Source organism: Pan troglodytes, chromosome 19 (genome assembly GCF_028858775.2).
Source record: "Pan troglodytes isolate AG18354 chromosome 19, NHGRI_mPanTro3-v2.0_pri, whole genome shotgun sequence".
NCBI classification, from domain to species: Eukaryota; Metazoa; Chordata; class Mammalia; order Primates; family Hominidae; genus Pan; species Pan troglodytes.
The window spans coordinates 7,130,069-7,274,247 of record NC_072417.2 but is presented as its reverse complement, the minus strand read 5'-3'; positions in this window follow the sequence as shown (position 1 = coordinate 7,274,247).

Genomic DNA, 144,179 nt, shown 5'->3' with positions numbered 1-144,179 from the left:
GTGTAGATATTTCCATGTTTATACAGATAGCGCGTAGACATTTCCATGTTTATACAGATCGTGGTGAAGTTATTTCCATGTTTATACAGATCGCAGTGTAGATATTTCCATGTTTATACAGATCGCGGTGTAGATATTTCCATGTTTATACAGATAGCTCGTGTAGATATTTCCATGTTTATACAGATAGCGGTGTAGATATTTCCATGTTTATAGAGATAGCGGTGTAGGTATTTCCATGTTTATAGACATAGCGGTGTAGACATTTCCATGTTTATATAGATGGCGTTGTAGATATTTCCATGTTTATACCGATAGCGGTGTTGGTATTTCCACGTTTATACAGATAGCGATGTAGCTATTTCCATGTTTATACAGCTCGCGGTGCAGATATTTATATCTTTATACAGATGGCATTGTAGATATTTCCTTATTCACACAGATGGCGGTGTAGATGTTTCCATGTTTATACAGATGGCGGAGTAGTTAGATCCATGTTTATGGAGATGGCAGTGTAGATATTTTCGTGTTTATAGAGATGGCGGTGTAGATATTTCCATGTTTATAGAGATAGCAGTGTAGATATTTACATGTTTATACAGATGGCTGTGTAGATATTTCCATGTGTATACAGATGGCATTGTAGATATTTCCATGTTTATACAGATGACTGTATAGGTATTTCCATGTTTTTACAGATGGCAGTGCACACATTTCCATGTTTATAGAGATAGCGGTGTAGATATTTCCATGTTTGTACAGATGGCGGTGTTGATATTTCCATCTATACACAGATGGTCGTGTAGATATATCCATGTTTAAACAGATGGCGGCGTAGACATTTCCATGGACATGCAGATGGCGGTGTAGATATGTCCATGTTTATACAGACAGCGGTGTAGATATTTCCATGTTTACACAGATGGTGGTGTAGATATTTCCGTGTTTATACACATGGCGGAGTAGATACTTCCATCTTTATGGAGATAGCAGTGTAGATATTTTCATGTTTATAGAGATGGCGTTGTAGATATTTCCATATTTATAGAGATAGCAGTGTAGATATTTACATGTTTATACAGATGGCTGTGTAGATATTTCCATGTATATACAGATGGTATTGTAGGTATTTCCATGTTTATACAGATGGTGGTGTAGATATTTCCATGTTTATTCGGATGACTGTGTAGATATTTCCATGTTTTTACAGATGGCAGTGTAGGTATTTCAGTGTTTATAGAGATGGCGCTGTAGATATTTCCATGTTTATACAGATAACGGTGGAGATATTTCCATGTTTATACAGACAGCAGTCGAGATATTTCCATGTTTATTTACATAGCGGTGTACATATTTCCATGTTTATAGAGACAGCGGTGTAGGTATTTCCATGTTTATACAGATAGCGGTGCAGATATTTCCATGTTTATACACATGCCTATGCAGATATCTCCATATTTATACAGAGGGCTGTGAAGATATTTCTATGTTTATACAGATGGCAGTGTAGATATTTCCATGTTGCTACACATGACTGTGTAGGTATTTCCATTTTATACAGATGGCTTTGTAGATATTTCCATGTCTATAGAGATAGCGGTGCAGATATTTCCATGTTTATACAGATAGCGGTGTATATATTTCCATGTTTATACAGATCATGGTGTAGATATTTCCATGTTTATACAGATACCGGTGTAGATATTTCCATGTTTATACAGACCGCAGTGTAGATATTTCCATGTTTATAGAGATAGCAGTGTAGATATTTCCAAGTTTTTACAGATGGCGGTGTTGATGTTTCCATCTATACACAGATTGCCGTGTACGTATTTCCATGTGTATACAGATGGCATTGTAGATATTTCCATGTTTATACAGATGGTGGTGTAGATATTTCCATGTTTACACAGATGACTGTATAGGTATTGCCATGTTTATACAGATGGCGGTGCAGATATTTCCATGTTTATAGAGATAGCGGTGTAGATATTTCCATATTTATACAGATAACGGTGTAGAAATTTCCATGTTTATACAGATAGCGGTGTAAATATTGCCATGTTTATACAGATCATGGTGTAGATATTTCCTTGTTTATACAAATAGCGGTGTAGTTATTTCCATGTTTATACAGATTGCGGTGTAGATATTTCCATGTATGCACAGATGGCTGTGTAGATATTTCCATGTTTATACAGATGGCTTTGTAGATATTTCTATGTTCATACAGATGACTTTGTAGGTATTTCCATGTTTATTCAGATGGCGGTGTAGATATTTCCATGTTTATAGAGATAGCTGTGTAGATATTTCCATATTTATACAGATAGCGGTGTAGATATTTCCATGTTTATACAGATAGCGGTGTAGGTATTTCCATGTTTATACAGATCGCGGTGTAGATATTTCCATGTTTATACAGATCGCAGTGTAGATATTTCCATGTTTATACAGATAGCGGTGTAGATATTTCCATGTTTTTACAGATATCGGTGTAGTTATTTCCATGTTTACACAGATTGCGGTGTAGATATTTCCATCTTTCTACAGATGGCATTGTAGATATTTCCATGATTATACAGATGGCGGTGTAGATATTTCCATGTTTATATAGATGGCGGTGTAGATATTACCATGTTTATACAGATAGCGGTGTTGATATTTCCATGTATATACAGATGGCTGTGTAGATATTTCCATGTTTATACAGATGGCGTTGTAGATATTTCCATGTTTATACAGATGACTTTGTAGGTATTTCCATGTTTATACAGATGGCGGTGTAGATATTTCCATGTTTATAGAGATAGCTGTGTAGATATTTCCATGTTTATACAGATAGCGGTGTAGATATTTCCATGTTTATACAGATCGCGGTGTAGATATTTCCATGTTTATACAGATCGCGGTGTAGATATTTCCATGTTTATACAGATGGCATTGTAGATATTTCCATGTTTATACAGATGGCGGTGTAGATATTTCCATGTTTATACAGATAGCGGTGTAGATATTTCCATGTTTATACAGATCGTGGTGAAGATATTTCCATGTTTATACAGATCGCGGTGTAGATATTTCCATGTTTATACAGATAGCTGTGTAGATATTTCCATGTTTATAGAGATAGCGGTGTAGGTATTTCCATGTTTATAGACATAGCGGTGTAGACATTTCCATGTTTATATAGATGGCGTTGTAGATATTTCCATGTTTATACCGATAGCGGTGTTGGTATTTCCACGTTTATACAGATAGCGATGTAGGTATTTCCATGTTTATACAGCTCGCGGTGCAGATATATATATTTTTATACAGATGGCATTGTAGATATTTCCTTATTCACACAGGTGGCGGTGTAGATGTTTCCATGTTTATACAGATGGCGGAGTAGTTAGTTCCATGTTTATGGAGATGGCAGTGTAGATATTTTCATGTTTATAGAGATGGCGGTGTAGATATTTCCATGTTTATAGAGATAGCAGTGTAGATATTTACATGTTTATACAGATGGCTGTGTAGATAATTCTATGTGTATACAGATGGCATTGTAGATATTTCCATTTTTATACAGGTGACTGTATAGGTATTTCCATGTTTTTACAGATGGCAGTGCACACATTTCCATGTTTATAGAGATAGTGGTGTAGATATTTCCATGTTTGTACAGATGGCGGTGTTGATATTTCCATCTATACACAGATGGTCGTGTAGATATATCCATGTTTAAACAGATGGCGGCTTAGATATTTCCATGGACATGCAGATGGCGGTGTTGATATTTCCATGTTTATACAGAGAGCGGTGTAGATATTTCCATGTTTACACAGATGGTGGTGTAGATATTTCCGTGTTTATACACATGGCGGAGTAGATACTTCCATCTTTATGGAGATAGCAGTGTAGATATTTTCATATTTATAGAGATGGCGGTGTAGATATTTCCACATTTATAGAGATAGCTGTGTAGATATTTCCATCTTTCTACAGATGACAGTGTAGATATTTCCATGTTTATACAGATGGCGGTGTAGATATTTCCATATTTATACAGATGTGTGTGTAGATATTTCCATGTGTATACAGATGGTATTGTAGGTATTTCCATGTTTATACAGATGGTGGTGTAGATATTTCCATGTTTATTCAGATGACTGTGTAGATATTTCCATGTTTTTACAGATGGCAGTGTAGATATTTCAATGATTATAGAGATGGCGCTGTAGATATTTCCATGTTTATACAGATAACGGTGGAGATATTTCCATGTTTATACAGACAGCAGTGGAGATATTTCCATGTTTATATACATAGCGGTGTACATATTTCCATGTTTATAGAGACAGCGGTGTAGGTATTTCCATGTTTATACAGATAGCGGTGCAGATATTTCCATGTTTATACAGATGCCTATGCAGATATCTCCATATTTATACAGAGGGCTGTGTACATATTTCTATGTTTATACAGATGGCAGTGTAGATATTTCCATGTTCCTATACATGACTGTGTAGGTATTTCCATGTTTATACAGATGGCTTTGTAGATATTTCCATGTCTATAGAGATAGCGGTGCAGATATTTCCATGTTTATACAGATAGCGGTGTATATATTTCCATGTTTATACAGATCATGGTGTAGATATTTCCATGTTTATACAGATACCGGTGTAGATATTTCCATGTTTATACAGACCGCAGTGTAGATATTTCCATGTTTATAGAGATAGCAGTGTAGATATTTCCAAGTTTTTACAGATGGCGGTGTTGATGTTTCCATCTATACACAGATTGCCGTGTAGGTATTTCCATGTGTATACAGATGGCATTGTAGATATTTCCATGTTTATACAGATGGTGGTGTAGATATTTCCATGTTTACACAGATGACTGTATAGGTATCTCCATGTTTATACAGATGGTGGTGTAGATATTTCTATGTTTATAGAGATAGCGGTGTAGATATTTCCATATTTATACAGATAACGGTGTAAAAATTTCCATGTTTATACAGATAGCGGTGTAAATATTTCCATGTTTATACAGATGACGGTGTAGATACTTCCTTGTTTATACAAATAGCGGTGAAGTTATTTCCATGTTTATACAGATGGCTTTGTAGATATTACCATGTTTATACAGATGACTTTGTAGGTATTTCCATGTTTATACAGATGGCGGTGTAGATTTTTCCACATTTATAGAGATAGCTGTGTAGATATATCCATATTTATACAGATAGCGGTGTAGATATTTCCATGTTTATACAGATCGCGGTGTAGATATTTCCATGTTTATACAGATCGCGGTGTAGATATTTCCATGTTTATTCAGATAGCGGTGTAGATATTTCCATGTTTTTACAGATATCGGTGTAGATATTTCCACGTTTACACACATTGCGGTTTAGATATTTCCATCTTTCTACAGATGGCATTGTAGATATTTCCATGTTTATACAGATGGCGGTGTAGATATTTCCATGTTTATATAGATGTCGGTGTAGATATTACCATGTTTATACAGATAGCGGTGTAGATATTTCCATGTTTATACAGATAGCGGTGTAGATATTTCCATTTTTATACAGATCGCGGTGTAGATATTTCCATGTTTATACAGATCGCGGTGTAGATATTTCCATGTTTATACAGATAGCAGTGTAGATATTTCCATGTTTTTACAGATATCGGTGTAGATATTTCCATGTTTACACAGATTGCGGTGTAGATATTTCCATCTTTCTACAGATGGCATTGTAGATATTTCCATGTTTATACAGATGGCGGTGTAGATATTTCCATGTTTATATAGATGGCGGTGTAGATATTACCATGTTTATACAGATAGCGGTGTAGATATTTCAAATCATATACAGATGGCTGTGTAGATATTTCCATGTTTATACAGATGGCTTTGTAGATATTTCCATGTTTATACAGATGGCTTTGTAGATATTTCCATGTTTATACAGAAGACTTTGTAGATATTTCCATGTTTATACATATCGTGGTGTAGATATTTCCATGTTTATACAGATCGCGGTGTAGATATTTCCGTGTTTATACAGATCGCGGTGTAGATATTTTCATGTTTATACAGATAGCGATGTAGGTATTTCCATGTTTTTACAGATATCGGTGTAGATATTTCCATGTTTATACAGATTGCGGTGTAGATATTTCCATCTTTCTACAGATGGCATTGTAGATATTTCCATGTTTATACAGATGGCGGTGTAGATATTTCCATGTTTATACAGATGGCGGTGTAGATATTACCATGTTTATACAGATAGCTTTGTAGATATTTCCATGTATATACAGAGGGCTGTGTAGATATTTCCATGTTTATACAGATGGCTCTGTAGATATTTCCATGTTTATACAGATGACTTTGTAGGTACTTCCATTTTTATACAGATGGCGGTGTAGATATTTCCATGTTTATAGAGATATCTGTGTAGATATTTCCATGTTTATACAGATAGCGGTGTAGATATTTCCATGTTTATACAGATCGCGGTGTAGATATTTCCATGTTTATACAGATCGCGGTGTAGATATTTCCATGTTTATACAGGTGTCGGTGTAGATATTTCCATGTTTATACAGATCACGGTGTAGATATTTCTATGTTTATACAGATAGCGGTGTAGATATTTCCATGTTTATACCGATCGTGGTGAAGATATTTCCATGTTTATACAGATCGCGGTGTACATATTTCCATGTTTATTCAGATCGCGGTGTAGATATTTCCATGTTTATACAGATAGCGGTGTAGATATTTCCATGTTTATACAGATAGCGGTGTATATATTTCCATGTTTATAGAGATAGCGGTGTAGGTATTTCCATGTTTATAGACATAGCGGTGTAGACATTTCCATGTTTATATAGATGGCGTTGTAGATATTTCCATGTTTATACCGATAGCGGTGTTGGTATTTCCACGTTTATACAGATAGCGATGTAGATATTTCCATGTTTATACAGCTCGTGGTGCAGATATTTATATCTTTATACAGATGGCATTGTAGATATTTCCTTATTCACACAGACGGTGGTGTAGATGTTTCCATGTTTATACAGATGGCGGAGTATTTAGTTCCATGTTTATGGAGATGGCAGTGTAGATATTTTCATGTTTATAGAGATGGCGGTGTAGATATTTCCATGTTTATAGAGATAGCAGTGTAGATATTTACATGTTTATACAGATGGCTGTGTAGATATTTCCATGTGTATACAGATGGCATTGTAGATATTTCCAAGTTTATACAGATGACTGTATAGGTATTTCCGTGTTTTTACAGATGGCAGTGCACACATTTCCATGTTTATAGAGTTAGCGGTGTAGATATTTCCATGTTTGTACAGATGGCGGTGTTGATATTTCCATCTATACACAGATGGTCATGTAGATATATCCATGTTTAAACAGATGGCGGCGTAGATATTTCCATGGACATGCAGATGGCGGTGTAGATATTTCCATGTTTATACAGAGAGCGGTGTAGATATTTCCATGTTTACACAGATGGTGGTGTAGATATTTCCGTGTTTATACACATGGTGGGGTAGATACTTCAATCTTTATGGAGATAGCAGTGTAGATATTTTCATGTTTATAGAGATGGCGGTGTAGATATTTCCATATTTATAGAGATAGCGGTGTAGATATTTCCATCTTTCTACAGATGGCAGTGTAGATATTTCCATGTTTATACAGATGGCGGTGTAGATATTTCCATATTTATACAGATGTGTGTGTAGATATTTCCATGTATATACAGATGGTATTGTAGGTATTTCCATGTTTATACAGATGGTGGTGTAGATATCTCCATGTTTATTCAGATGACTGTGTAGATATTTCCATGTTTTTACAGATGGCAGTGTAGATATTTCAATGTTTATAGAGATGGCGCTGTAGATATTTCCATGTTTATACAGATAACGGTGGAGATATTTCCATGTTTATAGAGACAGCAGTGGAGATATTTCCATGTTTATATACATAGCGGTGTACATATTTCCATGTTTATAGAGACAGCGGTGTAGGTATTTCCATGTTTATACAGATAGCGGTGCAGATATTTCCATGTTTATACAGATGCCTATGCAGATATCTCCATATTTATACAGAGGGCTGTGTAGATATTTCTATGTTTATACAGATGGCAGTGTAGATATTTCCATGTTCCTACACATGACTGTGTAGGTACTTCCATGTTTATACAGATGGCTTTGTAGATATTTCCATGTCTATAGAGATAGCGGTGCAGATATTTCCATGTTTATACAGATAGCGGTGTATATGTTTCCATGTTTATACAGATCATGGTGTAGATATTTCCATGTTTATACAGATACCGGTGTAGATATTTCCATGTTTATACAGACCGCAGTGTAGATATTTCCAGGTTTATAGAGATAGCAGTGTAGATATTTCCAAGTTTTTACAGATGGCGGTGTTGATGTTTCCATCTATACACAGATTGCCGTGTAGGTATTTCCATGTGTATACAGATGGCATTGTAGATATTTCCATGTTTATACAGATGGTGGTGTAGATATTTCCATGTTTACACAGATGACTGTATAGGTATTGCCATGTTTATACAGATGGCGGTGCAGATATTTCCATGTTTATAGAGATAGCGGTGTAGATATTTCCATATTTATACAGATAACGGTGTAGAAATTTCCATGTTTATACAGATAGCGGTGTAAATATTGCCATGTTTATACAGATCTTGGTGTAGATATTTCCTTGTTTATACAAATAGCGGTGTAGTTACTTCCATGTTTATACAGATTGCCGTGTAGATTTTTCCATGTATATACAGATGGCTGTGTAGATATTTCCGTGTTTATACAGATGGCTTTGTAGATATTTCCATGTTTATACAGATGGCGGTGTAGATATTTCCATGTTTATAGAGATAGCTGTGTAGATATTTCCATATTTATACAGATAGCGGTGTAGATATTTCCATGTTTATACAGATAGCGGTGTAGATATTTCCATGTTTATACAGATCGTGGTGTAGATATTTCCATGTTTATACAGATCACGGTGTAGATATTTCCATGTTTATACAGATAGCGGTGTAGACATTTCCATGTTTTTACAGATATCGGTGTAGATATTTCCATGTTTACACAGATTGCGGTGTAGATATTTCCATCTTTCTGCAGATGGCAGTGTAGATATTTCCATGTTTATACAGAAGGCGGTGTAGATATTTCCATGTTTATATAGATGGCGGTGTAGATATTACCATGTTTATACAGATGGCGGTGTAGATATTTCCATGTATATACAGATGGCTGTGTAGATATTTCCATGTTTATACAGATGGCTTTGTAGATATTTCCATGTTTATACAGATGACTTTGTAGGTATTTCCATGTTTATACAGATGGCGGTGTAGATATTTCCATGTTTATAGAGATAGCTGTGTAGATATTTCCATGTTTATACAGATCGCGGTGTAGATATTTCCATGTTTATACAGATCGCGGTGTAGATATTTCCAGGTTTATACAGATCGCGGTGTAGATATTTCCATGTTTATACAGATGGCATTGTAGATATTTCCATGTTTATACAGATGGCGGTGTAGATATTTCCATGTTTATACAGATAGCGGTGTAGATATTTCCATGTTTATACAGATCGTGGTGAAGATATTTCCATGTTTATACAGATCGCGGTGTACATATTTCAATGTTTATACAGATCGCGGTGAAGATATTTCCATGTTTATATAGATCGCGGTGTAGATATTTCCATGTTTATACAGATAGCTGTGTAGATATTTCCATGATTTAGAGATAGCGGTGTAGGTATTTCCATGTTTATAGACATAGCGGTGTAGATATTTCCATGTTTATATAGACGGCGTTTTAGATATTTCCATGTTTATACCGATAGCGGTGTTGGTATTTCCACGTTTATACAGATAGCGATGTAGATATTTCCATGTTTATACAGCTCGCGGTGCAGATATTTATATCTTTATACAGATGGCATTGTAGATATTTCCTTATTCACACAGGTGGCGGTGTAGATGTTTCCATGTTTATAGAGATGGCAGAGTAGTTAGTTCCATGTTGATGGAGATGGCAGTGTAGATATTTTCACGTTTATAGAGATGGCGGTGTAGATATTTCCATGTTTATAGAGATAGCAGTGTAGATATTTACATGTTTATACAGAAGGCTGTGTAGATATTTCCATGTGTATACAGATGGCATTGTAGATATTTCCATGTTTATACAGATGACTGTATAGGTATTTCCATGTTTTTACAGATGGCAGTGCACACATTTCCATGTTTATAGAGATAGCGGTGTAGATATTTCCATGTTTGTACAGATGGCGGTGTTGATATTTCCATCTATACACAGATGGTCGTGTAGATATATCCATGTTCTAACAGATGGCGGCGTAGATATTTCCATGGACATGCAGATGGCGGTGTAGTTATTTCCATGTTTATACAGAGCGCGGTGTAGATATTTCCATGTTTACACAGATGGTGGTGTAGATATTTCCGTGTTTATACACATGGCGGAGTAGATACTTCCATCTTTATGGAGATGGCAGTGTAGATATTTTCATGTTTATAGAGATGGCGGTGTAGATATTTCCATATTTATAGAGATAGCGGTGTAGATATTTCCATCTTTCTACAGATGGCAGTATAGATATTTCCATGTTTATACAGATGGCGGTGTAGATATTTCTATATTTATACAGATGTCTGTGTAGATATTTCCATGTGTATACAGATGGTATTGTAGGTATTTCCATGTTTATACAGATGGTGGTGTAGATATTTCCATGTTTATTCAGATGACTGTGTAGATATTTCCATGTTTTTACAGATTGCAGTGTAGATATTTCAATGTTTATAGAGATGGCGCTGTAGATATTTCCATGTTTATACAGATAACGGTGGAGATATTTCCATGTTTATACAGACAGCAGTGGAGATATTTCCATGTTTATATACATAGCGGTGTACATATTTCCATGTTTATAGAGACAGCGGTGTAGGTATTTCCATGTTTATACAGATAGCGGTGCAGATATTTCCATGTTTATACAGATGCCTATGCAGATATCTCCATATTTATACAGAGGGCTGTGTAGATATTTCTATGTTTATACAGATGGCAGTGTAGATATTTCCATGTTCCTACACATGACTGTGTAGGTATTTCCATGTTTATACAGATGGCTTTGTAGATATTTCCATGTCTATAGAGATAGCGGTGCAGATATTTCCATGTTTATACAGATAGCGGTGTATATATTTCCATGTTTATACAGATCATGGTGTAGATATTTCCATGTTTATACAGATACCGGTGTAGATATTTCCATGTTTATACAGACCGCAGTGTAGATATTTCCATGTTTATAGAGATAGCAGTGTAGATATTTCCAAGTTTTTACAGATGGCGGTGTTGATGTTTCCATCTATACACAGATTGCCGTGAACGTATTTCCATATACAGATGGCATTGTAGATATTTCCATGTTTATACAGATGGTGGTGTAGATATTTCCATGTTCACACAGATGACTGTATAGGTATTGCCATGTTTATACAGATGGCGGTGCAGATATTTCCATGTTTATAGAGATAGCGGTGTAGATATTTCCATATTTATACAGATAACGGTGTAGAAATTTCCATGTTTATACAGATAGCAGTGTAAATATTGCCATGTTTATACAGATCATGGTGTAGATATTTCCTTGTTTATACAAATAGCGGTGTAGTTATTTCCATGTTTATACAGATTGCGGTGTAGATATTTCCATGTATATACAGATGGCTGTGTAGATATTTCCATGTTTACACAGATGGTTTTGTAGATATTTCCGTGTTTATACAGATGACTTTGTAGGTATTTCCATGTTTATACAGATGGCGGTGTAGATATTTCCATGTTTATAGAGATAGCTGTGTAGATATTTCCATATTTATACAGATAGCGGTGTAGATATTTCCATGTTTATACAGATCGCGGTGTAGATATTTCCATGTTTATACAGATCGCGGTGTAGATATTTCCATGTTTATACAGATAGCGGTGTAGATATTTCCATGTATATACAGATGGTTGTGTAGATATTTCCATGTTTATACAGATGGCGGTGTAGATATTTCCATATTTATACAGATGTGTGTGTAGATGTTTCCATGTATATACAGATGGTATTGTAGGTATTTCCATGTTTATACAGACGGTGGTGTAGATATTTCCATGTTTATTCAGATGACTGTGTAGATATTTCCATGTTTTTACAGATGGCAGTGTAGATATTTCAATGTTTATAGAGATGGCGCTGTAGATATTTCCATGTTTATACAGATAACGGTGGAGATATTTCCATGTTTATACAGACAGCAGTGGAGATATTTCCATGTTTATATACATAGCGGTGTACATATTTCCATGTTTATAGAGACAGCGGTGTAGGTATTTCCATGTTTATACAGATAGCGGTGTAGATATTTCCATGTTTATACAGATGCCTATGCAGATATCTCCATATTTATACAGAGGGCTGTGTAGATATTTCTATGTTTATACAGATGGCAGTGTAGATATTTCCATGTTCCTACACATGACTGTGTAGGTATTTCCATGTTTATACAGATATCTTTGTAGATATTTCCATGTCTATAGAGATAGCTGTGCAGATATTTCCATGTTTATACAGATCATGGTGTAGATATTTCCATGTTTATACAGATACCGGTGTAGATATTTCCATGTTCATACAGACCGCAGTGTAGATATTTCCATGTTTATAGAGATAGCAGTGTAGATATTTCCAAGTTTTTACAGATGGCGGTGTTGATGTTTCCATCTATATACAGATTGACGTGTAGGTATTTCCATGTGTATACAGATGGCATTGTAGATATTTCCATGTTTATACAGATGGTGGTGTAGATATTTCCATGTTTACACAGATGACTGTATAGGTATTGCCATGTATATACAGATGGCGGTGCAGATATTTCCATGTTTATAGAGATAGCGGTGTAGATATTTCCATATTTATACAGATAACGGTGTAGAAATTTCCATGTTTATACAGATAGCGGTGTAAATATTGCCATGTTTATACAGATCATGGTGTAGATATTTCCTTGTTTATACAAATAGCGGTGTAGTTATTTCCATGTTTATACAGATAGCGGTGTAGATATTTCCATGTATATACAGATGGCTGTGTAGATATTTCCATGTTTATACAGATGGCTTTGTAGATATTTCCATGTTTATACAGATGACTTTGTAGGTATTTCCATGTTTATACAGATGGCGGTGTAGATATTTCCATGTTTTTACAGATATCGGTGTAGATATTTCCATGTTTACACAGATTGCGGTGTAGATATTTCCATCTTTCTACAGATGGCATTGTAGATATTTCCATGTTTATACAGATGGCGGTGTAGATATTTCCATGTTTATATAGATGGCGGTGTAGATATTACCATGTTTATACAGATAGCGGTGTAGATATTTCAAATCATATACAGATGGCTGTGTAGATATTTCCATGTTTATACAGATGGCTTTGTAGATATTTCCATGTTTATACAGATGGCTTTGTAGATATTTCCATGTTTATACAGAAGACTTTGTAGATATTTCCATGTTTATACATATCGTGGTGTGGATATTTCCATGTTTATACAGATCGCGGTGTAGATATTTCCGTGTTTATACAGATCGCGGTGTAGATATTTTCATGTTTATACAGATAGCGATGTAGGTATTTCCATGTTTTTACAGATATCGGTGTAGATATTTCCATGTTTACACAGATTGCGGTGTAGATATTTCCATCTTTCTACAGATGGCATTGTAGATATTTCCATGTTTATACAGATGGCGGTGTAGATATTTCCATGTTTATACAGATGGCGGTGTAGATATTACCATGTTTATACAGATAGCTTTGTAGATATTTCCATGTATATACAGAGGGCTGTGTAGATATTTCCATGTTTATACAGATGGCTCTGTAGATATTTCCATGTTTATACAGATGACTTTGTAGGTACTTCCATTTTTATACAGATGGCGGTGTAGATATTTCCATGTTTATAGAGATATCTGTGTAGATATTTCCATGTTTATACAGATAGCGGTGTAGATATTTCCATGTTTATACAGATCGCGGTGTCGATATTTCCATGTTTATACAGATCGCGGTGTAGATATTTCCATGTTTATACAGATGTCGGTGTAGATATTTCCATGTTTATACAGATCACGGTGTAGATATTTCTATGTTTATACAGATAGCGGTGTAGATATTTCCATGTTTATACCGATCGTGGTGAAGATATTTCCATGTTTATACAGATCGCGGTGTACATATTTCCATGTTTATTCAGATCGCGGTGTAGATATTTCCATGTTTATACAGATAGCGGTGTAGATATTTCCATGTTTATACAGATAGCGGTGTATATATTTCCATGTTTATAGAGATAGCGGTGTAGGTATTTCCATGTTTATAGACATAGCGGTGTAGACATTTCCATGTTTATATAGATGGCGTTGTAGATATTTCCATGTTTATACCGATAGCGGTGTTGGTATTTCCACGTTTATACAGATAGCGATGTAGATATTTCCATGTTTATACAGCTCGTGGTGCAGATATTTATATCTTTATACAGATGGCATTGTAGATATTTCCTTATTCACACAGATGGTGGTTTAGATGTTTCCATGTTTATACAGATGGCGGAGTATTTAGTTCCATGTTTATGGAGATGGCAGTGTAGATATTTTCATGTTTATAGAGATGGCGGTGTAGATATTTCCATGTTTATAGAGATAGCAGTGTAGATATTTACATGTTTATACAGATGGCTGTGTAGATATTTCCATGTGTATACAGATGGCATTGTAGATATTTCCAAGTTTATACAGATGACTGTATAGGTATTTCCATGTTTTTACAGATGGCAGTGCACACATTTCCATGTTTATAGAGTTAGCGGTGTAGATATTTCCATGTTTGTACAGATGGCGGTGTTGATATTTCCATCTATACACAGATGGTCATGTAGATATATCCATGTTTAAACAGATGGCGGCGTAGATATTTCCATGGACATGCAGATGGCGGTGTAGATATTTCCATGTTTATACAGAGAGCGGTGTAGATATTTCCATGTTTACACAGATGGTGGTGAAGATATTTCCGTGTTTATACACATGGTGGGGTAGATACTTCAATCTTTATGGAGATAGCAGTGTAGATATTTTCATGTTTATAGAGATGGCGGTGTAGATATTTCCATATTTATAGAGATAGCGGTGTAGATATTTCCATCTTTCTACAGATGGCAGTGTAGATATTTCCATGTTTATACAGATGGCGGTGTAGATATTTCCATATTTATACAGATGTGTGTGTAGATATTTCCATGTATATACAGATGGTATTGTAGGTATTTCCATGTTTATACAGATGGTGGTGTAGATATCTCCATGTTTATTCAGATGACTGTGTAGATATTTCCATGTTTTTACAGATGGCAGTGTAGATATTTCAATGTTTATAGAGATGGCGCTGTAGATATTTCCATGTTTATACAGATAACGGTGGAGATATTTCCATGTTTATAGAGACAGCAGTGGAGATATTTCCATGTTTATATACATAGCGGTGTACATATTTCCATGTTTATAGAGACAGCGGTGTAGGTATTTCCATGTTTATACAGATAGCGGTGCAGATATTTCCATGTTTATACGGATGCCTATGCAGATATCTCCATATTTATACAGAGGGCTGTGTAGATATTTCTATGTTTATACAGATGGCAGTGTAGATATTTCCATGTTCCTACACATGACTGTGTAGGTACTTCCATGTTTATACAGATGGCTTTGTAGATATTTCCATGTCTATAGAGATAGCGGTGCAGATATTTCCATGTTTATACAGATAGCGGTGTATATGTTTCCATGTTTATACAGATCATGGTGTAGATATTTCCATGTTTATACAGATACCGGTGTAGATATTTCCATGTTTATACAGACCGCAGTGTAGATATTTCCAGGTTTATAGAGATAGCAGTGTAGATATTTCCAAGTTTTTACAGATGGCGGTGTTGATGTTTCCATCTATACACAGATTGCCGTGTAGGTATTTACATGTGTATACAGATGGCATTGTAGATATTTCCATGTTTATACAGATGGTGGTGTAGATATTTCCATGTTTACACAGATGACTGTATAGGTATTGCCATGTTTATAAAGATGGCGGTGCAGATATTTCCATGTTTATAGAGATAGCGGTGTAGATATTTCCATATTTATACAGATAACGGTGTAGAAATTTCCATGTTTATACAGATAGCGGTGTAAATATTGCCATGTTTATACAGATCGTGGTGTAGATATTTCCTTGTTTATACAAATAGCGGTGTAGTTACTTCCATGTTTATACAGATTGCCGTGTAGATTTTTCCATGTATATACAGATGGCTGTGTAGATATTTCCGTGTTTATACAGATGGCTTTGTAGATATTTCCATGTTTATACAGATGGCGGTGTAGATATTTCCATGTTTATAGAGATAGCTGTGTAGATATTTCCATATTTATACAGATAGCGGTGTAGATATTTCCATGTTTATACAGATAGCGGTGTAGATATTTCCATGTTTATACAGATCGTGGTGTAGATATTTCCATGTTTATACAGATCACGGTGTAGATATTTCCATGTTTATACAGATAGCGGTGTAGACATTTCCATGTTTTTACAGATATCGGTGTAGATATTTCCATGTTTACACAGATTGCGGTGTAGATATTTCCATCTTTCTGCAGATGGCAGTGTAGATATTTCCATGTTTATACAGAAGGCGGTGTAGATATTTCCATGTTTATATAGATGGCGGTGTAGATATTACCATGTTTATACAGATGGCGGTGTAGATATTTCCATGTATATACAGATGGCTGTGTAGATATTTCCATGTTTATACAGATGGCTTTGTAGATATTTCCATGTTTATACAGATGACTTTGTAGGTATTTCCATGTTTATACAGATGGCGGTATAGATATTTCCATGTTTATAGAGATAGCTGTGTAGATATTTCCATGTTTATACAGATAGCGGTGTAGATATTTCCATGTTTATACAGATCGCGGTGTAGATATTTCCAGGTTTATACAGATCGCGGTGTAGATATTTCCATGTTTATACAGATGGCATTGTAGATATTTCCATGTTTATACAGATGGCGGTGTAGATATTTCCATGTTTATACAGATCGCGGTGTAGATATTTCCATGTTTATACAGATGGCATTGTAGATATTTCCATGTTTATACAGATGGCGGTGTAGATATTTCCATGTTTATACAGATGGCGGTGTAGATATTTCCATGTTTATACAGATCGCGGTGTAGATATTTCCATGTGTATACAGATCGCGGTGTAGATATTTCCATGTTTATAGAGATAGCGGTGTAGGTATTTCCATGTTTATAGACATAGCGGTGTAGATATTTCCATGTTTATATAGATGGCGTTGTAGATATTTCCATGTTTATACCGATAGCGGTGTTGGTATTTCCACGTTTATGCAGATAGCAATGTAGATATTTCCATGTTTATACAGCTCGCGGTGCAGATATTTATATCTTTATACAGATGGCATTGTATATATTTCCTTATTCACACAGGTGGCGGTGTAGATGTTTCCATGTTTATAGAGATGGCGGAGTAGTTAGTTCCACGTTTATGGAGATGGCAGTGTAGATATTTTCATGTTTATAGAGATGGCGGTGTAGATATTTCCATGTTTATAGAGATAGCAGTGTAGATATTTAGATGTTTATACAGATGGCTGTGTAGATATTTCCATGTGTATACAGATGGCATTGTAGATATTTCCATGTTTATACAGATGACTGAATAGGTATTTCCATGTTTTCACAGATGGCAGTGCACACATTTCCATGTTTATAGAGATAGCGGTGTAGATATTTCCATGTTTGTACAGATGGCGGTGTTGATATTTCCAACTATACACAGATGGTCGTGTAGATATATCCATGTTTAAACAGATGGCGGCGTAGATATTTCCATGGACATGCAGATGGCGGTGTAGATATTTCCATGTTTATACGGAGAGCGGTGTAGATATTTCCATGTTTACACAGATGGTGGTGTAGATATTTCCGTGTTTATACACATGGCGGAGTAGATACTTCCATCTTTATGGAGATAGCAGTGTAGATATTTTCATGTTTATAGAGATGGCAGTGTAGATATTTCCATATTTATAGAGATAGCGGTGTAGATATTTCCATCTTTCTACAGATGGCAGTGTAGATATTTCCATGTTTATACAGATGGCGGTGTAGATATTTCCATATTTATACAGATGTGTGTGTAGATATTTCCCTGTATATACAGATGGTATTGTAGGTATTTCCATGTTTATACAGATGGTGGTGTAGATATTTCCATGTTTATTCAGATGACTGTGTAGATATTTCCATGTTTTTACAGATGGCAGTGTAGATATTTCAATATTTATAGAGATGGCGCTGTAGATATTTCCATGTTTATACAGATAACGGTGGAGATATTTCCATGTTTATACAGACAGCAGTGGAGATATTTCCATGTTTATAAACATAGCGGTGTACATATTTCCATGTTTATAGAGACAGCGGTGTAGGTATTTCCATGTTTATACAGATAGCGGTGCAGATATTTCCATGTTTATACAGATGCCTATGCAGATATCTCCATATTTATACAGAGGGCAGTGTAGATATTTCTATGTTTATACAGATGGCAGTGTAGATATTTCCATGTTCCTACACATGACTGTGTAGGAATTTCCATGTTTACACAGATGGCTTTGTAGATATTTCCATGTCTATAGAGATAGCGGTGCAGATATTTCCATGTTTATACAGATAGCGGTGTATATATTTCCATGTTTATACAGATCATGGTGTAGATATTTCCATGTTTATACAGATACCGGTGTAGATATTTCCATGTTTATACAGACCGCAGTGTAGATATTTCCATGTTTATAGAGATAGCAGTGTAGATATTTCCAAGTTTTTACAGATGGCGGTGTTGATGTTTCCATCTATACACAGATTGCCGTGTACATATTTCCATGTGTATACAGATGGCATTGTAGATATTTCCATGTTTATACAGATGGTGGTGTAGATATTTCCATGTTTACACAGATGACTGTATAGGTATTGCCATGTTTATACAGATGGCGGTGCAGATATTTCCATGTTTATAGAGATAGCGGTGTAGATATTTCCATATTTATACAGATAACGGTGTAGAAATTTCCATGTTTATACAGATAGCGGTGTAAATATTGCCATGTTTATACAGATCACGGTGTAGATATTTCCTTGTTTATACAAATAGCGGTGTAGTTATTTCCATGTTTATACAGATTGCGGTGTAGATATTTCCATGTATATACAGATGGCAGTGTAGATATTTCCATGTTTATACAGATGGCTTTGTAGATATTTCCATGTTTATACAGATGACTTTGTAGGTATTTCCATGTTTATACTGATGGCGGTGTAGATATTTCCATGTTTATAGAGATAGCTGTGTAGATATTTCCATATTTATACAGATAGCGGTGTACATATTTCCATGTTTATACAGATAACGGTGTAGATATTTCCATGTTTATACAGATCGCGGTGTAGGTATTTCCATGTTTATACAGATCTCAGTGTAGATATTTCCATGTTTATACAGATAGCGGTGTAGATATTTCCAAGTTTTTACAGATATCGGTGTAGATATTTCCATGTTTAGACAGATTGCGGTGTAGATATTTCCATCTTTCTATAGATGGCATTGTAGATATTTCCATGTTTATACAGATGGCGGTGTAGATATTTCCATGTTTATATAGATGGCGGTGTGGATATTACCATGTTTATACAGATAGCGGTGTAGATATTTCCATGTATATACAGATGGCTGTGTAGATATTTCCATGTTTATACAGATGGCTTTGTAGATATTTCCATGTTTATACAGATGACTTTGTAGGTATTTCCATGTTTATACAGATGGCGGTGTAGATATTTACATGTTCATAGAGATAGCTGTGGATATTTCCATGTTTATACAGATAGCGGTGTAGATATTTCCATGTTTATACAGATCGCGGTGTAGATATTTCCATGTTTATACAGATCGCGGTGTAGATATTTCCATGTTTATACAGATGGCATTGTAGATATTTCCATGTTTATACAGATGGCGGTGTAGATATTTCCATGTTTATACAGATAGCGGTGTAGATATTTCCATGTTTATACAGATCGCGGTGAAGATATTTCCATGTTTATACAGATCGCGGTGTAGATATTTCCATGTTTATACAGATCGCGGTGTAGATATTTCCATGTTTATAGAGATAGCGGTGTAGGTATTTCCATGTTTATAGAGATAGCGGTGTAGATATTCACATATTTATACAGATGGCTGTTTAGATATTTCCATGTGTATACAGATGGCATTGTAGATATTTCCATGTTTATACAGATGACTGTATAGGTATTTCCATGTTTTTACAGATGGCAGTGCACACATTTCCATGTTTATAGAGATAGCGGTGTAGATATTTCCATGTTTGTACAGATGGCGGTTTTGATATTTCCATCTATACACAGATGGCCGTGTAGATATTTCCATGTTTAAACAGATCACGGTGTAGATATTTCCATGTTTATACAGATAGCGGTGTAGATATTTCCATGTTTTTACAGGTATCGGTGTAGATATTTCCATGTTTACACAGATTGCGGTGTAGATATTTCCATCTTTCTACAGATGGCATAGTAGATATTTCCATGTTGATACAGATGGCGGTGTGTATATTTCCATGTTTATATAGATGGCGGTGTAGATATTACCATGTTTATACAGATAGCGTTGTAGATATTTCCATGTATATACAGATGGCTGTGTAGATATTTCCATGTTTATACAGATGGCTTTGTAGATATTTCCATGTCTATAGAGATAGCGGTGCAGATACTTCCATGTTTTACAGATAGCGGTGTATATATTTCCATGTTTATACAGACCATGGTGTAGATATTTCCATGTTTATACAGATACCGGTGTAGATATTTCCATGTTTATACAGACCGCAGTGTAGATATTTCCATGTTTATAGGGATAGCAGTGTAGATATTTCCAAGTTTTTACAGATGGCGGTGTTGATGTTTCCATCTATACACAGATTGCCGTGTAGGTATTTCCATGTGTATACAGATGGCATTGTAGATATTTCCATGTTTATACAGATGGTGGTGTAGATATTTCCATGTTTACACAGATGACTGTATAGGTATTTCCATGTTTATACAGATGGCGGTGTAGATATTTCCATGTATAGATAGCGGTGTAGATATTTCCATATTTATACAGATAACGGTGTAGAAATTTCCATGTTTATACAGATAGCGGTGTAAATATTGCCATGTTTATACAGATCATGGTGTAGATATTTCCTTGTTTATACAAATAGCCGTGTAGTTATTTCCATGTTTATACAGATAGCGGTGTAGATATTTCCATGTATATACAGATGGCTGTGTAGATATTTCCATGTTTATACAGATGGCTTTGTAGATATTTCCATGTTTATACAGATGACTTTGTAGGTATTTCCATGTTTATACAGATGGCGGTGTAGATATTTCCATGTATATAGAGATAGCTGTGTAGATATTTCCATGTTTATACAGATAGCGGTGTAGATATTTCCATGTTAATACAGATCGCGGTGTAGTTATTTCCATGTTTATACAGATCGCGGTGTAGATATTTCCATGTTTATACAGATGGCATTGTAGATATTTCCATGTTTATACAGATGGCGGTGTAGATATTTCCATGTTTATACAGATAGCGGTGTAGATATTTCCATGTTTATACAGATCGTGGTGAAGATATTTCCATGTTTATACAGATCGCGGTGTACATATTTCCATGTTTATACAGATCGCGGTGTAGATATTTCCATGTTTATACAGATAGCGGGGTAGATATTTCCATGTTTATACAGATAGCGGTGTAGACATTTCCATGTTTATAGAGATAGCGGTGTAGGTATTTCCATGTTTATAGACATAGCGGTGTAGACATTTCCATGTTTATATAGATGGCGTTGTAGATATTTCCATGTTGATACCGATAGCGGTGTTGGTATTTCCACGTTTATACAGATAGCGATGTAGATATTTCCATGTTTATACAGCTCGCGGTGCAGATATTTATATCTTTATACAGATGGCATTGTAGATATTTCCTTATTCACACAGATGGCGGTGTAGATGTTTCCATGTTTATACAGATGGCAGAGTAGTTAGTTCCATGTTTATGGAGATGGCAGTGTAGATATTTTCATGTTTATAGAGATGGCGGTGTAGATATTTCAATGTTTATAGATATAGCAGTGTAGATATTTACATGTTTATACAGATGGCTGTGTAAATATTTCCATGTGTATACAGATGGCATTGTAGATATTTCCATGTTTATACAGATGACTGTATAGGTATTTCCATGTTTTTACAGATGGCAGTGCACATATTTCCATGTTTATAGAGATAGCGGTGTAGATATTTCCATGTTTGTACAGATGGCGGTGTTGATATTTCCATCTATACACAGATGGTCGTGTAGATATATCCATGTTTAAACAGATGGCGGCGTAGATATTTCCATGGACATGCAGATGGTGGTGTAGATATTTCCATGTTTATACAGAGAGCGGTGTAGATATTTCCATGTTTACACAGATGGTGGTGTAGATATTTCCGTGTTTATACACATGGCGGAGTAGATACTTCCATCTTTATGGAGATAGCAGTGTAGATATTTTCATGTTTATAGAGATGGCGGTGTAGATATTTCCATATTTATAGAGATAGCGGTGTAGATATTTCCATCTTTATACAGATGGCAGTGTAGATATTTCCATGTTTATACAGATGGAGGTGTAGATATTTCCATATTTATACAGATGTGTGTGTAGATATTTCCATGTATATACAGATGGTATTGTAGGTATTTCCATGTTTATACAGATGGTGGTGTAGATATTTCCATGTTTATTCAGATGACTGTGTAGATATTTCCATGTTTTTACAGATGGCAGTGTAGATATTTCAATGTTTATAGAGATGGCGCTGTAGATATTTCCATGTTTATACAGATAACGGTGGAGATATTTCCATGTTTATACAGACAGCAGTGGAGATATTTCCATGTTTATATACATAGCGGTGTACATATTTCCATGTTTATAGAGACAGCGGTGTAGGTATTTCCATGTTTATACAGATAGCGGGGTAGATATTTCATTGTTTATACAGATGCCTATGCAGATATCTCCATATTTATACAGAGGGCTGTGTAGATATTTCTAGGTTTATACAGATGGCAGTGTAGATATTTCCATGTTCCTACACATGACTGTGTAGGTATTTCCATGTTTATACAGATGGCTTTGTAGATATTTCCATGTCTATAGAGATATCGGTGCAGATATTTCCATGTTTATACAGATAGCGGTGTATATATTTCCATGTTTATACAGATCATGGTGTAGATATTTCCATGTTTATACAGATACCGGTGTAGATATTTCCATGTTTATACAGACCGCAGTGTAGATATTTCCATGTTTATAGAGATAGCAGTGTAGATATTTCCAAGTTTTTACAGATGGCGGTGTTGATGTTTCCATCTATACACAGATTGCCGTGTACATATTTCCATGTGTATACAGATGGCATTGTAGATATTTCCATGTTTATACAGATGGTGGTGTAGATATTTCCATGTTTACACAGATGACTGTATAGGTATTGCCATGTTTATACAGATGGCGGTGCAGATATTTCCATGTTTATAGAGATAGCGGTGTAGATATTTCCATATTTATACGGATAACGGTGTAGAAATTTCCATGTTTATACAGATAGCGGTGTAAATATTGCCATGTTTATACAGATCATGGTGTAGATATTTCCTTGTTTATACAAATAGCGGTGTAGTTATTTCCATGTTTATACAGATTGCGGTGTAGATATTTCCATGTATATACAGATGGCAGTGTAGATATTTCCATGTTTATACAGATGGCTTTGTAGATATTTCCATGTTTATACAGATGACTTTGTAGGTATTTCCATGTTTATACAGATGGCGGTGTAGATATTTCCATGTTTATAGAGATAGCTGTGTAGATATTTCCATATTTATACAGATAGCGGTGTACATATTTCCATGTTTATACAGATAACGGTGTAGATATTTCCATGTTTATACAGATCGCGGTGTAGGTATTTCCATGTTTATACAGATCTCAGTGTAGATATTTCCATGTTTATACAGATAGCGGTGTAGATATTTCCATGTTTATACAGATAGCGGGGTAGATATTTCCATGTTTATACAGATAGCGGTGTAGACATTTCCATGTTTACAGAGATAGCGGTGTAGGTATTTCCATGTTTATAGACATAGCGGTGTAGACATTTCCATGTTTATATAGATGGCGTTGTAGATATTTCCATGTTGATACCGATAGCGGTGTTGGTATTTCCACGTTTATACAGATAGCGATGTAGATATTTCCATGTTTATACAGCTCGCGGTGCAGATATTTATATCTTTATACAGATGGCATTGTAGATATTTCCTTATTCACACAGATGGCGGTGTAGATGTTTCCATGTTTATTCAGATGGCAGAGTAGTTAGTTCCATGTTTATGGAGATGGCAGTGTAGATATTTTCATGTTTATAGAGATGGCGGTGTAGATATTTCCATGTTTATAGATATAGCAGTGTAGATATTTACATGTTTATACAGATGGCTGTGTAAATATTTCCATGTGTATACAGATGGCATTGTAGATATTTCCATGTTTATACAGATGACTGTATAGGTATTTCCATGTTTTTACAGATGGCAGTGCACATATTTCCATGTTTATAGAGATAGCGGTGTAGATATTTCCATGTTTGTACAGATGGCGGTGTTGATATTTACATCTATACACAGATGGTCGTGTAGATATATCCATGTTTAAACAGATGGCGGCGTAGATATTTCCATGGACATGCAGATGGTGGTGTAGATATTTCCATGTTTATACAGAGAGCGGTGTAGATATTTCCATGTTTACACAGATGGTGGTGTAGATATTTCCGTGTTTATACACATGGCGGAGTAGATACTTCCATCTTTATGGAGATAGCAGTGTAGATATTTTCATGTTTATAGAGATGGCGGTGTAGATATTTCCATATTTATAGATATAGCGGTGTAGATATTTCCATCTTTATACAGATGGCAGTGTAGATATTTCCATGTTTATACAGATGGAGGTGTAGATATTTCCATATTTATACAGATGTGTGTGTAGATATTTCCATGTATATACAGATGGTATTGTAGGTATTTCCATGTTTATACAGATGGTGGTGTAGATATTTCCATGTTTATTCAGATGACTGTGTAGATATTTCCATGTTTTTACAGATGGCAGTGTAGATATTTCAATGTTTATAGAGATGGCGCTGTAGATATTTCCATGTTTATACAGATAACGGTGGAGATATTTCCATGTTTATACAGACAGCAGTGGAGATATTTCCATGTTTATATACATAGCGGTGTACATATTTCCATGTTTATAGAGACAGCGGTGTAGGTATTTCCATGTTTATACAGATAGCGGGGTAGATATTTCCATGTTTATACAGATGCCTATGCAGATATCTCCATATTTATACAGAGGGCTGTGTAGATATTTCTAGGTTTATACAGATGGCAGTGTAGATATTTCCATGTTCCTACACATGACTGTGTAGGTATTTCCATGTTTATACAGATGGCTTTGTAGATATTTCCATGTCTATAGAGATAGCGGTGCAGATATTTCCATGTTTATACAGATAGCGGTGTATATATTTCCATGTTTATACAGATCATGGTGTAGATATTTCCATGTTTATACAGATACCGGTGTAGATATTTCCATGTTTATGCAGACCGCAGTGTAGATATTTCCATGTTTATAGAGATAGCAGTGTAGATATTTCCAAGTTTTTACAGATGGCGGTGTTGATGTTTCCATCTATACACAGATTGCCGTGTACATATTTCCATGTGTATACAGATGGCATTGTAGATATTTCCATGTTTATACAGATGGTGGTGTAGATATTTCCATGTTTACACAGATGACTGTATAGGTATTGCCATGTTTATACAGATGGCGGTGCAGATATTTCCATGTTTATAGAGATAGCGGTGTAGATATTTCCATATTTATACAGATAACGGTGTAGAAATTTCCATGTTTATACAGATAGCGGTGTAAATATTGCCATGTTTATACAGATCGCGGTGTAGATATTTCCATGTTTATACAGATCGCGGTGAAGATATTTCCATGTTTATACAGATCGCGGTGTAGATATTTCCATGTTTATACAGATCGCGGTGTAGATATTTCCATGTTTATAGAGATAGCGTTGTAGGTATTTCCATGTTTATAGAGATAGCGGTGTAGATATTTACATATTTATACAGATGGCTGTTTAGATATTTCCATGTGTATACAGATGGCATTGTAGATATTTCCATGTTTATACAGATGACTGTATAGGTATTTCCATGTTTTTACAGATGGCAGTGCACACATTTCCATGTTTATAGAGATAGCGGTGTAGATATTTCCATGTTTGTACAGATGGCGGTTTTGATATTTCCATCTATACACAGATGGCCGTGTAGATATTTCCATGTTTAAACAGACCACGGTGTAGATATTTCCATGTTTATACAGATAGCGGTGTAGATATTTCCATGTTTTTACAGGTATCGGTGTAGATATTTCCATGTTTACACAGATTGCGGTGTAGATATTTCCATCTTTCTACAGATGGCATAGTAGATATTTCCATGTTTATACAGATGGCGGTGTGTATATTTCCATGTTTATATAGATGGCGGTGTAGATATTACCAGGTTTATACAGATAGCGTTGTAGATATTTCCATGTATATACAGATGGCTGTGTAGATATTTCCATGTTTATACAGATGGCTTTGTAGATATTTCCATGTCTATAGAGATAGCGGTGCAGATACTTCCATGTTTTACAGATAGCGGTGTATATATTTCCATGTTTATACAGATCATGGTGTAGATATTTCCATGTTTATACAGATACCGGTGTAGATATTTCCATGTTTATACAGACCGCAGTGTAGATATTTCCATGTTTATAGGGATAGCAGTGTAGATATTTCCAAGTTTTTACAGATGGCGGTGTTGATGTTTCCATCTATACACAGATTGCCGTGTAGGTATTTCCATGTGTATACAGATGGCATTGTAGATATTTCCATGTTTATACAGATGGTGGTGTAGATATTTCCATGTTTACACAGATGACTGTATAGGTATTTCCATGTTTATACAGATGGCGGTGTAGATATTTCCATGTATATAGAGATAGCGGTGTAGATATTTCCATATTTATACAGATAACGGTGTAGAAATTTCCATGTTTATACAGATAGCGGTGTAAATATTGCCATGTTTATACAGATCATGGTGTAGATATTTCCTTGTTTATACAAATAGCCGTGTAGTTATTTCCATGTTTATACAGATAGCGGTGTAGATATTTCCATGTATATACAGATGGCTGTGTAGATATTTCCATGTTTATACAGATGGCTTTGTAGATATTTCCATGTTTATACAGATGACTTTGTAGGTATTTCCATGTTTATACAGATGGCGGTGTAGATATTTCCATGTATATAGAGATAGCTGTGTAGATATTTCCATGTTTATACAGATAGCGGTGTAGATATTTCCATGTTAATACAGATCGCGGTGTAGTTATTTCCATGTTTATACCGATCGCGGTGTAGATATTTCCATGTTTATACAGATGGCATTGTAGATATTTCCATGTTTATACAGATGGCGGTGTAGATATTTCCATGTTTATACAGATAGCGGTGTAGATATTTCCATGTTTATACAGATCGTGGTGAAGATATTTCCATGTTTATACAGATCGCGGTGTACATATTTCCATGTTTATACAGATCGCGGTGTAGATATTTCCATGTTTATACAGATAGCGGGGTAGATATTTCCATGTTTATACAGATAGCGGTGTAGACATTTCCATGTTTACAGAGATAGCGGTGTAGGTATTTCCATGTTTATAGACATAGCGGTGTAGACATTTCCATGTTTATATAGATGGCGTTGTAGATATTTCCATGTTGATACCGATAGCGGTGTTGGTATTTCCACGTTTATACAGATAGCGATGTAGATATTTCCATGTTTATACAGCTCGCGGTGCAGATATTTATATCTTTATACAGATGGCATTGTAGATATTTCCTTATTCACACAGATGGCGGTGTAGATGTTTCCATGTTTATACAGATGGCAGAGTAGTTAGTTCCATGTTTATGGAGATGGCAGTGTAGATATTTTCATGTTTATAGAGATGGCGGTGTAGATATTTCCATGTTTATAGATATAGCAGTGTAGATATTCACATGTTTATACAGATGGCTGTGTAAATATTTCCATGTGTATACAGATGGCATTGTAGATATTTCCATGTTTATACAGATGACTGTATAGGTATTTCCATGTTTTTACAGATGGCAGTGCACATATTTCCATGTTTATAGAGATAGCGGTGTAGATATTTCCATGTTTGTACAGATGGCGGTGTTGATATTTCCATCTATACACAGATGGTCGTGTAGATATATCCATGTTTAAACAGATGGCGGCGTAGATATTTCCATGGACATGCAGATGGTGGTGTAGATATTTCCATGTTTATAGAGAGAGCGGTGTAGATATTTCCATGTTTACACAGATGGTGGTGTAGATATTTCCGTGTTTATACACATGGCGGAGTAGATACTTCCATCTTTATGGAGATAGCAGTGTAGATATTTTCATGTTTATAGAGATGGCGGTGTAGATATTTCCATATTTATAGAGATAGCGGTGTAGATATTTCCATCTTTATACAGATGGCAGTGTAGTTATTTCCATGTTTATACAGATGGAGGTGTAGATATTTCCATATTTATACAGATGTGTGTGTAGATATTTCCATGTATATACAGATGGTATTGTAGGTATTTCCATGTTTATACAGATGGTGGTGTAGATATTTCCATGTTTATTCAGATGACTGTGTAGATATTTCCATGTTTTTACAGATGGCAGTGTAGATATTTCAATGTTTATAGAGATGGCGCTGTAGATATTTCCATGTTTATACAGATAACGGTGGAGATATTTCCATGTTTATACAGACAGCAGTGGAGATATTTCCATGTTTATATACATAGCGGTGTACATATTTCCATGTTTATAGAGACAGCGGTGTAGGTATTTCCATGTTTATACAGATAGCGGGGTAGATATTTCCATGTTTATACAGATGCCTATGCAGATATCTCCATATTTATACAGAGGGCTGTGTAGATATTTCTAGGTTTATACAGATGGCAGTGTAGATATTTCCATGTTCCTACACATGACTGTGTAGGTATTTCCATGTTTATACAGATGGCTTTGTAGATATTTCCATGTCTATAGAGATAGCGGTGCAGATATTTCCATGTTTATACAGATAGCGGTGTATATATTTCCATGTTTATACAGATCATGGTGTAGATATTTCCATGTTTATACAGATACCGGTGTAGATATTTCCATGTTTATACAGACCGCAGTGTAGATATTTCCATGTTTATAGAGATAGCAGTGTAGATATTTCCAAGTTTTTACAGATGGCGGTGTTGATGTTTCCATCTATACACAGATTGCCGTGTACATATTTCCATGTGTATACAGATGGCATTGTAGATATTTCCATGTTTATACAGATGGTGGTGTAGATATTTCCATGTTTACACAGATGACTGTATAGGTATTGCCATGTTTATACAGATGGCGGTGCAGATATTTCCATGTTTATAGAGATAGCGGTGTAGATATTTCCATATTTATACAGATAACGGTGTAGAAATTTCCATGTTTATACAGATAGCGGTGTAAATATCGCCATGTTTATACAGATCATGGTGTAGATATTTCCCTGTTTATACAAATAGCGGTGTAGTTATTTCCATGTTTATACAGATTGCGGTGTAGATATTTCCATGTATATACAGCTGGCAGTGTAGATATTTCCATGTTTATACAGATGGCTTTGTAGATATTTCCATGTTTATACAGATGACTTTGTAGGTATTTCCATGTTTATACAGATGGCGGTGTAGATATTTCCATGTTTATAGAGATAGCTGTGTAGATATTTCCATATTTATACAGATAGCGGTGTACATATTTCCATGTTTATACAGATAACGGTGTAGATATTTCCATGTTTATACAGATTGCGGTGTAGGTATTTCCATGTTTATACAGATCTCAGTGTAGATATTTCCATGTTTATACAGATAGCGGTGTAGATATTTCCAAGTTTTTACAGATATCGGTGTAGATATTTCCATGTTTAGACAGATTGCGGTGTAGATATTTCCATCTTTCTATAGATGGCATTGTAGATATTTCCATGTTTATACAGATGGCGGTGTAGATATTTCCATGTTTATATAGATGGCGGTGTGGATATTACCATGTTTATACAGATAGCGGTGTAGATATTTCCATGTATATACAGATGGCTGTGTAGATATTTCCATGTTTATACAGATGGCTTTGTAGATATTTCCATGTTTATACACATGACTTTGTAGGTATTTCCATGTTTATACAGATGGCGGTGTAGATATTTACATGTTCATAGAGATAGCTGTGGATATTTCCATGTTTATACAGATAGCGGTGTAGATATTTCCATGTTTATACAGATCGCGGTGTAGATATTTCCATGTTTATACAGATCGCGGTGTAGATATTTCCATGTTTATACAGATGGCATTGTAGATATTTCCATGTTTATACAGATGGCGGTGTAGATATTTCCATGTTTATACAGATAGCGGTGTAGATATTTCCATGTTTATACAGATCGCGGTGAAGATATTTCCATGTTTATACAGATCGCGGTGTAGATATTTCCATGTTTACACAGATCGCGGTGTAGATATTTCCATGTTTATAGAGATAGCGGTGTAGGTATTTCCATGTTTATAGACATAGCGGTTTAGATATTTCCATGTTTATATAGATGGCGTTTTAGATATTTCCGTGTTTATACCAATAGCGGTGTTGGTATTTCCACGTTTATACGGATAGCGATGTAGATATTTCCATGTTTATACAGCTCGCGGTGCAGATATTTATATCTCTATACAGATGGCATTGTAGATATTTCCTTATTCACACAGGTGGCGGTGTAGATGTTTTCATGTTTATAGAGATGGCGGAGTAGTTAGTTCCATGTTTATGGAGAAGGCAGTGTAGATATTTTCATGTTTATAGAGATGGCGGTGTAGATATTTCCATGTTTATAGAGATAGCAGTGTAGATATTTATATGTTTATACAGATGGCTGTGTAGATATTTCCATGTGTATACAGATGGCATTGTAGGTATTTCAATGTTCATACAGGTGACTGTATAGGTATTTCCATGTTTTTACAGATGGCAGTGCACACATTTCCATGTTTATAGAGATAGCGGTGTAGATATTTCCATGTTAGTACAGATGGTGGTGTTGATATTTCCATCTATACACAGAAGGTCTTGTAGATATATCCATGTTTAAACAGATGGCGGCGTAGATATTTCCATGGACATGCAGATGGCGGTGTAGATATTTCCATGTTTATACAGAGAGCGGTGTAGATATTTCCATGTTTACACAGATGGTGGTGTAGATATTTCCGTGTTTATACATATGGTGGAGTAGATACTTCCATCTTTATGGAGATGGCAGTGTAGATATTTTCATGTTTATAGAGATGGCGGTGTAGATATTTCCATATTTATAGAGATAGCGGTGTAGATATTTCCATCTTTATACAGATGGCAGTATAGATATTTCCATGTTTATACAGATGGCGGTGTAGATATTTCCATATTTATACAGATGTCTCTGTAGATATTTCCATGTGTATACAGATGGTATTGTAGGTATTTCCATGTTTATACAGATGGTGGTGTAGATATTTCCATGTTTATTCAGATGACTGTGTAGATATTTCCATGTTTTTACAGATGGCAGTGTAGATATTTCAATGTTTATAGAGATGGCGCTGTAGATATTTCCATGTTTATACAGATAACGGTGGAGATATTTCCATGTTTATACAGACAGCAGTGGAGATATTTCCATGTTTATATACATAGCGGTGTACATATTTCCATGTTTATAGAGACAGCGGTGTAGGTATTTCCATGTTTATACAGATAGCGGTGCAGACATTTCCATGTTTATACAGATGCCTATGCAGATATCTCCATATTTATACAGAGGGCTGTGTAGATATTTCTAGGTTTATACAGATGGCAGTGTAGATATTTCCATGTTCCTACACATGACTGTGTAGGTATTTCCATGTTTATACAGATGGCTTTGTAGATATTTCCATGTCTATAGAGATAGCGGTGCAGATATTTCCATGTTTATACAGATAGCGGTGTATATATTTCCATGTTTATACAGATCATGGTGTAGATATTTCCATGTTTATACAGATACCAGTGTAGATATTTCCATGTTTATACAGACCGCAGTGTAGATATTTCCATGTTTATAGAGATAGCAGTGTAGATATTTCCAAGTTTTTACAGATGGCGGTGTTGATGTTTCCATCTATACACAGATTGCCGTGTACGTATTTCCATGTGTATACAGATGGCATTGTAGATATTTCCATGTTTATACAGATGGTGGTGTAGATATTTCCATGTTTACACAGATGACTGTATAGGTATTGCCATGTTTATACAGATGGCGGTGCAGATATTTCCATGTTTATAGAGATAGCGGTGTAGATATTTCCATATTTATACAGATAACGGTGTAGAAATTTCCATGTTTATACAGATAGCGGTGTAAATATTGCCATGTTTATACAGATCATGGTGTAGATATTTCCTTGTTTATACAAATAGCGGTGTAGTTATTTCCATGTTTATACAGATTGCGGTGTAGATATTTCCATGTATATACAGATGGCAGTGTAGATATTTCCATGTTTATACAGATGGCTTTGTAGATATTTCCATGTTTATACAGATGACTTTGTAGGTATTTCCATGTTTATACAGATGGCGGTGTAGATATTTCCATGTTTGTAGATATAGCTGTGTAGATATTTCCATATTTATACAGATAGCGGTGTAGATATTTCCATGTTTATACAGATAGCGGTGTAGATATTTCCATGTTTATACAGATAGCAGTGTAGATATTTCCATGTTTATACAGATAGCGGTGTAGATATTTCCATGTTTATACAGATCGCGGTGTAGATATTTCCATGTTTATACAGATCGCGGTGTAGATATTTCCATGTTAATACAGATAGCGGTGTAGATATTTCCATGTTTTTACAGATATCGGTGTAGATATTTCCATGTTTACACAGATTGCGGTGTAGATGTTTCCATCTTACTACAGATGGCATTGTAGATGTTTCCATGTTTATACAGATGGCGGTGTAGATATTTCCATGATTATATAGATGGAGGTGTAGATATTACCATGTTTATACAGATAGCGGTGTAGATATTTCCATGTATATACTGATGGCTGTGTAGATATTTCCATGTTTATACAGATGGCTTTGTAGATGTTTCCATGTCTATACAGATGACTTTGTAGGTATTTCCATGTTTATACAGATGGCGGTGTAGATATTTCCATGTTTATAGAGATAGCTGTGTAGATATTTCCATGTTTATACAGATAGCGGTGTAGATATTTCCATGTTTATACAGATCGCGGTGTAGATATTTCCATGTTCATTCAGATCGCCGTGTAGATATTTCCATGTTTATACAGATGGCATTGTAGATATTTCCATGTTTATACAGATGGCGGTGTAGATATTTCCATGTTTATACAGATAGCTGTGTAGATATTTCCATATTTATACAGAGAGCGGAGTAGATATTTCCATGTTTATACAGATCGCGGTGTAGATATTTCCATGTTTATACAGATGGCATTGTAGATATTTCCATGTTTATACAGATGGCGGTGTAGATATTTCCATGTTTATACAGATAGCGGTGTAGATATTTCCATGTTTATACAGATCGCGGTGAAGATATTTCCATGTTTATACAGATCGCGGTGTAGATATTTCCATGTTTATACAGATCGCGGTGTGGATAATTCCATGTTTATACAGATCGCGGTGTAGATATTTGCATGTTTATACAGATCGCGGTGTAGATATTTTCATGTTTATACAGATAGCGGTGTAGGTATTTCCATGTTTTTACAGATATCGGTGTAGATATTTCCATGTTTACACAGATTGCGGTGTAGATATTTCCATCTTTCTGCAGATGGCATTGTAGATATTTCCATGTTTATACAGATGGCGGTGTAGATATTTCCATGTTTATATAGATGGCGGTGTAGATATTACCATGTTTATACAGATAGCGGTGTAGATATTTCCATGTATATACAGATGGCGGTGTTGATATTTCCATGTTTATACAGATGGCTTTGTAGATGTTTCCATGTTTATACAGATGACTTTGTAGGTATTTCCATGTTTATACAGATGGCGGTGTAGATATTTCCATGTTTATAGAGATAGCTGTGTAGATATTTCCATGTTTATACAGATAGCGGTGTAGATATTTCCATGTTTATACAGATCGCGGTGTAGATATTTCCATGTTTATTCAGATCGTGGTGTAGATATTTCCATGTTTATACAGATGGCATTGTAGATATTTCCATGTTTTTACAGATGGCGGTGTAGATATTTCCATGTTTATACAGATAGCTGTGTAGATATTTCCATATTTATACAGAGAGCGGAGTAGATATTTCCATGTTTATACACATAACGGTGTAGATATTTCCATGTATATACAGATGGCTGTGTAGATATTTCCATGTTTATACAGATGGCTTTGTAGTTATTTCCATGTTTATACAGATGACTTTGTAGGTATTTCCATGTTTATACAGATGGCGGTGTAGATATTTCCATGTTTATAGAGATAGATGTGTAGATATTTCCATGTTTACACAGATAGCGGTGTAGATATTTCCATGTTTATACAGATCGCGGTGTAGATATTTCCATGTTTATACAGATCGCGGTGTAGATATTTCCATGTTTATACAGATGGCATTGTAGATATTTCCATGTTTATACAGATGGCGGTGTAGATATTTCCATGTTTATACAGATAGCGGTGTAGATATTTCCATGTTTATACAGATCGCGGTGAAGGTATTTCCATGTTTATACAGATCGCGGTGTAGATATTTCCATGTTTATACAGATCGCGGTGTGGATAATTCCATGTTTATACAGATCGCGGTGTAGATATTTGCATGTTTATACAGATCGCGGTGTAGATATTTTCATGTTTATACAGATAGCGGTGTAGGTATTTCCATGTTTTTACAGATATCGGTGTAGATATTTCCATGTTTACACAGATTGCGGTGTAGATAATTCCATCTTTCTACAGACGGCATTGTAGATATTTCCATGTTTATACAGATGGCGGTGTAGATATTTCCATGTTTATATAGATGGCGGTGTAGATATTACCATGTTTATACAGATAGCGGTGTAGATATTTCCATGTATATACAGATGGCGGAGTAGATATTTCCATGTTTATACAGATGGCTTTGTAGATATTTCCATGTTTATACAGATGACTTTGTAGGTATTTCCATGTTTATACAGATGGCGGTGTAGATATTTCCATGTTTATAGAGATAGCTGCGTAGTTATTTCCATGTTTATACAGATAGCGGTGTAGATATTTCCATGTTTATACAGATCGCGGTGTAGATATTTCCATGTTTACACAGATCGCGGTGTAGATATTTCCATGTTTATACAGATAGCGGTGTAGATATTTCCATGTTTATACAGATAGCGGTGTAGATATTTCCATGTTTATAGAGATAGCGGTGTAGGTATTTCCATGTTTATAGACATAGCGGTGTAGATATTTCCATGTTTATATAGATGGCGTTGTAGATATTTCCATGTTTATACCGACAGAGGTGTTGGTATTTCCACGTTTATACAGATAGCGATGTAGATATTTCCATGTTTATACAGCTCGCGGTGCAGATATTTATATCTTTATACAGATGGCATTGTAGATATTTCCTTATTCACACAGATGGCGGTGTAGATGTTTCCATGTTTATACAGATGGCGGAGTAGTTAGTTCCATGTTTATGGAGATGGCAGTGTAGATATTTTCATGTTTATAGAGATGGCGGTGTAGATATTTCCATGTTTATAGAGATAGCAGTGTAGATATTTACATGTTTATACAGATGGCTGTGTAGATATTTCCATGTGTATACAGATGGCTTTGTAGATATTTCCATGTCTATAGAGATAGCGGTGCAGATATTTCCATGTTTATACAGATAGCGGTGTATATATTTCCATGTTTATACAGATCATGGTGTAGATATTTTAAAGTTTATACAGATAGCGGTGTAGATATTTCCATGTTTATACAGACCGCAATGTAGATACTTCCATGTTCATAGAGATAGCAGTGTAGATATTTCCAAGTTTTTACAGATGGCGGTGTTGATGTTTCCATCTGTACACAGATTGCCGTGTAGGTATTTCCATGTGTATACAGATAGCATTGTAGATATTTCCATGTTTATACAGATGGTGGTGTAGATATTTCCACGTTTACACAGATGACTGTATAGGTATTTCCAAGTTTATGCAGATGGCGGTGTAGATATTTCCATGTTTATAGAGATAGCGGTGTAGATATTTCCATATTTATACAGATAACGGTGTAGAAATTTCCATGTTTATACAGATAGCGGTGTAAATATTGCCATGTTAATACAGATCATGGTGTAGATATTTCCTTGTTTATACAAATAGCGGTGTAGTTATTTCCATGTTTATGCAGATAGCGGTGTAGGTATTTCCATGTATATACAGATGGCTGTGTAGATATTTCCATGTTAATACAGATGGCTTTGTAGATATTTCCATGTTTATACAGATGACTTTGTAGGTATTTCCATGTTTACACAGATGGCGGTGTAGATATTTCCATGTTTATAGAGATAGCTGTGTAGATATTTCCATATTTATACAGATAGCTGTGTAGATATTTCCATGTTTATACAGATAGCGGTGTAGATATTTCCATGTTTATACAGATCGCGGTGTAGATATTTCCATGTTTATACATATCGCGGTGTAGATATTTTCATGTTTATACAGATTGCGGTGTAGGTATTTCCCTGTTTTTACAGATATCGGTGTAGATAATTCCATGTTTACACAGATTGCAGTGTAGATATTTCCATCTTTCTACAGATGGCATTGTAGATATTTCCATGTTTATACAGATGGCGGTGTAGATATTTCCATGTTTATATAGATGGCGTTGTAGATATTACCATGTTTATACAGAAAGCGGTGTAGATATTTCCATGTATATACAGATGTCTGTGTAGATATTTCGATGTTTATACAGATGGCTTTGTAGATATTTCCATGATAATACAGATGAGTTTGTAGGTATTTCCGTGTTTATACAGATGGCGGTGTAGATATTTCCATGTTTATAGAGATAGTTGTGTAGATATTTCCATGATTATACAGATAGCGGTGTAGATATTTCCATGTTTATACAGATCGCGGTGTAGATATTTCCATGTTTATACAGATCGCGGTGTAGATATTTCCATGTTTATACAGATGGCATTGTAGATATATCCATGTTTATACAGATGGCGGTGTAGATCTTTCCATGTTTATACAGATAGCGGTGTAGATATTTCCATGTTTACACAGATGGTGGTGTAGATATTTCCGTGTTTATACACATGGCGGAGTAGATACTTCCATCTTTATGAAGATGGCAGTGTAGATATTTTCATGTTTATAGAGATGGCGGTGTAGATATTTCCATATTTATAGAGATATTGGTGCAGATATTTCCATCTTTCTACAGATGGCAGTGTAGATATTTCCATGTTTATACAGATGGCGGTGTAGATATTTCCATATTTATACAGATGTCAGTGTAGATATTTCCATGTGTATACAGATGGTATTGTAGGTATTTCCATGTGTATACAGATGGTGGTGTAGATATTTCCATGTATATTCAGATGACTGTGTAGATATTTCCATGTTTTTACAGATGGCAGTGTAGATATTTCAATGTTTATAGAGATGGTGCTGTAGTTATTTCCATGTTTATACAGATAATGGTGGAGATATTTCCATGTTTATACAGACAGCAGTGGAGATATTTCCATGTTTATATACATAGCGGTGTACATATTTCCATGTTTATAGAGACAGCGGTGTAGGTATTTCCATGTTTATACAGATAGCGGTGCAGATATTTCCATGTTTATACAGATGCCTATGCAGATATCTCCATATTTATACAGAGGGCTGTGTAGATATTTCTATGTTTATACAGATGGCAGTGTAGATATTTCCATGTTCCTACACATGACTGTGTAGTTATTTCCATGTTTATACAAATGGCTTTGTAGATATTTCCATGTCTACAGAGATAGCGGTGCAGATACATCCATGTTCATACAGATAGCGGTGTATATATTTCCATGTTTATACAGATCATGGTGTAGATATTTCCATATTTGTACAGATACCGGTGTAGATATTTCCATGTTTATACAGACCGCAGTGTAGATATTTCCATGTTTATAGGGATAGCAGTGTAGATATTTCCAAGTTTTTACAGATGGCGGTGTTGATGTTTCCAGATATACACAGATTGCCGTGTAGGTATTTCCATGTTTATACAGATAGCATTGTACATATTTCCATGTTTATACAGATGGTGGTGTAGATATTTCCATGTTTACACAGATGACTGTATAGGTATTTCCATGTTTATACAGATGGCGGTGTAGATATTTCCATGTTTATAGAGATAGCTGTTTAGATATTTCCATATTTATACAATAAACGGTGTAGAAATTTCCATGTTTATACAGATAGCGGTGTAAATATTGCCATGTTCGTACAGATCACGGTGTAGATATTTCCTTGTTTATACAAATAGCCGTGAAGTTATTTCCATGTTTATACAGATAGCGGTGTAGATATTTCCATGTATATACAGATGGCTGTGTAGATATTTCCATGTTTATACAGATGGCTTTGTAGATATTTCCATGTTTATAGAGATGACTTTGTAGGTATTTCCATGTTTATACAGATGGCAGTGTAGATATTTCCATGTTTATAGAGATAGCTGTGTAGATATTTCTATATTTATACAGATAGCGGTGTAGATATTTCCATGTTTATACAGATCACGGTGTAGATATTTCCATGTTTATACAGATCGCGGTGTAGATATTTCCATGTTTATACAGATAGCGGTGTAGATATTTCCATGTTTATACAGATCATGGTGTAGATATTTCCCTGTTTATTCAGATCGCGGTGTAGATATTTCCATGTTTATACAGATGGCGTTGTAGATATTTCCATGTTTATACAGATGGTGGTGTAGGTATTTCCATGTTTACACAGATGACTGTATAGGTATTTCCATGTTTATACAGATGGCGGTGTAGATATTACCATGTTTATAGAGATAGCGGTGTAGATACTTCCATATTTATACAGATAACGGTGTAGAAATTTCCATGTTTATACAGAAAGCGGTGTAAATATTGCCATGTTTATACAGATCATGGTGTAGATATTTCCTTGTTTATACAAATAGCGGTGTAGTTATTTCCATGTTTATACAGATTGCGGTGTAGATATTTCCATGTATATACAGATGGCTATGTAGGTATTTCCATGTTTATACAGATGGCTTTGTAGTTAATTCCATGTTTATACAGATGACTTCGTAGGTATTTCCATGTTTATACAGATGGCGGTGTAGATATTTCCATGTTTATAGAGATAGCTGTGTAGATATTTCCATATTTATACAGATAGCGGTGTAGATATTTCCATGTTTATACAGATAGCGGTGTAGATATTTCCATGTTTATACAGATCGCGGTGTTGATATTTCCATGTTTATACAGATCGCGGTGTAGATATTTCCATGTTAATACAGATAGCGGTGTAGATATTTCCATGTTTTTACAAATATCGGTGTAGATATTTCCATGTTTACACAGATTGCGGTGTAGATATTTCCATCTTACTACAGATGGCATTGTAGATGTTTCCATGTTTATACAGATGGCGGTGTAGATATTTCAATGATTATATAGATGGCGGTGTAGATATTACCATGTTTATACAGATAGCGGTGTATATATTTCCATGTATATACTGATGGCTGTGTAGATATTTCCATGTTTATACAGATGGCTTTGTAGATGTTTCCATGTTTATACAGATGACTTTGTAGGTATTTCCATGTTTATACAGATGGCGGTGTAGATATTTCCATGTTTATAGAGATAGCTGTGTAGATATTTCCATGTTTATACAGATAGCGGTGTAGATATTTCCATGTTTATACAGATCGCGGTGTAGATATTTCCATGTTTATTCAGATCGCGGTGTAGATATTTCCATGTTTATACAGATGGCATTGTAGATATTTCCATGTTTATACAGATGGCGGTGTAGATATTTCCATGTTTATACAGATAGCTGTGTAGATATTTCCATATTTATACAGAGAGCGGAGTAGATATTTCCATGTTTATACAGATAACGGTGTAGATATTTCCATGTATATACAGATGGCTGTGTAGATATTTCCATGTTTATACAGATGGCTTTGTAGTTATTTCCATGTTTATACAGATGACTTTGTAGGTATTTCCATGTTTATACAGATGGCGGTGTAGATATTTCCATGTTTATAGAGATAGATGTGTAGATATTTCCATGTTTACACAGATAGCGGTGTAGATACTTCCATGTTTACACAGATCGCGGTGTAGATATTTCCATGTTTATACAGATCGCGGTGTAGATATTTCCATGTTTATACAGATGGCATTGTAGATATTTCCATGTTTATACAGATGGCGGTGTAGATATTTCCATGTTTATACAGATAGCGGTGTAGATATTTCCATGTTTATACAGATCGCGGTGAAGGTATTTCCATGTTTATACAGATCGCGGTGTAGATATTTCCATGTTTATACAGATCGCGGTGTGGATAATTCCATGTTTATACAGATCGCGGTGTAGATATTTGCATGTTTATACAGATCGCGGTGTAGATATTTTCATGTTTATACAGATAGCGGTGTAGGTATTTCCATGTTTTTACAGATATCGGTGTAGATATTTCCATGTTTACACAGATTGCGGTGTAGATAATTCCATCTTTCTACAGACGGCATTGTAGATATTTCCATGTTTATACAGATGGCGGTGTAGATATTTCCATGTTTATATAGATGGCGGTGTAGATATTACCATGTTTATACAGATAGCGGTGTAGATATTTCCATGTATATACAGATGGCGGTGTAGATATTTCCATGTTTATACAGATGGCTTTGTAGATATTTCCATGTTTATACAGATGACTTTGTAGGTATTTCCATGTTTATACAGATGGCGGTGTAGATATTTCCATGTTTATACAGATAGCTGCGTAGTTATTTCCATGTTTATACAGATAGCGGTGTAGATATTTCCATGTTTATACAGATCGCGGTGTAGATATTTCCATGTTTATATGGATCGTGGTGTAGATATTTCCATGTTTATACAGATGGCATTGTAGATATTTCCATGTTTATACAGATGGCGGTGTAGATATTTCCATGTTTATAGAGATAGCGGTGTAGGTATTTCCATGTTTATACAGATCGTGGTGAAGATATTTCCATGTTTATACAGATCGCGGTGTAGATATTTCCATGTTTACACAGATCGCGGTGTAGGTATTTCCATGTTTATACAGATAGCGGTGTAGATATATCCATGTTTATACAGATAGCGGTGTAGATATTTCCATGTTTATAGAGATAGCGGTGTAGGTATTTCCATGTTTATACACATGGCGGTGTAGATACTTCCATCTTTATGGAGATGGCGTTGTAGATATTTTCATGTTTATAGAGATGGCGGTGTAGATATTTCCATATTTATAGAGATAGCGGTGTAGATATTTCCATCTTTCTACAGATGGCACTGTAGACATTTCCATGTTTATACAGATAGCGGTGTAGATATTTCCATGTTTATAGAGATCGCTGTGTAGATATTTCCATGTTTATACAGATCGCGGTGTAGATATTTCCATGTTAATACAGATAGCGGTGTAGATATTTCCATGTTTTTACAGATATCGGTGTAGATATTTCCATGTTTACACAGATTGCGGTGTAGATATTCCCATCTTACTACAGATGGCATTGTAGATGTTTCCATGTTTATACAGATGGCGGTGTAGATATTTCCATGATTAAATAGATGGCGGTGTAGATATTACCATGTTTATACAGATAGTGGTGTATATATTTCCATGTATATACTGATGGCTGTGTAGATATTTCCATGTTTATACAGATGGCTTTGTAGATGTTTCCATGTTTATACAGATGACTTTGTAGGTATTTCCATGTTTATACAGATGGCGGTGTAGATATTTCCATGTTTATAGAGATAGCTCTGTAGATATTCCCATGTTTATACAGATAGAGGTGTAGATATTTCCATGTTTATACAGATCGCGGTGTAGATATTTCCATGTTTATACAGATCGCGGTGTAGATATTTCCATGTTTATACAGATGGCATTGTAGATATTTCCATGTTTATTCAGATGGCGGTGTAGATATTTCCATGTTTATACAGATAGCGGTGTAGATAGTTCCATGTTTATACAGATCGTGGTGAAGATATTTCCATGTTTATACAGATCGCGGTGTAGATATTTCCATGTTTATACAGATCGCGGTGTGGATATTTCCATGTTTATACAGATCACGGTGTAGATATTTCCATGTTTATACAGATCACGGTGTAGATATTTTCATGTTTATACAGATAGCGGTGTAGGTATTTCCATGTTTTTACAGATATCGGTGTAGATATTTCCATGTTTACACAGATTGCGGTGTAGATACTTCCATCTTTCTACAGATGGCATTGTAGATATTTCCATGTTTATACAGATGGCTTTGTAAATATTTCCATGTTTATATAGATGGCGGTGTAGATATTACCATGTTTATACAGATAGCGGTGTAGATATTTCCATGTATATACAGATGGCTGTGTAGATATTTCCATGTTTATACAGATGGCTTTGTAGGTATTTCCATGTTTATACAGATGACTTTGTAGGTATTTCCATGTTTATACAGATGGCGGTGTAGATATTTCCATGTTTATAGAGATAGCTGTGTAGATATTTCCATGTTTATACAGATAGCGGTGTAGATATTTCCATGTTTATACAGATCGCGGTGTAGATATTTCCATGTTTATACAGATCGCGGTGTAGATATTTCCATGTTTATACTGATCGCGGTGTAGATATTTCCATGTTTATACAGATGGCATTGTAGATATTTCCATGTTTATACAGATGGCATTGTAGATATTTCCATGTTTATAGAGATGGCGGTGTAGATATTTCCATGTTTATAGAGATAGCGGTGTAGGTATTTCCATGTTTATACAGATCGTGGTGAAGATATTTCCATGTTTATACAGATCGCGGTGCTGATATTTCCATGTTTATACAGATAGCGGTGTAGATATTTCCATGTTTATAGAGATAGCTGTTTAGATATTTCCATATTTATACAATAAACGGTGTAGAAATTTCCATGTTTATACAGATAGCGGTGTAAATATTGCCATGTTCGTACAGATCACGGTGTAGATATTTCCTTGTTTATACAAATAGCCGTGAAGTTATTTCCATGTTTATACAGATAGCGGTGTAGATATTTCCATGTATATACAGATGGCTGTGTAGATATTTCCATGTTTATACAGATGGCTTTGTAGATATTTCCATGTTTATAGAGATGACTTTGTAGGTATTTCCATGTTTATACAGATGGCAGTGTAGATATTTCCATGTTTATAGAGATAGCTGTGTAGATATTTCTATATTTATACAGATAGCGGTGTAGATATTTCCATGTTTATACAGATCACGGTGTAGATATTTCCATGTTTATACAGATCGCGGTGTAGATATTTCCATGTTTATACAGATAGCGGTGTAGATATTTCCATGTTTATACAGATCATGGTGTAGATATTTCCCTGTTTATTCAGATCGCGGTGTAGATATTTCCATGTTTATACAGATGGCATTGTAGATATTTCCATGTTTATACAGATGGTGGTGTAGGTATTTCCATGTTTACACAGATGACTGTATAGGTATTTCCATGTTTATACAGATGGCGGTGTAGATATTACCATGTTTATAGAGATAGCGGTGTAGATACTTCCATATTTATACAGATAACGGTGTAGAAATTTCCATGTTTATACAGATAGCGGTGTAAATATTGCCATGTTTATACAGATCATGGTGTAGATATTTCCTTGTTTATACAAATAGCGGTGTAGTTATTTCCATGTTTATACAGATTGCGGTGTAGATATTTCCATGTATATACAGATGGCTATGTAGGTATTTCCATGTTTATACAGATGGCTTTGTAGTTAATTCCATGTTTATACAGATGACTTCGTAGGTATTTCCATGTTTATACAGATGGCGGTGTAGATATTTCCATGTTTATAGAGATAGCTGTGTAGATATTTCCATATTTATACAGATAGCGGTGTAGATATTTCCATGTTTATACAGATAGCGGTGTAGATATTTCCATGTTTATACAGATCGCGGTGTTGATATTTCCATGTTTATACAGATCGCGGTGTAGATATTTCCATGTTAATACAGATAGCGGTGTAGATATTTCCATGTTTTTACAAATATCGGTGTAGATATTTCCATGTTTACACAGATTGCGGTGTAGATATTTCCATCTTACTACAGATGGCATTGTAGATGTTTCCATGTTTATACAGATGGCGGTGTAGATATTTCAATGATTATATAGATGGCGGTGTAGATATTACCATGTTTATACAGATAGCGGTGTATATATTTCCATGTATATACTGATGGCTGTGTAGATATTTCCATGTTTATACAGATGGCTTTGTAGATGTTTCCATGTTTATACAGATGACTTTGTAGGTATTTCCATGTTTATACAGATGGCGGTGTAGATATTTCCATGTTTATAGAGATAGCTGTGTAGATATTTCCATGTTTATACAGATAGCGGTGTAGATATTTCCATGTTTATACAGATCGCGGTGTAGATATTTCCATGTTTATTCAGATCGCGGTGTAGATATTTCCATGTTTATACAGATGGCATTGTAGATATTTCCATGTTTATACAGATGGCGGTGTAGATATTTCCATGTTTATACAGATAGCTGTGTAGATATTTCCATATTTATACAGAGAGCGGAGTAGATATTTCCATGTTTATACAGATAACGGTGTAGATATTTCCATGTATATACAGATGGCTGTGTAGATATTTCCATGTTTATACAGATGGCTTTGTAGTTATTTCCATGTTTATACAGATGACTTTGTAGGTATTTCCATGTTTATACAGATGGCGGTGTAGATATTTCCATGTTTATAGAGATAGATGTGTAGATATTTCCATGTTTACACAGATAGCGGTGTAGATACTTCCATGTTTAGACAGATCGCGGTGTAGATATTTCCATGTTTATACAGATCGCGGTGTAGATATTTCCATGTTTATACAGATGGCATTGTAGATATTTCCATGTTTATACAGATGGCGGTGTAGATATTTCCATGTTTATACAGATAGCGGTGTAGATATTTCCATGTTTATACAGATCGCGGTGAAGGTATTTCCATGTTTATACAGATCGCGGTGTAGATATTTCCATGTTTATACAGATCGCGGTGTGGATAATTCCATGTTTATACAGATCGCGGTGTAGATATTTGCATGTTTATACAGATCGCGGTGTAGATATTTTCATGTTTATACAGATAGCGGTGTAGGTATTTCCATGTTTTTACAGATATCGGTGTAGATATTTCCATGTTTACACAGATTGCGGTGTAGATAATTCCATCTTTCTACAGACGGCATTGTAGATATTTCCATGTTTATACAGATGGCGGTGTAGATATTTCCATGTTTATATAGATGGCGGTGTAGATATTACCATGTTTATACAGATAGCGGTGTAGATATTTCCATGTATATACAGATGGCGGTGTAGATATTTCCATGTTTATACAGATGGCTTTGTAGATATTTCCATGTTTATACAGATGACTTTGTAGGTATTTCCATGTTTATACAGATGGCGGTGTAGATATTTCCATGTTTATACAGATAGCTGCGTAGTTATTTCCATGTTTATACAGATAGCGGTGTAGATATTTCCATGTTTATACAGATCGCGGTGTAGATATTTCCATGTTTATATGGATCGTGGTGTAGATATTTCCATGTTTATACAGATGGCATTGTAGATATTTCCATGTTTATACAGATGGCGGTGTAGATATTTCCATGTTTATAGAGATAGCGGTGTAGGTATTTCCATGTTTATACAGATCGTGGTGAAGATATTTCCATGTTTATACAGATCGCGGTGTAGATATTTCCATGTTTACACAGATCGCGGTGTAGGTATTTCCATGTTTATACAGATAGCGGTGTAGATATATCCATGTTTATACAGATAGCGGTGTAGATATTTCCATGTTTATAGAGATAGCGGTGTAGGTATTTCCATGTTTATACACATGGCGGTGTAGATACTTCCATCTTTATGGAGATGGCGTTGTAGATATTTTCATGTTTATAGAGATGGCGGTGTAGATATTTCCATATTTATAGAGATAGCGGTGTAGATATTTCCATCTTTCTACAGATGGCACTGTAGACATTTCCATGTTTATACAGATAGCGGTGTAGATATTTCCATGTTTATAGAGATCGCTGTGTAGATATTTCCATGTTTATACAGATCGCGGTGTAGATATTTCCATGTTAATACAGATAGCGGTGTAGATATTTCCATGTTTTTACAGATATCGGTGTAGATATTTCCATGTTTACACAGATTGCGGTGTAGATATTCCCATCTTACTACAGATGGCATTGTAGATGTTTCCATGTTTATACAGATGGCGGTGTAGATATTTCCATGATTAAATAGATGGCGGTGTAGATATTACCATGTTTATACAGATAGTGGTGTATATATTTCCATGTATATACTGATGGCTGTGTAGATATTTCCATGTTTATACAGATGGCTTTGTAGATGTTTCCATGTTTATACAGATGACTTTGTAGGTATTTCCATGTTTATACAGATGGCGGTGTAGATATTTCCATGTTTATAGAGATAGCTCTGTAGATATTCCCATGTTTATACAGATAGAGGTGTAGATATTTCCATGTTTATACAGATCGCGGTGTAGATATTTCCATGTTTATACAGATCGCGGTGTAGATATTTCCATGTTTATACAGATGGCATTGTAGATATTTCCATGTTTATTCAGATGGCGGTGTAGATATTTCCATGTTTATACAGATAGCGGTGTAGATAGTTCCATGTTTATACAGATCGTGGTGAAGATATTTCCATGTTTATACAGATCGCGGTGTAGATATTTCCATGTTTATACAGATCGCGGTGTGGATATTTCCATGTTTATACAGATCACGGTGTAGATATTTCCATGTTTATACAGATCACGGTGTAGATATTTTCATGTTTATACAGATAGCGGTGTAGGTATTTCCATGTTTTTACAGATATCGGTGTAGATATTTCCATGTTTACACAGATTGCGGTGTAGATACTTCCATCTTTCTACAGATGGCATTGTAGATATTTCCATGTTTATACAGATGGCTTTGTAGATATTTCCATGTTTATATAGATGGCGGTGTAGATATTACCATGTTTATACAGATAGCGGTGTAGATATTTCCAAGTATATACAGATGGCTGTGTAGATATTTCCATGTTTATACAGATGGCTTTGTAGGTATTTCCATGTTTATACAGATGACTTTGTAGGTATTTCCATGTTTATACAGATGGCGGTGTAGATATTTCCATGTTTATAGAGATAGCTGTGTAGATATTTCCATGTTTATACAGATAGCGGTGTAGATATTTCCATGTTTATACAGATCGCGGTGTAGATATTTCCATGTTTATACAGATCGCGGTGTAGATATTTCCATGTTTATACTGATCGCGGTGTAGATATTTCCATGTTTATACAGATGGCATTGTAGATATTTCCATGTTTATACAGATGGCATTGTAGATATTTCCATGTTTATAGAGATGGCGGTGTAGATATTTCCATGTTTATAGAGATAGCGGTGTAGGTATTTCCATGTTTATACAGATCGTGGTGAAGATATTTCCATGTTTATACAGATCGCGGTGCTGATATTTCCATGTTTATACAGATAGCGGTGTAGATATTTCCATGTTTATACAGATAGCGGTGTAGATATTTCCATGTTTATAGAGATAGCGGTGTAGGTATTTCCATGTTTATAGACATAGCGGTGTAGATATTTCCAAGTTTATATAGATCGTGTTGTAGATATTTCCATGTTTATACCGATAGCGGTGTTGGTATTTCCACGTTTATACAGATAGCGATGTAGATATTTCCATGTTTATACATCTCGCGGTGCAGATATTTATATCTTTATACAGATGGCATTGTAGATATTTCCTTATTCACACAGATGGCGGTGTAGATGTTTCCATGTTTATACAGATGGCGGAGTAGTTAGTTTCATGTTTATGGAGATGGCAGTGTAGATATTTTCATGTTTATAGAGATGGCGGTGTAGATATTTCCATGTTTATAGAGATAGCAGTGTAGATATTTACATGTTTATACAGATGGCTGTGTAGATATTTCCATGTGTATACAGATGGCATTGTAGATATTTCCATGTTTATAGAGATGACTGCATAGGTATTTCCATGTTTTTACAGATGGCAGTGCACACATTTCCATGTTTATAGAGATGGCGGTGTAGATATTTCCATGTTTGTACAGATGGCGGTGTTGATATTTCCATCTATACCCAGATGGTCGTGTAGATATATCCATGTTTAAACAGATGGCGTCGTAGTTATTTCCATGGACATGCAGATGGCGGTGTAGATATTTCCATGTTTATACAGAGAGCGGTGTAGATATTTCCATGTTTACACAGATGGTGGCGTAGATATTTCCGTGTTTATACACATGGCGGTGTAGACACTTCCATCTTTATGGAGATGGCAGTGTAGATATTTTCATGTTTATAGAGATGGCGGTGTAGATATTTCCATATTTATAGAGATAGCGGTGTAGATATTTCCATCTTTCTGCAGATGGCAGTGTAGATATTTCCATGTTTATACAGATGGCGGTGTAGATATTTCCATATTTATACAGATGTCTGTGTAGATATTTCCATGTGTATACAGATGGTATTGTAGGTATTTCCATGTTTATACAGATTGTGGTGTAGATATTTCCATGTTTATTCAGATGACTGTGTAGATATTTCCATGTTTTTACAGATGGCAGTGTAGATATTTCAATGTTTATAGAGATGGCGCTGTAGATATTTCCATGTTTATACAGATAACGGTGGAGATATTTCCATGTTTATACAGACAGCAGTGGAGATATTTCCATGTTTATATACATAGCGGTGTACATATTTCCATGTTTATAGAGACAGCGGTGAAGGTATTTCCATGTTTATACAGATAGCGGTGCAGATATTTCCATGTTTATACAGATGCCTATGCAGATATCTCCATATTTATACAGAGGGCTGTGTAGATATTTCTATGTTTATACAGATGGCAGTGTAGATATTTCCATGTTCCTACACATGACTGTGTAGGTATTTCCATGTTTATACAGATGGCTTTGTAGATATTTCCATGTCTATAGAGATAGCGGTGCAGATACTTCCATGTTTTACAGATAGCGGTGTATATATTTCCATGTTTATACAGATCATGGTGTAGATATTTCCATGTTTATACAGATACCGGTGTAGATATTTCCATGTTTATACAGACCGCAGTGTAGATATTTCCATGTTTATAGGGATAGCAGTGTAGATATTTCCAAGTTTTTACAGATGGCTGTGTTCATGTTTCCATCTATACACAGATTGCCGTGTAGGTATTTCCATGTGTATACAGATGGCATTGTAGATATTTCCATGTTTATACAGATGGTGGTGTAGATATTTCCATGTTTACACAGATGACTGTATAGGTATTAACATGTTTATACAGATGGCGGTGTAGATATTTCCATGTTTATAGAGATAGCGGTGTAGATATTTCCATATTTATACAGATAACGGTGTAGAAATTTCCATGTTTATGCAGATACCGGTGTAAATATTGCCATGTTTACGCAGATCATGGTGTAGATATTTCCTTGTTTATACAAATAGCGGTGTAGTTATTTCCATGTTTATACAGATTGCGGTGTAGATATTTCCATGTATATACAGATGGCTGTGTAGGTATTTCCATGTTTATACAGATGGCTTTGTAGTTAATTCCATGTTTATACAGATGACTTCGTAGGTATTTCCATGTTTATACAGATGGCGGTGTAGATATTTCCATGTTTATAGAGATAGCTGTGTAGATATTTCCATATTTATACAGATAGCGGTGTAGATATTTCCATGTTTATACAGATAGCGGTGTAGATATTTCCATGTTTATACAGATCGCGGTGTTGATATTTCCATGTTTATACAGATCGCGGTGTAGATATTTCCATGTTAATACAGATAGCGGTGTAGATACTTCCATGTTTTTACAAATATCGGTGTAGATATTTCCATGTTTACACACATTGCGGTGTAGATATTTCCATCTTACTACAGATGGCATTGTAGATGTTTCCATGTTTATACAGATGGCGGTGTAGATATTTCAATGATTATATAGATGGCGGTGTAGATATTACCATGTTTATACAGATAGCGGTGTAGATATTTCGATGTATATACTGATGGCTGTGTAGATATTTCCATGTTTATACAGATGGCTTTGTAGATGTTTCCATGTTTATACAGATGACTTTGTAGGTATTTCCATGTTTATACAGATGGCGGTGTAGATATTTCCATGTTTATAGAGATAGCTGTGTAGATATTTCCATGTTTATACAGATGGCGGTGTAGATATTTCCATGTTTATACAGATCGCGGTGTAGATATTTCCATGTTTATTCAGATCGCGGTGTAGATATTTCCATGTTTATACAGATGGCATTGTAGATATTTCCATGTTTATACAGATGGCGGTGTAGATATTTCCATGTTTATACAGATAGCTGTGTAGATATTTCCATGTTTATACAGAGAGCGGAGTAGATATTTCCATGTTTATACAGATAACGGTGTAGATATTTCCATGTATATACAGATGGCTGTGTAGTTATTTCCATGTTTATACAGATGGCTTTGTAGTTATTTCCATGTTTATACAGATGACTTTGTAGGTATTTCCATGTTTATACAGATGGCGGTGTAGATATTTCCATGTTTATAGAGATAGATGTGTAGATATTTCCATGTTTACACAGATAGCGGTGTAGATATTTCCATGTTTATACAGATCGCGGTGTAGATATTTCCATGTTTATACAGATCGCGGTGTAGATATTTCCATGTTTATACAGATGGCATTGTAGATATTTCCATGTTTATACAGATGGCGGTGTAGATATTTCCATGTTTATACAGATAGCGGTGTAGATATTTCCATGTTTATACAGATCGCGGTGAAGGTATTTCCATGTTTATACAGATCGCGGTGTAGATATTTCCATGTTTATACAGATCGCGGTGTGGATAATTCCATGTTTATACAGATCGCGGTGTAGATATTTGCATGTTTATACAGATCGCGGTGTAGATATTTTCATGTTTATACAGATAGCGGTGTAGGTATTTCCATGTTTTTACAGATATCGGTGTAGATATTTCCATGTTTACACAGATTGCGGTGTAGATAATTCCATCTTTCTACAGACGGCATTGTAGATATTTCCATGTTTATACAGATGGTGGTGTAGATATTTCCATGTTTATATAGATGGCGGTGTAGATATTACCATGTTTATACAGATTGCGGTGTAGATATTTCCATGTATATACAGATGGCGGTGTAGATATTTCCATGTTTATACAGATGGCTTTGTAGATATTTCCATGTTTATACAGATGACTTTGTAGGTATTTCCATGTTTATACAGATGGCGGTGTAGATATTTCCATGTTTATAGAGATAGCTGCGTAGTTATTTCCATGTTTATGCAGATAGCGGTGTAGATATTTCCATGTTTATACAGATCGCGGTGTAGATATTTCCATGTTTATATGGATCGTGGTGTAGATATTTCCATGTTTATACAGATGGCATTGTAGATATTTCCATGTTTATACAGATGGCGGTGTAGATATTTCCATGTTTATAGAGATAGCGGTGTAGGTATTTCCATGTTTATACAGATCGTGGTGAAGATATTTCCATGTTTATACAGATCGCGGTGTAGATATTTCCATGTTTACACAGATCGCGGTGTAGGTATTTCCATGTTTATACAGATAGCGGTGTAGATATTTCCATGTTTATACAGATAGCGGTGTAGATATTTCCATGTTTATAGAGATAGCGGTGTAGGTATTTCCATGTTTATACTCATGGCGGTGTAGATACTTCCATCTTTATGGAGATGGCGTTGTAGATATTTTCATGTTTATAGAGATGGCGGTGTAGATATTTCCATATTTATAGAGATAGCGGTGTAGATATTTCCATCTTTCTACAGATGGCAGTGTGGACATTTCCATGTTTATACAGATAGCGGTGTAGATATTTCCATGTTTATAGAGATCGCGGTGTAGATATTTCCATGTTTATACAGATCGCGGTGTAGATATTTCCATGTTAATACAGATAGCGGTGTAGATATTTCCATGTTTTTACAGATATCGGTGTAGATATTTCCATGTTTACACAGATTGCGGTGTAGATATTTCCATCTTACTACAGATGGCATTGTAGATGTTTCCATGTTTATACAGATGGCGGTGTAGATATTTCCATGATTATATAGATGGCGGTGTAGATATTACCATGTTTATACAGATAGCGGTGTATATATTTCCATGTATATACTGATGGCTGTGTAGATATTTCCATGTTTATACAGATGGCTTTGTAGATGTTTCCATGTTTATACAGATGACTTTGTAGGTATTTCCATGTTTATACAGATGGCGGTGTAGATATTTCCATGTTTATAGAGATAGCTCTGTAGATATTCCCATGTTTATACAGATAGAGGTGTAGATATTTCCATGTTTATACAGATCGCGGTGTAGATATTTCCATGTTTATACAGATCGCGGTGTAGATATTTCCATGTTTATACAGATGGCATTGTAGATATTTCCATGTTTATACAGATCGCGGTGTAGATATTTCCATGTTTATACAGATGGCATTGTAGATATTTCCATGTTTATTCAGATGGCGGTGTAGATATTTCCATGTTTATACAGATAGCGGTGTAGATAGTTCCATGTTTATACAGATCGTGGTGAAGATATTTCCATGTTTATACAGATCGCGGTGTAGATATTTCCATGTTTATACAGATCGCGGTGTGGATATTTCCATGTTTATACAGATCACGGTGTAGATATTTCCATGTTTATACAGATCACGGTGTAGATATTTTCATGTTTATACAGATAGCGGTGTAGGTATTTCCATGTTTTTACAGATATCGGTGTAGATATTTCCATGTTTACACAGATTGCGGTGTAGATACTTCCATCTTTCTACAGATGGCATTGTAGATATTTCCATGTTTATACAGATGGCTTTGTAGATATTTCCATGTTTATATAGATGGCGGTGTAGATATTACCATGTTTATACAGATAGCGGTGTAGATATTTCCATGTATATACAGATGGCTGTGTAGATATTTCCATGTTTATACAGATGGCTTTGTAGGTATTTCCATGTTTATACAGATGACTTTGTAGGTATTTCCATGTTTATACAGATGGCGGTGTAGATATTTCCATGTTTATAGAGATAGCTGTGTAGATATTTCCATGTTTATACAGATAGCGGTGTAGATATTTCCATGTTTATACAGATCGCGGTGTAGATATTTCCATGTTTATACAGATCGCGGTGTAGATATTTCCATGTTTATACTGATCGCGGTGTAGATATTTCTATGTTTATACAGATGGCATTGTAGATATTTCCATGTTTATACAGATGGCGGTGTAGATATTTCCATGTTTATAGAGATAGCGGTGTAGGTATTTCCATGTTTATACAGATCGTGGTGAAGATATTTCCATGTTTATACAGATCGCGGTGTTGATATTTCCATGTTTATACAGATAGCGGTGTAGATATTTCCATGTTTATAGAGATAGCGGTGTAGGTATTTCCATGTTTATAGACATAGCGGTGTAGATATTTCCAAGTTTATATAGATCGTGTTGTAGATATTTCCATGTTTATACCGATAGCGGTGTTGGTATTTCCACGTTTATACAGATAGCGATGTAGATATTTCCATGTTTATACAGCTCGCGGTGCAGATATTTATATCTTTATACAGATGGCATTGTAGATATTTCCTTATTCACACAGATGGCGGTGTAGATGTTTCCATGTTTATACAGATGGCGGAGTAGTTAGTTCCATGTTTATGGAGATGGCAGTGTAGATATTTTCATGTTTATAGAGATGGCGGTGTAGATATTTCCATGTTTATAGAGATAGCAGTGTAGATATTTACATGTTTATACAGATGGCTGTGTAGATATTTCCATGTGTATACAGATGGCATTGTAGATATTTCCATGTTTATACAGATGACTGTATAGGTTTTTCCATGTTTTTACAGATGGCAGTGCACACATTTCCATGTTTATAGAGATAGCGGTGTAGATATTTCCATGTTTGTACAGATGGCGGTGTTGATATTTCCATCTATACACAGATGGTCGTGTAGATATATCCATGTTTAAACAGATGGCGTCGTAGTTATTTCCATGGACATGCAGATGGCGGTGTAGATATTTCCATGTTTATACAGAGAGCGGTGTAGATATTTCCATGTTTACACAAATGGTGGCGTAGATATTTCCGTGTTTATACACATGGCGGTGTAGACACTTCCATCTTTATGGAGATATCAGTGTAGATATTTTCATGTTTATAGAGATGGCGGTGTAGATATTTCCATATTTATAGAGATAGCGGTGTAGATATTTCCATCTTTCTACAGATGGCAGTGTAGATATTTCCATGTTTATACAGATGGCGGTGTAGATATTTCCATATTTATACAGATGTCTGTGTAGATATTTCCATGTGTATACAGATGGTATTGTAGGTATTTCCATGTTTATACAGATTGTGGTGTAGATATTTCCATGTTTATTCAGATGACTGTGTAGATATTTCCATGTTTTTACAGATGGCAGTGTAGATATTTCAATGTTTATAGAGATGGCGCTGTAGATATTTCCATGTTTATACAGATAACGGTGGAGATATTTCCATGTTTATACAGACAGCAGTGGAGATATTTCCATGTTTATATACATAGCGGTGTACATATTTCCATGTTTATAGAGACAGCGGTGAAGGTATTTCCATGTTTATACAGATAGCGGTGCAGATATTTCCATGTTTATACAGATGCCTATGCAGATATCTCCATATTTATACAGAGGGCTGTGTAGATATTTCTATGTTTATACAGATGGCAGTGTAGATATTTCCATGTTCCTACACATGACTGTGTAGGTATTTCCATGTTTATACAGATGGCTTTGTAGATATTTCCATGTCTATAGAGATAGCGGTGCAGATACTTCCATGTTTTACAGATAGCGGTGTATATATTTCCATGTTTATACAGATCATGGTGTAGATATTTCCATGTTTATACAGATACCGGTGTAGATATTTCCATGTTTATACAGACCGCAGTGTAGATATTTCCATGTTTATAGGGATAGCAGTGTAGATATTTCCAAGTTTTTACAGATGGCTGTGTTCATGTTTCCTTCTATACACAGATTGCCGTGTAGGTATTTCCATGTGTATACAGATGGCATTGTAGATATTTCCATGTTTATACAGATGGTGGTGTAGATATTTCCATGTTTACACAGATGACTGTATAGGTATTAACATGTTTATACAGATGGCGGTGTAGATATTTCCATGTTTATAGAGATAGCGGTGTAGATATTTCCATATTTATACAGATAACGGTGTAGAAATTTCCATGTTTATACAGATACCGGTGTAAATATTGCCATGTTTACGCAGATCATGGTGTAGATATTTCCTTGTTTATACAAATAGCGGTGTAGTTATTTCCATGTTTATACCGATAGCGGTGTAGATATTTCCATGTATATACAGATGGCTGTGTAGATATTTCCATGTTTATACAGATGGCTTTGTAGTTATTTCCATGTTTATAGAGATGACTTTGTAGGTATTTCCATGTTTATACAGATGGCGGGGTAGATATTTCCATGTTTATAGAGATAGCTGTGTAGATATTTCCATATTTATACAGATAGCGGTGTAGATATTTCCATGTTTATACAGATAGCGGTGTAGATATTTCCATGTTTATACAGATAGCGGTGTAGATATTTCCATGTTTATACAGATCGCGGTGTAGATATTTCCATGTTAATACAGATCGCGGTGTAGATATTTCCATGTTAATACAGATAGCGGTGTAGATACTTCCATGTTTTTACAAATATCGGTGTAGATATTTCCATGTTTACACAGATTGCGGTGTAGATATTTCCATCTTACTACAGATGGCATTGTAGATGTTTCCATGTTTATACAGATGGCGGTGTAGATATTTCAATGATTATATAGATGGCGGTGTAGATATTACCATGTTTATACAGATAGCGGTGTAGATATTTCCATGTATATACTGATGGCTGTGTAGATATTTCCATGTTTATACAGATGGCTTTGTAGATGTTTCCATGTTTATACAGATGACTTTGTAGGTATTTCCATGTTTATACAGATGGCGGTGTAGATATTTCCATGTTTATAGAGATAGCTGTGTAGATAATTCCATGTTTATACAGATGGCGGTGTAGATATTTCCATGTTTATACAGATCGCGGTGTAGATATTTCCATGTTTATTCAGATCGCGGTGTAGATATTTCCATGTTTATACAGATGGCATTGTAGATATTTCCATGTTTATACAGATGGCGGTGTAGATATTTCCATGTTTATACAGATAGCTGTGTAGATATTTCCATGTTTATACAGAGAGCGGAGTAGATATTTCCATGTTTATACAGATAACGGTGTAGATATTTCCATGTATATACAGATGGCTGTGTAGATATTTCCATGTTTATACAGATGGCTTTGTAGTTATTTCCATGTTTATACAGATGACTTTGTAGGTATTTCCATGTTTATACAGATGGCGGTGTAGATATTTCCATGTTTATAGAGATAGATGTGTAGATATTTCCATGTTTACACAGATAGCGGTGTAGATATTTCCATGTTTATACAGATCGCGGTGTAGATACTTCCATGTTTATACAGATCGCGGTGTAGATATTTCCATGTTTATACAGATGGCATTGTAGATATTTCCATGTTTATACAGATGGCGGTGTAGATATTTCCATGTTTATACAGATAGCGGTGTAGATATTTCCATGTTTATACAGATCGCGGTGAAGGTATTTCCATGTTTATACAGATCGCGGTGTAGATATTTCCATGTTTATACAGATCGCGGTGTGGATAATTCCATGTTTATACAGATCGCGGTGTAGATATTTGCATGTTTATACAGATCGCGGTGTAGATATTTTCATGTTTATACAGATAGCGGTGTAGGTATTTCCATGTTTTTACAGATATCGGTGTAGATATTTCCATGTTTACACAGATTGCGGTGTAGATAATTCCATCTTTCTACAGACGGCATTGTAGATATTTCCATGTTTATACAGATGGCGGTGTAGATATTTCCATGTTTATATAGATGGCGGTGTAGATATTACCATGTTTATACAGATAGCGGTGTAGATATTTCCATGTATATACAGATGGCGGTGTAGATATTTCCATGTTTATACAGATGGCTTTGTAGATATTTCCATGTTTATACAGATGACTTTGTAGGTATTTCCATGTTTATACAGATGGCGGTGTAGATATTTCCATGTTTATAGAGATAGCTGCGTAGTTATTTCCATGTTTATACAGAAAACGGTGTAGATATTTCCATGTTTATACAGATCGCGGTGTAGATATTTCCATGTTTATATGGATCGTGGTGTAGATATTTCCATGTTTATACAGATGGCATTGTAGATATTTCCATGTTTATACAGATGGCGGTGTAGATATTTCCATGTTTATAGAGATAGCGGTGTAGGTATTTCCATGTTTATACAGATCGTGGTGAAGATATTTCCATGTTTATACAGATCGCGGTGCAGATATTTCCATGTTTACACAGATCGCGGTGTAGGTATTTCCATGTTTATACAGATAGCGGTGTAGATATTTCCATGTTTATACAGATAGCGGTGTAGATATTTCCATGTTTATAGAGATAGCGGTGTAGGTATTTCCATGTTTATACACATGGCGGTGTAGATACTTCCATCTTTATGGAGATGGCGTTGTAGATATTTTCATGTTTATAGAGATGGCGGTGTAGATATTTCCATATTTATAGAGATAGCGGTGTAGATATTTCCATCTTTCTACAGATGGCAGTGTAGACATTTCCATGTTTATACAGATAGCGGTGTAGATATTTCCATGTTTATAGAGATCGCGGTGTAGATATTTCCATGTTTATACAGATCGCGGTGTAGATATTTCCATGTTAATACAGATAGCGGTGTAGATATTTCCATGTTTTTACAGATATCGGTGTAGATATTTCCATGTTTACACAGATTGCGGTGTAGATATTTCCATCTTACTACAGATGGCATTGTAGATTTTTCCATGTTTATACAGATGGCGGTGTAGATATTTCCATGATTATATAGATGGCGGTGTAGATATTACCATGTTTATACAGATAGCGGTGTATATATTTCCATGTATATACTGATGGCTGTGTAGATATTTCCATGTTTATACAGATGGCTTTGTAGATGTTTCCATGTTTATACAGATGACTTTGTAGGTATTTCCATGTTTATACAGATGGCGGTGTAGATATTTCCATGTTTATAGATATAGCTCTGTAGATATTCCCATGTTTATACAGATAGAGGTGTAGATATTTCCATGTTTATACAGATCGCGGTGTAGATATTTCCATGTTTATACAGATCGCGGTGTAGATATTTCCATGTTTATACAGATGACATTGTAGATATTTCCATGTTTATTCAGATGGCGGTGTAGATATTTCCATGTTTATACAGATAGCGGTGTAGATAGTTCCATGTTTATACAGATCGTGGTGAAGATATTTCCATGTTTATACAGATCGCGGTGTAGATATTTCCATGTTTATACAGATCGCGGTGTGGATATTTCCATGTTTATACAGATCACGGTGTAGATATTTCCATGTTTATACAGATCACGGTGTAGATATTTTCATGTTTATACAGATAGCGGTGTAGGTATTTCCATGTTTTTACAGATATCGGTGTAGATATTTCCATGTTTACACAGATTGCGGTGTAGATACTTCCATCTTTCTACAGATGGCATTGTAGATATTTCCATGTTTATACAGATGGCTTTGTAGATATTTCCATGTTTATATAGATGGCGGTGTAGATATTACCATGTTTATAGAGATAGAGGTGTAGATATTTCCATGTATATACAGATGGCTGTGTAGATATTTCCATGTTTATACAGATGGCTTTGTAGGTATTTCCATGTTTATACAGATGACTTTGTAGGTATTTCCATGTTTATACAGATGGCGGTGTAGATATTTCCTTGTTTATAGAGATAGCTGTGTAGATATTTCCATGTTTATACAGATAGCGGTGTAGATATTTCCATGTTTATACAGATCGCGGTGTAGATATTTCCCTGTTTATACAGATCGCGGTGTAGATATTTCCATGTTTATACTGATCGCGGTGTAGATATTTCTATGTTTATACAGATGGCATTGTAGATATTTCCATGTTTATACAGATGGCGGTGTAGATATTTCCATGTTTATAGAGATAGCGGTGTAGGTATTTCCATGTTTATACAGATCGTGGTGAAGATATTTCCATGTTTATACAGATCGCGGTGTTGATATTTCCATGTTTATACAGATAGCGGTGTAGATATTTCCATGTTTATACAGATAGCGGTGTAGATATTTCCATGTTTATAGAGATAGCGGTGTAGGTATTTCCATGTTTATAGACATAGCGGTGTAGATATTTCCAAGTTTATATAGATCGTGTTGTAGATATTTCCATGTTTATACCGATAGCGGTGTTGGTATTTCCACGTTTATACAGATAGCGATGTAGATATTTCCATGTTTATACAGCTCGCGGTGCAGATATTTATATCTTTATACAGATGGCATTGTAGATATTTCCTTATTCACACAGATGGCGGTGTAGATGTTTCCATGTTTATACAGATGGCGGAGTAGTTAGTTCCATGTTTATGGAGATGGCAGTGTAGATATTTTCATGTTTATAGAGATGGCGGTGTAGATATTTCCATGTTTATAGAGATAGCAGTGTAGATATTTACATGTTTATACAGATGGCTGTGTAGATATTTCCATGTGTATACAGATGGCATTGTAGATATTTCCATGTTTATACAGATGACTGTATAGGTTTTTCCATGTTTTTACAGATGGCAGTGCACACATTTCCATGTTTATAGAGATAGCGGTGTAGATATTTCCATGTTTGTACAGATGGCGGTGTTGATATTTCCATCTATACCCAGATGGTCGTGTAGATATATCCATGTTTAAACAGATGGCGTCGTAGTTATTTCCATGGACATGCAGATGGCGGTGTAGATATTTCCATGTTTATACAGAGAGCGGTGTAGATATTTCCATGTTTACACAGATGGTGGCGTAGATATTTCCGTGTTTATACACATGGCGGTGTAGACACTTCCATCTTTATGGAGATGGCGGTGTAGATATTTCCATATTTATAGAGATAGCGGTGTAGATATTTCCATCTTTCTACAGATGGCAGTGTAGATATTTCCATGTTTATACAGATGGCGGTGTAGATATTTCCATATTTATACAGATGTCTGTGTAGATATTTCCATGTGTATACAGATGGTATTGTAGGTATTTCCATGTTTATACAGATTGTGGTGTAGATATTTCCATGTTTATTCAGATGACTGTGTAGATATTTCCATGTTTTTACAGATGGCAGTGTAGATATTTCAATGTTTATACAGATGGCGCTGTAGATATTTCCATGTTTATACAGATAACGGTGGAGATATTTCCATGTTTATACAGACAGCAGTGGAGATATTTCCATGTTTATATACATAGCGGTGTACATATTTCCATGTTTATAGAGACAGCGGTGAAGGTATTTCCATGTTTATACAGATAGCGGTGCAGATATTTCCATGTTTATACAGATGCCTATGCAGATATCTCCATATTTATACAGAGGGCTGTGTAGATATTTCTATGTTTATACAGATGGCAGTGTAGATATTTCCATGTTCCTACACATGACTGTGTAGGTATTTCCATGTTTATACAGATGGCTTTGTAGATATTTCCATGTCTATAGAGATAGCGGTGCAGATACTTCCATGTTTTACAGATAGCGGTGTATATATTTCCATGTTTATACAGATCATGGTGTAGATATTTCCATGTTTATACAGATACCGGTGTAGATATTTCCATGTTTATACGGACCGCAGTGTAGATATTTCCATGTTTATAGGGATAGCAGTGTAGATATTTCCAAGTTTTTACAGATGGCTGTGTTCATGTTTCCATCTATACACAGATTGCGGTGTAGGTATTTCCATGTGTATACAGATGGCATTGTAGATATTTCCATGTTTATACAGATGGTGGTGTAGATATTTCCATGTTTACACAGATGACTGTATAGGTATTTCCATGTTTATACAGATGGCGGTGTAGATATTTCCATGTTTATAGAGATAGCGGTGTAGATATTTCCATATTTATACAGATAACGGTGTAGAAATTTCCATGTTTATACAGATACCGGTGTAAATATTGCCATGTTTCCGCAGATCATGGTGTAGATATTTCCTTGTTTATACAAATAGCGGTGTAGTTATTTCCATGTTTATACCGATAGCGGTGTAGATATTTCCATGTATATACAGATGGCTGTGTAGATATTTCCATGTTTATACAGATAGGTTTGTAGTTATTTCCATGTTTATAGTGATGACTTTGTAGGTATTTCCATGTTTATACAGATGGCGGGGTAGATATTTCCATGTTTATAGAGATAGCTGTGTAGATATTTCCATATTTATACAGATAGCGGTGTAGATATTTCCATGTTTATACAGATCGCGGTGTAGATATTTCCATGTTTATACAGATCGCGGTGTAGATATTTCCATGTTTATACAGATCGCGGTGTAGATATTTCCATGTTAATACAGATAGCGGTGTAGATATTTCCATGTTTATACAGATCGCGGTGTATATATTTCCATGTTTATACAGATGGCATTGTAGATATTTCCATGTTTATACAGATGGCGGTGTAGATATTTCCATGTTTATACAGATAGCGGTGCAGATATTTCCATCTTTATACAGATCGTGGTGAAGGTATTTCCATGTTTATACAGATCGCGGTGTAGATATTTCCATGTTTATACAGATCGCGGTGTGGATATTTCCATGTTTATACAGATCGCGGTGTAGATATTTCCATGTTTATACAGATCGCGGTGTAGCTATTTTCATGTTTATACAGATAGCGGTGTAGGTATTTGCATGTTTTTACAGATATCGGTGCAGATATTTCCATGTTTACACAGATTGCGGTGTAGATATTTCCATGTTTATATAGATGGCGGTGTAGATATTACCATGTTTATACAGATAGCGGTGTAGATATTTCCATGTATATACAGATGGCTGTGTAGATATTCCCATGTTTATACAGATGGCTTTGTAGATATTTCCATGTTTATACAGATGACTTTGTAGGTATTTCCATGTTTAAACAGATGGCGGTGTAGATATTTCCATGTTTATAGAGATAGCTGTGTAGATATTTCCATGTTTATACAGATAGCGGTGTAGATATTTCCATGTTTATACAGATCGCGGTGTAGATATTTCCATGTTTATACAGATCACGGTGTAGATATTTCCATTTTTATACAGATGGCATTGTAGATATTTCCATGTTTATACAGATGGCGGTGTAGATATTTCCATGTTTATAGAGATAGCGGTGTAGGTATTTCCATGTTTATACAGATCGTGGTGAAGTTATTTCCATGTTTATACAGATCGCGGTGTAGATATTTCCATGTTTATACAGATGGTGGTGTAGATATTTCCATGTTTACACAGATGACTGTATAGGTATTAACATGTTTATACAGATGGCGGTGTAGATATTTCCATGTTTATAGAGATAGCGGTGTAGATATTTCAATATTTATACAGATAACGGTGTAGAAATTTCCATGTTTATACAGATACCGGTGTAAATATTGCCATGTTTACGCAGATCATGGTGTAGATATTTCCTTGTTTATACAAATAGCGGTGTAGTTATTTCCATGTTTATACCGATAGCGGTGTAGATATTTCCATGTATATACAGATGGCTGTGTAGATATTTCCATGTTTATACAGATGGCTTTGTAGTTATTTCCATGTTTATAGAGATGACTTTGTAGGTATTTCCATGTTTATACAGATGGCGGGGTAGATATTTCCATGTTTATAGAGATAGCTGTGTAGATATTTCCATATTTATACAGATAGCGGTGTAGATATTTCCATGTTTATACAGATAGCGGTGTAGATATTTCCATGTTTATACAGATCGCGGTGTAGATATTTCCATGTTTATACAGATCGCGGTGTAGATATTTCCATGTTAATACAGATCGCGGTGTAGATATTTCCATGTTAATACAGATAGCGGTGTAGATACTTCCATGTTTTTACAAATATCGGTGTAGATATTTCCATGTTTACACAGATTGCAGTGTAGATATTTCCATCTTACTACAGATGGCATTGTAGATGTTTCCATGTTTATACAGATGGCGGTGTAGATATTTCAATGATTATATAGATGGCGGTGTAGATATTACCATGTTTATACAGATAGCGGTGTAGATATTTCCATGTATATACTGATGGCTGTGTAGATATTTCCATGTTTATACAGATGGCTTTGTAGATGTTTCCATGTTTATACAGATGACTTTGTAGGTATTTCCATGTTTATACAGATGGCGGTGTAGATATTTCCATGTTTATAGAGATAGCTGTGTAGATATTTCCATGTTTATACAGATGGCGGTGTAGATATTTCCATGTTTATACAGATCGCGGTGTAGATATTTCCATGTTTATTCAGATCGCGGTGTAGATATTTCCATGTTTATACAGATGGCATTGTAGATATTTCCATGTTTATACAGATGGCGGTGTAGATATTTCCATGTTTATACAGATAGCTGTGTAGATATTTCCATGTTTATACAGAGAGCGGAGTAGATATTTCCATGTTTATACAGATAACGGTGTAGATATTTCCATGTATATACAGATGGCTGTGTAGATATTTCCATGTTTATACAGATGGCTTTGTAGTTATTTCCATGTTTATACAGATGACTTTGTAGGTATTTCCATGTTTATACAGATGGCGGTGTAGATATTTCCATGTTTATAGAGATAGATGTGTAGATATTTCCATGTTTACACAGATAGCGGTGTAGATATTTCCATGTTTATACAGATCGCGGTGTAGATACTTCCATGTTTATACAGACTGCGGTGTAGATATTTCCATGTTTATACAGATGGCATTGTAGATATTTCCATGTTTATACAGATGGCGGTGTAGATATTTCCATGTTTATACAGATAGCGGTGTAGATATTTCCATGTTTATACAGATCGCGGTGAAGGTATTTCCATGTTTATACAGATCGCGGTGTAGATATTTCCATGTTTATACAGATCGCGGTGTGGATAATTCCATGTTTATACAGATCGCGGTGTAGATATTTGCATGTTTATACAGATCGCGGTGTAGATATTTTCATGTTTATACAGATAGCGGTGTAGGTATTTCCATGTTTTTACAGATATCGGTGTAGATATTTCCATGTTTACACAGATTGCGGTGTAGATAATTCCATCTTTCTACAGACGGCATTGTAGATATTTCCATGTTTATACAGATGGCGGTGTAGATATTTCCATGTTTATATAGATGGCGGTGTAGATATTACCATGTTTATACAGATAGCGGTGTAGATATTTCCATGTATATACAGATGGCGGTGTAGATATTTCCATGTTTATACAGATGGCTTTGTAGATATTTCCATGTTTATACAGATGACTTTGTAGGTATTTCCATGTTTATACAGATGGCGGTGTAGATATTTCCATGTTTATAGAGATAGCTGCGTAGTTATTTCCATGTTTATAGAGATAGCGGTGTAGGTATTTCCATGTTTATACACATGGCGGTGTAGATACTTCCATCTTTATGGAGATGGCGTTGTAGATATTTTCATGTTTATAGAGATGGCGGTGTAGATATTTCCATATTTATAGAGATAGCGGTGTAGATATTTCCATCTTTCTACAGATGGCAGTGTAGACATTTCCATGTTTATACAGATAGCGGTGTAGATATTTCCATGTTTATAGAGATCGCGGTGTAGATATTTCCATGTTTATACAGATCGCGGTGTAGATATTTCCATGTTAATACAGATAGCGGTGTAGATATTTCCATGTTTTTACAGATATCGGTGTAGATATTTCCATGTTTACACAGATTGCGGTGTAGATATTTCCATCTTACTACAGATGGCATTGTAGATTTTTCCATGTTTATACAGATGGCGGTGTAGATATTTCCATGATTATATAGATGGCGGTGTAGATATTACCATGTTTATACAGATAGCGGTGTATATATTTCCATGTATATACTGATGGCTGTGTAGATATTTCCATGTTTATACAGATGGCTTTGTAGATGTTTCCATGTTTATACAGATGACTTTGTAGGTATTTCCATGTTTATACAGATGGCGGTGTAGATATTTCCATGTTTATAGATATAGCTCTGTAGATATTCCCATGTTTATACAGATAGAGGTGTAGATATTTCCATGTTTATACAGATCGCGGTGTAGATATTTCCATGTTTATACAGATCGCGGTGTAGATATTTCCATGTTTATACAGATGACATTGTAGATATTTCCATGTTTATTCAGATGGCGGTGTAGATATTTCCATGTTTATACAGATAGCGGTATAGATAGTTCCATGTTTATACAGATCGTGGTGAAGATATTTCCATGTTTATACAGATCGCGTTGTAGATATTTCCATGTTTATACAGATCGCGGTGTGGATATTTCCATGTTTATACAGATCACGGTGTAGATATTTCCATGTTTATACAGATCACGGTGTAGATATTTTCATGTTTATACAGTTAGCGGTGTAGGTATTTCCATGTTTTTACAGATATCGGTGTAGATATTTCCATGTTTACACAGATTGCGGTGTAGATACTTCCATCTTTCTACAGATGGCATTGTAGATATTTCCATGTTTATACAGATGGCTTTGTAGATATTTCCATGTTTATATAGATGGCGGTGTAGATATTACCATGTTTATACAGATAGCGGTGTAGATATTTCCATGTATATACAGATGGCTGTGTAGATATTTCCATGTTTATACAGATGGCTTTGTAGGTATTTCCATGTTTATACAGATGACTTTGTAGGTATTTCCATGTTTATACAGATGGCGGTGTAGATATTTCCATGTTTATAGAGATAGCTGTGTAGATATTTCCATGTTTATACAGATAGCGGTGTAGATATTTCCATGTTTATACAGATCGCGGTGTAGATATTTCCATGTTTATACAGATCGCGGTGTAGATATTTCCATGTTTATACTGATGGCGGTGTAGATATTTCTATGTTTATACAGATGGCATTGTAGATATTTCCATGTTTATACAGATGGCGGTGTAGATATTTCCATGTTTATAGAGATAGTGGTGTAGGTATTTCCATGTTTATACAGATCGTGGTGAAGATATTTCCATGTTTATACAGATCGCGGTGTTGATATTTCCATGTTTATACAGATAGCGGTGTAGATATTTCCATGTTTATACAGATAGCGGTGTAGATATTTCCATGTTTATAGAGATAGCGGTGTAGGTATTTCCATGTTTATAGACATAGCGGTGTAGATATTTCCAAGTTTATATAGATCGTGTTGTAGATATTTCCATGTTTATACCGATAGCGGTGTTGGTATTTCCACGTTTATACAGATAGCGATGTAGATATTTCCATGTTTATACAGCTCGCGGTGCAGATATTTATATCTTTATACAGATGGCATTGTAGATATTTCCTTATTCACACAGATGGCGGTGTAGATGTTTCCATGTTTATAGAGATGGCGGAGTAGTTAGTTCCATGTTTATGGAGATGGCAGTGTAGATATTTTCATGTTTATAGAGATGGCGGTGTAGATATTTCCATGTTTATAGAGATAGCAGTGTAGATATTTACATGTTTATACAGATGGCTGTGTAGATATTTCCATGTGTATACAGATGGCATTGTAGATATTTCCATGTTTATACAGATGACTGTATAGGTATTTCCATGTTTTTACAGATGGCAGTGCACACATTTCCATGTTTATAGAGATAGCGGTGTAGATATTTCCATGTTTGTACAGATGGCGGTGTTGATATTTCCATCTATACACAGATGGTCGTGTATATATATCCATGTTTAAACAGATGGCGGCGTAGATATTTCCATGGACATTCAGATGGCGGTGTAGATATTTCCATGTTTATACAGAGAGCGGTGTAGATATTTCCATGTTTACACAGATGGTGGTGTAGATATTTCCATGTTTACACAGATGACTGTATAGGTATTTCCATGTTTATACAGATGGCGGTGTGGATATTTCCATGTTTACACAGATGACTGTATAGGTATTTCCATGTTTATACAGATGGCGGTGTAGATATTTCCATGTTTATAGAGTTAGCGGTGCAGATATTTCCATATTTATACAGATAACGGTGTAGAAATTTCCATGTTTATACAGATGGCGGTGTAGATATTTCCATGTTTATAGAGATAGCTGTGTAGATATTTCCATAGTTATACAGATAGCGGTGTAGATATTTCCATGTTTATACAGATCACGGTGTAGATATTTCCATGTTTATACAGATCGCGGTGTAGATATTTCCATGTTTATACAGATCGCGGTGTAGATATTTCCATGTTTATACAGATGACATTGTAGGTATTTCCATGTTTATACAGATGGCGGTGTAGATATTTCCATGGTTATAGAGATAGCTGTGTAGATATTTCCATATTTATACAGATAGCGGTGTAGATATTTCCATGTTTATACAGATAGCGGTGTAGATATTTCCATGTTTATACAGATCGCGGTGTAGATATTTCCATGTTTATACAGATCGCGGTGTAGATATTTCCATGTTTATACAGATAGCGGTGTAGATATTTCCATGTTTATACAGATAGCGGTGTAGATATTTCCATGTTTATAGAGATAGCGGTGTAGGTATTTCCATGTTTATAGACATAGCGGTGTAGATATTTCCAAGTTTATATAGATAGTGTTGTAGATATTTCCATGTTTATACCGATAGCGGTGTTGGTATTTCCACGTTCATACAGATAGCGATGTAGATATTTCCATGTTTGTACAGCTCGCGGTGCAGATTTTTATATCTTTATACAGATGGCATTGTAGATATTTCCTTATTCACACAGATGGCGGTGTAGATGTTTCCATGTTTATACAGATGGCGGAGTAGTTAGTTCCATGTTTATGGAGAAGGCAGTGTAGATATTTTCATGTTTATAGAGATGGCGGTGTAGATATTTCCATGTTTATAGAGATAGCAGTGTAGATATTTACATGTTTATACAGATGGCTGTGTAGATATTTCCATGTGTATATAGATGGCATTGTAGATATTTCCATGTTTATACAGATGACTGCATAGGTATTTCCATGTTTTTACAGATGGCAGTGCACACATTTCCATGTTTATAGAGATAGCGGTGTAGATATTTCCATGTTTGTACAGATGGCGGTGTTGATATTTCCATCTATACACAGATGGTCGTGTAGATATATCCATGTTTAAACAGATGGCGGCGTAGATATTTCCATGGACACAGATGGCAGTGTAGGTATTTCCATGTTTATACAGATGGCGGTGTAGATATTTCCATATTTATACAGATGTCTGTGTAGATATTTCCATGTGTATACAGATGGTATTGTAGGTATTTCCATGTTTATACAGATGGCAGTGTAGATATTTCCATGTTTATAGAGATAGCTGTGTAGATATTTCCATGTTTATACAGATAGCAGTGTAGATATTTCCATGTTTATACAGATCGCGGTGTAGATATTTCCATGTTTATACAGATCGCGGTGTAGATATTTCCATGTTTATACAGATGGCATTGTAGATATTTCCATGTTTATACAGATGGCGGTGTAGATATTTCCATGTTTATACAGATCGCGGTGTAGATATTTCCATGTTTATACAGATCGTGGTGAAGATATTTCCATGTTTATACAGATCGCGGTGTAGATATTTCCATGTTTATACAGATCGCGGTGTGGATATTTCCATGTTTATACCGATCGCGGTGTAGATATTTCCATGTTTATACAGATCACGGTGTAGATATTTTCATGTTTATACAGATAGCGGTGTAGGTATTTCCATGTTTATACAGATGGCTTTGTAGATATTTCCATGTCTATAGAGATAGCGGTGCAGATATTTCCATGTTTATACAGATAGCGGTGTATATATTTCCATGTTTATACAGATCATGGTGTAGATATCTCCATGTTTATACAGATAACGGTGTAGATATTTCCATGTTTATACAGACCGCAGTGTAGATATTTCCATGTTTATAGGGATAGCAGTGTAGATATTTCCAAGTTTTTACACATGGCGGTGTTGATGTTTCCATCTATACACAGATTGCCGTGTAGGTATTTCCATGTGTATACAGATGGCATTGTAGATTTTTCCATGTTTATACAGATGCTGGTGTAGATAATTCCATGTTTACACAGATGACTGTATAGGTATTTCCATGTTTATACAGATGGCGGTGTAGATATTTCCATGTTTATAGAGTTAGCGGTGCAGATATTTCCATATTTATACAGATAACGGTGTAGAAATTTCCATGTTTATACAGATGGCGGTGTAGATATTTCCATGTTTATAGAGATAGCTGTGTAGATATTTCCATAGTTATACAGATAGCGGTGTAGATATTTCCATGTTTATACAGATCACGGTGTAGATATTTCCATGTTTATACAGATCGCGGTGTAGATATTTCCATGTTTATACAGATCGCGGTGTAGATATTTCCATGTTTATACAGATGACATTGTAGGTATTTCCATGTTTATACAGATGGCGGTGTAGATATTTCCATGGTTATAGAGATAGCTGTGTAGATATTTCCATATTTATACAGATAGCGGTGTAGATATTTCCATGTTTATACAGATAGCGGTGTAGATATTTCCATGTTTATACAGATCGCGGTGTAGATATTTCCATGTTTATACAGATCGCGGTGTAGATATTTCCATGTTTATACAGATAGCGGTGTAGATATTTCCATGTTTATACAGATAGCGGTGTAGATATTTCCATGTTTATAGAGATAGCGGTGTAGGTATTTCCATGTTTATAGACATAGCGGTGTAGATATTTCCAAGTTTATATAGATAGTGTTGTAGATATTTCCATGTTTATACCGATAGCGGTGTTGGTATTTCCACGTTCATACAGATAGCGATGTAGATATTTCCATGTTTGTACAGCTCGCGGTGCAGATTTTTATATCTTTATACAGATGGCATTGTAGATATTTCCTTATTCACACAGATGGCGGTGTAGATGTTTCCATGTTTATACAGATGGCGGAGTAGTTAGTTCCATGTTTATGGAGAAGGCAGTGTAGATATTTTCATGTTTATAGAGATGGCGGTGTAGATATTTCCATGTTTATAGAGATAGCAGTGTAGATATTTACATGTTTATACAGATGGCTGTGTAGATATTTCCATGTGTATATAGATGGCATTGTAGATATTTCCATGTTTATACAGATGACTGCATAGGTATTTCCATGTTTTTACAGATGGCAGTGCACACATTTCCATGTTTATAGAGATAGCGGTGTAGATATTTCCATGTTTGTACAGATGGCGGTGTTGATATTTCCATCTATACACAGATGGTCGTGTAGATATATCCATGTTTAAACAGATGGCGGCGTAGATATTTCCATGGACACAGATGGCAGTGTAGGTATTTCCATGTTTATACAGATGGCGGTGTAGATATTTCCATATTTATACAGATGTCTGTGTAGATATTTCCATGTGTATACAGATGGTATTGTAGGTATTTCCATGTTTATACAGATGGCAGTGTAGATATTTCCATGTTTATAGAGATAGCTGTGTAGATATTTCCATGTTTATACAGATAGCAGTGTAGATATTTCCATGTTTATACAGATCGCGGTGTAGATATTTCCATGTTTATACAGATCGCGGTGTAGATATTTCCATGTTTATACAGATGGCATTGTAGATATTTCCATGTTTATACAGATGGCGGTGTAGATATTTCCATGTTTATACAGATCGCGGTGTAGATATTTCCATGTTTATACAGATCGTGGTGAAGATATTTCCATGTTTATACAGATCGCGGTGTAGATATTTCCATGTTTATACAGATCGCGGTGTGGATATTTCCATGTTTATACCGATCGCGGTGTAGATATTTCCATGTTTATACAGATCACGGTGTAGATATTTTCATGTTTATACAGATAGCGGTGTAGGTATTTCCATGTTTATACAGATGGCTTTGTAGATATTTCCATGTCTATAGAGATAGCGGTGCAGATATTTCCATGTTTATACAGATAGCGGTGTATATATTTCCATGTTTATACAGATCATGGTGTAGATATCTCCATGTTTATACAGATAACGGTGTAGATATTTCCATGTTTATACAGACCGCAGTGTAGATATTTCCATGTTTATAGGGATAGCAGTGTAGATATTTCCAAGTTTTTACACATGGCGGTGTTGATGTTTCCATCTATACACAGATTGCCGTGTAGGTATTTCCATGTGTATACAGATGGCATTGTAGATTTTTCCATGTTTATACAGATGCTGGTGTAGATAATTCCATGTTTACACAGATGACTGTATAGGTATTTCCATGTTTATACAGATGGCGGTGTAGATTTTTCCATGTTTATACAGATAGCGGTGTAGATATTTCCATATTTATACAGATAACGGTGTAGAAATTTCCATGTTTATACAGATAGCGGTGTAAATATTGCCATGTTTATACAGATCACGGTGTGGATATTTCCTTGTTTATACAAATAGCGGTGTAGTTATTTCCATGTTTATTCAGATAGCGGTGTAGATATTTCCATGTATATACAGATGGCTTTGTAGACATTTCCATGTTTATACAGATGGCTTTGTAGTTATTTCCATGTTCATACAGATGACTTTGTAGGTATTTCCATGTTTATACAGATGGCGGTGTAGATATTTCCATGTTTATAGAGATAGCTGTGTAGATATTTCCATGTTTATACAGATAGCGGTGTAGATATTTCCATGTTTATACAGATCGCGGTGTAGATATTTCCATGTTTATACAGATCGCGGTGTAGATATTTCCATGTTTATACAGATGGCATTGTAGATATTTCCATGTTTATAGAGATGGCGGTGTAGATATTTCCATGTTTATAGAGATAGCGGTGTAGATATTTACATGTTTATACAGATGGCTGTGTAGATATTTCCATGTGTATACAGATGGCATTGTAGATATTTCCATGTTTATACAGATGACTGCATAGGTATTTCCATGTTTTTACAGATGGCAGTGCACACATTTCCATGTTTATAGAGATAGCGGTGTAGATATTTCCATGTTTGTACAGATGGCGGTGTTGATATTTCCATCTATACACAGATGGTCGTGTAGATATATCCATGTTTAAACAGATGGCGGCGTAGATATTTCCATGGACATGCAGATGGCGGTGTAGATATTTCCATGTTTATACAGAGAGCGGTGTAGATATTTCCATGTTTACACAGATGGTGGTGTAGATATTTCCGTGTTTATACACATGGCGGTGTAGATACTTCCATCTTTTTGGAGATGGCAGTGTAGGTATTTTCATGTTTATAGAAATGGCGGTGTAGATATTTCCATATTTATAGAGATAGCGGTGTAGATATTTCCATCTTTCTATAGATGGCAGTGTAGATATTTCCATGTTTATACAGATGGCGGTGTAGATATTTCCATATTTATACAGATCGTGGTGAAGATATTTCCATGTTTATACAGATCGCGGTGCAGATATTTCCATGTTTATGCAGATCGCGGTGTGGATATTTCCATGTTTATACAGAACGTGGTGTAGATATTTCCATGTTTATACAGATCGCGGTGTAGATATTTTCATGTTTATACAGATAGCGGTGTAGGTATTTGCATGTTTTTACAGTTATCGGTGCAGATATTTCCATGTTTACACAGATTGCGGTGTAGATATTTCCATCTTTCTACAGATGGCATTGTAGAAATTTCCATGTTTATACAGATGGCGATGTAGATATTTCCATGTTTATATAGATGGCGGTGTAGATATTACCATGTTTATACAGATAGCGGTGTAGATATTTCCATGTATATACAGATGGCTGTGTAGATATTCCCATGTTTATACAAATGGCTTTGTAGATATTTCCATGTTTATACAGATGACTTTGTAGGTATTTCCATGTTTATACAGATGGCGGTGTAGATATTTCCAGGTTTATAGAGATAGCTGTGTAGATATTTCCATGTTTATACAGATAGCGGTGTAGATATTTCCATGTTTATACAGATCGCGGGGTAGATATTTCCATGTTTATACAGATCGCGGTGTAGATATTTCCATTTTTATACAGATGGCATTGTAGATATTTCCATGTTTATACAGATGGCGGTGTAGATATTTCCATGTTTATAGAGATAGCGGTGTAGGTATTTCCATGTTTATACAGATCGTGGTGAAGATATTTCCATGTTTATACAGATCGCGGTGTAGATATTTCCATGTTTATACAGATTGCGGTGTAGATATTTCCATGTTTATACAGATAGCGGTGTAGATATTTCCATGTTTATACAGATAGCGGTGTAGATATTTCCATGTTTATAGAGATAGCGGTGTAGGTATTTCCATGTTAATAGACATAGCAGTGTAGATATTTCCATGTTTATATAGATGGCGTTGTAGATATTTCCACGTTTATACCGATACCGGTGTTGGTATTTCCACGTTTATACAGATAGCGATGTAGATATTTCCATGTTTATACACCTCGCGGTGTAGTTATTTATATCTTTATACAGATGGCATTGTAGATATTTCCTTATTCACACAGATGGCGGTGTAGATGTTTCTATGTTTATACAGATGGCGGAGTAGTTAGTTCCATGTTTATGGAGATGGCAGTGTAGATATTTTCATGTTTATAGAGATGGCGGTGTAGACATTTCCATGTTTATAGAGATAGCGGTGTAGATATTTACATGTTTATACAGATGGCTGTGTAGATATTTCCATGTGTATACAGATGGCATTGTAGATATTTCCATGTTTATACAGATGACTGCATAGGTATTTCCATGTTTTTACAGATGGCAGTGCACACATTTCCATGTTTATAGAAATAGCGGTGTAGATATTTCCATGTTTGTACAGATGGCGGTGTTGATATTTCCATCTATACACAGATGGTCGTGTAGATATATCCATGTTTAAACTGATGGCGGCGTAGATATTTCCATGCACATGCAGATGGCGGTGTAGATATTTCCATGTTTATACAGAGAGCGGTGTAGATATTTTCATGTTTACACAGATGGTGGTGTAGATATTTCCGTGTTTATACACATGGCGGCGTAGATACTTCCATCTTTATGGAGATGGCAGTGTAGATATTTTCATGTTTATAGAGATGGCGGTGTAGATATTTCCATATTTATAGAGATAGCGGTGTAGATATTTCCATCTTTCTACAGATGGCAGTGTAGATATTTCCATGTTTATACAGATGGCGGTGTAGATATTTCCATATTTATACAGATGTCTGTGTAGATATTTCCATGTGTATACAGATGGTATTGTAGGTATTTCCATGTTTATACAGATTGTGGTGTAGATATTTCCATGTTTATTCAGATGACTGTGTAGATATTTCCATGTTTTTACAGATGGCAGTGTAGATATTTCAATGTTTATAGAGATGGCGCTGTAGATATTTCCATGTTTATACAGATAACGGTGGAGATATTTCCATGTTTATACAGACAGCAGTGGAGATATTTCCATGTTTATATACGTAGCGGTGTACATATTTCCATGTTTATGCAGACAGCGGTTAAGGTATTTATATGTTTATACAGATAGCGGTGCAGATATTTCCATTTTTATACAGATGCCTATGCAGATATCTCCATATTTATACAGAGGGCTGTGTAGATATTTCTATGTTTATACAGATGGCAGTGTAGATATTTCCATGTTCCTACACATGACTGTGTAGGTATTTCCATGTTTATACAGATGGCTTTGTAGATATTTCCATGTCTATAGAGATAGCGGTGCAGATACTTCCATGTTTTACAGATAGCGGTGTATATATTTCCATGTTTATACAGATCATGGTGTAGATATTTCCATGTTTATACAGATACCGGTGTAGATATTTCCATGTTTATACAGACCGCAGTGTAGATATTTCCATGTTTATATGGATAGCAGTGTAGATATTTCCAAGTTTTTACAGATGGCGTTGTTGATGTTTCCATCTATACACAGATTGCCGTGTAGGTATTTCCATGTGTATACAGATGGCATTGTAGATATTTCCATGTTTATACAGATGGTGGTGTAGATATTTCCATGTATATACAGATGGCTCTGTAGATATTTCCATGTTTATACAGATGGCTGTGTAGGTATTTCCATGTTTATACAGATGACTTTGAAGGTATTTCCATGTTATACAGATGGCGGTGTAGATATTTCCATGTTTATAGAGATAGCAGTGTAGATATTTCCATGTTTATACAGATGGCGGTGTAGATATTTCCATGTTTATACAGATAACGGTGTAGATATTTCCATGTTTATACAGATAGCCGTGTAAATATTTCCATGTTTAAACAGATCATGGTGTAGATATTTCCATGTTTATGGAGATAGCGGTGTAGATATTTCCATGTTTATACAGATAGCGGTGTAGATATTTCCATGTTTATACAGACCGCGGTGAAAATATTTCCATGTTTATACAGATAGCATTGCAGATATTTCCATGTTTGTACGGATGGCGGTGTTGATATTTCCATATATACACAGATGACCGTGTAGATATTTCCAGGTTTATAAAGATGGCGGCGCAGATATTTCTATGGATGAGTAAATGGCGGTGTAAATATTTCCATGTTTATACAGAAAGCGGTGTAGTTATTTCTATGATTATATAGATAGCGGTGTAGATATTTCCATGTATATACAGATGGCTGTGTAGATATTTCCAGGTTTACACAGATTGCGTTGTAGATATTTCCATCTTTCTACAGATGGCATTGTAGATATTTCCATGTTTATACAGATGGCGGCGTAGATATTTCCATTGACATGCAGATGGTGGTGTAGATATTTCCATGTTTATACAGATAGCGGTGTAGATATTTCCATGTTTTCACAGATGGTGGTGTAGATATTTCCGTGTTTATACACGTGGCGGAGTAGATACATCCATCTTTATGGAGATGGCAGTGTAGATATTTTCATGTTTATAGAGATGGCGGTGTAGATATTTCCATATTTATAGAGATAGCAGTGTAGATATTTCCATCTTTCTACAGATGGCAGTGTAGATATTTCCATGTTTATATAGATGGCGGCGTAGATATTTCCATATTTATACAGATGTCTGTGTAGATATTTCCATGTGTATACAGATGGTATTGTAGGTATTTCCATGTTTATACAGATGGTGGTGCAGATATTTCCATGTTTATTCAGATGACTGTGTAGATATTTCCATGTTTTTACATATGGCAGTTTAGATATTTCAATGTTTATAGAGATGGCGCCGTAGATATTTCCATGTTCATACAGATAACGGTGGAGATATTTCCATGTATATACAGACAGCAGTGGAGATATTTCCATTTTTATACACATAGCGGTGTACATATTTCCATGTTTATAGAGACAGCGGTTTAGGTATTTCCATGTTTATACAGATAGCGGTGCAGATATTTCCATGTTTATACAGATGCCTATGCAGATATCTCCATATTTATTCAGAGGGCTGTGTAGATATTTCTATGTTTATACAGATGGCAGTGTAGATATTTCCATGTTCCTACACATGACTGTGTAGGTATTTCCATGTTTATACAGATGGCTTTGTAGATATTTCCATGTCTATAGAGATAGCGGTGAACATATTTCCATGTTTATACAGATAGCGGTGTATATATTTCCATCTTTATACAGATCGTGGTGAAGATATTTCCATGCTTATACAGATACCGGTGTAGATATTTCCATGTTTATATAGACCGCAGTGTAGATATTTCCATGTTTATAGAGATAGCAGTGTAGATATTTCCAAGTTTGTACAGATGGCGGTGTTGATGTTTCCATCTATACATAGATTGCCGTGTAGGTATTTCCATGTGTATACAGATGGCATTGTAGATATTTCCATGTTTATACAGATGGTGGTGTAGATATTTCCATGTTTACACAGATGACTGTATAGGTATTTCCATGTTTATACAGATGGCGGTGTAGATATTTCCATGTTTATAGAGATAACGGTGTAGAAATTTCCATGTTTATACAGATAGCGGTGTAAATATTTCCATGTTTATACAGATCACGGTGTAGATATTTCCTTGTTTATACAAATAGTGGTGTAGTTATTTCCATGTTTATACAGATAGCGGTGTAGATATCTCCATGTATATACAGATAGCGCTGTACTTATTTCCATGTTTACATAGAGAGCGGTGTAGCTATTTCCATGTATGTACACATGGCTGTGTAGATATTTCCATGTTTATACAGATGGCGGTGTAGATATTTCCATGTTTATACAGATGGCGGTGTAGATGTTTCGATGTTTATAGAGATAGCAGTGGAGATATTTCCATGTTTATACAGATAGCGGTGTAGTTATTTCCATGTTTATATAGATAGCGGTGTAGATATTTCCATGTATATGCACATGGCTGTGTAGATATTTCCATGTTTATACAGATGGCGGTGCAGATATTTCCATGTTTATACAGATGCTTATGCAGATATTTCCATATTTGTACAGAGGGCTGTGTAGATATTTCTATGTTTATACAGATGGCAGTGTAAATATTTAAATGTTCCTACACATGACTGTGTAGGTATTTCCATGTTTATACAGATGTGTTTGTAGATATTTCCATGTGTATAGAGATAGCGGTGCAGATATTTCCATGTTTATACAGATAGCGGTGTATATATTTCCATGTTTATACAGATCGTGGTGTAGATATTTCCATGTTTATACAGATACCGGTGTAGATATTTCCATGTTTATAGAGATAGCAGTGTAGATATTTCCATTTTTGTACAGATGGCGGTGTTGATGTTTCCATCTATACACAGATTGCCGTGTAGTTATTTCCATGTGTATACAGATGGCATTGTAGATATTTCCATGTTTATTCAGATGGTGGTGTAGATATTTCCATGTTTACACAGAAGACTGTATAGGTATTTCCATGTTTATACAGATGGCGGTGTAGATATTTCCATGTTTATAGAGATAGCCGTGTAGATATTTCCATATTTATACAGATAATGGTGTAGAAATTTCCATGTTTATACAGGTAGCGGTGTAAATATTTCCATGTTTATACAGATCACGGTTTAGATATTTCCATGTTTATAGAGATAGCGGTGTAGATATTTCCATGCTTATACAGATAACGGTGTAGATATTTCCATGTTTATACCGATAGCGGTGCAGCTATTTCCCTGTTTGTAAAGATGGCGGTGTTGATATTTCCAACTATACACAGATGACCGTGTAGATATTTCCATGTTTATACAGATGGCGGCGCAGATATTTCTTTGGATAAGTAGATGGTGGTGTAGATATTTCCATGTATATACAGATAGTGCTGTACTTATTTCCATGTTTATATAGTGAGCGGTGTAGATATTTCCATGGATGTACACATGGCTGTGTAGATATTTCCATGTTTATACAGATGGCGGTGTAGATATTTCCATGTTTATACTGATAACTTTGTAAGTATTTCCATGTTTATTCAGACGGCGGTGTAGATATTTCGATGTTTATAGAGATAGCAGTGGAGATATTTCCATGTTTATACAGATAGCGGTGTAGTTCTTTCCATGTTTATATAGATAGCGGTGTAGATATTTCCATGTATATACACATGGCTGTGTAGATATTTCCATGTTTATACAGATGGTGGTGTAGATATTTCCATGTTTATACAGATAACTTTGTATTTCCACGTTTATACAGATGGCGGTGTAGATATTTCGATGTTTATAGAGATAGCAGTGGAGATATTTCCATGTATATACAGATAGCGGTGTAGATATTTCCATGTTTATACTGATCACGGTGTAGATATTTCCATGTTTATAGAGATGGCGGTGTAGATATTTCCTTGTTCATAGAGATAGCGGTGTTGATTTTTCCATGTTTATAGAGATAGCTGTGTGTATATTTCCATGTTTATACAGATAGGGGTGTAGATATTTCCATGTTTATAGAGATGGCGGTGTAGATATTTCCATGTTTATACAGATCACGGTGTAGATATTTCCATGTTTATACAGATCGCGGTGTAGATATTTCCATGTTTATACAGATCATGGTGTAGATATTTCCATGTTTATACAGATCGCTGTGTTGATATTACCATGTTTATAGGGATAGCGGTGCAAATATTTCCACATTTATACAGATAGCAGTGTACTTATTAGCATGTTTATACAGATGGCATTGTAGATATTTCCATGTATAAACAAATGTCTGTGTATATATTTCCATGTTTAAACAGATGGCGGTGTAGATATTTCCTTGTTTATACAAATAACGGTGTAGATATTTCCATGTTTATACAGATAGCGGTGTACATATTTCCATGTATATACAGATCGCGGTGTAGAGATTTCCATGTTTATACAGATGGCTGTGTAGATATTTCCATGTTTATACAGATGACTCTGTAGGTATTTCCATGTTTATACAGATGGCGGTGTAGGTATTTCCATGTTTATAGACATTGCTGTGTAGATATTTCCATGTTTATACAGATCGCGGTGTTGATATTACCATGTTTATAGGGATAGCGGTGCAAATATTTCCACATTTATACAGATAGCTGTGTAGTTATTAGTATGTTTATACAGATAGCGGTGTAGATATTTCCATGTATAAACAGATGTCTGTGTATATATTTCCATGTTTAAATAGATAGCTGTGTAGATATTTCCATGTTTACAGAGATAGCATTGTAGATATTTCCATGTTTATACAGATTGCGGTGTAGTTATTTCCATGTTGATACAAATAGTGGTGTAGATATTTCCATGTTTATACAGGTAGCAGTGTAGAAATTCCGATGTTTATACTGATCGCTTTGTAGACATTTACATCTTTCTACAGATGTCAGTGTAGATATTTCCAAGTTTATACAGATGGCAGTGTAGATATTTCCACGTTTATACAGATGTCTGTGTAGATATTTCCATGTTTATGCAGATGGCGTTGTAGATATTTCCATGTTTATAGGGATGGCGGTGTAGTTATTTCTATGTTTATAGAGATAGCGGTGTAAATATTTCCATGCTTATAGATATGGTGGTGTAAGTATTTTCATGTTTATAGAGATAGCGGTGTAGATATTTCCATGTTTATACAGATAACGGTGTTGGTATTTCCATGTTTATACAGATAGCGGTGTAGATATTTCCATGTTTATACAGCTCGCGGTGTAGATATTTCCATCTTTATACAGATGGCAGTGTATATATTTCCATGTTTATACAGATAGCGGTGTAGATATTTTCATGTCTATAGAGATAGCGGTGTAGGTAGTTCCATATTTATACAGATTGCGGTGTAGATATTTCCATCTTTATACAGATGGCGGTGTAGATATTTCCATGTTTATACACATGGCAGTGAAGATATTTCCATGTTTATACAGATAGTGGTGTAGATATTTCCATGTTTATACAGATGGCGGTGTAGATACATCCATGTTTCTGAAGATGGCGGTGTAGGTATTTTCATGTTTATACAGATGGCGGTGTAGATATTTCCATGTATATAGAGATTGCAGTGCAGATATTTCCATGTTTATAGAGAAAGCGGTGTAGGTATTTCTATGTTTATAGAGATAGCGGTGTGGATATTTCCATATTTATACAGATAGCGTTGTAGGTATTTCCATGTTTATACAGATGGCCGTGTAGATATTTCCTTGTTTATACAGATAGCGGTGTAGATACTTCCATGTTTATACAGATATCGGTGTAGATATTACCAGGTTTATACAGAGAGCGGTGTAGATATTTCCACGTTTTACACATAGTGGTGTAGATATTTCCATCTTTATACAGATAGCGGTGCAGATATTTCCATGTTTACACAAATAGCCGTGTAGATATTTCTACGTTTACACAGATAGAGTTGTAGATATTTCCATGTTTATAAAGATAGCGGTGCAGATATTTCCATCTTTATACAGATAGCTGTGTGGTTATATCCATGTTTATACAGATAGCGGTGTGGGTATTTCCATGTTTATACAGATAGTGGTATAGATATTTCCATGTTTATAGAGATGACTGTCTAGATATTTCCATGTTTATATAGCTTTCCGTGTAGATATTTCCATGTTTATACAGATAGCGGTGTAGTTATTTCCATGTTTATACAGATAGCTGTGTAGATATTTCCAGGTTTATACAGACAGCAATGTAGTTATTTCTATGTTTATAGAGATAGCGGCGTAGATATTTTCATGTTCATACAAACAACAGTGTAGATATTTTCATGTTTATGGAGATAGCGGTGTAGATTTTCCATTTTTATAGACATAGCAGTGTAAATATTTCCAAGTTTTTACAGATAGCGGTGTAAATATTTCCATGATTATACAGATAGCGGTATAAATATTTTCATGTTTATAGACATAGCGGTGTAGATATTTCCATGTTTTTAGAGATAGCGGTGTAAATATTTCCATGTTTATACAGATAGCCGTGTAAATGTTTACACGTTTATAGGGATAGCGGTGTAGATATTCCCACGTTTATACAGATAGCGGTGTAGATATTTCCCCGTTTATAGAGATAGCGGTGTAGATATTTCCACGTTTATACAGATAGCGGTGAAGTTATTTCCACTTTTATACAGATTGCGGTGTAGAAATTTCCAAGTTTATACACATAGCGGTGAAGATATTTCCACGTTTATACACATACCGGTGTAGATATTTCCATGTTTATACAGATAGCGGTGAAGATATTTCCACGTTTGTAGACATAGCAATGTAGATATTTCCATGTCTATACAGATAGCGGTGTAGGTAATTCCACATTAATGCAGATGACGGTGTAGTTATTTCCAGGTTTATAGAGACAGTGGTGTAGATATTTCCATGTTTCTACAGATAGCAGTGTAGATATTTCCATGTTTATAGAGACAGCGGTGTAGATATTTCCATGTTTATACAGATAGCGGTGTAGATATTTCCATGTTTATACAGTCAGTGGTGTAGATATTTCCATGTTTAAACCGATAGCCGTGTATATATTTCCATGTTTATACAGACAGTGGTGTAGATATTTCCATGTTTTACAGATAGTGGTGTTGATATTTCCATGTTTATAGAGATAGCCGTGTAGATATTTCCATGTTTATAGAGATAGCTTTGTAAATATTTCCATGTTTATACAGATAGCGGTGTAATTATTTCCATGTTTATAGAGATAGCGGTGTAGATATTTCCATGTTTATACAGATAGCGGTGTAGATATTTCCACATTTATACTTATAGCGGTGTAGATATTTCCAGGTTTATAGAGTTAGCGGTGTAGATGTTCCCACGTTTATAGAGATAGCGGTGTAGTTATTTCCATGTTTTTATAGACAGCGGTGTATATATTTCCACGTTTATTGAGATAACGGTGTAGATATTTCCATGTTTCTAGAGACAGCGGTGTAGATATTTCCATGTTCATAGAGATAGCGCTGTAGATATTTCCATGTTTATAGAGACAGTGATGTAGATATTTGCGTGTTTATAGAGATAGCATTGTAGATATTTCCATGTTTATAGAGACAGTGGTGTAGATATTTCCATGTTTATACAGATAGAGGTGTAGGTATTTCCATGTTTATAGAGACAGCAGTGTAGATATTTCCATGTTTATACAGATAGCGGTGTAGGTATTTCCATGTTTATAGAGATAGCGGTTTAGATATTTCCATGTTTATAGAGATAGCAGTGTAGATATTTCCATGTTTATAGAGACGGCGGTGTAAATAGTTCCATGTTTATACAGATAGCGTTGTAAATGTTTACACATTTACAGAGATAGCGGTGTAGATATTTCCACGTTTACAGAGATTTTATGAAAAGTTATTTTATGAAGACCAAACAAGTCATTGTGGTACCTACCTTATGTCATTTTTTACATTGAGAGTGTTAAAAATACCCCTACCCTAACCAAAACCCTGACTTATAGAGCCAGGAAAGTCCATGCAATAACGGATTCTTGGGCTTGTATGCCTGATAAGAAAAACTTATCACAGAAGACTGCAAAAAACACAATCTTGCACAAAGCCCATTGCAACTTTGCACACAACAATGCTTTTGAAGGATATTTGCCCAACAACTGCCTGTCCAACCTGTGCCTGGCATCACCTTTGTTATTGATCTTTGTAGCCAAGGATAATCATTTCCAAATGATCATATAATCTTCCTCATTTTTTCTTTTGTCTTCCTTTACCTCCGTGAATATGCATATAGTTTACTCTGGCTTGCCTGTTTCTATTGCAAGGCTCTGTTTCCAAACGAATATCTTTTTCTTGTGGAGAGCCTCTCTCTGTTTGTTATTTAGGTTGATAAGAGAAATGTGAACATTTGAGAGCTCAGGTAAAAGGCCTTAGTCTACAGTGAAACTTTTTTGCACCCTTAGATGCTTACTTCCACTACAACTTGCAGGTGGGCCTTGAAAAGTTCTTGGAATAAGTTTGAGCTTTGGTCTTCTCCGATTCATTTAGCATAGATTCTCAAAATGTGGTCCCTGGACCCACAGCATCAGCATCACCTGGAGATTGTTAGAAATGCAAATCATCGGGCCTCATTCCAGACCCTCAGCTGGAAACTCTAGGGGCATGGCCAGACCCTCTGTAGCTGAACAAGCCATCCAGGTGGTTTTGATGCAGCTAAAGTTTTGGAACAACTAATGTAGCCCCATTTGGAAAACTTGCCTCTACAGGCCTCCCTAGCTGGTAAGCTGCTAGCATTTTTTGTTTGTTTGTTTCTTTGTTTTGATACAGAGTCTTGCTCTGTTGACCAGACCGTGACCTCCTGGGTTCAAGCGAGGACTCAGCCTCCTGAGTAGCCGGGACTACAGGTATGTGCCACCACCATGCCCAACTACTTTTTGTATTTTTTTTTTGTAGGGATGGGGTTTTAGCCCAGGCTAGTCTCAAACTCCTGGACTCAAGCAATCTGCCCACTTTGGCCTCACGAAGTGCTGGGATTATAGGCATGGGCCACCACTCCTTGCCCAAAGTTCATATTTTAACTACTAACCTAAATTATTTTAAAAACAAAATTCTCCTTGGACTCAAACCAGGTCAGAGTGACATGATCATGTGCCTGTTTTGTGCAGGGTGAAGTGAGATTATTATCTAGGAAATAGCTGAAATGTCCTGAGGGTGACAAAGAGGAGCTGTGTTTTCAGCCAAATATCAGAACCAGGGCCACTGCCTGCCGCTGAACCCCAGCGGGGACCCCTACTTTGTGTTTATCTGTGGTGGCTACGCTTGCCCACCTGGGTGGGAACCCCGAGAATGACTCCAGACTTTTCCAGGGACTGCATGCCAGGGTATTTTTACAATTTATGTGTAGACTTTGTTCGGGTGGAAAAGTTATTTTATGAAGACGAAACAAGCAATTGGGGTACCTACCTTATGGCATTTTGTACATTGAGAGTGTTAAAAATACCCCTACCCTAACCAAAACCCTGACAAATAGAGCCAGGGAAGGCCATGCAATAAAGGATTCTTGGGCTTGTATGCCTGATAACAAAAACTTATCACAGAAGACTGCAAAAAACACAATCTTGCACAAAGCCCATTGCAACTTTGCACACAACAATGCTTCTGAAGGATATTTGCCCAACAACTGCCTGTCCAACCTGGGCCTGGCATCACCTTTGTTATTGATCTTTGTAGCCAAGGATAATCATTTCCAAATGATCATATAATCTTCCTCATTTTTTCTTTTGTCTTCCTTTACCTCCGTGAATATGCATATAGTTTACTCTGGCTTGCCTGTTTCTATTGCAAGGCTCTGTTTCCAAACGAATATCTTTTTCTTGTGGAGAGCCTCTCTCTGTTTGTTATTTAGGTTGATAAGAGAAATGTGAACATTTGAGAGCTCAGGTAAAAGGCCTTAGTCTACAGTGAAACTTTTTTGCACCCTTAGATGCTTACTTCCACTACAACTTGCAGGTGGGCCTTGAAAAGTTCTTGGAATAAGTTTGAGCTTTGGTCTTCTCCGATTCATTTAGCATAGATTCTCAAAATGTGGTCCCTGGACCCACAGCATCAGCATCACCTGGAGATTGTTAGAAATGCAAATCATCGGGCCTCATTCCAGACCCTCAGCTGGAAACTCTAGGGGCATGGCCAGACCCTCTGTAGCTGAACAAGCCATCCAGGTGGTTTTGATGCAGCTAAAGTTTTGGAACAACTAATGTAGCCCCATTTGGAAAACTTGCCTCTACAGGCCTCCCTAGCTGGTAAGCTGCTAGCATTTTTTGTTTGCTTGTTTGTTTGTTTTGATACAGGGTCTTGCTCTGTTGACCAGACCGTGACCTCCTGGGTTGAAGTGAGGACTCAGCCTCCTGAGTAGCCGGGACTACAGGTATGTGCCACCACCATGCCCAACTACTTTTTGTATTTTTTTTTTGTAGGGATGGGGTTTTAGCCCAGGCTAATCTCAAACTCCTGGCCTCAAGCAATCTGCCCACTTTGGCCTCACGAACTGCTGGGATTATAGGCATGAGCCACTGTGCCCGGCCCTGCCAGCTTTGTATAAGCTGAGGAGTTTTTAAAAATACCTAGACTCAGGGCAAACCCCAGACACTTAAGTCAGATTCTCTGGGAGGTGAAGCCCAGGCACTGGTATTTTTAAAGTCTCTACAGATGGTTCTAATGTGCTGCTAAGTTAGAGAACCGCTGATCTAGACCAGGCCTTTTCAAACTTAATGTGCACGTGAATTACCTGGACCTTGTTAAAATGCAGATTCAGTCTGCATAGGCCTGGGGTGGAGCCTGAGCTTCTGCATTTTTAACAAGTCTCTAGAGGATGCTGCTGCATCTGGGCTGCTAACTACACTTGGAGATAGGAGGTTCTGGAGAGCAGAGGAAAGAGCATGAACCATAACCTAGGGGCTGGTAGTCCTGACTTCCGAGCCAAGGTTTGCCTTTATGTGGCTGGCAACTTGCTTGGACTCCTACCTCAATTCTTTGGGCCCAAGGTTTGTCCTGCCTCAGAAGGATGTCAAGAAAATTGAGTGAGTAATGCAGAATTGTTTCTTAAAGTGTGTGCAGATGCTCCATGAATTTAGAGAGTATGTGGATGCACATTAGTAAATTTTAATAGTTGTGACCATCATGTTATGAGTACTTAGAACAAGTAATAATGGCTTTTGATGTATTGTAGTAAGAAAGCTTCCTTTTAAAAGGCGTGTATTTAAGTTTCAAAAGTGGGTCTATTTAAAAATATATGAAATAAATAATAGTAGAGGTAATTGACAGATCAAAATTAGGAAGGCAGGATGAGAATGACTCAAGTTTGGGAAATGCTGAGAAAGCAGATGCCCAAGGGCTATGAAAACTTAAAAAAATAGGTAGCACTTGATTTTGATTGGCTGAATGAGATGATGTGTTTGATTATTTATGGGGTTGGCATTTGGCAACATGCACTGGGTGGCTGGGATCACTGTTTATTAAAAAATATTTGAGTCTCCACTTTGCACTAGATACTCTTTTAGTCTCTTGGAAAAGGGATTGGGGGGCAGGCAGGATAAAAACAAATCATTTATGCCCACAAGAAAATTGAAGGAAGATAAAAGTCATGAAATAAACTCTATGCTTCTAATTTAATATTTTTTATAGATTATGAGGAAAAAGTTTTGCTCACTATCAGCTAGGAAAGCTGTCTTAGCACAACCATTCATTCTTGCACAAATCAAAATCAAGACGAGCCAGATTTAATTTAATATTTTTCACAAATTATGAGAAAAAAGTTCTAATTTAATTTTTTTATAGATTATGAGAAAAAAGTTTCGCTCTCTATCAGCTGGGAAAGCTGTCTTAGCACAACCATTCATTCTTGCACAAATCAAAATCAAGATGAGCCAGAAGGCTCCATTCTGACAGCTTCTAATGGAGAAGCTACATTTACTGGACATGGGGAAAGTTGCTGGGCTCTAAGGACTGTGCATTTCTTGAACTAGATAAATGGTCTTGGTGTAGCGTAATACCAAAACTTCTTGTCACAGCCTGTAAGGACAGAACTCAATCAGCCTGAAAAGGAAGTCAGTGACTCCGACTCAACACAGGAATGTTCTGTGATTCCTAAAGAAGGATGTAGGAGTGTGGCACAATTCAACCACAGTCTGTGGCCCTGTGCCTCTGCCTTGACATGAGTGGGATTTCCCAGCTGGTCATTTTCTTCTTATCTAAGACATTGGGAACAAATTACTTGACCTCCTCTGGGCTTCAGTACTCCCACTCATCAAATTAGAGGACTGGGCAGTCGCTAGGCTCTCTTTAGGCATCATATTTTAGTTTCTGTGATTTTAAATTTGAGAAGGGGTGTCTAAGGGAGAATACATAGGGGAGGGGGAAAGGCTTATTAAAAGTGTAGTTAGACACTGAATTTTTAAGAATTGCATTTTGTAATAATACCTTTACCTAATCAGGACTGACAATCTTACCTGATGACAGCACATGGAGGAATGGCTGCATTCAAAAATAAAAATGAAATAAAACAAGACCTTATTTGAACTTAGCAATAATGCTGATTCCTCTTTTTGATTTGAGGAGGTTATAGCTGTTGTAAATGCTTGAATTGGGTCTGCCCAGGCAAAACGGAGTCAAGAGTCCATGTCGGATGAATTTTAACAATGTAGACAATAGAAAGGGTTGCTTAAACTGCCCCTCTTTTACCAAAACACATTTACAAATGAAAGAACAACACTTCCATTTTTTAAAAACATTTTTTGAGATGAAGTCTTGCTTTGTCACCCAGAGTGGAGTGCAGTGGTGCGATCTTGGCTCACTGCAAACTTTGCCTCCCGGGTTCAAGTGATTCTCCTGCCTCATCCTCCCGAGTAGCTGGGACTACAGGCGCCCACCACCATTCCTAGCTAATTTTTGTATTTTTAGTAGAGACAGGGTTTCACCATGTTGGCCAGGCTGGTCTCGAACTCCTGACCCCAGGTGATCCGCCGACCTCGGCCTCTGAAAGTGCTGGGATTACAGGCGTGAGCCAACAGGCGTGGCCAAAAATTTTCCATTTTTAATTGCAGGGTCTGGGGAATTAAAATGCATCCGTAATTTCTTGCATCTCTCCGCTCGGGCTTGCATGAATGCAGAGGGATGGGGAGGACTTCTTGAGGCAAGCATCCCCCTCTTGTCGCCTGCCATCTAGAGAGAGAGGGCTGTGATTTATCTCACTTTAATCAGGAAGGACCCGATGTGTGGATGGAGAGGTCTGACGGCTTTGTTGCTCCATGTGGGAAAGAAACGGACAGAGTGAATTTGTGTATGATCCCTAAGGAGAAAGCGTCTTTGTGCTCTATTTCTTTTTGACCTGGAGCCCCTGAAAGCAAGCTAGTTACAAGTTGAAATAGGCCGTTTCTAAAGTGTGATTTTGTTTGTGTATGAGCCTTGATTACAAAGGGGAAAAAAACCTGCTTAATTTACATACACCACATGTAGTGCAGGATCCCCTGGGCTGTCTTTTCAGGTATCAGGGAACTTTGATGAAAGTCGCTTGTCTCATCTAGGAGTCATTTCATATTGTTTAGCAGAGCCTGGTATTAACATTTCCTTCCAACTCTTTACTGGAATCTGTGTGTTCCCTTCAAGTGATGCATACTAGGTGCACAGGCTTCCTGCCACTGTCATCCTAATCTTTCCGTGCAGACAGGAGCAGAGGGGAGAGCGCTGAGCCAGGCCCCAGCTTGCTTTTCTTTCCTGACACAGCCCGGCTCCGCTGCACTTCTCAGCTCTTGCTCTAGGTGGTGCTGTTTGACCATTTTCTTCATGTGACCCTCCACTCGGTAATATAAATTCATTCGGAGGATGACCTGATATCAAAAAAAAATTCCTTTTGATTAGTAGAATCAACTTGTTTCTTCACACGATACTCTTCCCACTGAGACACATGGAGACAATTCTGACTCCAGGTTTGCAACCTTGAGATTTCTCTCAGATGCAATAAAAAAAACAAAAAAGCATTTTGAGTGGCACAGTGATGCCTAGTGCATGATCATGTTTGTCTGCTCAAACATTAAAGGGAAACTTGTGGGTTTGAGGATGCCCAGCAGCACGACAGCTGCCAATGTAAATGAGCCGTATAGAGAGAGAGGGGGCGGGAGGGGACTACAAACTTCAGAATATGAGCTGATCGTTTATAAGTTAAAAAAAAAAAAAAACTAGTCAAAAGGGAGCCCAGGATGGTGCAAGAAAGAGGAGAAAGGAAGATTTTCCTTGCAGCTAATCAGGAGAGTTCATAAGGGCTGATTACATGAGTGGAAGCCTTAAGTTCTTTTTTTAAAAAAATGTGAAAATTTGCATGTATGTATGTATGTATGTATGTATGTATGTATGTATAGCTTCGTGTATTACCATTATTATTGCAATCAGCAAATGGATTTACTTCCTTTATCTCATGGGCTCCTTCCCACTCACTTCTGGCAGCACATTTTCCTTTCTCCTTCATCCCAGAACATCAAAGAACAGATGCGCTTCCTAACCCTGGCTCCAGGGGACTTTATACATTGTAAACAGTGCACCTCTAACGTGGTTCACCGCTTAGAGAACGTGTGTCCCATTTTAAAACTGTGACTCCTTTATATTTTGCAGTGCTTATTTTAATAAGAGACATTGGACTTGTGACATATTTTTCATGGAGGAGTGAGCTTAATGGTTGAAAGTAATCGATAAACTTGTTTTTCCTCTGATGCCATCAGCCAAGATCCTATGGCAATAGTAAGAGGATGACACTGGGCTGGCACCCCCTCCATAACATATTTGGACCATGTTTTCCCCCCAGAATGCACATGCAATAGCTTTGGTTTGGTAAGAGAGAGATGGTGTACTTGGTTTCCTTCTGTCACACTTTTGGTGAAATGAATTAGACTTTTAAATCAGGAAATTCAGTGAGATGAGTTAGATTTTTACACAAGAGCAGTGGAGGACTTCCAGCTGGTTGGGGGAATGATATGGAAATATCTTGCTAAATCAGGGTCTGGTGGAATGCTGCTCCCCTTGCAGGCTCCTCTTCACAGGGAGCAATCTGTGGGTTGCTTATAGAACAGAGCGAGCAGGAGGCATAGCATGGTCTTGCTCAGGGGAAGACCCGGTGTTCAGATGTTTGTCATTAGGAACTGGGTGTGGGCTTTTTCAAGTTAAACTGAAGCAGCAGTTCTATTAGGAAGAGCCTCCCAGATCAGCATCTTCTGTTTCTGGATACTCTCCCTTTGAAAAGCCAGATTTCAGCAAAAAGCTTTGCTAATGGTGAAATTGCACAACTGAAACCCTATGGGAGCAATGGGAAAGATGGAGAAAGAGGTGGTTATATCATGTACTTCAACAGTTTATTTAGAGGCTGTTGACGTTAGAATAACAAGCCAAGACAAACAAAAATACTCATTTTGGATGAAAATATTGTCTTTTCATGTTATTATAGATAGCTGAGTCCTAAGACTTATACAGAAACACATTTTCCTAATGAGTGGCTGATTTTTCTGGTTGTGCAAGTAATGTCCAAATTATTGTACAAATTTTTGGCTCAGGAGCAAACATTGTATTGCATATTGAGCTAATCACTTGCCCTTTCTAAGGTAAGCCCTTACCTCTGCTTTCCCTTCATCTTGTCATTTCTGTTTGTTGGGTACAGGTTTCCTGTTGGTTCTTTCTGTTGGCTCTGATGTAACATGAATGAAGTTCTTAACATCCTTTCAGACATAAACACAACTTAGCTCATTGTTTCTGAGTTCATATAGAGGTTTTATTGCCCCTGAGACTTTCGTGTCAGACAGCTGGATGTTGCTGTGTTCAAGGCTCTATCTGTTGATTTTGTATCCTACAACTTTACTGATTTCACCTATCAGTTCAGTTCTAACAGTTTTCAAATTTTATTCATTTGTTTTTGTTTTTTAAATATTGTATGTTTCATTTTAGAGTCAGGAGGGTAGATGTACAGGTTTCTTAAACAGGTATATTGCATGGTGCTGAGGTTTGGGCTTCTAATGATCCCACCACCCAAGCAGTGAGCATAGTAATCGATAGGTAGTTTTTCAACCCTTGCTCCCACCATCCTTCCCTCCCACCTTTGGAGTCCCCCAGTGTCTATTGTTCCCTTCTTTGTGTTGAGTTCTAACCTTTTTTTAGTGAAGTTTGTAGGGTTTTCTATATATAACAAGATCATGCCGTCAGTAGAGACAGTTTCACTACTTCCTTTCCTATTAGGATGCCTTTTATTTCTTTCTTTTGCCTAATTACCCTGAGAAGTGGTGTCTGTGGGCATCCTTGTCTTGTTCCTGATGGTAGAGGAAAAGTTTCAACTTTTCACCATTGATCATGGTGTTAGCTATGGGTTTGTCATATATGGCCTTTATTTTGTTGGGATACAGTCCCTCAATACGTGATCTGTTGGGTGTTTTTTTTTTTTTCACCATGAAAGGGTTTCGAATTTTGTCAAAAACTTTTTCTATATCTATTGTGATGGCCATATAGTTTCTATCCTTTATTTTTCTAATATGGTATATTATATGTATTGATTTGCTTATGTTGAACCATGACATGATCATGGTGAATGATTCTTTCAATGTGCTATTGAATTTGGTTTGCTAGGATTTTGTTGAGGATTTTTGCATCTATGTAGATCAAGGATATCGGCCTGTCATTTTCCTTTCTTGTAGTGTTCTTGTCTGGCTTTGGAATCAGGGTAATGCTGGCCCTGTAAGATGAGTTTGGAAGTATTCCCTCCACTTCAGCTTTTTGGAAGAGTTTGAGAAGGACTGGTATTAGTTCTTCTTAAAATATTTGGTAGAATTAATCTGGGAAGCCATCTGGTTTTGGGTTTTTCATTGATAGGAGACATTTTCTTACGGATTCAACCTCCTTGCTTGCTATTAGTCTGTTCAGATTTTTAAATTTCTTCATGAGTCAATCTTGGTAGGTTTTATGTGTCTGGGAATTTATCCATTTCTTCTAGATGATCCAATTAGTTAGTGTGTAATTATACCTAGCAGTTTCTTAGGATCCTTTGTATTTCTGTGATATTGGCTATGATGTTTCATCTTTCATTTCTGATTTTATGCTCTATTGAAAACATGAGGCATAGCAGGTAGGGGGCACTGGTCAGGACTTGGGGTATAAACTGGCAGATGTTAAGGTGGGTGATTCTGGTTAACTCAGAAACTCCGAAGTCCCGTGTGGAAGAATTAACTGCCTGTACTCACCTAGTAATGTATATCCTTGGTCAAAAAAGATCCAGCTGAGAATGTTGGATGAAGGGACCAAATCAATATTCATCATTATATTGAAAACAAGTCAGATTGGCTGTGGTCTTTTGACAGCAGGTCAGTGGCTAAGTCTATTTGAACAAAGTTAGGGCAGGTTCAAGGGAGAATCCTGAGATCGGTATTCTTTGTTCCATACAAACTTGCCTTTCAGTTTCTTCTCCCCATGCCTCCAGGATGTCCCTGCACGGCCCGTAGGGCCCCCTCCTTCAGTACCTTGCCTTACGAAGGGGAGAAAATGAGTTTTCCAATGTTAGCATATATTTAGCCTTCCAAAATTTTCTATTTCTATTTTAGGGGAGCTCTAGGAAAACAGCAGATTACTCTAAATCCCCAGGTAAACATCTGAAATGGTGGAATTTCATATCACCAGGAGACATATTTTGGGGCAAGTGGGCTTTTCACAATCACTTGGACATGAAGGCATCTGCTTCTTCTATGCCTAAAATAGTCCTTCAATTTAGTAGTTTAATTCCTCTTCCTCTTTTTCAAATTTCAAGACAATACATGTAGTGACTGAACAATTTGGATCCAAGTTTCACTATTTAACTGCCAGTGTGACCTTGGGCGAGTCATTTAATCTTTTCAAGGCTCAATTTCATCATGTAAAGTAGAAGTACAAACAATCCCTGACTTAGAATATTTTGACTTATGATTTTTCAACTTTAAGATAGTTTGAAAGCAATACACATTCAGCAGAAGCTGTACTTTGAGTACTCATACAACCATTCTGTTTTCCACTTTCAGTACAGTATTCATTATATTACATGAGATATTCAAAGCCCACTTTGTTATAAAATGGGCTTTCTGTTAGATGATTTTGCCTAACTGTAGGTTAATGTGAGTGTTTAAGGTAGGCCGAGCTAAGCTATGATGTTTAGTAGGTTAAGTGTATTAAATGCATTTTCAGCTTACAATATTTTCATAAGTTTATTGGAATATAACCCCATTGTAAATTGAGGGGTATTTGTAATAATGATATCTCTTCAAGGAGACTTTGTGAGCCTCTCATAGGAAAATGCATACACAGATGCATATAAATATATAATCTTTCTTTTCCATACATATGATATTCTTTAAGGATATTCAAAAATCTGGAAACAGTTGCCTCCAGGGAGATAAATGGTAGTGGGTTGGGAAACTTTTAACTGTATACGCTTTTGTACCTTTTGCATTTTGAATCAGATGAATGTATAATCTACATAAAATATTAAGATTAAAACATCACCGAATAACTTATCAGGAGTTTGGTGAACATAAGGGAAGGCCTCCTATGGTGGCTGTATTTTATTCAGTGTTGGTCACTGTTGGGCACTTCATAGAGCTTATTTCATTTCATCCTTACAAGCGCCGTAGGAGGAAGGGGCCCCAGAGGGATTCATGGTTAGAATAGCAGAGTAGGAGCATTTGGCAGCTATATTCTGTGTAGGTGATAACTTTAAAGATATTTCTGTTATAAAATGTTTCAAACATACAAAAAATATAGAGAAGCAGTTTTCTATAGTTATTAAATATTCTTAATGGGTAGTCACAGAAATTATCATCCAAAGTGGGATATTCTTGAGAGAAAAAGGAGGTTCTATTTATAATTATGGTGGGATAACAAACTTAAGATGAACAGCTCTGGACAAACTGTGTTGTATGGTTCCTGAAAAACAAGGATTACTGTAAATGTGAGTCCCGCCTTGTGCTTCTCTCTGTCCCACCAAGAAAATATGATCTTGATACAGATGTTCATTGTGTCAAGGCAACCATGGCAACCATGATCTAGATACACTGTTCAAGTTTTATGCTGATCCTACATATATATGTCTCAGGAAATTTCCAGAGTTTCCTTTGAGTGCTTCTAAATTTTGCATAAATGGTATGTTGTCCCTTGTCTCTTTTTAAAACCAGTAAGCCATTTTCCCTTCTTTTCCTGGAAAATTAAAGGAACAAAGACCAGGAAATAACAATGTATTAGCTAAGGTTCTGTTGATTGAAAGCAACAGAACCTAATTCTGGCTAGCTTAAACCATGCTAGGATTTAATGAAGAATACTGCAGAATCTTAGATATCTTATGACTGGGAAAGAGGAGGTTCAGGCAGTTCCTGGGATGTCAGCAACAGGTAGCTGTCAATTAACTGCCCCCACACCACCCACTGCTGCCGTCATCAATATAGCACACCACGATGGCTCCCAGCCTCTGTACGTCTGGGTTCCGGTGTTCAAATTCTAGAGACAGCAAGAGAAATCCCATTGAGTCAGGGATCCTTCCCTGGGTCACACTCCCTGCATATGGTCAGAAATGCAGGATTATGTACTAAAGACACAGCTAAAGAGGACCCACTTCACTGTTTTGGGACCATTTGCAGGGGAGGCAAAATTGTGAGCTACTCACTTAAAGAGGTGATAACCATAAGTTTGCAGGAAAAAAAAAATTGGAGAAGAGAAGGATAACACTATCCTACGGTTTCTTCTGAAAATGGACGAAGGGAACAGCATTTCCATTTGGAAATTCTCTCCTGGCATTTCAATATTTATGGATTCTGAATTCTGAGAAAAATCAGTTGAGAAATTAGGAAAATGGGAAGGAACATTCTAATTTTCCTGTGAAAATTACAGCTTAATAGTCAGTATAGAGAACTTACTGGCTTGAAGAAATGCACTGACTTCAAGTCAAGCAAGATGAGGAAGCACTGACATGTGGAGATGAAAGTTAAGGTGAACAGGACAGGAGCAGTAAAGGAGCCTCAGTCAGACTTTCTTGTATCTGTTGCTGTGTTACAAGTGTGTGTTCATGGCCTTGTCCACTGCTAACAGTGAACCATTTCTGCAAATAAATATTAATGTGTTCCTAGGCATAGTATATGTTTTACAAATCCTATGAGAGGTTTTCTAAGAAATGCCAAGTTTTAGAAACAAAATATACCCTTAAATCGGCAATTTTGACAGTTGCTTCTTTCTAGTGCTATTCATCTTGCCAGGAGATCAGAATGTTATGTTATTTAAATGGTATTGGAGGGGATGATTGATGCCTTGTATAAAAATGTCATGTAAACAACGATTAAAGCATTAAGTATTTGTGGTGTTACCTTTCAATCTTTAAAGGACTTTTCTTTAGCATTTATTTTGTGATAACATTCATTTCTTTTTAATGTTTTCTCTATTAATGCTATTGGATTTTATAATCTTGTTACAATATGTTGGCTCATAATAATAATAAATCATCATTTGTTATCATATCTCTTTAAAACAGAAGACTACTAAAACTTTTCATATAATCCTGTTACAGAAAAAAACGACTATTTGCTTGTTATTAGAGTCATTTATTATTTTTCAAAAACTTGTAAGTGAAGTGTTATGAAAATCATATGAATTTGGGAATTCCCAAGCATTCTCAGAAATTCTATTTCCTTGTTCCCAAATCCCAATGATTAATATCTGCCAGGAGTCGGAAAACAGTGAAAGGAAGTAACATCCTATGTTGGATACCTGGTAGGGATAGTGAAGAAACGTTATTGCTGAGCTCTGTGTTACGCTCACGAATGATGCCATTGAGGAAGTCACGCTTGTTGAAAGGAACGCAGATACACAAAGAGTTTTGCTGCTGTCTGTTGGATAAGAACCCCCTGGTCGATTTCAGCTCCTACTGCAAGTTACAAAAATCAATCCAATGATAAATGAAAAGTGCCCAGTGTGCTGGGAAATAACTTATTTTTTGGCTTCAGAGGAAATTTTAGAAACAGTGCCAAGTGAAACGTAAAAACAAACTACGAAGACGTTCATGAATTTCCCTCTGAAGCTGACAGCCGTATTTTAGCAGATGGAACTCCTACTATTAGCCCAATTCTTGGGTTGAAACAGTGTGTCCAGGAAACCCTATGTTAAAATGCAATGTGTTGGGGATATTGTTCCTCTATTTGCTTGAGTTAATTTTCAAATTAGTGTACTCTTGCTTAGCTGTGCTCTGAGGGAATGAACAAAAGATTGGTAAACTCTGATGGAGAACACTGGTCAGGCAGGGCACATAGAATCCCTGGGGATGGTGGTTCCTGGCAAATGGGGGAGGAGGACCTGAGCCAGGCTTGGGCTGGGCTGGAGGAACATGAAGATGGGATCTACTCACAACCCCCAAAACTGAGGGGTCCTGGTAACATATTATTTCACCCTCAGCCATGCAAATTCATTATTTTTATGGATAAAATAGTTTTAAAAAACTAATTTACATTGAAATGTTAAAATATTTATATAGAGATTAGAAATATTTATATAGAGATTATTGGGAATCCCCTCCTAAAGCCAAACATAAAAACTACCAAAAAAAAAAATTCTGTGTAGGCTAAAATTGCAAATGACTGATGGAATGTCATTTAAATTAAACATGGAAAATATATTTCCTCTTTAATAAAGATCTAAATTCTATTCTTTTTAGGAGCCTTCAGAAATGAAATTCAACTATTAAAAAAAGTATAGAGAAGCCTTTAGAAAAGAAACTTTTCTTTTGCTGTATTATATATTAAAGAACTTTGATGAGAATAGTTCTAAAGTGTTTAATACTCGATTCCACTGATGTTTCTAGGTATTGTGGGGAACACCTAGAAATTAAATCTTCATCTTTGGCAGATCAGAGGCCTATTATTTTTAGGTAAAACAATTAAAATCTGCTTTTAATAAATCACAAATTTTGCAAGTTAGCCATTAATAGTAAGTGCTTTTCAAAGTTTGGCCCAATACATGAAAAAGCCAGAAAAACATACCTGCATTAGTTTTGCCCATCACCTTCTTATGCTGGCCTCAGGAGATTTATTAACAGCATTCAATATTTTAGGTAGGCTGGATGTGGTGGCTCATGCATGTAATCCCAGCACTTTGGGAGGCTGAGGTGGGAGGATGGCTTGAGACCAGGAGTTCAAGACCAGCCTGGTCAACCTAGTGAGCCCCTCGGTCTCTCTGAAAAGAAAAAAAATTTAGGTATCCTGTGGCTACCTCCAAAAACAAACTCCAGAGGAACTGAATTTTCTTTTTTATTTCATGTGTTGGGATAATGGCTTCTTTTGCAGTTACTTACGAAGAATTTAAGGGTCAGTAAAAATATTTTTTCATCCTTAATAACATGAATTCTCTAATTTGTGTGTGATATAATGCTAGATATTGTGCCAAAAGTGTTACATAGACATAATCCATGCCCATTTTCAAAGATAATACTAATATAGAGAATAAGAATCATTATTATTGTAGTAATTATTATTTTTGTAATAGTAGTAATAATCAAAACAATTACATCAAACACTTATTAAACCCTTATTATGTGATAGGTACTGTGTAAGCAATTTCCACATATTAGCTCCTTAAATGTGATCACTAACCCCATGAGGTAGGTAGCATTATGTCCATTTTATAGATGCAGAAACTGAGCTTTGAAGAGGGAAAGCAACTTGCCCAAGGCCATGCAGGCAGTCATTGATAAGGGTGGGGAGCGAGAAGTTGAAGTCTGAGATGTAAGTTCACAGACACGAGTACACAAACACGTACAAGATACTCGTATGACATGTGGGGTTGCTTGAAATATGTAATTGACTTTCCCCAGCACAAGAAAGTGTTTGGACAGATTTCAAAGGGATCTAACACTTCCTCAGAGGACTGCCCTACGACATTTTTCCGTGTGCTTTTCTGCCTCTTGTCCTATACTTTTGGCATTTCTTCTGCTCTTAGAGGCAATGAGTCAACAGCATATTTTTAGCACCTCCTGTGTGCGTAGAAGTGGCCCCTGACTCAATGGGAGTGTATAACTACCATGGGCCAAATCAGTGTGCTTTCCTGTTAGCCAGGGGATTATAGAAGAACACGCTCCCCTGATTCCAACAGAACTTGCTGCCACTCTGATGTCTTCATTGTAAGGCCTCTAAATGAATGTTCAAGAAATTCATGTTAAAGGCACGTGTCATATGTGTAACTTGTAAACATTTGTGTACTTGTCTCTGTGTCCTTACACCTCAGGCTTCAACTCTTGTTTTTACCTTTATCAATGACTACCTGTGTGCTGTGTGGCTTTGGACCAATTGCTCACCCCCTCTAAAGCTCAGTTTCTGCATCTGTAAAATGGATATAATGCCATATATACATAGATATAGATATACATACACCAATATATATACACACATATATATGTGTGTATATACATAAATATATAATATACAAACTGAAATATATAGTTATATAAATATTTCAGTTTAAGTTTCAAAAATCACTGGAGGGCATTTTTATAATACCCTTCAGCAATTTTACCTGCTGCCTTTGCACATTCTGGTGAATTTCTAAATGGAAGTCTGATAGAGGTTAATCTTTTAATGCATCATAAATAAAAAAGAAAATCACAGAATGATGTAGCTGGAGAGGACCTTGGGGATCTAGTGTTTCATGAAAGATTAATGTCCTTGATCTGTTTGTAAGTGTTTTGGAAAAATCTTCCATGGTCAAATAAAACTTGGCAATGTTGGATTAAAGTTAAATAGGTTTTTTTTTCCTGCAGAACTTCATAGTCTTTAATATGCTAATATGTTTTGTGAATCTACAAGGAATGAAGTGTTTCAATGCTTATTTTACCCAGATTCTCATTTTGGTACAGGCTGGTCAAGCTGAGTCAGCTAGTATATTCTCTAGATGGAGATGATGGCTGATGCCTTTTTGAGAGCAAGAGAGTCCCCAGGGGAAGCAAGGGTATATCAGTTGCTCCATTTCATGCCAAGGATCCTCAGTCTTTAGAGGCTCAGAGAAGGCTGAAAGGCTACTCTAGGCTATCAGGGCTACCATTCATTGTGACCCATGCTACAGAGAAGCTTTGAGCTCAGTGCAAAGGAGTGACCAGCCCTTGAGAATCAGGAAAATTTATTTATTCCTGACCTAGTCCACTGAGGACATACAAGGAATGGGGCAGGGGAGTGTCACCAGCTATGGTTACAAGCTAGTCTGATTCTCTTTCATTAAGAAAACTGGTCCCTGTGAGTTTAGATTGGGAAGCACCAGGTTAAAAAAATTTTAGGCCAGGAGTGGTGGCCACTGTACTCCAGCCTGGGTGACAGAGTGAGAATCTGTCTTAAAAAAAAAAAAAAAAAAGTTAAGTGATGTCTTCTGTTGAGGACCTCTCAGAACTTTTAATATGAAAGTGTGCATTGTGAAGAATGGGAGTAGAGTGTACAGGAGTTTTAAAAGCTACTTGGTCATGAAACTCTTGCTTTGTGCAGGATTCGAGGGGCACTAACATTCTGAGGAAAATATTTTGGGAAACATTGATCTAATCCAAACTTCTCATTTTACCAGCAAACAACTGTGGGGCCCTCTAAGTTTCCTTTCTCCATCATTGTGACAAATTCATTGGAATTAATTCAATCAAACCTGGGGTCAGCTTTGAAGAGATTTATTTAGCAGGTAAATCTGTTTTGTACATTTTGAGGGAGTTCTGAGTTTCCATAGTCAAAAACCACAGATCAATTTAACCAACCTTTATGGAATATCACCTATGGCCCAAAGACCCTTTAGCTACAGTGATGGTCTACAAAAATATAAACTGTAATTCTTGCAATACAGGAGATTAGTAATAATGGTAAATATAATGATGATGACACCATGAATAGCTAACATTTATTGAATGCCTTTCTATTAGTCAGGCACTTTACTAAGTATTTTAATCCTCCCAACAATTTATGAGGTAGGGATTATAATAATTCCCATCTTATAGTGAGGACACTGAGGTTAGGAAATTATCCTAGCCTAAACGTTAAGTGTAAGCATGAATAGAAAGGTGTTATCAGCCTATAAGACATTCCTTTATGAGTGATACAAAATCCTATATAAATTCAGAGAAAAGAAAAGTGGTTTTAGAAGTCCTTGATCAGTGAGTGTGAAGCATGTGGTGGCCCGGTTACTGTTTGTTTGCCCATCTGTCCTCCCTCTGGGGATCAGCACCCCCTTACTTTGGAAGAATTGTTTTCCTTTTCACTGTAAGGTTCTTTCTGGCTATGCGATGGGGCACATTGCCTCAAACTAGCCCTGTTCCAGTCTTTGAGAACCTTGAAATTGGAACCAAGGGAAGAGGATTGCCTCTTGAATGGTAATTCTCTAAAATCTAGTCTGAGGTGCTGGTGCCTAATCCCTGGGTCTGTGGAAGGAGCTGGGCTGTGAGAGGGGAGAATGATGTTGATGTCAAGAGAGAGGCAGGTGCTAGGAGCAGAGAGATGGAGGCCTGGAGGGTTTCTGGGCTTCTCTGAGGCTTAGGGTTTGGATCATTGTCTTCATTACTGGAACAAAGGATTTACCATACCTGCTCTTCTGGGAATGAAACTGTCCTGCTTTGAAAAATAAAGTGTCATTAGAAAGAGATCTTAAAAACCCCACACCATAGACAGGTGCACAGATCCGTAGAAGTGTTAAAGTTCTGTCTGTTGGATGCTAAGCCAAGACTCTTAAGTATGTTCTAAAGAGAAACTGGTGTGTGTAGGCTGTGCACTCCCAGGGAGATAAAAAGTTAGGAACTTTATGGGTTGGGCTTGGTGGCTCCCACCTGTAATCCCAGCACTGTGGGAGGCTAAAGTGGGCAGATTGATTGAGCTGAGGAGTTCGAGACCAGCCTAGGCAACATGGTGAAACCCCATGTCTACAAAAGCTACAAAAATTAGCTGGGCGTGGTGGCATGTACCTGTAGGCGGGAGGATCGCTTGAGCCCAAGAGGGAGAGGGTGCAGTGAGCCATGATTGTGCCACTGCACTCCACCTGGGTGACAGGAATTTTATGGGAAATGGGATCTTGGAGACTGAGTAGAGACTAGAGGAAAAAAAAAAAACTACCTCCCCAACTGGCCACACTATTCTTTTAAAAAAATGTTAATTGACAAATTAAAATTGTATGTATTTACGGAGGTATAATGTGATGTTATGATATATGTATACATTGTGGAATAATTAAATCCAGAGAATTAATAGATTCATCACCTCAAAACCTATCTTTTTTGTGGTGAGAACATTTGAAATTTATTGTCTTAGCAATTTTGAAATACACAATACTTCATTGTAAACTACAGTCACCATGCTGTGCTGTAGATCTCAACAAAATGTATTCTTCCTGTCTCAACTAAAACATTGTACTCTTTGACAACATTTCCCCATTCCTCTCACCCCCTCCAAAAACACCCATTCTTTATGTTGAAGAGAATGGCTAAAAAGTCCCAGCAGGTTTCAACTGACGGCTTCAGTGGTTGTCCCATCACACTTCAATGTTATTAATAGAAAGGGGAGGTGCAATACATAATTCGGACAGGCAGAAAGTACCATTGTAACCACTTTCCTGACTTCACAGAAAAAGTCCTCTTGTTTTCATCTGTAAAATGGGAATTGCGTGAATACCATTATTCTTTTCTTCAGCCTCCAAAGAAAAAACAGATGCAAAGCCTTTTATCAATTGCAAAACAGTATACAATGTGTGTTATTACTCACAGTTGTCTTACTGTGACCAAACACTTTATAAGCCTGCGGCAAGTCAGCCTTACTCTCAGGAAGTGGACAATATTTGGGGAAGGAGAAGCAGCAGGATCTTTCAGGACAGTAGCCTTGGTGGGTCCAAAAATTCCTTGAGCGAAATGGGAGACAAAACTTTCTTCCTGCTTTGCGGTTTATCCTGTTAGTCTTGTCTCTCTTCACTCCTATTTTCTATGGAGAATTTCCTGGTTTTGGAGTTTGGGTGCGTTTTATGGAGAGGAGGCAGAACATCTTTAGCTCCAGCAGAATGAAAGGATACATGCAAAGGAACCTAGCACAGTATGTGGTACCCAGTTCCCCTTTAACTTGGCTTTATTCATTCACTCCTGGTAGGGCATTAATAAGGGATTTAGCCCCCTCCTATTGAAAACGATTAATTCAGGGAAGAGTTCAGGCAGTGTGGACAGATACAGTGTAGGCCAAGCCTGTTTCTAAGGCAGGAGCTGGGTAGGGAGGGTGAGAAGGGCGAGAAGAATAGGGAAATATGTGTCATCTGTGTTGCTGCTGTTGCAACCACCACAACAAACAAACAAGTGAAAAAAAAAAAAAAAAAAGAATTGTCCATACCGGAAAGTGTGCTGTTTTGGAGGAGGCTGGGGAAAGTGTGGATGGCTCGAGTGGGTCCTGTTGGATTGAAGTCTGACAGTGGTGATTCCCTTCAACAAATGGTCGGGGTGGGAGGGTACACACACACACACACACACACACACACACACACACACACCCCACATGCAGCGCCCAGCCTCCGATTTCAGCGCTGGCAGGAGATAACCATTCTTAGCTCGCCTTTCCAGGGTTATTTTTGGCTGAGGCTGTTCGCTGATGGCAAAAGGTTTCAGCCCCCTCCCAAATCCCTCCCCGTGCTTGTTCTAAAGAGAAACTGGTGCATGTAGGCTGCGCACTCCCAGGGAGACAGGGAGACGGGCCTGGCGCCGGAGAGGAACCCGGACTCTGCCCAAAGTCTCGCCGCCCGCCGGCTGTTTTCTGGTGGAGGGTGTGCCCCGGAGGGCGGTGATCGCGCGTGAAGGCTGGGGCCAGGCGCGGGTGCAGGCGTCACCGGGGTCGGGCTAGCAGGCCCTGGAATCAGGCTTTTGGGACACCCCGAAAGTGAGTCCAACTTGGGGAGAAACTGAGGACACCTCGGGCGGTCTGGCAGCGGAGAAGGTGGGCGGGAGAAAACTTTACAGGAAGGCAGAAGCAATCTCCGCCGAGGGAGTCAGCGAGCAGCCACACGGAGAGGAGGGGCGGGCAGTCCCCAGGCGGGCGGGTGCAGAGCGCAGGGTGCCGACCTGCCGGAGAGGGGGCCTGGGCACGAGGCGGAGTCCCGGTGCGTGGCCAGGTGGGCGGAGGCCCCCGGCAGGCTGCAAATTGCCTCCGGCCCCGGAAGCCTCAGCAGGACCGGCCAGGAGGCGCCACGGAGGGGAGCCCCATCCCGGTGCTGACAGTGCCCACCGCACCCTACGAGGACCGGCGGCCGGCCGGCGGCGGGGGTCTGAGGCGACCTACCGGCCTCTTCGAGGGCCAGCGCAACTACCTGCCCAAATTCATCCAGAGCGTGCTATCGTCCATCGACCTGCGCGACCGCCGGGGCTGCACCACGGTGGTGGGCAGCGACGGCAGGTACTTTAGCAGGACGGCCATCGAGATCGTGGGGCAGATGGCTGCGGCCAACGGGGTGAGTGTCCGGATGCCCCTCGCTTCCCGCCGCGCTGCCGCCATGCCCTCTCCTAGCCCTTGTCCCCCTGCTGCCTCCGGGCCCAGCTGGGAGGCCCCTGCCCGGCCCAGGCTTTGCTTCCTCACTCCCGCGTCCTCACCCTCCAGCGCCCCACTCCCGCCGCGCTCACAGCCTCCCCGGCGCACCCCGGACACTGGGTTCTATTAGTACCCACTGCCCCCAAAAGCCTTGAGGGGTGTCCGTCGTTCCTGGAGCCACTCCGGGTGCCCTGGACTCTTCTCCGTCTCTGCACACATCCCGCACCTGCTCATTTTTCTTTCGGACATTCTCTTACCCGGCCCTGTAGATTCCAAGGCAGCTCCCAGTTTTCCATATTGTTCCCAACGCGTTCACTGCCCACAGTCCCCACACAAACTTCTTTCCCAGGCTCACAACATAGTCCCTCTTCCCCGTGCCCTTTTTGCAATAATCTGCCAGTCCCCTAAGTCTTAGCTCTGCCTATTTAACAGTAGTGGTGTCTCAGAACACACACACACACACACACACACACACACACACACACACACACACGATCCCTGACATATTTGGCAAGAGTAGGTCCTGAAGGTTTTTAATATTTTGGTTCTTTAACCCAGTGGAATTACTGAATGATTTATTTAATTAGGGTAGGGATGGAGTGGATCCATTTGTTTGATGCTAAACAGCCTGAGCTCGCAGTTCCCAGGGGGCATATCTCTAAATGGTCTGAAATGAGATTTGCAGTGGTTTTCTTAATGCAATTCCCAACTTCTCTCCAAATGCCTTTTGACATTTGACAACATTTCATGCCTCTTCCCCTTTCGCTTTTCATCCTTGTTTCCTCTCCCTTCTCCCACGACCTCGGTAGTCTTCTGCAATCCAGATTCTCAGACTTCGGGTTTTTCTCCCTCTGCCCCTTTCCTCTCTGTCCTATAACTAGAAGCACCTTTTGGCATAGACCCGTATCCCAGTTTCCTCTTTCCCAGCATCTCAAGGACATCTACAAGAGGGATACCTAACTTCAGGGGTCTCTGAATGATATGTGGGAAACATCGTCTAAAAAGGTAATTTTATCCTTATTCATGCAACCAGACCCACACTCATAGAACTTGTCTTTAAGGGGAGTGTCTTGCAGATGTATAAATGAGTGTTAACATCTTTAAAAGCAAAACTGAACATTTCCCTGGCATTTGTATTCCCTCCTTCCTTCCCAACCCTTTCCTTTTCATTTTCTCATTTATTATTAAAAACATTTTTAAAGGATCTCCATGCTTCATATTTATCTACTATAATTCCTCCTTCTCGGTGTTGCAGGGATAGGGAAAGAGGATTTTTTAAAAAACACAATAAAAAGCAATTGGGAGAAACAGGGCCAGTGGTGTTGGGGTGGGTAGTGGAATTGTGATTTTTGACTCCAGTAGACAATGATGCTGGATATATGGGGTTTGATTTCTCTCTGGCTCCTCACTTGAGATTGATGAAGTTTGGCTAGAATCAGGGAGTTGAAGAGAGGTTGACAAATGGTCTTTCACTCTTCTCTGACAGTCTGTTCCTGTGGAGTGATGGAGAATAATGAGCCTTGGGAGAGCTATGGGAGCTCTCATACTCCTTCCCGAGCCAATTTTTTAGGGAGTGAGAGAAACATGGCCTGTCCAATACTTGTTGTGGGTCAGGATATTTTTGAAGCTACGGTTGTTGATTTGCATGGGAAAATTATTATGTCTTATTATTTCTTGTCCCACTTTACCATAAGGGCTCCTCATCTTCTTACTTCAATGAGTCTTCCATGACAAACACACTTTATTAACTCTAAGAGTGGAATTTATTTTAACAGATAATTAGCATAGGTCAATATATGCTTAAAATAGAGTCAAATTAAACGCACTAGCTGTTATAAAGGACAGCTGACAAAATCCACATAGAAGCATCGACTCTTAAATAATCTGAAAGTACTACTTCTAAGAGGGGCGGGCATGGGTGAAGGGAATGGTGGACATGTTTCAGAATTTCAAACGCCAACTTTAACCAATCGTTTCCTCATTTTGTTCACCTTCTTGGGGGCTTATGCTAAAGTGAAGTGAATAGCCATAAGGCTGGCTTCAGGAGAAAGGTGGTCTAAAAGAACTGGATAATTATAAGCAAAATTGGTCTCGAATGATTGAAAATTGATGAGAATGTGCTTGTCTCCTGATTTGGCATCCTGAGTTAGACTCAGGAATACTGAACATGGATCCCAAAGGCTTTGGTCTTTTTTGATATCCTATTGGATAATCATAAGCAGGCTAGAAAAATAGGAAACTAGAATTTTTTCTCTTTGAACTGACAAATCTGACCAGTGGGCTGCATTCTCTATATCTGAAAAATCTTGGTTTTGATTGAAAAAGTTAATTTTACAAAGCAATTTTCTTTTTTTAAATTAAATTTCATTTTTTTTTGAGACAGGGTCTCACTTTGTTGCCCAGGCTGGAGTGCAATGGTACAGTCTTGGCTCACTGTAGCCTTGACCTCCCCAGATTCAGGTGATCTTCCCACCTCAGCCTCCTGAGTAGCTGGGGCTATAGGTGCACGCCACTACGCACAGCTGATTTTTGTGTTTTTACTACTCATAGGGTTTCTCTGTGTTGCCCAGTCTAGTCTCAAACTCCTGATCTCAAGAGATCTGCCTGCCTTGGCCTCCTAAAGTGTCATGAACCACCATGCCCAGCCTACAAAGCAATGTTCTAGGAAAAACTACAGTTACTCTTTGATTATGTAATTGCTGGAGAAGAAAAGCATGGCATTTCTAAAATGATGAACTATATTACTTATATTTTAATATCTCATAAAGTTTGAAATAGACATTTCAAACATAAACATGTATAAAAATTTTTATAAATTATAAAATCAAAAACATTTTACAATTATTTTATTATAAAATTATTATAGAATCAAAAACATTATAAATTTAAACAACTTTTTAAAAAATTTATTTTGGGATTTCCCATGGAGTGATGGAGAATAATGAGCCTTGGGAGAGCTATGGCAGCTCTCATACTCCTTCCTGGGCCAACTTTTTTAGGAAATGGGAGAAATATACCCTGTTCAATGTTTATTGTGGGTCAGGATATTTTTGAAGCTATAGTTGTTGATTTGCTTCAAACTTCAAAAAAATTATTATAAAATTATGGGATGTAAAAAAATTTATTATAAAACTTTGAAATTTTCAAACTTTCAGAAAAGCAGAGAGATGAGATTAATGGCACTCACAGGCAAGCATAGAACATAGATTGTAAACATTTTGCTATATTTGTGTCATGACTATTTTTTGCTTGGGTTTGAAAGTATATTAAAGAAAATGATATTTTACCCCTAAATTCTTTAGTACAGATTTCTAAAAAAATAAGAACATTTTCCTGTATAGTTACAAAATCATCTTTTCAAACAAAATAAAAAATGGCTTTTTTATATCATTTATTACCCAGTCCACATTCAGATTTCCTCAATTATTATGAAATGTCCTTTTATTTTTTGAGACAAAGTCTAGCAAGTTTAAAATCAAGGAGCATGTGGTTTTGATATCTGGTTAGGACCAACTTTCTGGTTCATAGATTGGCCTTCTTGCTGGGCCCTCACATAGTGGGAGAGACTAGCTAGCTCTCTGGGGCCTCTTTTATAAGGGCACTAATTCCAATCATGAAGCCTCTGTCTTTATGATCTAATGACCCCCTAAAGGCCCCACCTTTTAATACCAGCACCTTTGGGGTTAGGATGTCAACATATTAATTTTGGGAAGACATACACGTTCAGCCCATTGCAAGGTTTAGTTAGATTCAGGTTCAACTTCTTTTTTTAAAGACTATTTCATAGGCAATAATGTGTATTCACATCCCATCATTAGTGATGGTGAGATGATCGCAAGGTTAGGGTGATCACTGCCTATCTCCTCTGCTATATTCCCCCTTGGGTCAAGCCAGTAGTCTGTGACGTGAACTTTGTACCATGTGTATATTCAGTTATATTCTGTATCAATAGTTACTTGATTGTTTTAGCATTTATTAATGATCCTTGCTTGAGTTGATTATTTCATTAGGGGTTTCCAAATGGTGAATTTCTAATTCTCTAATTCTATCTACATGTTTTAGCTGGCATTTTTCTATAAGCAGACCATTTTCTTCACAACTGGGTTATTTGGCTACCCTGAAACATAGTTCCTTCCGGGAAGGCAGAACATATGTTTATTTCTGTCTTTTAAAAATTACTGGTGTTTGGAGTGAAGATTAGCTGAGCTAACTACCTCCACAGGTGACAAATGAATTTTGTTTTGTCTCACTTTTGCTTTTTTGAATAATACTGTGGCTGCTTGGATTTTTATATTTAATTTGAATGGATTAGGGAATAAATGAGAAGATAGGTTTTATCTGTTTCTGTAGTTTTTATGTGGCTGTGTGAACTTACTTTTAAAAATTCCCAGAAATATTTTAATTCCCCTTTAAAGACATAAACTATGTCATACTATAAAGCAAAAGAAAAACCAATCATGTGAAGAGTAAATAGTATCGTTTAAACGAATTGTGGTTAAGCTTAGTTTGTAACTAATTAGTTTTTTATTTTCTTTCTACTTTTATCTGCTTCAGAGCCTCTTCAGTGGTTTAGATCTTCTATGTGTCAAATTATTCTAATCTCTTAAAAAGTTTAAGAGCTAAAATACAACACAATGACTACAAGAATGCCTTTGTCCTTTTCTGGGTAGGTACACCTAAGGCAACTTCTTTTTCTCTTCTTTGTTCTCTTCTTCTTTCTTATTCTTAAATCATCTTCAATATTGGACAGATGACAGCACTATGCCTGCCTCAAGATGTTTCTGACTTTTTCTTTTTCTTTTTTTTTTTTTTTTGAGATGGAGTCTTGCTCTGTCACCCAGGCTAGAGTGCAGTGGCGCAATCTTGGCTCACTACAACTTCTGCCTCCTGGGTTCCAGTGATTCTCCCAACTCAGCCTCCTGAGTAGCTGGGGTTACAGGCATGCACCACCACGCCTAGCTAATTTTTTGTATTTTTACTAGAGACGGGGTTTCACCATGTCGGCCAGGCTGGTCTTGAACTCCTGACCTCAAGGGATCTGCCTGCCTTGGCCTCCCAAAGTGCTGGGATTACACGTGTGAGCCACTGCACCCGGCCGTTTCTGACTTTTTCTAAAGTCTTCTTTCTCTGGAGATGACATTATATAATAGCACTGTTCAATAGAAGTTTCTTTGATGATGGAACTGTTCTATAATCTGCATTGTCCCAGCCACTAGCCATATGTGACTACTGTAACACTTGAAATGTGGCTAGAGCAACTGAAGAACTGAATTTTGCATTTTACTGAATTTTAATTAATTAAAATAGAAATGCAAATAACCATAAGTGGTTAGTAGCTACCATACTGGACAGCAAAGATCTATAATTCAGCATTTAAAATCGATTTTGTTTTGTTTTCAAAAATGGAGTCAGACTGTTACAACCCCAAAGAACTGTAGGTTAAATTAAGGTAAATCCCCAAATACTACATACACATTTGGGAAATCCAAACCAGATTTTTTCATGTGATAACCACACCCTCTTTTGACTTTAGCCTTGGAGGTAATGGAGTATGGCAGAAAAAACCCTGTATCAGCAGCTGGAAGACTCACCTTCTTTTCCTAGCTCTGCCATATATTGACCAAAAGAGTCAAAGTCCATTCAGATGGTTGAAGGGCCTTGGAATTTTGTTTTTGGTTTTCACATACAAGTTGGAGGGCAGATGCGTTAGCCTCTTGAAATACCCAGAAACCACTTGTTTCCTCATCTAAAAATCAGGTATGACAGGATCATTTAATTATCCTGGAAATCAGATGAAGCACTGCATATGAAAGCACTTTGTAACATCGATAGCACTGGGAAATGTAAAGACCTTTTACTGAAATATAAAGGTGTATGGTCAACTGAATATATCTCAGATAGTTAGGATTTGACTGTATATATTGAATATAACCTGTAGTGGGCCCCTTGGTAAACAGCTTACAGTTTTGTTGCAAGTTTTAGCCAAGAGAAAATTTATTTGTTGACTAGTCATGCCCTTTATTGGCCACATGATGAGCAGCCAAGATATTAACACACAGTGCACCTTGCAGAATTCAAGAATGTCTCAGTGTCTTGTGAACTAGGAAGCTGAAATGCAGTGGTATGCAGAAGGCTGGCTCAGTAGGAGCCTTGGGAGTGTCCTCCAGATAGATGTTTGTGCAGGTTGTGTTTGATTCCAGTTGGCCATGAAAAGCTGGTTGCTCTAAAGAATGAGAATATACTTGGTTTTGCATTTACTAGAACTATCTGGGGAACAAATCTTGGGGTGGAAGAAAGAAGGGAGGGAGGGAAAGCTGTGCTTCAATACCTAGGGCTTCTTTCCTGGAATGGATCTGAGAATCTGGGATTGGGTGGCTAATATCTCATCTCTAGAAGGGAGAAAGAACTGGGTGGTGATGGCTTTGTATTTTCTATTGGAGTTCACTAGAGAATAGGTGAATGGAATGGGCTGCTATGATCCAGACATTAGGGAGGACAGGTTTGTGATACGTTAGAAAACTTGAATGAGCCCTTCTATGATTCTCTCTTCCCTCTTTGTGCTTCCCGTTCTTAATCACCATCCGCAGGTTGTGGAATTAGCAAATCTATTATGTGAGCAATAGCAAACTTACAGGAGCCCTTGGCTCCATCTATCTCCCTGTTTGTGTCAGTTCCTTCTGGATGCTTTTAGTCTGTGGTCTTCATTCACTCTTTTTATGGGGAAGTAAAAGGAGTGGGACAGATTATGAGAACAGCTGGGTCCTCCCAGTCGCTGGGGTGGTTATTTTAAGCTTTGTTTAATGTGTCCAGAGACCCAGATGGCATTTTAAACTAAGCTGCTTTATTAAATCTTGTGATAAAGCATAGTGATGTTTATTGAAAAGGCAGACACGCATCAGCAACATTATGCGTGAAACTTGCTCTAAGAATTTTCTATAAAACATCTGTTCTCTTTGAGCCTTTTGTGAACTCTGGAAGTTTGCTAGTTTCTATACAGACTTGAGGACAAGAAGTTGGAACCCACTTTTGGAGATGTCCAAGCATAGGTATTGGAATCATTAATCCTAACCCTCTCAGTTTTAAGGCCCCGGATACCCTTCTGTTAGACAACAGTAACATGAGCAAGCACTGTAATAACCTTTAAACAAGATTATTTGGAAATAATGGACAAGAAAAATTAGTATAAATTGTTTGGGGATTTTAAAATTAAAGATAAAAAGCTAGGGCTTCAATGACCTGTGCCAGCCTATAGCCTTAAGAGTCAATTTGCAAACACTCAAGATTTGGCCAATATGCCTCTACTACTTCTACTTAACACAGTCAAAGGGAAATTTTTAGATTCTTTCATCTGATTTGACTCTCTTAGTTACGAATAAGAGGATATCTAGAATATATATGTGACTTGTTAAAATGAAAATCCACCTTCTCTGAGTCTTCAAATATCTTTCATATCTTACATTTTTTAGTCACATCAACTTTTGAAGTCATGTCCGTAGTTGTATGAAAAGAAAAATTTCAGGAACATTCAACCTCAAAAGTTCTTTTTCTTAGTCTGAAGTCGTAGAAGCATTTGACTTTTACTTTCTCTTTTTAAGTTTGTACTAGTAGGTATTTTGTATAAATATAATATTTAATTATTGCCTTTGTATTCTTTTTCTCTAGTAAACATCCTGGTTTTTAGCTATCAATATGTAGTTTTACATTTAGGGATTTCTAATGGAAAGAGAAAGGAATCTGAAATCAGAGGACGAGAGTTTATTCTACTTGAGCAAACACATACACAATACTGGAAGGAGAGTTTTACAACAAATATTTAATATCTATGACATGTAAAACATTTTTTGAAATCAAGAAAATTCAAACAATTCAATACAAATATCATCAATAATAACACATGAACAGGTGGCCAACCTTATTAATAACCAGAGAAATATAAATTAAAACAATCCATCAACTTGTAAAAAAGATGAAATTACCCAGAGTTGGTGTAGGTGATGGAAAATTGTCATGTTTTTATACTGTTCATAGAAGTTAAATTGACATAACTTTTTGGTCAGGCAATTTGGAAGTATATATCTAAATTAATAGAGTAGTTTTCTAATAACCTGGGAATCTCTTAATCTAAGAATCTTTGCTGTAGATTTTTCTAGAACAAATGTACAAACATCTGTGTACAAGGGTACTCACTGCAGCATTTTGCTAAGGAAAAACTCAGAAAAAATCTATATATTCAACAGAGAACAGGTACATAATTTATGACACAACTGCACAATATACACCACTAAAATAAAGGATATAAATTTATATGTAGTATGAAAAAGATGTGAATGATAGCTTGTTGGTGAAAAACAGCAATGACTGGAATATTGTGTGTAACGTAATCCTGCTTTTCTGTATATAATGTAGGCATAGAAAATAGGATTGAAAGGACATACTCTAGTCAACAGTGTATATAGCTTGGGTGGAGGGGGTGTATAATGGGGAAGGAGAGTCCCTTTTCCTATCTATTCCATATACATCTCTGGATTTAAAAGATCATACATGCATATGCATTACCTTCAAAATTAAAATGATAAAGACAAAAGGAGAAGCTTTGGATTTGAATCATGATACTACTGTTTGCAACTTCTATGACCGTGGGGAAGTCGCCTAGCCTCCTGGGGTTTATTTCCTCATTTATAAAAATAGGGAAAGTAATAATACTTGTCTACATATCTTCTAGGGTTGTTGGGAGGATTGAATGTGATAATGGGTTACAGCATTATGAATTATTTATTCATAGAACACAATTATAAAAATATTTTGCTCTGATTAAAATAAAAGAAGGACGAGATCGTGTGTGTTTTTCAGTCCCAGTAGCTTTACTAACCAGAAAGCGCCTGCTGATGTGGTGATCACAGTTGCTTTGGTGCAGCTTCCTCTTGACTTTTGGCAATTCTCCACGCTGCTAGCTAAGGCTGAGGTGGCGACTGTGGAAGGTGTGATCTCCTCCCCCTCCCAGCACACATTTGTGTGCATACTCACACTCATGCACACACAAACACACACATGCACACTCTATCACAGTACATGAGGTGGCAGCAGCTGCTCCGGCATAGACTTTCACACAACATAAAGGGCTTTTTTGGTGTGGTCTGTGCATTATTTCCTGTTAAGCATGAGCTGAGTCAGTGCCATGCTTTTCCATCTGAAACCTTTCTGAGGCTCAGGCTGTGTTAAGAGCAAACCCTCTCCCCTCCATGCCCACCCCATGGCCCTCTACTGAAGCCAGATCATAATCTGCTCATTTCATGAGGATTTTCAAACCGAATGGACTGGGCCATGTGAGAGATCACTGAAAGGAACAGACCAAGCAGAGGCTAAGAGACTCCACGCTAATCTGCTGAGTCATCTGAAAATGCACAGCTGTGGCAGCTCACGGTGCTTTAAAGTACTTTGGCAGGATGTTTGTTCAGGGGGCCTGTTCCTGCAGCCCTGCTGAATGTTTGGTTAGGAGGCATAATCATTTTTTGGACAGGATCTCCCAAATGTAAGGTGATAGATGCTAATGTGGAATATAATACAGAAGATCCAGCTTGGATGTCATAAATAACAATAAATTGTTTAATCTTGCTGAGTTGTAAATATATGATTGCCAGAGGTCTTTAGTTCACTGGAACATAGTATGGGGGCAGGGGCACTTAGCAAATAGGCAGTTATTATTTTCCAACCAGACAGAAACTGGTCTGATGAAATTTATCTAAAAAGGCATACACATGTATTTTAATTAATTGTGACAATTACTCAGAGAAAACACATGGCCCTAAAGAGGCTGAGGGTTTTTTTTTGTTCTACCTATAAATGTATATGTATATTCACCTATATTCTACCTATGTATAAGTAAGAGAATGAGTTTTTGTTTTGGGGATATATATTTATACGTATCTATACAGACAGATATACACATACTTAATTTCTGTGTACCTATTAAGGTGCGGTGACAGATGGAAAGTATTTTTAAGCATTTAGATAGCTTATTCTATAGCATATGTGTGCATATAGCCCCCTCATAAAGCTTTGTCTCTTTTCTGGATATATTTAACAAGAGGCTAGAACAGAGTCCAAAATGTCAGAAATGTTTGAACATTCCATAGAAATGAAGGAGGTGTTTCCAAATGACCTATGTTTCTATGGCAATAAATAGAACTTGTGCTGCGTTGGATGGGTCAGGAGTAAGGAATATAAACAGTGTAAGTATGGCTATTCCAGGCAGAAATCTACCTTGTAAGAACAGCTTTGTGCAGTGAGCTCGACAACATTGATCAGTTAGCAGTCCGGTTCAGTACAACATTGATCAGGTAGCAAGACGGTTCGGCAGTGCCAGTTGGAGACACAGATGGGGACAATCAAAGAAGATGCAGGTCAGGACAAGGATGCAGACATGTACCTGTCACTACCATGGACTTCAGCAGCTTCTTAGTGAGCAGGTTAATGATCAAAGAAGAAAGACATCGTTGATAAGTAAGCATGTTACAATTAATTTGCTGTTTAGTTACTAGCAAACTACATCCAGTTTTTAGTTTTTAGGTTTTTTTTTCTTTTTTCTTTTTTGAAACAGGTTCTTGTTCTGTCATCCAGGCTGGAGTGCAGTCGTTATCCAAGCTCACTGCAGCCTTAAACTTCTGGGCTCTGTGGATCCTCCCACCTCAGCCTCCCAAGAAGCTGGGACTACAGGTGCACACCACGATGGCCAGCTAATATTTCTTATTTTTTGGAGAGATGAGGCCTTGCTGTATTGCCCAGGCAGCTCTTGAGCTCCTGGCAGTGTAGATATTTCCAAGTTTAAACAGATAGCGGTGTAGGTATTTCCATGTTTATACAGATAGTGGTGTAGATATTTCCATGTTTATACAGATAGCAGTGGAGATATATCCATGTTTACACACATAGCGGTGTAGATATTTCCATGTTTATAGAGACAGTGGTGTAGATATTTCCATATTTATACAGAAAGCGGTGTAGTTATTTCCATGTTTATACAGATCATGGTGTACATATTTCCACGTTTACACAAATAGCGTTGTAGATATTTCCATGTTTATTCAGATAGCGATGTAGATATTTCCATGTTTATAGAGATCGCGGTGTAGATATTTCTCTCTACAGATGGCAGTGTAGACATTTGCATGTTTATACAGATGGCGGTGTAGAGATTTCCATAATTATATAGATGGCGGTGTAGATATTTCCTTGTTTATGTAAATGGCGGGGAAGATATCTCCATGTTTATAGAGATGGCGGTGTATATATTTCCAAGTTTATGCAGATAGCAGTGTTGGTATTTCCATGTTTATACAGATAGCGGTGTGTATATTTCCATGTTTATACACATAGCGGTGCAGATATTTCCATGTTTATACAGACAGCGGTGGAGATGTTTCCATGTTTATACAGATAGCGATGTAGATATTTCCATGTTTATAGAGATAGTGGTATAGATATTTCCATATTTATAGAGATAGCGGTGTAGATATTTCTATGTTTATGCAGATAGCGGTGTACACATTTCCATGTTTACACAGATCATGGTGTAGATATTTCCATGTTTATACGGATAGCATTGTAGATATTTCCATGTTTATACAGATAGCGGTGTAGATATTTCCATGTTTATAAAGATCGTGGTGAAGGTACTTTCATCTTTCTACAGACGGCAGTGTAGATATTTCCATGTTAATACAGACGGTGGTTTAGATATTTTCATGTTTATATAGATGGCGGTGTAGATATTTCCTAGTTTATGTAGATGGCGGTGTAAATATTTCAATGTTTACAGAGATGGCGGTGTACATATTTCCATGTTTATAGAGATAGCGGTGTAGATATTTCAATGTTTATAGAGATAGCGCTGTAGATATTTCCACGTTTATAGAGATAGCGGTGTAGATATTTCCATGTTTATACAGGTCACGATGAAGATATTTCCATGTTTATAAAGATGGTAGTGTAGATATTTCCGTGTTTATACAGATAGAGGTGTACATATGTCCATGTTTACACAAATGGCTGTGTAGATAGTTCCATGTTTATGGAGATGGAGGTGTAGATATTTTCATGTTTATAGAGATGGCGGTGTAGATATTTCCATGTTTATAGAGAAGGTGATGTAGATATTTCCATGTTTATACAGATGACTGTGTAGCTATTTCCATGTTTATACAGATGGCGGTGTAGATATTTCCACGTTTATACAGATGGTGGTGTAGATATTTCCATGTTTATACAGATGACTGTGTAGATATTTCCATTTTTTACAGACGGCACTGTCGATATTTCCATGTTTATTCAAATAGCGGTGTAGATATTTCCATGTTTATATAGATGGCAGTGTAGATATTTCCTTGTTTATGTAGGTGGCGCTGTAGATATTTCCATGTTTGTTGAGATGGCGGTGTATATATTTCCACGTTTATAGAGTTAGCTGTGTAGTTGTTTCCATGTTTATACAGATGGCGGTGTAGATATTTCCATGTCAATGGAGATAGCGGTGTAGATATTTCCATATTTATACAGATGGCAGTGTGGATATTTCCATGTTTATACAGATAGTGGTGTAGATATTTCCATGTTTATACAGATAGCAGTGTAGATATTTACATGTTTATAGAGATAGCGGTGTAGATCTTTCCATGTTCATACAAATCGTGGTGTAGAAGTTTCCATGTTTATACAGATAGAGCTGTATATATTTCCATGTTTATACAGATAACGGTGTAGATATTTCCATGTTTATAGAGATAGCAGTGTAGATATTTCCATGTTTATAGAGATACCGGTGTAGATATTTCCATGTGTATACAGATAGCGGTGTAGGTATTTCCATGTTTACAGAGATAGCGGTGTAGATATTTCCATCTTTGCACAGATAGCGGTGTAGATATTTCCATGTTTACTGATATGGGTGTAGATATTTCCATGTTTATACAGATCATGGTGTAGATATTTCCACGTTTATACAGATGGCAGTGAAGATAACTCCATCTTTCTACAGATGGCAGTGTAGATATTTCCATGTTTATACAGATGGCGGTGTAGATATTTCCATGTTTATATAGATGGCAGTGTAGATATTTCCTTGTTTATTTAGATGGCGTTGTAGACATTTCCATGTTTGTAGAGATGTCTGTGTATATATTTCCATGTTTATAGAGACAGCGGTGTAGATATTTCCATGTCTATAGAGATAGCGGTTTAGGTATTTCCATGTTTACAGAGATAGCTTTGTATATATTTCCATGTTTATACAGATAGCGGTGTAGATATTTCCAAGTATATACAGATAGCGGTGTTGGTATTTCCATGTTTATACTGATAGCGGTATAAATGTCTCCATGTTTATACAGCTCACGTTGTAGATATTTACATCTTTATACAGATGGCAGTGTAGATATTTCCAGGTTTCTACAGATGTCTTTGTAGATAGTCCCATGTTTATGGAGATGGCAGTGTAGATATTTTCATGTTTATAGTGATGGAGGTGCAGATATTTCAATTTTCATACAGATCGCGGTGTAGATGTTTCCATGTTTATACAGATAGCGGTGTAGGTAATACCACGTTTATAGAGATAGCGGTGTTGGTATTTCCATGTTTATACAGATAGCGGTGTCAATATTTCCATGTTTATAGAGTTCGCCATTTAGATATTTCCACTTTTATACAGATGGTGGTGTGGATATTTCCATGTTAATACAGATGGCAGTGTAGGTATTTCCATGTTTATACAGAGAGCAGTGTAGTTATTTCTCTGTTGATAGAGATAGCAGTGGAAATATTTTCATGTTTATACACATAGCAGTGTAGATATTTCCATGTTTATAGTGATAGCAGTGTAGATATTTCCCTGTTTATACAGATAGCAGTGTAGATATTTACATGTTTATACAGATTGCTGTGCAGATGTTTCCATGTTTATAAAGAGGGCTGAATAGGTATTTCCATGTTTATACAGATGGCAGTGTAGATATTTCCATGTTTATGAGGATGACTGTGTAGATATTTTCATGTTTATACAGATGTTGGTGTAGATATTTCCCTGTTTATAGAAATAGCGGTGTAGATATTTCCATGTTTATAGAGATAGCGGTGTAAATATTTCCATATTTATACAGATAGCGATGTAGATATTTCCATGTTTATACAGATAGCGGTGTAGATATTTGCATCTTTATACATTGAGTGCTATACATATTTCCATGTTTATAGAGATGGTAGTGTAGATATTAACATGTTTATACAGATGGCTGTGTAGATATTTGCATGTTTATACAGATGGCACTGTAGATATTTCCATGTTTATAGAGATAGCGGTGTAGATATTTCCATATTTATACAGATGGTGATGTAGATATTTCCATCTTAATACAGACGGCAGTGTAGATATTTCCATGTTTATACAGATGGCAGTGTAGATATTTCCATGTTTATAAAGATGGCTGTGTAGGTACTTTCATGTTTATAGAGATGGCAGTGTAGATATTTTCATGTTTATAGAGATGGTGGTGTAGATATTTCCTTGTTTACAGAGATAGCGATGTAGATATTTCCATGTTCATACAGATAGCGGTGTAGGTATTTCCATGTTTATACAGATAGCAGTGTAGATATTTCCATGTTTATAGGGATGGCTTTGTAGATATTTCCTCGTGTATACAGATGGCAGTGTAGATATTTCCATGTTTCTACACATAGCGGTGTAGGTATTTCCATGTTTACAGAGATAGAGGTGTAGATATTTCCATGTTTATACAGATGGCTGTGTAGATATTTCCATGTGTATAGATATGGCTGTCTAGATATTTCCATGTTTATTGAGATGGTGGTGTAGATATTTACATGTTTATACAGATGACTGTGTAGATATTTGCATGTTCATACAGATGTCGTTGTAGATATTTCCATGATAATAGAGATAGCGGTGTAGATATTTCCATGTTTGTAGAGATAGTGGTGTAGATATTTCCATATTTATACAGATAGCGGTTTAGATATTTCCATGTATACACAGATGGCGGTGGAGATATTTCCATATTTACACAGATAGCGGTGTAGATGTTTCCAAGTTTATACAGATAGTGGTGTAGATATTTCCATGTTTATACAGTTAGTAGTGTTGATATTTCCATGTTTAGACAGATGGCTGTGTAGATATTTCCATGTGTATACAGATGGCAGTGGAGATATTTCCATGTTTACACAGATGGAGGTGTAGATATTTCCATGTTTATACAGATGACTGTGTAGATATTTCCATGTTTATACAGATGGCGGTGTACATATTTCCATGTTTATAGAGATAGCGGTGTAGATATTTCCATGTTTATACAGATAGCGGTGCAGATATTTCCATGTTTATAGATATAGCGGTGTAAATATTTCCAGGTTTATACAGATATCGGTGTTATATTTCCATGTTTATACAGATGACAGTGTAGATATTTCCATGTTTATACAGATAGCGGTGGAGATATTTCCATGTATACACAGATGGCGGTGGAGATATTTCCATATTTACACAGATAGCGGTGTATATATTTCCAAGTTTATACAGATAGCGGTGTAGATATTTCCATCTTTATACAGACAGCAGTGTTGGTGTTTCCATGTTTACACAGATAGCGGTGTAGATATTTCCAAATTTATACAGCTCACGGTGTAGATATTTCCATCTTTATACAGATTTCAGAGTAGTTATTTCCATGTTTATACAGACAGCGGTGTAGATATTTCCATGTTTACACAGATGGTGGTGTAGATAGTTCCATGTTTATGGAGATGGCGGTGTAGATATTTTCATGTTTATAGAGATGACGGTGTAGGTATTTCCATGTTTATAGAGATAGCGGTATAGGTATTTCCATGTGTATAGAGATAGCGGTGTGGATGTTTCCATATTTATACTGATGGCTGTGTAGGTAGTTCCATGTGTATAGTGATGGCAGTGTTGATATTTCCATGTTTACCCAGTTAGCGTTGTAGATATTTCCATTTTTATACAGATAGCGATGTAGATAATTCCATGTTTATATAGACAGCAGTGTTGATATTTCCATGTTTATACACATAGCGGTGTAGATATTTCCATGTTTATAAAGCTCGCAGTGTAGATATTTCCATATTTATACGGATGGCAGTGTAGATATTTCCATGTTTATACAGATAGCTGTGTAGATATTTCCATGTTTACACAGATGGCGATGCAGTTAGTTCTATGTTTATGGAGATGGCATTGTAGACATTTTCATGTTTATAGAGATGTCGGTGTAGATATTTCCATGTTTATAGAGATTGCCTTGTAGATATTTCCATGTTTATAGAGATAGCAGTGTAGGTATTTCCATGGGTATAGAGATAGTGGTGTAGTTATTTCCATGTAGATACAGATGGCTGTGTAGATATTTCCATATTTATACAGATGACGGTGTACATAGTTCCATGTTTATGTAGATGGTAGTGTAGATGTTTTCATGTTTATAGAGATGGTGGTGTAGATATTTCCATGTTTATAGAGATAGTGGTGTAGATATTTCCATGTTTATAGAGAGAGCGGTGTAGATATTTCCATGTTTACACAGATACCGGTGTAGATATTTCCATGTTTATATAGGTAGTGGTGTAGATATTTCCATATTTATTCAGATCTTGGTGTAGAAATTTCCATCTTTCTACAGATGGCAGTGCAGGTATTTCCATGTTTATACAGATAGCGGTTTAGATATTTCCATGTTTGCACAGAAGGTGGTGTAGATAGATCCAAGTTTATACAGATAGCGATGTAGATAATTCCATGTTTATACAGATGGCGGTGTAGATATTTCCATGTTTATGAAGATAGCGGTGTAGGTATTTCCATGTTTATAGAGATAGCGGTGTAGATATTTCCATGTTTATACAGATGGCGGTGTAGAAATTTCCATGTTTATAAAGATAGCGGTGTAGGTATTTCCATGTATATAGAGATAGCGGTGTAGATAATTCCAAGTTTATACAGATGGCTGTGTAGATATTTCCAGGTGTGTACAGATGGCAGAGTAGATATTTCCAAATTTATACAGATGGTGGTGTAGATACTTCCATGTTTATACAGATGATTTTGTAGATATTTCCTTGTTTATGTAGATGGCGGTGTAGATATTTCCATGTTTATAGAGATGACGGTGTTTATATTTCCATGTTTATAGAGATAGTGGTGTAGGTATTTCCATGTTTATAGAGATAGTGGAGTCGATATTTCCATATTTATACAGATAGCGTTGTAGATATTTCCATGTTTATACAGATTGTGGTGTTGGGATTTCCATGTATATACAGCTCACGGTGTAGATATTTACATCTTTATACAGATGGCAGTGTAGATATTTCCATGTTTATACAGATGGCGGAGTACATATTTCCATGTTCATAGAGATAGTGGTGTAGATATTTCCATGTTTACAGTGATAGCGGTGTATTTCCATGTTTATAGAGATAGCAGTGTAGTTATTTCCATGTTGATACAGATGGCTGTGAAGATATATCCATGTGTATAAAGATGGCAGTGTAGGTATTCCCATGTTTATACAGATGGTCGTGTAGATATTTCCATGTCCATACAGATGACTGTGTAGATATTTCCAGGTTTTTGCAGATGGCGTTGTAGATGTTTCCATGTTTATAGAGACAGCGGTGTAGAGATTTCCATGTGTATACAGATGGCAGTGTAGATATTTCCATGTTTATACAGATAGCGTTGTAGATATTTCCGTGTTAATACAGATTGCGGTGTAGTTATTTCCATGTTTATACAGCTCACGGTGTAGATATTTGCATCTTTATACCGATGGCCGTGTAGATATTTCCATATTTATACAGATGACGGTGTAGATAGTTTCATGTTTATGTAGATGGCAGTGTAGATGTTTTCATGTTTATAGAGACGGTGGTGTAGATATTTCCATGTTTATAGAGATACTGGTGTAGATATTTCCATGTTTATAGAGAGAGCGGTGTAGCTATTTCCATGTTTATTGAGATAGCGGTGTAGTTATTTCCATGTTGATTCAGATGGCTGTGTAGATATTTCCATGTGTATACAGATGGCAATGAAGGTATTTCCATGTTTATACAGGTGGTGCTGTAGATATTTCCATGTCTATACAGACGACTGTGTAGATATTTTCCCGTTTTTGCAGATGGCGGTGTAGATATTTCCGTGTTTATAGAGACAGTGGTGTAGATATTTAAATGTTTATACAGATGGTGGCGGAAATATTTCCATGTTTATACAGATAGCGGTGTAAATATATCCATGTTTACACAGATGGTGGTGTAGATAGTTCCACGTTTATGGAGATGGTGGTGTAGATATTTTCATGTTTATAGAGATGGCAATGTAGATACTTCCATATTTATAGAGATAGTGGTGTAGATGTTTCCATGTTTATACAGATAGCGGTGTAGGTATTTCCATTTTTATACACTTAGCGATGTAGATATTTCCTTGTTCATAGAGATGGCTGTGTACGTATTTCCATGTTTATACAGATGGCAGTGTAGTTATTTCCATGTTTATGCAGAAGTCGGTGTAGATATTTCCATGTTTATAAAGATGTTGGTGTAGATATTTTCATGTTTATAGAGATATCGGTTTAGATATTTCCATGTTTATACAGATGGCAGTGTAGACATTTCCATGTTTATAAAGATAGCGGTGTAGATATTTCCATATTTATACAGATAGCGGTGTAGATATTTCCATGTTTATACAGATAGCGCTATAGATATTTCCATGTTTATAGAGATGGCTCTGTAGTTTTTTCCATGTTTATAGAGATAGTGGTGTAGATATTTCTATGTTTATACAGACAGCGGTGTAGATATTGCCACGTTTATACAGATAGCGGAGTTGGTATTTCTATGTTTATACAGATAGCATTTTAGATATTTCCATGTTTATACAGCTCGCGGTATAGATATTTCCATCTTTATACAGATGTTATTGTAGATGATTCCATGTTTATACAGAAAGCTGTGTAGATATTTCCACGTTTATACAGATGGTGGTGTAGTTATTTCCATGATTATGGAGATGGCGGTGTTGATATTTTCTTGTTTATAGAGATTGTGGTGTAGATATTTCAATGTTTATAGAGATAGCTCTGTAGGTATTTCCATGTTTATAGAGATAGCAGTGTAGATATTTTCATGTTTATAGAGATGGCTGTGTAGATATTTCCATATGTATACAGATGGCAGGGTATATATTTCATGTTTATAGTGATTGTGGTGTAGATATTTCCATGTTTATAGAGACAGTGGTGTAGATTTTTCCATATTTATACAAATAACGGTTTAGATATTTCCATGTTTATACAGATGATGGTGTAGATATTTCCATGGTTGTAGAGATAACGGTGTAGATATTTCCATGTTTATACAGATAGCGGTGTAGATATTTCCATGTTTACAGAGATAGCGGTGTAGATATTTCCATCTTTGCACAGATTGCAGTGTAGATATTTCCATCTTTACAAAGACAGTGGTGTAGATATTTCCAAGTTTACACAGATAGCTGTGTAGATATGTACATGTTTATAGAGATACTGTTGTAGATTTTCCATAATTATAGAGAGAGAGGTGTAGATATTTCCATGTTTATAGAGATAGCAGTGTAAATATTTCCATATTTATATAGATAGCTGTGTAGATATTTCCATGTTTACAGAGATATCGGTGTAAATATTTCCATCTTTGCACAGATTGCGGTTTAGATATTTCCATTTTACACAGATAGCGGTTTAGATATTTCCATGTTTATACAGAAGGCTGTGTAGTTATTTCCATGTTTATACAGATGGCTGTGTAGATAATTCCATGTTTATACAGATGGCAGTGTAGATATTTCCTTGTTTATTCAGATGGCTGTGTAGTTAGTTCCATGTTTATAGAGATGGCAGTGTAGATATTTTCAGGTTTATAGAGTTGGCGGTGGAGATATTTCCATGTTTATAGAGATAGCGATGTAGATATTTCCATGTTCATACAGATAGCGGTGTGGGTATTTCCATGTTTATGGAGATAGCGGTGTAGATATTTCCATGTTTATAGGGATGGCTGTGTAGCTATTTACTTGAGTATACAGATGGCAGTGTAGATATTTCCATGTTTATACAGATGGTGGTGTAGATATTTCCAAGTTTATACATATGACTGTGTAGATATTTCCTTGTTTTTACAGAAGGCGGTGTAGATATTTCCACGTTTCTAGAGATAGCGGTGTAGATATTTCCATGTTTATAAAGATAGCGGTGTAGATATTTCCATGTTTATAGACATAGCGGTGTAGATATTTACATATTTATACAGATAGCGGTGTAGGTATTTGCATGTTTATACAGATAGCGGTGTAGATATTTCCATGTTTGTAGAGATAGCGGTGTAGATATTTCCATGTTTAAAGATATATCGGTGTAAGTATTTCCATATTTATACAAATAGCTGTGTAGTTGTTTCCAGGTTTATACAGATAGAGATGTAGATATTTCTATCTTTATACAGAGAGTGCTGTACATATTTCCATATTTATACAGATAGCAGTGTAGATATTTCCATGTTTATACAGAAGCAGTGTTGATATTGCCGTGTTTATACACAAGGCAGTGTAGATATTTCCATGTTTATACAGATGACTGTGTATGTATTTCCATTTTTATACAGACGTCGGTGTAGATATTTTCATGTTTATAGAGATAGTGGTGTAAATATTTCCATGATTATACAGATAGCGGTGTAGACATTTCCATGTTTACAGAGATAGTGGTGTAGATATTTCCATAATTATACAGATAGCGGTGTGGATATTTCCATGTTTACACAGAGAGTGGTGTAAATATTTCCATGTTTACACAGATAGCGTTGCAGTAATTTCCATGTTTATAGTAATAGCGGTGTAGAGATTTCCATGTTTATACGGATAGTGGTGTTGATATTTCCATGTTTTAAGGATAGCGGTGTAGATATTTCCATGTTTATACAGACAGCGGTGTAGGTATTTCCATGTTTCTACAGATGGCGGTGTAGATATTTCCATGTTTATAGAGATGGCTGTGTAGATATTTCCATGTTTGTTCAAATGGCAGTGTAGATATTTCCATGTTTATACAGATGGTGGTGTAGATATTTCCATGTTTACAGAGATAGCGGTGTAGATATTTCAATTTTTGCACAGATTGCGGTGTAGATATTTCTATTTTACACAGATAGCGGTGTAGATATTTCCAAGTTTACACCGATAGCTGGGTAGATATTTCCATGTTTAGACAGATAGCGTTGTAGATGTTTAGAAAGATAGCGTTGTAGTTATTTCAGGTTTACACAGTTAACGTTGCAGATATTTAAATGTTTATAAGTGCAGCGGTGTAGGTATTTCCATGTTTATACAGATAGCGTTGTACATATTTCCATGTTTATTGAGATAGCGTTGTAGATATTTTCATGTTTATACAGATAGCGATGTAGATATATCCATGTTTCTACAGATAGCGGTGTAGATATTTCCATGTTTACAGAGATAGCGGTGTAGAAATTTCCATGTTTATACAGATGACTGTGTAGGTATTTCCATGTGTATAGATATGGCTGTCTAGATATTTCCATGTTTATTGAGATGGTGGTGTAGATATTTACATGATTATACAGATGACTGCGTAGATATTTGCATGTTTATACAAATGGCGGTGTAGTTATTCCATGTTTATACAGATAGCGGTGTAGATATTTCCATGATTATACAGATAGCAGTGTAGGTATTCCCAGGTTTACAGAGATAGCGGTGTAGATATTTCCTCTTTGTACAGATTGTGGTGTAGTTTTTTCCATCTTTACACAGATAGCGGTGTAGATATTTCCCAGTTGACACAGATAGTTGTGTAGATACTTCCACGTTTACACAGATATCATTGCATATATTTCCATTTTTATAGAGATAGCGGTGTAGATATTTCCACGTTTATATAGATAGCAGTGTAGATATTTCCCCGTTTATACAGATAGCAGTGTAGATATTTCCACGATTATACAGATAGCGGTGTAGTTATTTCCATCTTTATAGAGATAGCGGTGTAGATATTTCCATGTTTACACAGATAGCGGTGTAGATATTTCCATGTTTACACAGATACCGTTGTAGATATTTCCATGTTTATACAGATAGCGGTGTAGATATTTCCATGTTTATACAGATGGTGGTGTAGGTATTTCCATGCTTACAGAGATAGCGGTGTAGATATTTCAATTTCTGCACAGATTGCGGTGTAGATATTTCCATCTTTACACAGATAGCGGTGTAGATATTTCCAAGTATACACAGATAGTTGGGTAGACATTTCCATGTTTACACAGATAGTGTTGTAGATGTTTACAAAGATAGCGTTGTAGTTATTTCAGGTTTACACAGATAGCGTTGTAGATATTTCCTTGTTTATAAGGGCAGCGGTGTAGGTATTTCCATGTTTATACAGATAGCGTTGTACATATTTCCATGTTTATAGAGATAGCGTTGCAGATATTTCCAAGTTTATTCAGATAACTTTGTAGATATATCCATGTTTCTACAGATAGCGGTGTAGATATTTCCATGTATACAGAGATAGCGGTGTAGAAATTTCCATGTTTATACAGATGACTGTGTAGATATTTCCATGTGTATAGATATGGCTGTCTAGATATTTCCATGTTTATTGAGATGGTGGTGTAGATATTTACATGTTTATACAGATGACTGCGTTGATATTTGCATGTTTATACAGATGGCGGTGTATTTATAACATGTTTATACAGATAGCTGTGTAGATATTTCCATGATTATACAGATAGCAGTGTAGATATTCCCAGGTTTACAGAGATAACGGTGTAGATATTTCCTCTTTGCACAGATTGCGTTGTAGTTTTTTCCATCTTTACACAGATAGCGGTGTAGATATTTCCAAGTTTACACAGATAGTTGTGTAGATACTTCCACGTTTACACAGATATCATTGCATATATTTCCATTTTTATACAGATAGCGGTGTAGATATTTCCACGTTTATACAGATAGCGGTGTAGATATTTCCACGTTTGTACAGATAGCAGTGTAGATATTTCCACGATTATACAGATAGCGGTGTAAATATTTCCATCTTTATAGAGATAGCGGTGTAGATATTTCCATGTTTACACAGATAGCGGTGTAGATATTTCCATGTTTACACAGATACCGTTATAGATATTTCCATGTTTATACCGATAGCGGTGTAGATATTTCCATGTTTATACAGATGGCGGTGTGGATTTTTCCATGTTATAGACATACCGGTGTAGGTATTTCTATGTTTATAGTGATAGCGGTGTAGACATTTCCATGTTTATACTGGTAGTGGTGTAGATATTTCCATGTTTATGCAGATAGCGGTGATGATATTTCCATGTTTTTAGGGATAGCGGTGTAGATATTTCTATGGGTATACAGATAATGGTGTAGGTATTTCCATTTTTATACAGTTAGCAGTGTAGATATTTCCATGTTCATAGAGATGGCTGTGTAGATATTTCCATGTTTATACAGATGGCGGTGTAGATATTTCCATGTTTATACAGATGTTGGTGTAGATATTTTCATGTTTATAGAGAGATCGGTGTAGATATTTCCATGTTTATACAGATAGCGGTGTAGGTATTTCCATTATTATAGAGATATTGGTGTAGATATTTCCATATTTATAAAGACAGCGGTGTAGATATTGGCACGTTTATACAGATAGCGGAGTTGGTATTTCCATGTTTATACAGATAGCAGTTTAGATATTTCCATGTTTATACAGCTCGCGGTATAGATATTTCCATCTTTATACAGATGGTAGTGTAGATGTTTCCATGTTTATACAGAAAGCGGTGTAGATATTTCCACGTTTATACAGATGTTTTCTAGATATTTCTATGTGTATACAGATAGCGGTGTAGGTATTTCCATGTTTATACAGATAGCGTTGTGGATATTTCCATGTTTACACAGATAGCGTTGTATATGTTTCCATATTTATAGAGATAATGGTTTATATATTTCCATGTTTACACAGATAGCATTGTAGATATCTCCAAGTTTATGGAGAGAGCGGTTTAGTTATTTCCAAGCTTATCCAGATAGCGGTATAGACATTTCCATGTTTATAGAGATATCGGTGTAGATATTTCCGTTTTTATACAGATAGTGGTGTAGATATTTCCATGTTTATACAGATCGTGGTGTGGATATTTCCATGTTTATAGAGATGGCGGTGTAGATATTTCTACGTTTATAGACATAGTAGTGTAGAAAATTCCATGTTTATAGAGATGGTGTTGTAGGTAATTCTATGCTTATGGGTATAGTGGTGTAGATATTTCCATGTTTATACAGATAGCGGTGTCGATATTTCCATGTTTATACAGGTAGCTGTGTTGGTATTTCCATGTTTATACAGATAGCTTAGTAGATATTTCCATGTTTATACAGATAGCGGTGTTGGTATTTCCATGTTTATGCAGATAGCGTTGTAGACATTTCCATGTTTATTCTGCTCACGATGCAGATATTTCCATCGTTATACAGATGGCAGTGTAGATATTTCAATGTTAATACCGATATCAGTGTCGTTATTTCCATGTTTACACAAATGGTGGTGTAGATTGTTCCATCTTTATGGAGATGGTGGTGTAGATATTTTCATGTTTATAGAGATGGCGGTGTAGACATTTCCATGTTTATAAAGATTGCGGTGTAGATATATCCATGTTTATAGAGATAGCGGTGTAGGTATTTCCATGTTTATACAGATAGCGATGGAGATATTTCCATGTTTATACAGATAGCGGTTTAGATATTTCCATGTTTATGCAGATAGTGTTGTAGATAGCTCCATGTTTATACAGGTTGCGGTGTAGATATTTCCATGTTCATACAGACATCGGTGCAGATACCTCCATGTTTATACAGATAGCGGTGTAGATATTTCCATTTTTATACAGATAGCTGTGTAGATATTTCCATGTTTATAGCGATAGCGGTGTAGATATTTCCATATTTAAAAAGATACCGGTGTATGTATTTCCATGTTTATTTAGATGGCAGTGTAGATATTTCCACATTTATACACATAGCGGTGTGGCTATTTGCATGTTTATACAGATGTAGTGTAGATATTTCCATGTGTATGCAGATAGTGGTGTAGATATTTCCATGTTTATACGGATGACTGTGTAGGTATTTCCATGTTTATACAGATGACGGTATAGATATTTCCATGTTTATAGAGATAGCCATGTAGATATTTCCATGTTTATACAGATAGCGGTGTAAACATTTCCATGTTTATAGAGATAGGGGTGTAGATATTTCCATGTTTATACAGATAGCGGTGAAGTTATTTCCATGTTTATACAGATATCGGTGTAGATATTTAGTTGTTTATGCAGATAGCGGTGTAGATATTTCCATGTTTCTACAGATAGCGGTGTAGATATTTCCACGTTTATACATAAAGCGGTGTAGATATTTCCATGGTTACAGAGATAGCGGTGTAGATTTTTCCATATTTGCATAGATTGTGGTGTAGATATTTCCATCTTTTCACAGAGAGCGCTGTAAATATTTCCATAGTTACGCAGATATCTATGTAGACATTTCCATGTTTATACAGATAGTGTTGTAGATATTTCCATGTTTATACAGACAGCGGTGTAAATATTTCCATGTTTATAAAGATAGCGGTGTACATATTTCCATGTTTATAGAGATAGCGGTGGAGATATTTCCATGTTTATACAGACAGCGATGGAGATATTTCCATGTTTATACAGATGGCAGTGTAGATATTTACATGTTTATACAGATAGCGGTGGAGATATTTCCTTGTTTATAGAGATCGTGTTGTAGATGTTTCTATGTTTATACAGAGAGCCGTGTAGATATTTCCATGTTTATACAGGTAGCGGTGTTCATATTTCCATGTTTATACAGATCGTGGTGTAGATATTTCCATTTTCCTCAGATGGCAATTTAGATATTTCCATGTTTATACAGATGGCGGTGTAGATATTTCCATGTTCATTCAGAAGGCGGTGTAGATATTTCCATGTTTACAGAGATGGCGGTCTTGATATTTCTATGTTTGTAGAGATACCAGTGTAAATATTTCCATGTGCATAGAGATGGTGGTGTAGGTAATTCCATGTTTATAATGACAGTGGTGTAGATATTTCCATGTTTATTCAGATAGTGGTGTAGGTATTTCCATGTTTATACAGATGTCGGTGTAGATAGTTCCATGTTTATGGAGATGGCCATGTAGATATTTCCATGTTTATAGAGATAGCGGTGTAGATATTTCCTTGTGTATAGAGATAGTGGTGTAGATATTTCCATATTTATACAGACAGCGGAGTAGATATTTCCATGTTTATACAGATAGTGGTGTAGATATTTCCATGTTTATACAGAGAGCGGTGTAGATATATCCATGTTTATACAGATTGTGATGTATATATTTCCATGGTTATACAGATAGCGGTGTAGATATTTCCATGTTTATACAGACAGTGGTGTAGATATTTCCATGTTTCCAGAGATAGAAGTGTAGATATTTCCATATTTGCAAAGATTGCGGTGTTGATATTTCCGTCCTCACACAGATTGCAGTGTACATATTTCCATGTTTACTGAGACAGCTGTGTAGATATTTCCATGTTTACACAGATAGTGTTTTAGGTATTTCCATGTTTATAGAGATTCCAGTGTAGATATTTCCATGTTTATAAAGATAGCGGTGTAGATATTTCCATGTTTATACAGATAGCGGTGGAGATATTTTCCTGTTTATACAGATAGCGCTGTAGATTTTTGCACGTGTATACAGATAGCAGTGTAGATATTTCCATGTTTATACAGATAGCGGTGTACATATTTCCATATTTATACAGACAGCGGTGTAGATACTTCCATGTTTATACAGAGAGTGGTGTAGATATTTCCATGTTTATACAGATAGCGGTGGAGATATTTCCATGTTTCTAGAGATGGTGGTGTAGATATTTCGAAGTTTATGCAGGCAGCGGTGTAGATAATTCCATGTTAATAGAGATAGCGGTGTAGACATGTCCATGTTTATACAGGTAGCGGTGTAGATATTTCCATGTTTACAGAGATAGCGGTGAAGTTGTTTCCATATTTATAAAGATAGCGGTGTAGATATTTGTATGTTTATTCAGATGGTGGTGTAGATATTTCCATGTTTATACAGATAGCGGTCTGGCTATTACCATGTTTATTCAGATGGCAGTGTAGATATATCCATGTTTATAAAGATAGTGGAGTAGATATTTCCATGTTTATAAAGATAGCAGTGCACATATTCCAAGTTTATTGAGATAGCGCTGGAGATATTTCCATGTTCGTAGAGATAATGGTGGCGATATTTCCATGTTTGTACAGATAACGATGTAGATATTTCCATGTTTATGCAGATAGCGGTGTAGATATTTCCGTGTTTATGCAGATAGCGGGGTTGATAATTCCATGTTTATATAGATAGCCATGTAGATATTTCCATGTTTATACAGATAGCAGTGTAGACATTTCCATGTTTATAGGGATAGCGGTGTGGATATTTCCATATTTATACAGATAGCGGTGTAGACATTTCCATGTTTATACGGATAGCGGTATATATATTATCATGTTTATACAGACAGCGGTGTAGTTATTTCCATGTTTATACAGATGACTGTGTACATGTTTCCATGTTTATACAGATGGCGGTGTAGATATTTCCATGTTTATAGAGATAGCGCTGTAGATATACCCATGTTTATACAGATAGCTGTGTAGATATTTCCATGTTTATAGAGGTAGCGGTGTAGATATTTCCATATTTATACAGATAGCCGTGTAGATATTTCCATGTTTATTCAGATGGTGGTGTAGATATTTCCATGTTTATAAAAAATAACGGTGTGGCTATTTCCATGTTTATACAGATGGCAGTGTAGATATTTCCATGTTTATACAGACAGCAGTGTAGATATTTCCATGTTTATACAGATAGCCGTGTAGATATTTCCATGTTTATACAGATGGCGGTGTAGATATTTCCATGTCTATGCAGATAGCGGTGTAGATATTTCCATGTTTATACAGATAGCGGTGTAGATATTTCCATGTTTATACAGATAGCGGTGGAGATATTTCTATGTTTGTACAGATGGCGGTGCAGATATTTCCATGTTTCTACAGATGACTGTGTAGATATTTCCATATTTTGACAGATGGCGGTGTAGATATTTCCATGTTTATACAGATAGCGGTTTAGCTATTTCCATGTTTCTACAGATAGCAATGTAGATATTTCCATGTTTATAGAGATGGCTGTGTAGATATTTCCATGTATATACTGATGGCAGTGTAGATATTTCCGTGTTTATACAGATAGTGGTGTGCATATTTCTATGTTTATACAGATGACTGTGTACGTATATCCATGTTTATACTGAATGCGGTTTAGATATTTCCATACTTATAGAAATAGCCATGTAGATATTTCCATGTTTATACAGATAGCGGTGTAGACATTTCCATGTTTATAGAGATAGCGGTGTAGACATTTCCATATTTATACAGATAGCGGTGTAGATATTTCCATGTTTATACAGATAGCGGTGTAGATGTTTCCACGTTTATACAGATAGCGGAGTAGATATATCAATGTTTATACAGATCGTGGTGTAGATATTTCCATGTTTATACATACAGCGGTGTAAATATTTCCATATTTATATAGATAGCGGAGATGATATTTCCATATTTACAGAGATAGATGTGTAGATATTTCCATATTTGTACAGATTGCGGTGTAGATATTTCCACCTTTATACAGATATCGTTGTAGATATTTCCATGTTTATACAGATAACGGTATAGATATTTCCATCTTTATACAGATGACTGTGTAGATATTTCCATGTGTATACAGATGTCAGTGTAGATATTTCCATGTTTATGTAGATAGCGGTGTGGCTATTTCCATGTTTATAGAGATAGCGTTGAAGATATTTCCATGTTTATAGAGATGTCTGTGTAGATATTTCCATGTTTATACAGATGGCAGTTTAGATATTTCCACATTTATACAGATAGTGGTGTAGATATTTCCATGTTTATACAGATGACTGTGTAGGTATTTCCATGTATATACAGATGGCAGTGTAGATATTTCCATGTTTATAGTGACAGCAGTGTAGTTATTTCCATGTTTATACAGATGGCAGTGTAGGTATTTCCATGTTTATGCAGAAGGCGGTGTAGATATTTCCATGTTTTTAGAGATAGCCATGTAGATATTTCCATGTTTATACAGATAGCAGTGAAGTCATTTCCATGTTTATAGAGATAGCGTTGAAGATATTTCCATATTTACACAGATAGCGGCGCACATATTTCCATGTTTATACAGATAGTGGTGTAGATATATCTATGTTTATATAGATTGCGGTGCAGATATTTCCATGTTTATACAGATTGTGGTGTGGATATTTCCATGTTTATACAGATAGCGGTGTAGATATTTCCACGTTTATACAGACATTGGTGTATATATTTCCAGGTTTACAGAGATACATGTGTAGATATTTCCATATTTGCACAGATTGCGGTGTAGATATTTCCATCCTCACAAAGATTGCGGTGTACATATTTCCATGTTTACACAGACAGCTGTGTAGATATTTCCATGTTTACACAGATAGTGTTGAAGATATTTCCATGTTTATAGTGATTGCGGTGTAGATATTTACATGTTTATAAAGATAGCGGTGTAGATATTTCCATGTTTATACAGATAGCGGTGTAGATATTTCCATGTTTATACCGACAGCATTGTAGATATTTCCATGTTTATAGAGATAGCGGTAGAGATATTTTCATGTTTCTAGAGATGGTCGTGTAGATATTTCCAAGTTTATCCAGGTAGCGGTGTAGATTTTTCCATGTTTATAGAGATGGCGTTGTATACATTTCCATGTTTATAGAGATAGCGGTGTAGATATTTCCTTGTTTACAGAGATAGCGGTGTAGGTATTTCCATGTTTATAGAGATAGCGCAGTAGATATTTCCATGTTTATACAGATAGCGTTGTAGACATTTCCAAGTTTATACAGATAGCGGTGTTGGTATTTCCAAGTTTATATATATAGCGGTGTAGATATTTCCATGTTTACACAGCTCGCGGTGTAGATATTTACATCTTTATACAGATGGCAGTGTAGATATTTCCTTGTTTATACAGATGGCGGTGTACATAGTTCCATGTTTATGTAAATGGCAGTGTAGATATTTCCATGTTTATAGAGATAGTGGTGCAGGTATCTCCATGTTTATAGAGATAACGGTGTAGATATTTCCATGATCATACATTTGCTTTTGTAGATATTTCCATGTGTATACAGATGGCAGTGTAGGTATTTCCATGTTTATACAGAGGGCAGTGTAGATATTTCCATGTTTATAAAGATAGCGATGAAGACATATCCATGTTTACAGAGATCGCGGTGTAGCTATTTCCATGTTCATACAGATAGCGTCATAGATCTGTATACGGTGAAGATATTTCCATGTTTTTAGTGATAGCTATGTGGATATTTCCATGTATATAGAGATAGCGGTGTTGACATTTCCATCTTTATAGTGATAGCGGTGTAGATATTTCCATATTTATACAGATAGCGGAGTAGACATTTCCATGTTTATACAGACAGCAGTGTAGATATTTCCATGTTTATACAGATAGCGGTGTAGATATATCCATGTTTATAAAGACTGTTGTGTAGATATTTCCATGTTTATACAGATAGCGGTGTAGATATCTCCATGTTTATACAGATACTGGTGTAGATATTTCCATGTTTACAGAGACAGAGGTGTAGATATTTCCATCTTCACACAGATTGCGTTGTACATATTTCCATGTTTACACAGACAGCTCTGTAGGTATTTCCATGTTTACACAGATAGTGTTGTAGATATTTCCATGTTTATACAGACTGTGGTGTAGATATTTCCATGTTTATACAGATAGGGGTGTAGATATTTCCATGTTTATAGAGATAGCGGTGGAGATATTTCCATATTTATTCAGATAGCAATGTAGATATTTGAATGTTTGTACAGATAGCGGTCTAGATATTTCCATGTTTATACAGATAGCGGTGTAGATATTTCCATGTTTATACAGATAGCGGTGTAGATATTTCCATGTTTATACAGATAGCGGTGGAGATATTTTCAAGTTTATACAGATAGCGGTGTAGATATTTCCGCGTTTATACAGATAGCGGTGCAGGTATTTCCATGTTTATAGAGATAGCGGTGTAGATATTTCCATGTTTATACAGATGGCTGTGTAGATATTTCCATGTGTATACAGTGGCAGTGTAGATATTTCCATGTTTATACAGATGGGGGTGTAGATATTTCCATGTTGATACAGATGAATGTGTAGATATTTCCACATTTTTTACAGATGGCGGAGTAAATATTTCCATGTTACACAGATAGCGGTGTGGATATTTCCATGTTTATACAGATAGCGATGTAGATATATCCATGTTTATAGAGATGGCTGTGTAGATATTTCAATGTTTATACAGATTGCCGTGCAGATATTTCCATGTTTATACAGATAGTGGTGTAGATATTTCTATGTTTATACAGATGATTGTGTACGTATTTCCATGTTTATACATATGGCGGTGTAGATATTTCCATGTTTAGAGAGATAGCCATGAAGATATTTCCATGTTTATACAGACAGCGGTGTAGACATTTCCATGTTTATAGAGATAGCGGTCTAGATATTTCCATATTTATACAGATAGCGGTGTAGATATTTCCATGTTTATACAGATAGCGGTGCAGATATTTCCCTGTTTATAAAGATAGCGATGTAGATATTTCCATGTTTACACACATAGTGGTGTAGATATTTCCATGTTTATAGAGATAGCAGTGTAGATATTTCCTTGTTTATACAGATGGGTGTGTAGTTACTTCTATGTGTGTACAGATGGCGGTGTACATATTTCCATGTTTATACAGATGGCGCTGTAGATATTTCCATGTTTATACAAATGGCAGTGTAGATATTTCCATGTTTATACAGATATCGGTGTAGATATTTCCATGTTTACAGAGATAGCGGTGTAGGTATTTCCATCTTTGCACAGATTGCGGTGTAGGTATTGCCAAATTTACACAGATAGCGGTGTAGATATTTCCAAGTTTACAGAGATAGCTGTGTAGGTATTTCCATGTCTACAGAGATAGCATTGTAGATATTTCCATGTTCATACAGATTGCGGTGTAGTTATTTCCATGTTGATACAGATAGCGGTGTAGATATTTCCATGTTTATACAGGTAGCAGTGTAGAAATTCCCATGTTTATACAGATTGCTTTGTAGACATTTCCATCTTTCCACAGATGTCAGTGTAGATATTTCCAAGTTTATACAGAAGGCAGTGTAGATATTTCCATGTTTATACAGATGTCTGTGCAGATATTTCCATGTTTATGCAGATGGCGGTGTAGATATTTCCATGTTTATAGAGATGGCAGTGTAGTTATTTCTACGTTTACAGAGATAGCGGTGTAAATATCTCCATGTTTTTAGAGATGGTGGTGTATGTATTTTCATGTTTATAGAGATAGCGGTGTAGATATTTCCATGTTTATACAGATAACGGTGTTGGTATTTCCATGTTTATACAGATAGCAGGGTAGATATTAACATGTTTATACAGATCGTGGTGTAGATATTTCCATCTTTATGCAGATGGCAGTGTAGATATTTCCATGTTTATACAGAGAGCGGTGTAGATATTTCCATGTCTACAGAGATAGCGGTGTAGGTATTTCCATATTTATACATATTGCGGTGTAGATATTTCCATCTTCATAGAGATGGCGTTGTAGATATTTCCATGTTTATACAGATGGCAGTGAGGATATTTCCATGTTTATACAGATAGTGGTGTAGATATTTCCATGTTTATACAGATGGCGGTGTAGATACATCCATGTTTCTGAAGATGGCTGTGTAGATATTTTCATGTTTTTAGAGATAGCAGTGTAGATATTTCCATGTTTATACAGATGTCTGTGTAGATATTTCCATGTTTATGCAGATGGCGGTGTAGATATTTCCATATTGATATAGATGGCGTTGTAATTATTTCTATGTTAATAGAGATAGCGGTTTAAATATCTCCATGTTTATAGAGATGGTGGTGTAAGCATTTTCATTTTTATAGAGATAGCGGTGTAGATATTTCCATGTTTATACAGATAACGGTCTTGGTATTTCCATGTTTATACAGATAGCGGTGTAGATATTTCCATGTTTACAGCTCGCGGTGTAGATATTTCCATCTTTATACAGATGGCAGAGTAGATATTTCCATGTTTATACAGAGAGCGGTGTAGGTATTTCCACATTTACAGAGATAGAGGTGTAGATATTTCCATATTTGCACCGATTGCGGTGTACATATTTCCACGTTTGTACAGATAGCGGTGTAGATATTTCCATGTTTATACAGATAGCAGTGTAGATATTTCCATGTTTATACAGATAGCGGTGTAGATATTTCCATGTTTATACAGATAGCGGTGTAGATATATCCATGTTTATGCTGATTGCATTGTAGATATTTCCATGTTCATACAGATAGCGGTGTAGATATTTCCATATTTACAGAGATAGTGGTGTAGATATTTCCATATTTGCACAGATTGCGGTGAACATAATTTCACGTTTATACAGATAGCGTTGTAGATGTTTCAATGTTTATAGAGATAGCGGTTTAGTTATTTCCATGTTTATACAGATGGCAGTGTAGATATTTCCATGTTTATACAGAAGGCGGTGAAGATATTTCCATGTTTTTAGGGATAGCCATGTAGATATTTCCATGTTTCTACAGATAGCGGTGTAGATATTTCCATGTTTACAGAGATAGCGGTGTAGATATTTCCATCTTTGCACAGATTGCTGTGTAGATATTTCCACTTTTACACAGATAGCTGTGTAGATATTTCCAAGTTTACACAGATAGCTGTGTAGATATTTCCATGTTTAAAGACATAGCGTTGTAGATATTTCCATGTTTATACTGATAGCGGTGTAGATATTTCCATGTTTATACAGATAGCGGTGTAGATATTTCCAAGTTTATACACATAGCGGTGGAGATATTTCCCTGTTTATAGAGATAGCGACGTAGATATTTCCATGTTTATACACATATTGGTGAAGATATTTCCGTGTTTATAGAGATAGCAGTTTAGATATTTCCTTGTTTATACAGATGGCTGTGTAGTTATTTCCATGTGAGTATAGATGGCGGTGTAGATATTTCCATGTTTATACAGATGGCGCTGTAGATATTTCCATGTTTATACAAATGGCAGTGTAGATATTTCCATGTTTATACAGATATCGGTGTAGATATTTCCATGTTTATACAGATAGCGGTGTAGATATTTCCATGTTTATACAGATAGCGGTGGAGATATTTTCAAGTTTATACAGATAGCGGTGGACGTATTTTCATGTTTATAGAGATGGCGGTGTAGATATTTCCAAGTATATACAGATAGCGGTGTAGATATTTCCGCATTTATACAGATAGCGGTGCAGGTATTTCCATGTTTATAGAGATATTGGTGTAGATATTTCCATGTTTATACAGATGGCTGTGTAGATATTTCCATGTGTATACAGTGGCAGTGTAGATATTTCCATGTTTATACAGATGAATGTGTAGATATTTCCATGTTTTTTACAGATGGCGGAGTAAATATTTCTATGTTACACAGATAGCGGTGGGGATATTTCCATGTTTATACAGATAGCGATGTAGATATATCCATGTTTATGGAGATGGCTGTGTAGATATTTCCATGTTTATACAGGTTGCCGTGTAGATATTTCCATGTTTATACAGGTAGCAGTGTAGAAATTCCCATGTTTATTCAGATCGCTTTGTAGACATTTCCATCTTTCTACAGATGTCAGTGTAGATATTTCCAAGTTTACATAGAAGGCAGTGTAGATATTTCCATGTTTATACAGATGTCTGTGTAGATATTTCCATGTTTATGCAGATAGCGGTGTAGATATTTCCATGTTTATAGAGATGGGGGTGTAGTTATTTCTATGTTTACAGAGATAGCGGTGTAAATATCTCCATGTTTATAGAGATGGTGGTGTATGTATTTTCAAGTTTATAGAGATAGCGGTGTAGATATTGCCATGTTTATACAGATAACGGAGGTGGTATTTCCATGTTTATACAGATAGCAGTGTTGATATTAACATGTTTATACAGCTCACGGTGTGGATATTTCCATCTTTATGCAGATGGCAGTGTAGATATTTCCATGTTTATACAGAGAGCGGTGTAGATATTTCCATGTCAATAGAGATAGCGGTGTAGGTATTTCCATATTTATACATATTGCGGTGTAGATATTTCCATCTTCATACAGATGGCGTTGTAGATATTTCCATGTTTATACAGATGGCAGTGAGGATATTTCCATGTTTATACAGATAGTGGTGTAGATATTTCCATGTTTATAGAGATGGCGGTGTAATTATTTCCTTGTTTATACAGACAGCGGTGTAGATATTTCCATGTTTATACAGGTAGCGGTGTAGATATTTCCATGTTTACAGAGATAGCGGTGTAGATATTTCCATCTTTGCACAGATTGCCGTGTAGGTATTTGTATGTTTACGCAGATAGCTGTGTAGATATTTCCAAGTTTACACTGATAGCTGTGTAGATATTTCCATGTTTACACACATAGCGTGGTAGATATTTCCATGTTTATACAGATTGTGGTGTAGATATGTCCATGATTATACACATAGCGGTGTAGATATTTTCATGTTTATACAGATAGCGGTGGAGATAGTTCCATGTTTATACAGATAGCGGTGTAGATATTTCCATTTTTACACAGATAGCTGGGGAGATATTTCCAAGTTTACACAGATAGCTGTGTAGATATTTCCATGTTTACACAGATAGCATTGTATATGTTTCCATGTTTATACAGATAGCGGTGTAGATATTTCCATGTTTACAGAGATAGCGGTGTAGATATTTCCATTTTTGCACAGATTGCTGTGTAGATATTTCCATTTTTACACAGATAGCTGGGTAGATATTTGCAAGTTTACACAGATATCTGTGTAGATATTTCCATGTTTACACAGATAGCATTGTATATATTTCCATGTTTATACAGATAGCGGTGTAGATATTTCCATGTTTACACAGAAAGCGGTGTAGATATTTCCATGTTTATACAGATAGTGGTGCAGATATTTCCCTGATTATACAGATAGCGATGTGGATATTTCCATGTTTATACAGAGAGCGGTGTAGATATTTCCATGTTTATAGAGATAGCGGTGTAGTTATTTCCATGTTTATACAGATGGCTGTGTAGGTATTTCCGTGTGTGTACAGATGGCAGTGTAGATATTTCCATGTTTATACAGATGGCGCTGTAGATATTTCCGTGTTTATACAGATGGCAGTGTAGATATTTCCATGTTTATACAGATAGCGGTGTAGATATTTCCATGTTTACAAAGATAGCGGTGTAGATATTTCCATCTTCGCACAGATTGCGGTGTAAGTATTGCCAAATTTACACAGATGGTGGTGTAGATATTTCCAAGGTTACACAGATAGCGGTGTAGATATTTCCATGTTTATACAGATCGCGGTGTAGATATTTCCATGTTTATACAGACCGCGGTGTAGATATTTCCATGTTTATACAGATCGCGGTGTAGATATTTCCATGTTGTTACAGATATCGTTGTAGATATTTACATGTTTACACAGATGGCGGTGTAGATATTTCCATGTTTATAGAGATAGCAGTGTAGATATTTCCAAGTTTTTACAGATGGCGGTGTTGATGTTTCCATCTATACACAGATTGCCCTGTATGTATTTCCATGTGTATACAGATGGCATTGTAGATATTTCCATGTTTATACAGATGGTGGTGTAGATATTTCCGTGTTTACACAGATGACTCTATAGATATTTCCATGTTTATACAGATGGCTTTGAAGATATTTCCATGTTTATAGAGATAGCGGTGTAGATATTTCCATATTTATACAGATAACGGTGTAGAAATTTCCATGTTTATACAGATAGCGGTGTTAATATTTCCATGTTTATACAGATCACAGTGTAGATATTTCCTTGTTTGTACAAATAGTGGTGAAGTTATTTCCATGTTTATACAGATGGCTTTGTAGTTATTTCCATGTTTATACAGATGACTTTGTAGGTATTTCCATGTTTATACAGATGGCGGTGTAGATATTTCCACGTTTATAGAGATAGCTGTGTAGATATTTCCATATTTATACAGATAGCGGTGTAGATATTTCCATGTTTATACAGATCGCGGTGTAGATATTTCCATGTTTATACAGATCGTGGTGTAGATATTTCCATGTTTATTCAGACAGCAGTGTAGATATTTCCATGTTTTTACAGATATCGATGTAGATATTTCCATGTTTACACAGATGGCGGTGTAGATATTTCCATCTTTCTACAGATGGCATTGAAGATATTTCCATGTTTATAAAGATGGCGGTGTAGATATTTCCATGTTTATATAGATGGCGGTGTAGATATTACCATGTTTATACAGATAGCGGTGTAGATATTTCCATGTTTATACAGATCGTGGTGAAGATATTTCCATGTGTATACAGATCGCGGTGTAGATATTTCCATGTTTATACAGATCGCGGTGTAGATATTTCCATGTTTATACATATAGCGGTGTAGATATTTCCATGTTTATAGAGATAGCGGTGTAGGTATTTCCATGTTTATAGACATAGCGGTGTAGATATTTCCATGTTTATATAGATGGCGTTGTAGATATTTCCATGTTTATACCGATAGCGGTGTTGGTATTTCCACGTTTATAGAGATAGAGATGTAGTTATTTCCATGTTTATACAGCTCGCGGTGCAGATTTTTTTATCTTTATACAGATGGCATTGTAGATATTTCCTTATTCACACAGATGGCGGTGTAGATGTTTCCATGTTTATACAGATGGCGGAGTAGTTAGTTCCATGTTTATGGAGATGGCAGTGTGGATATTTTCATGTTCATAGAGATGGCGGTGTAGATATTTCCATGTTTATAGAGATAGCAGTGTAGATATTTACATGTTTATGCAGATGGCTGTGTAGATATTTCCATGTGTATACAGATGGCATTGTAGATATTTCCATGTTTATACAGATGACTCTATAGGTATTTCCATATTTTTACAGATGGCAGTGCAGATATTTCCATGTTTATAGAGACAGCGGTGTAGATATTTCCATGTTTGTACAGATGGCGGTGTTGATATTTCCATCTATACACAGATGGCCGTGTAGATATTTCCATGTTTATACAGATAGCGTTGTAGATATTTCCATGTTTTCACAGATGGTGGTGTAGATATTTCCGTGTTTATTGACATGGCGGAGTAGATACTTCCATCTTCATGGAGATGGCAGTGTAGATATTTTCATGTTTATAGAGATGGCGGTGTAGATATTTCCATATTTATAGAGATAGCGGTGTACATATATCCAT